General features: G+C 40.9%; 5 protein-coding genes and 1 long non-coding RNA gene across 13 annotated transcripts; 4 read left to right on the top strand and 2 right to left on the bottom strand.

The window, feature by feature from the left end:
* Positions 1–21,153: 21,153 nt before the first annotated feature.
* LOC132991443 (uncharacterized) lies at positions 21,154–25,877 on the bottom strand. The gene is made up of 3 exons (XR_009676185.1): positions 25,751–25,877; positions 24,681–24,790; positions 21,154–21,967 (listed from the first exon to the last, which is right to left on the bottom strand). It is a non-coding gene; the product is annotated as an uncharacterized LOC132991443 (long non-coding RNA).
* Positions 23,685–42,593, top strand: col1a2 (collagen, type I, alpha 2). Its single transcript, XM_061060216.1, has 50 exons — positions 23,685–23,888; positions 24,755–24,756; positions 27,002–27,037; positions 27,529–27,612; positions 28,165–28,221; positions 28,460–28,504; positions 28,668–28,721; positions 28,812–28,865; positions 28,979–29,032; positions 29,154–29,207; positions 29,730–29,783; positions 30,043–30,087; positions 30,347–30,445; positions 30,617–30,670; positions 31,097–31,195; positions 31,550–31,594; positions 31,927–32,025; positions 32,167–32,220; positions 32,532–32,639; positions 32,748–32,801; positions 32,915–33,013; positions 33,147–33,200; positions 33,701–33,799; positions 33,905–33,958; positions 34,061–34,114; positions 34,244–34,297; positions 34,771–34,824; positions 34,920–34,964; positions 35,069–35,167; positions 35,381–35,488; positions 35,623–35,676; positions 35,774–35,827; positions 36,736–36,789; positions 36,905–36,958; positions 37,084–37,191; positions 37,341–37,394; positions 37,540–37,593; positions 37,731–37,892; positions 38,040–38,147; positions 38,339–38,446; positions 38,663–38,716; positions 38,815–38,922; positions 39,056–39,109; positions 39,266–39,373; positions 39,565–39,618; positions 39,919–40,026; positions 40,165–40,411; positions 40,535–40,719; positions 40,825–41,067; positions 41,204–42,593. Exons 1-50 carry the CDS (start codon positions 23,819–23,821, stop codon positions 41,348–41,350), a joined length of 4,059 nt encoding a protein of 1,352 aa, XP_060916199.1. The 5' UTR covers positions 23,685–23,818; the 3' UTR covers positions 41,351–42,593.
* A 3,471-nt stretch (positions 42,594–46,064) lies between these two features.
* Positions 46,065–54,597, top strand: casd1 (CAS1 domain containing 1). The gene is made up of 18 exons (XM_061059843.1): positions 46,065–46,365; positions 47,404–47,500; positions 47,750–47,870; positions 48,509–48,553; positions 48,644–48,706; positions 48,832–48,876; positions 48,991–49,114; positions 49,621–49,835; positions 50,001–50,420; positions 50,799–50,888; positions 50,994–51,113; positions 51,333–51,489; positions 51,636–51,715; positions 52,025–52,126; positions 52,256–52,396; positions 52,791–52,868; positions 53,209–53,301; positions 54,079–54,597. The coding sequence occupies exons 1-18, from the start codon at positions 46,125–46,127 to the stop codon at positions 54,340–54,342; spliced, it is 2,496 nt and encodes an 831-aa protein (XP_060915826.1). The 5' UTR covers positions 46,065–46,124; the 3' UTR covers positions 54,343–54,597.
* Positions 54,598–56,715: 2,118 nt separating this feature from the next.
* On the bottom strand, positions 56,716–69,233 carry sgce (sarcoglycan, epsilon). Of its 3 annotated transcripts, XM_061059837.1 has the most exons (13): positions 69,076–69,223; positions 67,678–67,785; positions 64,290–64,412; positions 63,833–63,990; positions 63,263–63,335; positions 61,824–62,022; positions 61,196–61,358; positions 60,235–60,449; positions 59,739–59,765; positions 59,058–59,246; positions 57,706–57,749; positions 57,229–57,266; positions 56,716–57,093 (listed from the first exon to the last, which is right to left on the bottom strand). In XM_061059837.1, exons 1-13 carry the CDS (start codon positions 69,122–69,124, stop codon positions 57,043–57,045), a joined length of 1,437 nt encoding a protein of 478 aa, XP_060915820.1. In that variant the 5' UTR covers positions 69,125–69,223; the 3' UTR covers positions 56,716–57,042. The 3 variants fall into 3 exon arrangements, with proteins under 3 accessions (XP_060915820.1, XP_060915823.1, XP_060915821.1); XM_061059840.1 differs by lacking the exon at positions 67,678–67,785 and having other exon boundaries at positions 69,076–69,233; XM_061059838.1 differs by lacking the exon at positions 57,229–57,266 and having other exon boundaries at positions 67,678–67,788; positions 69,076–69,224.
* On the top strand, positions 67,158–121,950 carry ppp1r9a (protein phosphatase 1, regulatory subunit 9A). Of its 5 annotated transcripts, none has more exons than XM_061059833.1 (21): positions 67,158–67,357; positions 73,257–74,782; positions 88,534–88,666; positions 89,776–89,896; positions 94,513–94,617; positions 99,235–99,370; positions 105,451–105,603; positions 108,464–108,517; positions 109,584–109,813; positions 111,040–111,136; positions 111,846–111,981; positions 113,734–113,822; positions 114,546–114,675; positions 114,803–114,872; positions 115,054–115,113; positions 115,817–115,865; positions 116,084–116,128; positions 117,410–117,526; positions 118,122–118,145; positions 118,492–118,668; positions 118,936–121,950. In XM_061059833.1, the coding sequence occupies exons 2-21, from the start codon at positions 73,400–73,402 to the stop codon at positions 119,104–119,106; spliced, it is 3,480 nt and encodes a 1,159-aa protein (XP_060915816.1). In that variant the 5' UTR covers positions 67,158–67,357; positions 73,257–73,399; the 3' UTR covers positions 119,107–121,950. The 5 variants fall into 5 exon arrangements, with proteins under 5 accessions (XP_060915816.1, XP_060915815.1, XP_060915817.1 ...); XM_061059832.1 differs by lacking the exon at positions 67,158–67,357 and adding an exon at positions 71,617–71,928; XM_061059834.1 differs by lacking the exons at positions 67,158–67,357; positions 118,122–118,145 and adding an exon at positions 71,617–71,928.
* A 375-nt stretch (positions 121,951–122,325) lies between these two features.
* Positions 122,326–125,879, top strand: asb4 (ankyrin repeat and SOCS box containing 4). 2 transcript variants are annotated; one of them, XM_061059842.1, is made up of 6 exons: positions 122,326–122,749; positions 123,770–124,069; positions 124,156–124,392; positions 124,488–124,735; positions 124,818–124,931; positions 125,320–125,879. In XM_061059842.1, exons 1-6 carry the CDS (start codon positions 122,461–122,463, stop codon positions 125,506–125,508), a joined length of 1,377 nt encoding a protein of 458 aa, XP_060915825.1. In that variant the 5' UTR covers positions 122,326–122,460; the 3' UTR covers positions 125,509–125,879. The 2 variants fall into 2 exon arrangements, with proteins under 2 accessions (XP_060915825.1, XP_060915824.1); XM_061059841.1 differs by having other exon boundaries at positions 122,327–122,749; positions 124,150–124,392.
* The last annotated feature ends 7,178 nt before the right edge of the window (positions 125,880–133,057 follow it).

Below are 133,057 nucleotides of genomic sequence, written 5' to 3'. Positions count from 1 at the left end.
CCGGGTTGTAGCTTCATATGAAACCAAGTCATCCAATCCTGCTAACATGCAGTTCACAAGTGCATTATTGTCCAGACCTTGACATATTTTGGCAGACCAATACAAAACCAGTCAGGAAATCCACCAATCACAAGAAAGCATCATCCACTTTTTGCATAAGCATTGAAAATAGGGTACTGCCGAGTAAAGAGCTGAAGAGCAAGAAGTGTGTCTGTGTTGGGAGGAGTGTCGGAGGGTGGGAATGTGGAGGGGGAGTAGAGGGAGAAAAGGAATGAGGAAGGGTTAGGGGCCCCCCCACCATCAGCGAAAGTAACGCAGCCCATAAGAAAAGCAGCCCGCCTTATTCATCACTTCCCCTAATTCTGGAGGTGTGTTTACCTCCCCGAGGGTGTCATCACACCCTTAACAGCACCTGAGCAGGCGCGTCCCAATTCCCCCCTCCGACCACCAGGGGAAGGGAGAGAGACTGAGAGGGGAGCGCCTGCAAAGATCAACCCCTTCTACCATGGGGATTCCACATATTCCGTCTGCTGAGTTTTTTTGGTTCCACTTTTACTGACAGTCACTGAGACAATCCAGCAGTGGGAGTCTGAGCTCAACGAAAGAGAGAAAGGGAAGAGGGGAAAAGAAAAGGGGGGGAGGGGAGAGTTTGGAGCTCTTAAGATGTCTGTGGAAAATGAATCATGGGGGCCTGCATAGGGGAGATTTAGAAGAGAAACACATCTGGACAGGAGGAAAAAGGAAAATATAAGACTGAGAAAAGAGCAGAAAATACGTCTCCTTGAGTAAAATTAAAAGGAATTAAGCGTGTGTTTGAAAGGTGTCTGGATTGTGAGGCAATGGGCCCAAACTGAAAAGTCTTGTGAGTTATTAAAGTGGTAATGAAAAATAAGTTTTTCAGAGGTAAAAAAAAAAAAAAGGGAGCAGCAAATATAAGTGTGTGAATTGTAATCTGTGACTTTAATGCCATGTTATTCCGAGCTGCAGACGTCCCTCCCTAAACATTGGCTGTTCTCCACAGTAGGCGGGCAGACGCTGCCAGCACTCAATTCACTTTGGCTGCTTTGGTTTGTCATTAAAAGTTTTTTCTTCTTCTTCTGGTCTCTTTGGAAGTTAGTCTGAGCAGCAGAGACTGTATCAGAAGGCTGACGCAGCCACGTCATCTACAAGTCTGTGCGGAGGGAAATGATCAGTGTGCATCAGATCATCATAAAAAGGTCTCTATACTGACAGCTTAAAGGAAAGGATCTATATTTTAAACTTCTTCACTTTTAATTTTATCCTTAAGTCCCCCCCTGCAGTAGTCTTAATAGTCCTTGAAATCATCACATTCTTTTCTCTGTAATATGTGTAATATACCCTGACTTGTTCTAACATTTACTGACGCTTTATGATGTTCACACTCATACCAAAGAATCCACATTTTTGGGACAAATTCCAGGTATTCAATGCACCTTTACCTATGACATATTTCCCAAAAAAGTGTGTTTAAGACTAAGCACAAAAGTCAAATAAAGCTCTGAAGCTGCAAACATAGTTAAAAATAAATACATGTAAACTATCCAGTTCTATCCTTGTTTTAAAAAGTAAGACTATCAGAATCTAAAATAAGTAATCCATCCCCCACATGGAATATTATTGACAAAATTTTTGTCAAGTACATTAAAATGCATTAAAAAAAAATAATTGGATTGCAACGAGAAATACTTCTGAATGTTGTATTAGATGTAATTATGGCGGGTGAGACGTGGAGGAGGAATGACAGCAGATAAAAGTGGGGAGAATTTCAGCCATGTTGGAAGAGGGAGGGGCAGGGGGAGGGGGGGGGGGGGGTGGAAGAAGATCTGATCCATGACGAGATCAGACTACATGCAGGAAAACTGACAATGCCTCTTTTTCTCTCAGCTTTTCTCTTCAAATTTTGACAAGGCAAAAGAATCTTTTTATAAACCATTATCTCATTATAAACCTCAACATCGTGTTGGTAAAGCTCTGTAGAATCTCTCAAATCTGAAGCTACCACATCTGAGTTGTACTCAGGTATTCCCGGCTTCCCCTTCAGCTGCTGTTGTTGTTGTTGTTGTTGTTTGCTGTCAGAGTATTTTCTTTAAAATGTAGGGTCAAAATAGGGTCCAATGTTTGAAAAGGTAACTCTGTAAAATAGTTATATACATTATGCACTGTGTTAGCCCATTACAAAATACTTTGTATACGTGTATGTGAAGGAGAGAGTGTAAAAGACCCCAGAGAGCAGTAAGAGGAAACACCCCTGATTCTTGCTCAGTATGTTCATCCTGTCTGACACAGACTAAGAAAATACAGCAACATGACACCCCCTCCACGACACACACACACACATCCATGAACACACACACACACACACACACACACACACACACACACACCGTTTTGATATTAGTGACTAGTAAATCATTTTCAGTAACTTTTCCATCACTTATGATATGTTACAGTCAGCACCTTCAGTTGGCCGCAAAACACTGGATCAACATAATCGATGAGGTAAAGAAAATAAAATAAACAAAAGGTAATGTGTTAAATATTATCATACATCTTTATATTGTATATCTATATCTCACAGAGGGAAACATTTCAGCTGTTTTGTGTGCCAAAACTAAAAATGATTTTAACAAAGTGCTGTTACAAATGAAGGTGAAGAACTTCAAATCTATATGAATTACACAAAATGTCTGAAGTGTTAACATAGGACCCTTGTTGAATATGTTTGTGAGAGTTCTAAACATTGAAAAGAATGTCTGGTGGTGTTGCAGTGAGCTTGCCCTATAGCTATGGTTTACATTGAGTAATGTCACCTTTCTGGACTGTAAAGTCATGGTTGGTCCTTTTTTCTGTTTGTCCCTGTGTGAGTGAAATGGCTCACATTTCACCCAGCAAATAGCCAGTCTCGTCACATTTGTTCTTCTCATAGCCAGGACTGAGAGACCAACGAGCCAGTCTCATGTCCAAATAATGTCAACTAACATGGTGATAAGAAAAACTCCACAGATGATGGTCATCAATTCATGGGAAATAAATGGTTATCAGAAGATGAACTTTCAGCCATACATTCACAATTTCCTTTGATAATTTTACAGCTTTATACAGAAAACCTCTGAATTTTGTTTTTATATCAGGACATAGACCTTTGTTTAGGATTAAAGCCCAGCATTAGTTGTAGCAAACAAATCATTTCATGGTGCCACTTTTATTAAACCATTCCAATTGCTTTCCTGTGACTTCTAACCCAATCTGAAGATGGCATGAAAATAGAGCCAGGGGCTATTTGTGATTACAGACATGTACACACCTTTTGATAAATGCCAGCTGTTTCATTTCACAGACACATCAATTCAGAGAGAGACTTTTACATGTAATCCCCCGATGCCACAGAGTGGTGTTGTGACAGGAATATCATCGTAAAACTGTCAAAATAAAGAATGTTAATACATCAGATCTGGGTTAGTATAAATGTTTACTATTTTCCTTTGTAAACATGTCATGTTAGACAGTTGTGATGTTTGAGTGACAGACTTTGACACACTTCCTAGGTTGTGTTATTTAGATTTTATAATACAAAGTCAATCCGTCTTTTGATTAAGATAAGTCAGTCCTCTTAAGCTTAAGTGCTTTTGTGAACAGCACATCATTAAATTCACTATTCATAAGTTTTTCTCTGAGAAATTATGGACATTGTGTTTAAATATGATGCACAGAAATGAATGTAAATAAAGAGAAGAGAACAGCGCCCCCCTCCCCCTCTCTCTCTCTCTCTCTCACACACACACACACACACACACACACACACACACACACACACACACACACACACACACACACACACACACACACACATACACACACACCAGTTGGGGCATGTCCTCCTCAGCCTGACGTCCCTCTCTGCTCTCAAACCCCCCTTCAGGCAGTCCGCCTCCACGCTCTCCTTCTCAGAGCCAGGTTACTCAGGTCACATCAGCACAGCAATGATGAAACTGGTTTCCAACAGCAGAGTCATGTTAATAAACACATGCTCAAAATAAAGGAGTCACAAAAGCATTCACAGAAGGGCGAGGGGAAAAGGAGGAAATTACAAACGCTCAGGTACATAAATGATGATGAAGTGTAACAATCTGTGGACTTAATGCAAAGTTCTCCAAACAGGCAGCAAAAAGCACAATATACCTAGACAACTTTTCTCTTTTCTTGCATTTAGATGTTTCTCCAAACTAAGATAAACCCCCTTTCTCCAGGTTCAAGATTCAAGAATATCTATATTGTCAAGTCTAAGTGAGAAATGTGTCTTAGGCTCTTCACTCCCACCTTCTCCCTTTCATTCAGTATTATATTATCCAAATTGAGCTGCATCGTCCTCTTTCTTAAGGCCTCTTGTTAGTCATGAACCCCTGTGCGACTTTACTTTCTATGCAGAAAAAGAGAATCAAACTTGAAATCAGTCTTGTTCTTCTTTCAGATTTGTACTCCTGAATGCTGCAGTATGAAGTTATATATGCCTATATGTGCATCGAATCCAGTCGAGATACATTTTAAGCACTGAGTATTCAGAATAACCTTATACAGTTCAGAACCTTGATTAAATGAAATGAAAGAAAACTGGTGAAAAAAAAACAGACATGTTCTCTCTCCTTCCCCTCCTCCATCTGACTCCAGCAGTGGACACGTGGAAGAATTTTCTGGTCTCCACAAAGTTTTTGGATTCAGCAAGTTAAAAAAAAAAAGTGAGAAAGGAAGAATCAGGACTGGAGAGGGAGGAAAAGAAAAGGTTTTCTTATAACTCCACCCCGCCATTATGACTGGCTGCAGGAGATCATCTGGTCAACAAACTAAAGAGTGGAAGTGTGGACACGCCCTGCAGCCATGAAGTGTGTGTGGCATGTGTGTGTTTATGTTACAGAAGAAAAAAGGGTACAATAGAATAAGAAAGAGAAAGAGACAAACGTCACAATCTGAAAATGATTCAAAAAGTGGTGAAATACACCTAAAAAGTTACATTAACCCCCCCTAACTCAAAAACATAAGTCTTTCCAAAATGCAGCAAAATGAAAGAGGAAATATTTAGAGAAGAAAAAGTGTGTGAAAGTGAGGGAGGGAGAGAGAAAATTAAGGGAGAGAAAGGGGCAAGCTCATACCTGTACCACTGCCCCCTGTTAACCCTGGAATGGCTGGGAGTCAATAAGATTCAGGACCACCAGTGTTTCAACACGTGCTCTCATCCATTAGTCTTTACTGACGCTATAAAAGCAGAGCTCAGCTGTCCAACCTAGCCGACCAGTAGCCTACTTTTGGTATTTTGTCAGTGCAAGGAATATAAAAGTTAATAGTTAAACACATTTTGATCAGTGAGAATATCAGTGTTGAAATGAGACGATAAGACACTGCTGACATGGCTTAGGTTTTGAAACAGATGAATTGAAAACAGTGAATCATTGAAAAATCCATTCATCAGCTACTGTGTACAAGAGATGCTGTTTACTCAAACTTGAAAACCCAAAAGCAGAATTTGTGTATCTCTGTTCTAAGAAAACTATATCTTGAGGTAAAAAAGAGGCACTTCTTTCCGTCAGGCAAACTTTGAAGCAAGTCAGCAGACAATGAAAGAAACACTTCCTGAACATAATTTAAGGAACTTGTGAGCTTTAAAAGACTGGAGTATCTGTAACAAGTTTTTAAAAAACACTACTTAGCCATCAAATAATTCTATTGGAAATAAATATTTTCCACATATTAGGACAGTCATTTGTTTGCTTACAGAGGGTAAGGCCTACATGAGAAGATTTATACCATGTATCTATCTGTAGGCCATATTAAGCTACTCCCTGTAGTTGGTTAACTTAGCTTAGGTGAGAAACCAGTATTACTGTATCACTTATTGCTTGTTGGTTTAATCCTAAACCCCTTCATAATATTTTCACATTTAAGTTTTTCAACAAACTAAGAACATGTACGCTTAAAGGAGATACTCGTGGCTAATCCAAGGAAGTCAGGCTAGCTGATACCTCCTGCCTCAGTCGCCCTGCGAAGCTAAGCTAAGCTAACTGGCTCAGCAAGCCAAAACGTGTCAAACATTCCAGCTTTAATTTGTAACTATTGACTGAAAAAAAAATTTGGCTTATAGAGATTCGAACCAAACTGGTACTATCTCAATTTGGATGAAAACTAACTTTTTGTAGCTTTTTTTGTTACATAAGGTTGTAAAAGAGAGAGATAGACAAAAGCAGAGCTTTAAATTAAGATAGGGGAATAGATTCCCTTGCTTGTTTCTCATTCTGTATTTGATTTTTAAAAAAGAGTGAAAAGGCAAGAAAGACAAGGACTACAGTAAGTGTGATAAAAAAATAAGCCGACAGAATCCATACGAAGATGACCTCGAGTTAAGAGATGAATTGTAGAAGACGTAGCAGCAGTGAGTTAGCAAGAAGAAAAAGCAGCAATAGACTTTCTCCAGATGCAGAACTTTCACAGTGGACGTCAGCCAGCAGGCATGTACTCATGCTTTAGCTATGTCATGGGCTGCCTGCTTACCCTTAAACCTCCTCCCCTGCCTGTCCTCTCTCCCCTCTCTCTCACGTTACTGCTTTTAACCTCTCTCTCTCTCACTCACTAACCCTTCTCCTCTCTAAACCCAATCTCTCTTTATCTCTCCTCCTTTCCTTTTTGCTTTCTGCCTCTGACTCATTCACATACTCTTTTAACAGACACGTTTAAATGTATCATCATGATAAATACTGGTCATGAATTTGGTCTAGTCTGTGTAATGAGTAGGGTGGCAAAAGAAAGGACATGGCTTTGAAATACCAAACAACTGGTTCAATTTAAACCCAGCTACAGTCTACGATTTCTTGTCGAACTGAGTTTGAACAGATGCAATGGTTAGCTTCTGCTGTGATGGTGATTTTCCATGGAGCACTCAAGAGAGAGAGAGAGAGACGGAGAGCGAGGGGAAGAAAGAGAGAGAGAGAGAGAGACTGGGAGGGACTAAACAAAAGAAACTGGAAAAAACATCTGTAATTCTCAGATGGAATTTCTTCCATCATCAGCCAAACCTCCGAATGTAACCAGCAGAGGAGGTTTACACACAGATACACACACACTGTGTCTGGTTCTAGTGGCCTACATACAACGTAGATCCACTTAATGCACTTCTATTGTAAAGTTAGGAAGACGAGCCCTACATGAGTCAGTTCTCAAGTTCGAGAGAATGAGTTGTCCCAAGTCATTTGGCCTTTTTTTCAAAATGTCAAAACTTAAAATATAATAATTCACTGTGTTTAACCAGCAGATGACACCTTAACAAGTAATTACTCAAAGAAAGGAGGCTGGGGGCGCTGGTGGCGCAGTGGCAGTGCACACGCCCAATGTATGGAGTCTCCCAAATCCCCCAAGTGGGCGGCCCAGGCTCGAATCCGGCCTGTGGCTCCCCTCCCGCATGTCATCACCCTCTCTCTCTCTCTCTGCCTGATTTCTGACTCTATCCACTGTCCTATCTCTACAATAAAGGCATAAAAAGCCCAAAAATAGAAAGGAGGCTTCATGTAAATAATCCCCTTTAAAAGACATAGAGGGGTCCACAGCTTATGATGATGTCATCTGGCCAGTCCAACCAGTCAGACCAGTGGGGGGTGTGGAGTTTACTAATGACTGTAATGTGGGAAAAACGGCCCCTGCCACTTTAAGACTCATGTGCCCACCACATGGCTCCACAAGGATGTAATGTGTTCCAGGTGTGGTGGAGGCATTTAGTTTTTTTGAGGGTTTTTTTTATAAAGTTGTGGACATACAAACAAACAAACATGAATTTACTCTCACACACACATGCATGTAAATATGTAAACAAAGCTCAGCACAAAGTTTTGCATGAATTGGCGAGGGGATGTGATCACCAACCATGACCATGCAGCACAGCTTTACACGCCTCTAATGGCAAACACACATGTACAACCAGACACATAATAGGCCATGTTTATCCTGTACCCTTATAATGGCAGTCCTATCATGCTCTGCTTCTTACATGTTTCTTTTTCTTTTGTGCTTGGAGGCACAAAGCAAACTGTCTCCGAGGGTTATACAGGAAATATAAAGCATTTCAGGCCAAGCAACAAGCTCCTGTGGAGCACTCTGTAACTGCTTAATATGCTAATTAGCAAGTTAAACATAATCTCTTTATGGAAGTCCGCTGTTGCTAAAAGGTAGCTGGTAATTAAAACAAAAGGATATTTTAAGTGTGTTATAATCCTCTTCTGTCTTGGTTTTGGAGTTTATGAGCATAAAAAACATTTGCCTTAGAAAAGGAAAAGATTTAAAGCTTGACATATGATTTTTGTCATTTTCTTATGTTTACATCATCAATGCTGTGCCCACTTCCTTTAAATGTGAACCTGTGTCATTATTAAGACTGCACTGATGAGTAACCATTCATCCTCACCTGCATTTACCACAACCCACCAATAAGCCGGCCTGTCTGTAAAGACTGTACTAAACATTTTCAGTCAGCCACTAACTCCCAAACAGAGTACCTGTACTAACAGGCGCTCAGCAGGAACTCACCTGGGGTTTTCCTGAAGCAAGCTACGCTTACACCAATTACTGTGCTCCACTTTACAAACTTAAGTCTCCCGCAAGCTCCATAACCATCCTACTAAATGTGATTAAAAAACATCTGTCTGAAATTGATTATGTTGTTTGAAAGCAGAAGTGTGGCGATACATTTGCTGTGTAAAATATATTCCTTATGTAAGATATCAATATGTATAGTATACTGTATTTAAGGTAGCAGGTATATATGCTTAAACCTAATAAAGACTTGTATGTTTGTCCGATGTGTCCTGGGTCAAGAACCTAGACCCCGGTCTGCTCCTGCTGCTACGCAGGGATAATGTGGTTAAAGGGGTGAGGTTGATTGTCTCTCAGCCGGAGGGTCGAGGGTTCGGCTTCCGGCTCCTGCAGCTGCTTGTCCGCATGGTTCTCGGTGTGACCTTGCGGGACTGGTCTCGTCAATTAGAGCACTGGCTCTCTGAGAGCCTCTGGATTAAGGTATTACTACAGGAGGTTGGGCGGCAAATCCTCTGTTTCCATAGACGTCATAATACACTAATTTGGTTCAATCAACAAATGCAGTCTGAATATCTCTTGTATGGATAGGCACATACTCAACAGGGGTTTCATTTTATTTTTTACTCATCCATTCTGATTTATGAAGGATTAGAGTTATTCATGATAAGGGGCATGGCTCATTTTATTGAAGGCATGCGCTTTGTTGCTATTTGTAAGGAGGCTTAATCTCCAATTCTTCGTCAATCATAGATTTTCCAATATGTGGACCATCAACCATTGGGCTTTAAAACACTTTTTTAGAAACCTATGGGTGATGTCACTGAGGCTACTTCCATCTTATATACATGTCTATCGGCAATATCAGGCGAGACAGCATTAAAAGGACTTACACAATCATTCAGGGTAATTAAATAGAACTTTGGAAAAACAAGTTGTACTAGGAATCTATCAGAATTTCCTTGAGAATAATGAAGTGAGATTGAATAGCCTTACTACCTGCGCAGACTTATCCTTGTCAGTAAAACCACTGGAGCTCTTTAACATACAGTATGTGTGAAGGTTATTAGTGCAACATTTGTTTTCAGTCACTGGTTTAACATGTAGCAGGGAGGAGGGATTTCATGCTGTGCCACAAGGTAGGCCTTAAGAGAACTATACAGTACACACTTAGCATGTAGATACACGCAGCCCAGTCATTTTATTAGCATTGCAACAAAGCAGTGGAAATTTATATCAAATGCAAACAGTTGAGCTTCATATGTCTATCTCAGGACTCTGAAATCTTTTCACCGCACTAACTTGAGCTTCCCTTTTTTTTCTCTCCTTTTGTTTGGCTCTGCAGAGTGTTTTCTCTGGACAGCAAACCCTAACATTTTGGACTGTGATCTCAAACCAAGGATCCAGACGAGCTGCGCTACGGGCGTGGAGAAGAAAAGAGAGCGAGAGGAGGACTTAAGAGGAGAGACAAGACGAGGAGGAGAAGTGATGATGTGGAGCTTGGGAAGGAGGATTTTTAGAAAAGTATTTAGAGAGGCAAAAGGAATGATTATGTCTATTCATGTGGGTAATAGAGAAACAGAAAAACTGCAAGTTTCCCAAAGGTGCTTCCAAAAATACCAGATACCAGAAATGAGTTTCAAGAGAACTTTATTATTATTATTTTATTTATGGACTAACACGTTTGCTAAAATGGAAAGGCAGCTTTTGTTTGCTTCAATTCAACGACAGCTTATTTGAGAAAGTTTCCACTCATCACAGATTTCTTCACTGGATTATGAACTACAATGCTCTGCTTTCTTTGAACCCACCTTTTATCTCCCTTTTCATTTTAGCCCTTCATGCTCGTCTTTTAAAAGTTTGGTATATTCTGCAGGTTCTTGACGTTGCACTACACCCCCTTATCATCTGCTATGTCCCCACCATGCCTTCTTTGGAGGTCTTGGTTTGGAGGATTCCCCAACTATAATCAGAGTCCAGTGAAGACCTTAAGGAACTCCTTGTTTCCATCAGTTGTCATGGAGCCACAGGGCTCTTTTAGCTTCTTACAGCATTATGCAAATATTCTGTATCATCACAGTTGTGTCAGCTGTGACATTATGAATAAACAGCCACATGAAACCAAGAAATGTAATGTCAAATGTACAAGAAATGTTTGTTATTTACAAAGTTAAACCCAATCTTTTGCCTCTTTTTCAGCCCATTAATCTTCACCCACCATGGCTTAGGTCTAGGATTCAACATTGCTGGTTTTCCTGCTGCTGATAGGATGTGTCCTCTTAGCTTTCTTCTGCAGCGGCCCTCCTCCCACTGGCTGAACAGTTGGAAAAAGTGACACAGCAGCAGACCAAAATGCAGGAGTAACGCTTCTCCAAGGCAGAGTGAACAAATGGAGAGGAAAAAAAGCAACTTCTTGATTTTCTTTTGTTGGCTTTGTTCAGAATTAACTGTTTCAGAAAAACAAACAACTAAATCACAAAAGACAAATGTATTTTTTCAACTGCGTACTGGTAAAGTGTAGGTTAGCACAAGTTGAAGAGTCTGAAGTTACAAACAGAAACATATGGACCATGTTCAGCTGTGGAGACGGATGTTGAAGGGATTCCCAACCCCCCAAAACACACACTCACACACAAACCAGGCGACTATGTTTGCATCATAGTCTTCTTTTTTAATGTCAGTAGATAATCAGTCTGTGCCATCCATTGATTTAAAAACATAGTAAGCCTTACTATTTTTCCAGTGTACACAAATTGACCCGCTTTACAGTTAAAATGTGTCAGCTGTCACATTATCGTTCTCTCTCTCTTTCTCTGTCCTCAGGCCACATCCTCTGACCACAAGCTGGGGAGGTTAAAGGGGCTGTTTGCCCTCTGCAGCATCCACTAGGTGTTTTATGTGGCAGGTGGAGGTTTGATAGGTGGCAGGTGGCAGACGGCAGACAGTTCAAGTGCTAACTTAAGCACTTAAACAAGGAAGGCAAAACACAGAACATTTTAGTGTTTGAATACACAAACAAATCCCTGAAAGTGAGTAACAACACGGTGCACTGACAGGATTGGAGTTCAGATATATTGTATGGATTTTACTTAGTTGGTTTATTTCTTAAGATCAAATCAAATTAAATGATTATTTAACTTAGAAACCAAAGCCGCCTTCCTCTTATTACATGATGTTTATCAGAGATCAGGAGTGCAAAGCCCAGCAACAGATTCAAGCTGAAAACATCAGATCCAGTATCTTTTATTGATCAGGCTATAGTAAAAAAAAAAAAGAAAAAGGTCCAACACAGTCAGAAGTCTCATTTATGTTAGAGAAACATTAGATCAGTTGTGGTCAATGAAGAAGAAGACGTCATAAACGTTTTCTCAACGGTTATGAAAGGGATCTTAAAGGCTGAATTGACATTCACTTTGGAGTTCATGAAATTATTCTGCGATCTCAAGACTACAATTTTTTTTTTTTTTTAAGGATACATTTTTCTTGAGAGTAGAAGACTCAATATCTCAAGATAAAGGTATCAAAAAGTACTTGCGCCTATATCTCTGTAGATATAGGAGATATCGGAGATACATTAACGTTTCTGAAAAGTTAATTCAACTTAAAAGGATAATTACTCACTGTTGTTTTAACAACTTCTTGCATTGCTCGCCAGTGGACAAAAATCCCTTATGGAAGGCTTTATTCTCTGTACCTTAAGATAAAATCAACATGGATAATAGTTTATCATAACAGCATTTTAAAAGGGAAATTGCCTTAAACTATTACCCATTCTAACCCTAACCAGGCCTGCTCTACTTACTTAGAGTTTGTGTTAACATTTGCCGTTTGCATTGGCATTTCCATTCAAAATGTTTCAGATTAAATGACTTAGCGGGATTCACGTCAACAGTTTACAGGGTAGAGCTAAATGAAATAAGCAAAAAGTGCTCTTTTCAGGCATCAGGAGTCTTGCCTGGCTTTACAACCTCCAACTGTTTTGTGGACCGTTTCCGTCCTTCCCCATCTGTGAAATCATTCAAGTGAGGAGGAGGTCTGGAGGAGTCATTTTACTTCCTTGTTGTCACTGACTGCAGCAGTAAAAGCTTGCAGAGAGTCCTGGAATTTTCTCTGACCAAAGTCAAGACTGCTTTAGTTCAGTTGAATTCAGTATGGATGTACACAACCAGAAACAAACTGTATATAAGCATCTTCGAACCTCAGTTACACGTTTTTAAAGTAGTGCTTTTCCAGTCTGATCCGTGCAAAATGTTTCCTTTCCACTGAATAAAGGTGGACTATTCAATGTATATTTCCTTGGCATTAAAGGCACAATGGCTGAATGTGTTTTGAAACTGCAATGATGTAAAGAAAATTAAAAAAAAACAACAGAGCTCAGAAAGTAAAAAAATAGATTGACAGAAGATGAAAGAAGGAGGTTTCTCTCAAATGCCTCCCCTTCCCTTACAGGACATAGAATGGTTGAGGTCATGCATGGGGTTGGGTGGTTGGGGGTGCATATGTGGGACTTCAAGTGATGCATGGAGGGTTTTTTTCTCCTCAACTTTGACCTGATCCCTATAACTCTTGTTTGCCACCCATCGTACTCACTGCAGGGACCCCGCCATCTTCATGTGTTTGTGTTTTGAGGTAGACAGCAGTAGAAGTTTTGCGAACATTGCAGCCATTTTTTTCCTACCAAACGCAGAGGTAAGCGTTCAGAGGCTGCTACATTTATGGAAGCAAGATTGCTGTGGTATGTGGACCTGGGAACGAAGGGAAGCAACAGTTTCCATACTGGAAAAAAAAAAGACTGTAAGATTTCTCCCCCCTCAGAGCTCAGCCAGTCATCATCCATTCCACCAAAATAAAACTGCAGGAACCAGAGCAATACCAAGGAGGAGGAGTTATGGAGAAGAAGTGATGGGAGGAGAGAAAGGAGTTTGAATCTCAGATTTCTATCAGTGTTAATATTAATGATGACACAGTTTTTAGTGTTCACATCTGTGGCAGGGTTTTTTTTTTCTTTGAAGGTTTGAGAACTTTATTGGCTCCATAACAGGCCTCAAGTTTTCTGTTAATACTTCCAATGGCTTGCAATGGACAGACGTGGAAGTTTCACCCCATCTCCTGTCGAGGCGTTTCCCTCTAAATAGGATACGAAGAAAAAATGGTTCTTTACCAATGTTGTTTTCTTTTTAAAGTTGCATTATAAACTACAAAATTCAGGTACGGCTACAGTGCTTTGTCTCCCTTTTCACTGGTGTGTCATCCGGGGCTCCGAGTGCATTTTCCCAGATGTGTAATGATATACTGCTGTGTTGAACTTACCCCAAACCAGCCAGAGAGAGAGAGGGGGGGGGGGGGGGGAGAGACACAGTGAGACACAGAGAGAGAGAGAGAGAGAGAGAGAGAGAGAGAGAGAGACTCCAGACAGCTGAACTCACTTAAATGTGTTCCTCATGTGTGCGGTAATATGGAAAAGATTTCAGCGCTCTCCCCTCCGCTCACCATAACTGTGCTTCACTTAACCCTTAAACAACCGAAACACTCTGACTTCACTGAAGCTGCTTTAGGAGCCCTGCAGTTCCTTTATCTTCCATCTTAGCTGTGCAAACTGTCACCCAAATAATTTCGTTCACAGATATCAGTACAGTCAAATTCAAAATTCAAAATCAACCTTTGTAAAAGATTTAGTTGTAGCTGAAAAAGGTTTAAAAAGGAAAAGCTGTTTACCATTTCTGAAATAATGTTAAATAGGTCCTCAGTCTAAACTGTATTTTACAACAACGTATCCTCATAATTTTGATTAGACACATACAGTTAACGCAATTATCTGCATGCCTATCAAGCAGCGCCCAAGGGCTAGAAGAGAGTCAGATAGAGCTAAATATGGCAACTTGCTTCCCATGTCTGTAATTACATTCAACATTTTAAATTGTGAGCACTAAAACTACAATCCTTTACCACATACACACAGTTTCCAGTACATTTCAACCAGGCAAAGAGTCTACAGTCAACTAGCAGCTCTGTGACTGGAACAGCAGTGAATAAGCAACATGATCAATATCAGCATTGTTGACATGTTCTCAATCATAATGCTAACAAGCTGAATGGTAGCAGGTAAAGTGTTTACCATAGACTTAAAGAAATGGACTTAAAAACCCTGATGTCACCCTTTGGTTCATTGCGTTCTGAACCTTCATGTTCAGCATTGTGGCCGACGGCACCTTTTTTTTTTCAAGAATAAGTGGCCAGATTTGGTGATAATGACATAATAATAATAATAACAATAATAATAATAATAATAATAATAATAATAACCTTATTTATATGGCATTTTTTCATAAAGAGGTTAAAATACATTTGATACCAGATACTTGTAAAACATAAACTGACAAAAAACAAATAGACTAAAATAAAGCAAATACACAGGTTAATAGAAACCAAGCATTAATTAAACAAATAAACCTAACCTACCAGGTCCCTAAGTACACGACAACGCCAACAGTCAAGAAAAAGCTAACCGTTAAAGAGGACACTGAGTTTGTCTGCCTTTTGTGACCAGTTGAGTTTTATGAAACGTCAGTATGGCCCTGCTGGGGGACCTCAGGCACTAGTCATGGGGACACAGAAGATCACAGATACAAGGGGGGTCGGAACATTAAAGGCTTAAAAAACAAGCAATAAGTTCTTAAAATTAAGTCTAAATCTCCATATTTGGATAATCGAGGAGTCAGAAAAGAAAGTGTTTGCCACAGAATGAGATTTGTGGTGTTAGCCGACTGGATTTTTTTTTAATTGATAAAAAACTACTCAGTGTAATGTTTGGTGACACACTCTGCCGTTAGCCTTTGTGGGTAGCGCGTGGTGGTTGAACATTAAGAGCCGACTTAAAATAAGTGATGTCCTTAATCCTAAGGCATGCACATTGTCTTCACAGCAGGGAAAATCCAACATCAATCCGTATTCTCATGTAAAGACTGGAACAAATTTAAACATAGAAAAACCACTAATTGAGCTAACGAGCCAGGTATGGTGAGCACAGACATACCTGCTAATTAGTGCTAACGTTTTAGAATCCACTCACCAAACAAACTCAAACACAGACTTATCTAGTAATGGAATGTAATAACAAATAAATCTCTGGAAGACACCAACTTCAGTGATGGAATTAGCTGAGGTGAAGAAGCCCCCTCAGGTTAATATGGGGCTCCACAGGAATTGACCCCTTTTGGAACCAGCCTCAAGTGGCTACTTCAGGAAGTGCAGCACTTTAATTTTTCAGCCCTTGACGTTAAAGCTTTTGTTTGCAAGATTTGCATCTTTGCTTAGCATGTCAGTATTTTCTTACTTAGGACTTAAAACAGAGTGCAGCTGAGGCTGATGGGAATGTCTCTAGTTTTGCAGGTGATACTCAGCTAACTTTTGCAATTTTTGCATGAATCCAAAAGCTACTGAATCCAAAACTTTTTGAACTTATACATTGAACAAATGAAGTACTAAATCTATCTGTAAACGATAATCAGCTGTCTGTCATTGAGTCAAAGTTTCTCTTATAGTGAGAAGAAGATCAGCTCAACTCGATTGCATATTTATACAGCTTTAAAAGAAAAGAAAAACATTAAAAGGGAAAAAAAATACAAAAACGGGTCTTCTCAATTGCTCTGCCTTTATACGAGTTGGACTTTTTTCTTCTTCTCTCAAACCACGGCCCAGCTCTATCCAGCAATTATATGCCTTCCGTGGACTCTGGTGACATTGTATGGGGATATTTCTGTCACGTTTATTATGCGTTTGCTGACCAGACTGTGAGTCATGTGGACACAGGAAAATCTAACCATGTGTTATGCCCAGCCAAGGGAGGTTCCTCGACTTTTTCTCCATTTTGCCCTTGACTTTGCTGCACTTCTCACGTTCTATCTCATCAGTATAGCTCTTTCATTGACAGGAAGGTTTTTGGAGGTGATTGTCTTTGCTTTAGTTTTGGTTTCCAGAATAAGAGACAAGAAAGAAGCAAGATTCAAAAGTGAAAAACTGTATTCTCTTTGATTTTTTAGAGGAAGAATTATTCCCTCTGACTCATCTTCTCCACCATGCTCGCTTGTGTTTCCTGACACATATTTATACGCTCCTAACCCTTCACTCCCTCCCTGCACCTATCCCCTAACTAACATTAGACAAACTCCTCAATAAGCCCTCCTCCCCGCAGCTGAAGTCTATGCGTTCATGAAATATATTCCAGTGGAAACAGCCTGCAGATGTGGTGACCTGAGGGAGGGAAGACAGACAGAGGGAAGAGCGAGAGATGGTGTGGGAGGCCGGGGGAGACACTGAAAGGATATAAGAAGAAAGGAGGGGTAAAGAATAAAGAGGAAGGGATTGAATGAGAAAGGCGTAACATACACAGAGACACATCACAAAGTTGGTCGGGGTGTTGTATAATTTGGAGCACTTAAACTAAATGAGTGCTCCTTAAAAAAGCATGGCCATGACTTTTTTACTAGTTCAGTTCCTTCCTTCCTGGGTGCTGCAGAGTCAGGGAGCAGGCTGAATAATGCCGGTGGCCTCAGCATGCTGATATGCGCTCGGGCCTGTCGAGCCAACAGGAGTGCTGAATTCTTTGACACAGTCTGCCTTTTCAAACGTGCTTAAAGACTCGAGCAAGTGCCAGCAGCTTCCATATACTCTCAGTTGAGGACCATAGAAGAAAGTTACTGCAGATTTCTTGTTTCTGTTCTGACTGGATGTCTGGTGAAATTTCACAAATTTCCCCCACGGGGGATCAATAAAGTTTATCTTTATCTTCTGAAGCAGTGATTCACTGTTTATTACCTTGATAATACAAAGACCCTATTGTCGCCCTATTCTGTCCAGTGCTGGTGGAGCATTTACTATAAAATATTTTGTGCAGGTTTTTTATATCAAAGAACATTAAATTAAAGGACAACTTTACAAATACACCAATTATTTTAGCTGTATTTTGGGGAAAATGTGATTAAAATGAAGCACTATCTTTCTTTGATAGGATGACAGGGATTTTGCTGCTATAGCGTTAAAAGGTCCAGTATGACCATTAGCTGGTGGCTAATGCTAACTAGGAGATGAACATTGGGAGTGGATATAGGGTAGCCCCTTAAGTATGACAACGTTGAAAATAACTGGATTGTAAAGTAATGGAAGAATTGTTCTCAAGTTTGCCTAGGAGAACAAAAAAAGAAGAAAAATGAGGCAAAGAAAAAGAAAAATCCCTCGGATACACATAGACGCGCAATACACACATGACCTGTCGATGTGTATCTATGATGTGAAAAGATTCATAAGGCTGCCAAAAGCTGGCTCTTCGCGCAGTTCTGGGTTCAGTACCTTGCTTAAGAGCTCCTTTGCAATGCCCCAGAAGGTGAACCAGCAGTTCTCCAGCAACCACTCCACTCCACGCTCTATACTAATGTTGGACTTCAGTCAACACCCACCACTTCTAAAGCCAAATCACTACACACTGAGCTGCTGCCACCACTGCAACTGGAGTTGTTTTCCATCTGGACAGGGCCAGGCTAGCTGCTGCCCTTCTGCTTACAATATTTGTGCTAAGCTAACCAGCTGTTTTCATGTAATTTCATGATGCTGGGAGTCACAACATGGCTGTGCTATTCGGTGATAGCATGAAAACTGCAATGACTGCTGATTGTCAGCGTACAAACCAAACGGTTGAGAAATGTTCATTTATGATTTAACTTTTGTTTCCTATCAAACACAAGCTGAGTACATTCTTGATAGTCTTTCCTGCAGGATTACAGTTTCCAAATGTCGCTGCAAGAGAGGAGAAAAAACTGCTTTGGAATATAAACTGTCATTTGAAAACCTCAACCACCCCTTCATGTCTGCTGATGTGTATGTGTGTGTGTGTGTGTGTGTGTGTGTGTGTGTGTGTGTGTGTGTGTGTGTGTGTGTGTGTATGTGTGTGTGTGTGTGTGTGTGTGTGTGTGTGTGTGTGTGTGTGTGTGTGTGTTTGTGTGCCTCCAGTGCCCTGTTTAATCACTACCTCTGTTCGTGTGAGTGTCACGGAGGGCAGCATGTCAGAACCTTTCTGTCACACTGCTCTCTTCAGCCTTCAACCGTTTTTAAAACTCTTTTCTCATCTCTGTCTTCTCTCTTATGACTTCAGTCAGTGAGAGGATTATAGGTGTGTGTGCTATCTGTGTGTGCTCCTCCTCTTTAATCACTGACTTTCTCCTTCTCTGCTCAATCACAAGACCTTTTTTACAGACAGCTGCTGATGTCTGAGTGTGTGGGCTGCAGTCACTTTATTTTACAATAGAAAAGTGCATTTTAACATCCTGATAAGATGAACATCACAGCCTCAGAATCAGAAACAGCCTGCACTTCAATTATTCTGTTTTGTCATGTTTTGCTTTTATATAAGAGGCAACTTCCTGTTTGTTGACGAGTATAAAGTTAGTGTGAATTACGGACCTTCACCTCATAAAGCTTCTAGAAACTCAAATCCCAAACAGCCATCTAACCATGTCTCCAACACGAAATCAACTCCGGAAGCCCATCACAGAAAACGTCCCCAGGCATCTATTCTCCTGTCCATTCACAGTGTTAGAGTCTACAGCATGGTTTGTATTTTTGGTTGATGGACAAGTTTGTGCTGTTGTGTGATCTTTTGGGGATTTTTTTAGCGTCTGCATGGGGGCTCACGTTAGGTAATAATACTGGACTTAAATACAAGATAACTACCCTTTAGCTCTGCATTTTTACACCGAAAACAAATTCTCAGTTGCCTTGCTGCTTGCGAGATGCATCAATGTGGCTGGCAACCTGGAGAGGGCCAGCTGCCACTTAATGAACGTAAGTTTATGACGGCAGGAAGTCTATCCATAATTAAAGTATTCTAAACTTGCTGAAATGAAATGAAGCAGTTTCATTTGTCGCAAACATTAGACATATATTTACTATAATCCAGGATTGTTATTAACATGCAGGTTTTCATACCAAAATGCCTAAGGTTTCCTAAGGTGAAATAGGTACCATCATCTATGTTATTGAAAGACATGAGGTCTTAAACCCAAACTAAAATAAACTGGAATAAACTAACAGTGAGGCATTCGCTTCCTTTGTTGGCCTAAATGAGACCTTCAGCACTAGTTTGTTTACGTCTGCCATTGAACTAATCTCATGTAAACAAAAGTGACAGCGTCGCAGAATGACACCAAACAAGCCCAAAAATCAGTTTCCCCCCGTCTACACATGAACACCTTAAACAGAGTTTTCAAAAAGGTGAATTTTCAGTGACCTAAAACGCAGTTTGCGTCTTTACGAAAGGTCAAAACACACTGAAAAGCTACATTTAAAAAATCCATCTACGCGTGAACAGAGCCTTATAGGCAACAAACTGTTTTCCTGCTGCAATAAACAATTCAAATGTGAGTTGTCTGTCTTGAATGCCGTTGTTTACACACATTCAGTTTTGAGAATGGGTTCAAAGAGCAGTGTGAGCTGTTTTTGAAATATTTTCCTGGGAGCTCCCGAGCTCTCATGTCTTGTAGGTTCTTTGGGATTGTACGTGGGGATGGCCTGCTATGGACCCCTCCACTTCTTTAGTCGCTGGTGTCAGTGTGTTAAAAGCCCAGGAGGCCAGCAGAAGCCAGGCTCTCGAGTAGACGGAGCTCCCAAAACCTACAGCGAGGGGATCGGGCGCTCATGGCACCCGACATCCCTGAAGCCCAGCCACCACCATCGGACTGTGTCCTTTACCCACAACCACCGCCATCCTCATTCAAACACGGCCTGCTACGACCTCCACCTCAGCGGCAAGGAAGTGTGGACAACAGGAAAGCGAGGAATACAAAGAATAAAATCCTTCCTGCAACTTATCCCGTCTCCCCCATCCCATTTTTCTTTTGTAACATAACAAAGACTGAGGTCTTTCACCTGCTTTTTGAAAAGCGTCGCGAGATAACATGTTGTTATGAATCGGCGCTATACAAATAAAGATTGATTGATTGATTGAAATACGCTTGAAATGTTTATTTTTACTCATATTCTTGTGGATGCATAATGAGGCTCTCTACTGTGATATCATATATGCATTTTTACTATTTTGAGTCACGTTGAAATAGTACAAATTTGAATGTTCCACATTTATATGTTTTAAGGTCAGTAACATTCAGTAGATGTTCTTCATGCCTGCACTCTCTCTCTCTCTGATTCTTAATTAATCTCTGAGGGAAATTCAGTTCAATATCACCAGCTTTAGTATGATAATTGGCAATCACTATTGCAATTGTCATACATTTCCATCCAGACAGTTGATCAATTTTCTCTTCCTAATCTGATTGGTTTGTGTTCCTCTCTCCTTACCAGCTGGCAGACAGGTGGACGGCCTCCTCTGACATGAGACACTCCGCTCCTCCCATGATCCTTAGCGCTTTCTTCTACATCAGAGGAGAAATATGAGACACAGTGACTGAGACCAGTGGGGAAATTTCTCCGACAGCCAATCAGAGCGCATCACATCTGGAGGAATCTGTCTGCTAGCCCAGCTGGCAGAACTGTGAGAGACAGAAAAAGAGAGAGGCTTGATGTTGGATTCAAAATGGCTGATGAATTTAAAAAAAAATCTTCATGTTAAAAAAAGTGACTAATCAGGCATTATTTTAAAGTGTTTCGATTATGTTTATATTCAATCATCATTTCTCCGCTCGCTGCCTTTGACTTGACCAGAAACAATAGTTACCCTTTATCAAGCAGCAGATCTGCATCTGGAGTTCACTTTAACTAGCTGTCTTCTCTCCGTGATAAACTCCTCGACCCACAGGACACCCTGACATTTTTGAGAAAAGAGGCTTTGCTCCCTAAAAAACATTTGCAGATAGCTACTGCATTAGATTTTATCAAATAATAAGCTTTGGACCTTTGTAATCTTGTGTTTTGAAAGTGCTTTCAAATCTTTTATTGACTCTTTATTTTCAGACTTAAATTGAATTCTTCACACTGTTTTTTTTCTGATAAATGTTCATGAAAGATAATCCTGTCTTTTCATATCTAAAGATATGGAGTATTTCACGGGATTCAACATCATTGCCCGTTTCATGTGGTTGAAAGAAGAGAAAAAGTCTGATGATGTGGAGCTTTGCAGCCATCTTTGATTTCCTCCAGCGACTGTCTGCTGCTGCTGCAGCTACTTCAAGGCCTCAGCTCCTCCACAAACATGAGAATGTAACTGTGCAGGAGTGGGATCTCTGCCATCGTTAAAACACATTTCATCTCGCTCGCCCCTCCTCCTCCTTTTTTCTCTGTCTTTCTATCTTTCGGGTTCGACTCAGGGAGGAGCTGAGGTGAAGTTGTTGGGAGTGTCCAACAATTACTTAGTTTGGCACAGAGGGGGAGAAAGTCATTCCTGTAGGCAGAAGAGAAAAGAAAAGATGTGCAGTTATAAAGAATCAGTGAAGTCTTATGGAGCTAGGATGAGACCTCAAATACTGTCTCTGTACTCTTTTGTTTAGAGACTTGAATTGTAAGTTTAAAAAAATCATCACCATGATCTGAATCATCCTCATGAACTATCTTTATAAAATCAAAAGGGTGACAAGCATGTCCTGGTTACTAAAGATGCAATTGCAGTTAGAATCTATTTGATAAAAGGCTGCAGCAACTCTCCTTTTACATGTACAGAGTAAGATTAACTGATAGACACAGTGTGGTTATTTACATTTGACCATCTCATGAACACATTTTACTGGTTCCATATAAAAGAGCCAAACTTCTCACATAATGTAATGTTTAGCAAGACAGTCTATGAACAATGATCAGGTGTCCATAAGACCGTTAGGAGCAATAGGAGCTAAACTGTCCTATAAGCCTGCTGCAGCCATCCTACATCTGTTACTGTGGTTCTTAAATGTTTTCTGTTAATCCGGTAAATGCACATGCAGTGCAACACTGAGTTCATCAGTGCTTTCATCGTTTTTCATACTGCATTTTGTCATTTACACACATAAGTAGTTTGTGTGTGTGTGTCATTTCAGTCAGTATGAGGGCCATGCAGAGGGTTGTTGGAGTAGTAGTGAAGGAGATGACATGTCTGGTCATGTGGGCAGGTAAGAGGGGCTCAGAGAGAGAGAGAGAGAGAGAGAGAGAGAGAGAGAGGATCACTCATTCACACCTGTCTTTTGTCAGTCTAAGGCTCCACTAATGTCTGATGTATGTGAAGCATTGCATTCCACTGCTTTTTCGGTAAAAACTACAGAGGTTTAATTCCACAAACTAAATTAAGCATTTAGAGATGTTAAAGAAGGTTGAGGTTGTCAAGCACAAACGTGTTTTGTTCATTTTTAACACACGTGAATTTATTTGAGGAATGCTTGGTGCATAAGGTCAGCAGTTGTGTGAAAAACGGACATATATGCCACAGAAACTGTTTGTTTGCATGAGGGATAATAGTAGAAGTCACCTGTTTCACAGAAAAAGATAAAACGCAGAAGAAGCACTGATAAAAAACGTATGTAGTTGAATTTTTTACACCCCCTCCCCCCGTTTTCACTAATACTTGACACTGACAAACAAAGTTCAAAAATCCGTGCGTAAAAACTGCACAGTAAAGCTCAAATCCAGCTAATCTCCAACAATTCAGTCAATAATCCTACAGTCTCTCTACAAGGTATGTTCGCCCATGAAATCCAAATAAAAGAGAGTCGAGGGTGGCAGCTGATGCCCACAGACGCCCCCCTAAACGGGCGCATTTTACGCACAAACTGAGCGTGAAGTTGAATGCCATGCCGGCGACCGTATCTTTCTCATGACAATCTGGGTTCACAGCAGCCCGTAAAAGAAGGGAAAAAACGTAGGCCTTCTACTCCCTTTTAAACTTCGACGCTGTCCACGTCCTCAAAAAGAATGGATCTAATTAAAACGTTGCACTCGTCATCATCGCCAGAGCTTTGCCAAACGCGTTCTGGTGGAGAGGAGGCTGGGAGATGCAGCACCACATGACTGAGTTTGAGCTGGAGAGGGATGGGAGTCAGATTGGGTTTCTGTGCTCTGATTGGCCGGTGGGCTGACTTTTGACACGCAGACCAGGGACCCTCCTGCCGTATATATAGGCCTGATAGAACTTTATTATTCTAGCATCACGGCAGCAGGTTTGTGCTCAGTTTGGAGTAACTCGTGTCACCACAACTGTATGCCCGCTTGAAGGTGGTTTAAAAAACAGGGGCTTAGCAGCACAAGGAGTCTGCATGTCTGTGTAGACATGCTCAGCTTTGTGGATACCCGGATTCTGTTGCTGCTTGCAGTAACTTCATACCTAGCATCATGTCAATGTAAGTTTGAATATCTGCTCTTTTTTCTGTGATGGATATTTTTTCTTCTTCGGGTGTCACTGCTTTGAGGATCTTGCGCTTGGCTTTTGTTTGGGACTTACATCAAGTTCAACCTGAAGACAGCCCAAACAAAGGCTGAATTAAACTCAACGGATTGAGCTCGTGCAGAGGATTCTTCACTGTATTTTTTTTTTTCCAAGGATACAATTATTATAAGAGGGAGAAGTTGCGCCTCTGAAAAAAAAAAAGACCTGAAAAGAGACCTCTAAAAGTAGTCGTTCTAGTGTCTTTTATGAACTGTAAATGCATGTGGAGCTCTCAAATAGTCTAAATCTGATTTTTCTTGTAGACAGATGCTGAAAAAGTTAGTGGGGCGTTGTACATATTGTTCCATGCAGACGTCCAGGGAATGAGGCTTTATTATAGGAAACAGTAGAGTCACCCCCTGGCGGTCATGTGTGCTAACAGCTACTTGGCAACAATTAAATAGTTCTCCTCCTTGAAGAGAAACATCTGTTCATCAAACCAGACCAGAAAATAGAATCCTCGATCAGTAAATGTTTTTATATTTTAGCAGATCTTCAAACAAAATAGGTTTACCCTTTTCTAGGCTATAACGGTATGTTTTGTTTTTTTTACTTTTGAGGTTTCTTGAGTGAGTGAATGATTAATGTAATGACATATTTTAATTATTGAATTAGAATACAAGATCTCTATCGAAGTAAAAGCTTTTTGGTAACTTTGTTCCTCTAATGTAGTTCTGTAAAGGGATAAATAATTGCCTCGCGTCACCTTAAACGTCCAAGCGCTCCCCCTTGCGGTCCAGTTTGGACATGAGGGTGTGGGAGTTCATGGGAAGGTCCCAGCTGTGACCAGCTGCTCCAGTTCATGGAGGCCCACACCTGCAACAAAAGTGTGGATGCAGACACACAAACATCAGCCTTGTATAATGATTGCAGTCATTGCAGATAATGTATTTATGATATATTTCTCATTTTTTCCTCAATTGGATTCGATCTAATTAGGATACGTTTTGGATGATAGTAAAAGATGAGATAACAAAAGCCGATGTCATACAAACGTTTTTCAATGAGCTGTGAGTCTTGGCTTGTTTGCAGTAGCAGGCCAAGTATTCCTGTCCTCAGGGTATGAAGTACCTGCATAAGCCTGTTAGCAGCCTGATCCTCATTATATGGAGGCTATTGAACACTGAGATTCACATTCTTTACACAGCTAGACAGTTTCAAGATGTTTAGCATGTCCTGATGGCCCAAAGCTACACTTTTAGACAGGATCAGTAACTTGCTCTTTAGTATGTTGATTGTCAGCCACTAAAAATGCAGGAGGCTTCCTGTTTCAGGTGTGACAGCATTATTTGTCATGCTTTGACTTCTCCAAACACTGTTAAAGGCCTATAAGGCTTCAAGTTTTAATCATCAGAGCACCAAAAAGCAAAACTGTGTCTATGTCACTCGTGACATAGACACAAGTTTTCATTGAACTTTAGATTCTAAAACTTAATTGTGATTTTGTCCATTCAGTCCTTTTTTGTGCATAGTGAAGTTAACCCCTTTTCAATTTGTGAATTTGAAAGAATTTGCTACGAGGCAGAGGAAATACAACTGTTATCATATTGAAATACTGATAAAACATTCAAACAATATCAAATCAGATGGATGGGATTGACATTGTTCTTTTTTTCCCCAGATGACTGTTTTGCTCTAAATCTGTTTGTCATGTTCTAATGAAGTATTCTTTCTTGTCTCCCCTCCCATCTCCTCTCCCTCTTCCTCCCCCTCATCTCTCCAACATCACAGCGGTTAGTACACATGCATGAAATCATATCTTAAAGATTGCTTTACCTTTGCCACTTTGCCTTTTCTTCTTCCAAATGCTGTGAAGTATTCCAGAAAGGGACAACTCTGTCTGCTTGGTCTTTACCTTTTCGAGCGATCTCAATGATGGCAGAGCGTCGTATTTAGGAATTTCTCGTAGTTTTCTCCCTTCCTGTCCATGAATAGGTGAGGGTCCCATTGGCTAAAGATTGTGTCAATGAAAGCTAAAACCGCAGCTCTGAGGCACCCATGGGGCCTGGTACAAAGGATCCTTTCTGAGGGGCAGAGAGAGGTTTGCCCCTAACAGCTGGCTGTGGGTCAGTTTTAAGTCTTCCTCTGCTCCCTGATGCAAATGGGATTAAGAAAGGGACTTTAGGAAAGCTGATCTCAGACCAGCTACAAAAGAATGAGATCTTCAGCCCAGGAAAAATCTAAATTGACTGAATCAAGAATAATGTTTATATGATTTATTCTGCTTATTATTGAGATTGCCTTAAATTAAACACCTACCTGCATGGTGTTTGCAGCATTAGGAGCAGTTTCATGTTTTAAAGGTGCAGTACACAGTTTGTGGTTCTGGTAACTTTTGCAGAACTGTATTTGTTCCATGGCCTTCCATCAGAGTGTTGAGTCTGGTTTGGGACGCTGTAAAAAGTTGCTATTTCATGCATCTCTGTGCATAATTGATGCTTTACGTTACATGCACATAGCTCTGCTCTGTTGCTATTTATAATTTAACATCACTATATCTGCATGAGCATGCTTTATTCATGTCTGTGAGGATTTATAGGATGCTTTGCTTCATTTTTTCATAAAGGCCACTCTTCATAGCGCTTCTGCAAATAATGAAGAATGTGGGACATAGTCTGACAAACCCTAGAAAGACTGAATAAATAAATCTTACATTTATTTATCTTCTTTTCTATTTAGGGAAGAGTCAAGGTGAGCACATAATGTTGTTCTTATGTGTTATTTTCACCGGCAGCGGCATATCAGACATAAAGTGTTATTTAGATTGTTGGTGCATCTTATGATGTCTAGTCTACTCACTGAAATGTGTTTTGACCTGCTTGTCCTCTCATTGTAAGGGCCAAGTTTGTTTACATCACATTTTATTGATCTTAAAATACACCACACCATTTGAATATAACTCATGTCTGGTTTTAAGTGTAGTTTAGATGAGGCATGCTTTGCTAGAGGAATGTTTTGGAGCTGACGTGTTGCCTCTGCCGTCTGCTTTCTGTTTTGGTCTGACTGAGTGATTTTTTTCTGCTGCAGGGTCTCAGAGGAGACAAAGGACCTCGAGGTGACAGGGTAAGTTGAACTGAAACTCTGCTGCCTCGTATTACTCCAATAGTTACTTGAATTCAATTTCAAGCTTTTGACGTGTCATATTATTTCAACCCATCTTTTGCACTAAGGTTGTTGTTGTTGACATCATTTGACCTTCTTACCCCCTTTAAGCCACACCCCTTTGTTTACATAGCCAATAGGCCTTGTCATTTGTTAATGGGAATAAATAATAGTTGCTTTTTTATTTTACAACTCATCCAACTAAAGTCTATTCATTTTAAGTTTAGCATTCCCGATCATATAACTTATAAATAAGTTATACAATGTTACATTTGATATATGTCTCTCACAGTTGCTAAAATGCTAAAAGTCTGCTCATTAAATCTTATGAAACTATTTGCTACGACAAAGGCTGTGTGTACATTTTTTATCTTCTGCTTTTTTATTAAATGAAATGAAAATATAACCACTTTCTGTGTTTACTCACTGTACCCTCTCCTTTTTTTCAACAGGGTCCTCAGGGCCCAAATGGAAGAGATGGCAAACCTGGACTGCCTGGCCCCGCTGGCCCCCCTGGTCAACCTGGACTCGGAGGAGTAAGTCCATCATCATTTTGCACAATAATCTGCTCGACGTTGCAGTGTCCATCTAAGAAGTTGTCCAAAAACATTCACAATGTAGCACTAGCAGCGATTATGTAAAAAAAAAAAAAAATGGGACCCACATTTGGCTTATAGAGATTTAGTTTTTTTGTTCAATTTTTTGTGTGAGCTCAAAAAACCTATTTCGACCCAACAATTTTGAAACGACAGAACAATACCAACTCTCATCTATGATCTTAGCCCAGTGGCCTTTGACTGGCTGCCCTTTACCCCATTGGCTAAGAGTAACACATGACACAAAACTAGGTAACCACTAGTGTAAATACGTGTTAAATCTCTATGGTTTCCATAGCCTGGAATTATTGCTCACTGGTTTATTATGGGGAATTTGTTTGTTTTAACATGGAGTTAAGCATCAAATTAAGTTTTACCAAAAGATGGCAAAAGTCAAACCACTGAGCTCTTTTATTTGAACTAATCAAATGTTTATCTCGTGCAACATTTGTTATCATGACTAATTAATATGCTTTTTTTTCTGTCCTGCAGAACTTTGCTGCTCAGTATGATGGTTCAAAAGCCCCTGATCCCGGTCCTGGACCCATGGTGAGAACAATGCTCTTTTACGACACACTGAGACATACACGGACACACAAACACACCACTGTCATAAATATTATGAATATACCCTAAGGCCATCACAAGTCATTTTAGTCATGTCTTCACAATCTAACCCATACATGAATAATAATTGTCCATGGTAGAATATGGTTGAATAATGTAATTGCTTAGATTCATTATGTGTTGATGAGTGATGTGACTTATTCATTTTGTTCCTTTTCAGGGTATATCGGGTTCCAGAGGACCTTCTGGACCTCCTGGACCCCCTGTAAGTTTAATTCCCCTCTGCAAATCTAATCTATGGAGTGATCTGATGAAACTGCCACATCTATCATAGTCATAACCTCATCATGCACTCTGCTGTTGCTATATTCCCAAATGAAGACTTCTGTTTTTGTTGGTCTGATGACCTATATCTTATCATTCCACAGGGACCTCAGGGACACACCGGACACGCTGGTGAGCCTGGAGAGCCTGGACAGACTGTAAGTTTGTCCCCTGAAATACTCACCATAAACCAGTTAGCACCTCTGCAAAGCTTTTGAGATCTTAAACATTTTGTTTTCTTTCCACAGGGCCCCGTTGGTGCTCGTGGCCCCCCTGGCCCCTCTGGCAAATCTGGAGACGATGTACGTACAGTATAGATTCATGTCTGGAAACATTTTTTGAAGGCAACTCTTTAAGGTTTTGTAAAGAATTTCAAGGTCAAAATGTAACTTTTATTCTGTGATTATTCCTACAGGGTAACAATGGCAGACCCGGTAAGCCCGGAGACAGAGGTGCCCCCGGCCCACAGGTAAGAGGATTCCTGCAGAACAAGAAGAACAAACACAAACAGATATACACTGACATCTGAACTGTAAAAATGGAGTATGTCTGAGTAATATTTCCTGTTTTTTTTTTTTTTTTGCCTGCAGGGTGCTCGTGGATTCCCAGGAACCCCTGGACTTCCAGGAATGAAGGGACACAGAGTGAGTTTGGATCTTTATCTTTCAAGACCTAAACTTTGACTGCATAATAATCACCTGAATCCAACATTCAGGGACTTGGAGCAAGTAGTTGAAGGGGCTCCAAAAATATGGAAATAGATGCTTTGAAGTATTGCGTACCCCAAACAGAAATATAAGAAGTAACTCTTGGTCTCTGGAGAGTTGAAATAAAAAGTAGCCTAATGGCCGCCGATTTCTATATTCACCCCCTGTTCTGAATAAGAACTTCTTATGTGAAACTTCATCTACAGGGTCAATAATATAAACTACAGCTTAAACACCAAGTCATTGGAACTTCCATTGAAACTAATATAACCAGAAAAAAGATTTAATGCCATACCTTAGACTTTAAATTTGTTTTATTTTAATATATTTTTTCTTGTTTATACACTAACTGATTTCTTTGTGCATACAATTCATTAATTGCAGATCTCGCTTTTTTTCTGTAGCACATTTCAGCACCAACAGAAAACATCTTTGATTGTGCCTTTCTCTGTGTTTTAGGGTTACACTGGTCTGGATGGACGCAAGGGAGAGCCTGGTGGTGCTGGAGCCAAGGTAATATGACCACCATCCTTATTTGAGTTTCTCATTTTATTCAGGATCACACTTTATATGAGAATTGCATTAATGTTAACATCAGCTTACTGGTAACATAGCATGGCTATACTGTTGAGTTTAGTTTCATCCAGTAGAATGTCATGGTGTTCACTTGTCACAGTAAAATGTGTCTATTTGACGTGGACTTAGAGTTCACGTTTGACTTTAAGTCACCTTATTTAAGATGTCTCATCAATTTCTCCTTTGTCTCCTGTAGGGTGAGTCTGGTGCACATGGAGCTTCTGGAAGTCCTGGACTTGCTGTAAGTTTTCATGAATTTCAAGAATCCCCAAATTTTGTACAAAATCAAACTCAGTATTCATCTGAAATCCTAGACCTAAAAACCAACCGAAAACTTAAATGCCCCATTAAGAATTAGTCATTGCTGTTGTTTTGTTTTAATTCACCATGAACTCCCACATATATATTGAATAGTATACTACCATTTTGTTTCATTGTTTATCATTTGCTATTATTATTTATTTTCTTATCACCTGTGTTTTTTGTGCTTCCCTCTGTAGGGAGCTCGTGGTCTGGCTGGAGAGAGAGGTCGTGCTGGCCCTGCTGGCCCCGCTGGTGCTCGTGGTTCTGATGGAAATGTTGGTCCCTCCGGCCCTGCTGTGAGTACCAGCCCTTTAAATCCTTCAAATGTTATCAAGAAAGGATTAGTAAGGATCATAAACATGTTAGCACTCGTATAAGGGAAGCAACACTTTATATTTTGACCTCAACATCAGCTTTGACCTACATCACATGAGTATTAATGTCATGTCTGCTGTTCTTCTACCCAGGGTCCCCTCGGTTCTGCTGGTCCTCCAGGTTTCCCTGGTGGCCCCGGCCCTAAGGTAAGCATGTTGTCACTTCCTGTTTCCTTTACTGACATTTGGCATCATGTCCTACTAGAGAGGTTCATGTTTAGGGTCACAAAAGGAGACAGTTTTAATCAGCATACAGTATAATGCAGTACAGTCCATCAATGTTACCCATTCCAATAGTTTTTTTGTCATATCCCCAGGGGAATAGCTAATACATTCAAAAGCCTTGGTGACCCCAGAACATTTATTTACATGCGAAAAGACCTCGCATTTCAAACACTCACATTTAAAATTATACGATATCACTAAAATATAAACCCATCCATATGAAATACCATGTTATTGTTGAACTAGTCAATGCTGCAGTACACAGGACGTTGAAAGTGTTAAATCAACTGATTCTATCTCAGCTTTATTTCTTTTCATTAATAATGGGTGTATTTTTGTGTCTGACAGGGAGAGCTTGGACCTGCTGGAGCCTCTGGCCCAGCTGGACCTCAGGGAGCAAGAGGAGAGCCTGGTACCAATGGCGCTGTTGGCCCAGTTGGTCCCGCTGTGAGTATACAAACATGTTGTCCTGTTCTGGCAAATCTTAGGCAAAAATCTATATTTTATTCAGTTTAAAGTCTTTACGTAGTCTAGAATGTGACAGACAAATGTTACTTGCTAAGTGTTTTGCTCATTGTGGATTTATGTTGGTTCTCTGTAAATAAGGAGTATGGTCTAGACCTGCTATTTTGGAAATATAATTTGTTATGAATTGATGCAATACAAATAATTATTGATTTATTGAATTGATTAATTGAGACCAGATTAATCTTTTCTACAATTCTGTTGCCATTATTTTAGTATCAAATTGACTTTATATTTTTGATGATATACTCTCCCTTTCTTGTTGTCTTGCTGTAGGGTAACCCTGGTGCTAACGGCCTGAATGGAGCCAAGGGAGCTTCTGTAAGTATTCAAGTTATACCAGTGGAGATAACCTTGGGTCATGAAGAGGTTTCAGTAATTAGTCCTATCCAAGCTGTACACACAACACAAACAAATAAGGTTGTTTCTATCAAAGAAAATTATTTATTTTCCTAGATAGATTTCCTCCATAGATTTTATTTTCCCAAATAGTTATGATCAGAATATAGCCTCTGTCAGTGTGTGAATCATTATATCATAAATACAATTTAAAAAGGATACATTGACAAAAGAAAGATAAAATAAAGACAGTATTTTTAGTTAGGAGTAAGGCTTAATTAATGCTCACCTTGACATCATGGCTATTTTTTTAGGGTACTCCTGGTGTTGCTGGAGCTCCTGGCTTCCCCGGACCAAGAGGAGGACCCGGACCCCAGGGTCCTCAGGGTGCTGCTGGACAGAGAGGTCTCTCTGTAAGTACGCAACAGACACACCAATATCCACCAAAGAAACATACTTGAAATCATGCACACTCATGCAGACATGCAGAAACCAACAATATCATTGCACAAAGGTGATTGTTCTTTTCATTAATTGTCTGTTATCTTTTTTAGGGAGATCCTGGTCCTCAGGGTGTTAAGGGAGATGGTGGACCCAAAGGAGAGCCAGTAAGTTCAAATCTTGATAATGCTCTTCTTACTAAAGCTGCACAATAAATTGCAGTTTCATCCCAATGATTCTTCACAATGAATACATTGCACATGTCTACATTTATTGCTATAGTTAGGAAAAATATCTCAATGTAAACAGGCAGCGCTTTCTCACTCACATCATTTGAACATTTTATATGTTGGATGAAGGGCTGAGTCTAATGGCCATGCTTTCACTCCATTTTGATGCAGTCAACTGAAGCTCATGCTAGACCTATATGAATCCTGTTTATGACTGTTGGCCTGTAATGTCCCTTTGCTCTCCTCAGGGTAACACTGGACCTGCTGGATCCCCCGGATCTCAGGGTGAGGAGGGCAAGAGAGGACCCACTGGTGAGGCCGGTGCCACCGGACTTGCTGGCCTCCGTGGAGCTAGAGTGAGTACCAGACCATTGACCCTGACAGGACTGTGTTATACCCAAACCGATCTACATTCAGATGTTTGGTTGCCTGGGTCACCTGGTTAAACATGTGTGTCTCCTTAGGGTGCTCCTGGCAGCCGTGGTATGCCCGGCTCTGAGGGAAGAACTGGCCCTGTTGTAAGTGAACAATTGTCATTCCACCAACATCCAATCAAAATCAATTACATACTACTTTTTATAAGCTAAAACTTCCAACTCATTTCTTATCTTCTGCTGTATGCTTTTCATAGGGTATGCCCGGTGGTCGCGGTGCCTCTGGCTCTTCTGGACCTCGTGGACCCCCTGGAGATGCTGGTCGCGCTGGTGAGCCTGGCCCAGCTGGTCTCAGGGTGAGTCTTTTTGCTAATTGACCTAAAGGGGATTAAACTCAATTAGATATGAAGAAGAAAGCCCAAGTGGTAAGCTGTAGGAGACCAAATTAATGACACGAATTACATTTTAATGACTGTTTATTTTCTGCAGGGTCTCCCAGGAAGCCCCGGAAGCTCTGGACCCCCCGGAAAGGAGGGACCTTCTGTGAGTAAATCTAGAATTCTAAAATAAATTATTAAAGCTCCTGTGAGAAGTTGTGAGCTGAAACAGACTGAAATTAATCCACCAGTAACAAGACTGCATGGTTCTATACAGTAATTCTTAATGCCTGCAAATGTTGCCACAAGGATGTATCATTCCAAGGGATTAACTACAAAACATGCACCACATCCTATGTTCAACATTTCAACTGAAAAACAATCTAATTGAGTGATTCATTTGACTTTTAGCAGACAGCAGGATGAGATTTTTTGGTCAGTATATTATGGTTACACATGTAGATCAGCAAAGAGAAAGGACAACCCCCTTTGTCTTCAAAGGGGGCAACAAATCCACACACAATAAAATATAGATTTGATTTTTTTTTTTCAAAATGCTATGGCACATTCATCAGTTTCAGTCTTTGCTGTTTGTGATCATATTTGCTCAAATCAATGCTATTAGCATGACTTCCTGCTTCTGCTACTTCCTGTCTCCTTCACCAGGGTGCTGGTGGACAAGATGGCCGCTCTGGACCTCCTGGCCCAACTGGACCTAGAGGCCAGGCCGGAAACATTGGCTTCCCCGGACCCAAGGGACCTTCTGTGAGTAGAAATAAAGCGAAAACTGTGGGGAATAAAATAGAATTTGTAACTGAATCCTGTTTTGTTTATTATAACTTGTGCTAAACCATCCTTCAACCTCTTCAGGGTGAGGCTGGCAAGCCCGGAGACAAGGGATCCAGTGGCCCCACTGGTCTGAGAGTAAGTTAAAATGAAACAACAGTTTAAATATTTTAGCAGTGCATTTTTCAAATATCTATTGTCTGTATATTACATGATAATATACTGCTATCTTTGTCTTAGGGACCTCCTGGACCTGATGGAAACAATGGTGCTACTGGCGGTTCTGGACCTGCTGTAAGTATCCTTACATGCTCGTTTGATCTGTGTTCCAACCATTGGAACAGCTTTTCTTTTATGATGATGTTACTATTAGTTACTTCAGTGTGCTATTTTTAACATGGTCTTCCCTCTTTCTCCCTCCAGGGTGGTGCTGGAGAGAAGGGAGAGCAAGGACCTTCTGGAGCTCCTGGCTTCCAGGTTGGGATCTTATTATCAGACTCCTAAAAGACAGAAATTTAGAGCAATCTTACAAAGTAAAACCTCATTTTTTAGTTTTGCTTTTTTTTGTTGTTGCTGTAGTAGAAAAATGATTGACTTGTTTTGCTACCATTCAGGCCAATGTTGTGTTTGGTTATTGCCATTTAGTTTAAGAATCAAATTGTTATTTACCCAGGAAATCACCCTGCTACGCTTGACACATCAATAATATGATGTACTTCCTGGCCTGCAGGCTGTGAAAGTCCTACTAATTGTTACAATATTTCTTTAATGCAAAAAACACAAATCAGAGCCCATTCTATCAATTTAAAATGCTATTTTGAGTTGTTTTACTGACACCAGGAAACATGGGATATATTAAAAGTTCTGTTCTTCAGGTATACTTTTAAGATAGCTGTGTCTATATAAGGTATGTCTACACTGGTCTTGATGTTGTGTTTTGATATTTTCAGGGTCTGCCCGGTCCCGCTGGAGGTGCTGGAGAGGCTGGCAAACCCGGAGACAGAGTAAGCAACACACATTGAGCTCTACCATGTTGTACAGTCAAACCTCACAAAATGTAGAACAGGCTTTCTTTAACCTGATATGTGCATCTATTTAGGGTATCCCAGGAGACCAGGGAGTTTCTGGACCTGCCGGTGCTAAGGTAAGTGCCTTTGTTATTCAGAGGCATCATTGGAAGTCATTTTCTTCCATATTTGCATGTATGCAGTAAAAAAAAACAAAAAAAACCTCTGTGTGTTTCTTCAGGGAGAGCGTGGAAACCCTGGCGCTGCTGGTGCTAGCGGACCTCAGGGATCAATGGGAACCCGTGGACCTGCTGGAGCCCCTGGAACTGATGGTGGAAAGGTAAGATGGTGGCATGGTTGTGAAAGCTTAAAAAAATGAGAAATCAAATCAAAGCATAAACTCTTAATTGTTAAGAAATATTTAATGCTGTTTTGATGGTCGTATGAAGAAACAGAATAATCAGAATAAGATGATCTAACATAAGAGACAAAGGAGATATAAGCATGGATGTAAATGCAAAAATGACCAAGAGTCTCTGTTGTGTTTTTGCAGGGAGAGCCTGGTCCTGCTGGAGCTGCTGGAGGTCCTGGACATCAGGGACCTGGTGGCATGCCCGGTGAGCGTGGGGCCGCTGGTCCCCCTGGTGGCAAGGGAGAGAAGGTGAGTTAGATTTAAAACAAAATCTAAAACCTGCAAGTAAAGCCAATTTGTATCCCTCAAAATACACAATCTTTGTTATGAGAATGCATTTCTTCACTGTGTTCTTTCATCGTCCTCCTCTCTCTCTCTCATAGGGAGAGCCCGGACACAGAGGACCTGACGGAAATTCTGGAAGAGATGGTTCTCGTGTAAGTTAAAGTCTCTTCCTCTAAAGACACGTAACCAATCACTGCATTAGTTGAGTGTAGAAACCAGGTATAAGTGTCCTCTCCTCATCCTCTTCAGGGTATGCCCGGACCTGCTGGACCTCCTGGACCCACTGGAGCTAATGGTGATAAGGTATGCAGATGATATGTATGTATTTATTTACAACAAAACAAATAAAAACAGTTAGAATTAAGATGGTAACGACTGACACTGTAACATATATTAATTGATGACATGGGACTTTCAAAAAACCCAAACATGGCTGCCTCAAACATGATTCAAAATGGCCAACAGACTGTTGGACCCACTACAGAAATTCATCAAGGCTTGCTTTTCAGGTCAAATCAATGTCAGAGATGATCTTTTTTGAATCAGAAAACAAACTCCATATCTCTGATAACCCTGCTCAAGTGAGGGAGAACATTTCGATTAACCGCACTGTGTTGTCTCTCAAGCTAGAACCTCAACACTGCCGCCTGATGGCTGTTTTGTAGTATTACATCAATGGCTGAACTACAACATACAGTAATCTGGGAGAGCATTTTTACAAACATGATAAATGAAGCAAACATTCATAGATTAAAAAATATATTTATACATAACAGAGATATTTGTATTTGTTAATATTATTACAAAACTATGTAATAATAACAATAATAATAATACATTAGTTTTATATAGCGCTTTTCTAAATACTCCAAGATGCTCTCTATTGCATTGCTTTTGTAGTCAAATAATGAGGAAATACCATCATTATAATTACAATTAGTGTGCATCGCATTGAAGGCAATGTAGAAAGGATTCTCTTTTCAGCTCATACACAAGCTAATAGAGTTTTTTATAATTCATAAGTGGATTATGAAACTGAACTTTAATAATCACACAATTTTCTTTTCCTCATTCTACTTCTATAAGCCCACGTGCAAAACTCAACCTGGTGCATTAAAAACAGTGCTGATGCTTACAAATCCTTTCTGAATTTATGAATGGATAGAAGAGTAATGATACGCTTATGAAATGCTCACTGTTCTCTCCTGCAGGGTGAGAGCGGTTCATTCGGACCTGCCGGCCCTGCTGGAGCCCGCGGACCCTCTGTAAGTACCTGTCCTGGATTTTTTTCATTACAACTATTGCACGATTATTTGAAGCCTAATTCACCTTTTTGGGTAAAATCCTGAGTGTTTCTGATCAGCTTATTATTGTCCGCAGGGAGAGCGTGGAGAGGTTGGACCTGCTGGATCTCCAGGATTCGCTGGACCCCCTGTAAGCACACCTGCTTATCGTCTTCATATAAAATATACACAAATCCTGTCAAGCAGCAGCAGGTTTATGATACACACAAATTAGCCCAGATATTGACCCCATCTTGTTACTCTTTTAACCTACAGGGCGCTGACGGTCAGCCTGGAGTCAGAGGAGAGCGTGGACCTGGTGGAGGAAAGGGAGATGCTGGACCTGGTGGACCCGCTGGACCTGCTGGACAGTCTGGACCTCCTGTTAGTGCCACTAAAACCAGAAAAACACATTCTTGCATTGCCACATGGCTAATCCATCCAACACATTATATATAGAATGGCACCTCAAATGAGATATTAGTCAGATACGTATATTGACTCCTGTCTGATCTCTTTTTCTGTATATCCAGGGTCCTTCTGGTGGTGCTGGACCTACTGGCGGTCGTGGAGACAACGGCCCAGCTGTAAGTAATAAGGCATAAACTTGTATTCCTCCTGATATCAGTTATTATCAGTTATTAGGAGCCATGAATACATCCCCATTATCATTATCTCCACCATCTTGATGACTTTTGTTTTACCTTCGACTGTATGTTTTTCTGTTGACAGGGTCTGACTGGTTTCCCTGGTGCTGCTGGCAGAGTTGGTGCTGCTGGTCCCGCTGTAAGTACTTATTGTATATGTAATATCATTAGTAATCACACACACACACACACACACACACACACACACACACACATTTTCACAAATGCACACACCTAATTGACTTTAATCCACTTCCCATCTCTTTCCCCTCTCAGGGTATTGTTGGACCCCCTGGAGCTGCTGGTCCCGCTGGTAAAGATGGTCCTCGTGGTCTCCGTGGTGATTCTGGTCCCTCTGGTCCTTCTGGAGAGCAGGGTATGGTTGGACCCCCTGGTCAATCTGGAGAGAAGGGATCCTCTGGAGAGCCTGGACCTGCTGTAAGTCTTTCCTCTTTCATGTTAGATATTTTACTCGTTTAGTTGTTCCAACAACATTTTGTGAAATTAATTCATTAAAGCTTACATCAGCATAATGGTCTAAAGATCTCCATTCTCAGTGCACTGATGTGTATCCTGTGTGTTTAGGGTCCTCCTGGTGCTCCCGGAACCTCTGGTCCTCTTGGACTTCAGGGATTCGTTGGTCTGCCTGGTGCTAGAGGAGATCGTGGTTCTCCTGGTGGTGCTGGTTCTCTTGTAAGTACAAACGAGTCCCCCCTAGTGACCAGCACAAAATCCTGCTTATATTGCAAAACTGTTTAAAAAACAGATTTACCAAGTGATCGATTCGAGAAATGATCTATAAGAGCATTATATCACCTGCAGTTTGGAGTCTTTCACTGGATTTGACTAACTCAGTGATTATTTTATCTGCTTCCCTCTCACAGGGTGAGGCTGGTAGAGTTGGACCTGCTGGTTCTGCTGGACCCCGTGGTCCCCCTGGAAACATCGGCCTGCCTGGTATGACCGGACCTCAGGGAGAGGCTGGACGCGAGGTTAGAACCGCTTAATAGTCACCTTTCCTAAAATGTAGAGACTGCAAAAACGACCCAGTTTATACAATAGTGACTTAAATACAAGGTGCTGTGAATATAAGGAATTATAGCTTTGTTCAGTAGAGTCAATGTACAAACAAGATCACTTATAAGCTTTTAAAAGGCCATGAATCTTTTTTTTAAAACTGTATTGTTGTTTTTGTCTGCCATCTTTAGGGTAACCCTGGTAACGATGGACCTCCTGGCCGTCCTGGTATTGCTGGATTCAAGGTAACAATCTTTCTTAAACCTGAAAACCTCTCTTTATACAGAATACACACACATGTACTGTGCTCTGATCCTATCTAACCCTTTTTCATCATGTTTAGGGAGACCGTGGTGAGCCTGGGCCTTCTGGTTCTATGGGAGTTTCTGGTTCCCCCGGACCCGCTGGACCCTCTGGAGCCGCTGGCAGACCTGGAAACCGTGGAGAGTCTGTACGTACAAACTGTGGCCCCTTAAAAACTAATTCATTCACCATTTAATCACTATTTCTAAGGGAGATTCATCCACAAGTGTTTGCTCAAGCCACTCATCGATCATTTTGATCTTGTTTTTCCTTGTCTTTAGGGCCCCGGAGGTCCCTCTGGACCTGTTGGCGCCGCTGGAGCTAGAGGAGCTGCTGTAAGTTTCATAACATATTGTCACAGAAACACAACATAGAATAGTGTTCATTGACTGAAAACACACACATTGTTACTCATCCATTGCTCCACTTAAAAGTTGTGTCCTCTTCCAGCTATGTGATATTCTGTGTTTGTGTTTGTGTGTGTATTATAGGGACCTGCTGGACCCCGTGGAGAGAAGGGAGGTGCTGGAGACAAGGGAGAGAGAGGCATGAAGGGACTGCGCGGACATCCTGGTCTCCAGGGAATGCCTGGACCTTCTGTGAGTGACAGCGCACAAAACATATGAACGTACAGCTGCATGTGCTGATATTTACGTGGCACACAATGTAACATGAATGCATCACAGGACAGCAGGTTTAGCATTTGCACCATGGTGTAAGTAAAGCATTCAAAGACGGTCTAAATCATCATTATAATTGGATTAATTGGTGCAATTTCTCTTTTCTTCAGGGACCCTCTGGTGACACTGGACCTTCTGGAGCCAACGGACCTGCTGGACCCAGAGTGAGTGGGAGTCAAATAACACACAATACACCAGTGGTTTTCTCCATACACCCATATTCACCTATTTGAGTCAGTAGAGCAGACACCATGCCCAAAGTTTCACAATCAAAGATAACGTACCTGTTAACATGACTTAAAGTGACGATCCTGAACTGTCTGCATTTTCTCCGGTGTATCTTGTTCTGCTCATCATCTCTCATATTAAAACACAAGTGAAATAGAAATTTAAAGCCGGATGTGATGCAATATTCAAAAAATAGTCAAATATTTGACCATGCCATGCGATCATTTCTTCTTTAGGGACCTGCTGGACCCCACGGACCCCCTGGTAAGGACGGCAGAGCTGGTGGACATGGAACCATCGGATCTCCTGGTGCTCGTGGACCCCCTGGATACGTTGGACCCGCTGTAAGCAGACTGTCTTTCCTTCTCAAATACAGAATTTGTTTGTAAAGCACACATTTTAGCTCCATTGCCATCAAATGATCCTCTGCAGACGATCCAACCACCACTCTTAATATCGATCCCCTCTCTTATCGACAACAGGGTCCTGCTGGATCTCCTGGTATGCCCGGACCACCCGGCCCCTCTGGTGGCGGATATGATGTCTCTGGTGGATACGATGAGTACAGAGCTGATCAGCCCGCTCTGAGAGCCAAGGACTACGAGGTTGATGCCACCATCAAGTCTCTGAACACCCAGATTGAGAACCTGCTCACCCCCGAGGGATCCAGGAAGAACCCCGCCCGCACCTGCCGTGACATCAAACTCAGCCACCCAGACTGGAGCAGCGGTAAACTCAGTTTCATCTAAATTGAACAATTTAGTAAGGCTTGCATGTGATTGCAGCCCAATAAGTGAATGAAGGGAAATACTGCCTTTCCTTAATATTGACTCTTTTTTTTATGCCTTTAAGGATTCTACTGGATCGACCCCAACCAGGGCTGCAACAATGACGCCATCAAGGTCTTCTGCGACTTCACCACCCGCGAGACCTGCGTCTTCGCCCACCCAGCCAGCATTGCCCAGAAGAACTGGTACAGAAGCACAGAGAGCAAGAAGCACGTCTGGTTCGGAGAGACCATCAATGGCGGTACTGAGGTGAGCGCGTTCAGAGATCTGAAATGTCACTTAAAAAAGTTTTCAAAAATGAAAAAAAAAAAAAGGCCAGGAAGTAACATAATATGTGATGTTTCCTCCATGCAGTTTACCTACAACGACGAGACCCTCAGCCCCCAGAGCATGGCCACCCAGCTGGCCTTCATGCGCCTGCTGTCCAACCAGGCCAGCCAGAACATCACCTACCACTGCAAGAACAGTGTTGCCTACATGGATGGTGAGAGCGGCAACATGAAGAAGGCTGTGGTGCTCCAGGGCTCCAACGATGTGGAGTTGAGGGCCGAGGGCAACAGCCGCTTTACCTTCTCAGTGCTGGAGGATGGTTGCACTGTAAGTAGCTCTTTCAGCTTCTGCTAAATCAATGCAGTTTTTGTTGTTGAAAGATGGAGCTTATTCATCTTGTATCAGTGTATCCTTTAAACACAACTCTAAAACATGGTCTCTTTTTCTTCCCTTACACCTGCAGACACACACCGGTGAGTGGAGCAAGACAGTGATCGAGTACAGAACAAATAAACCATCTCGCCTGCCCATCCTCGACATTGCACCTTTGGACATTGGTGGAGCTGATCAGGAGTTTGGTTTGGACATTGGCCCAGTCTGTTTCAAATAAATAGACTCATGATAAATTAACACCGAAAAAGAGAGAAAGAACGAAAAAAAAACAAAATCTCTGCCCTTCTTTCTGTGTTGTTTTTTTTATACTGAATGCTGATTTCTCTCTGCGCATCCACTTGCTTAAGATGGGCAACTATCTGAGAGGACTGAACGGACTGAACGGAGCGTTTGTGCAATGCAAATTAATACAGCAACCCAAAGGGACGCGGGAAAACACCTTGTTGTGGGACATCATGTCATCCTTTTGTAAAAAATAAAAGAAGTGTAATAAAAACGCTGAAAGTATGCATCACTTTTGTGGTCTTTGTATATCTTCCAAAGAGGAGGTTTAAAACCACAATTTCCATGAAAAAAAGGTTTAAACTACCTCATGCCTGTACCTAAAGAAAATACTATTGACACAACCTTGGTCCACAACAGCGATGTTCAGACTTCTAAGGCTTCAAGCTTTGTCCCATATCGGAAAGGTGCTCAGTTACTTGAAGCAGAGATCAATGGTGCTAATATGCAGCTGTGGAGCAAACCACTTTTTCACTGTATTACTTTGTATTGACCTTTGAGGAGTCTTGCTTTGGTCCCCTTATACTCACCCACTTTAAGCAGGTGGAATGTTCCTAAACCTGATGTTTGGTTTTTGTTTGGTTTTATTTTATTTTGTTCTTTTTTTGTTTTGTCAAGAAGGTTTTTTCTTTGTTTTGGTTTTTTGTTCAGGCTTTTTTTTAACTCTTCATCCCCCCCTACACTGAGTGTTCATACTGACAGCACATATTTCATCTAATTCAGAATGGTTTTTCCAGCGGCCTCTCTCTTTCTCTCTCAAAAAATGACACCACAAAGTCTATTGTACCTATTTTGTATATGTGAGATGTTTAAATAAATTGTGAAAAGTTCTGAAATAAAGCATGTCCAATGTCCTAAAACACACCACTCAGTGACTTAAGTGCTTTTATGATTTAATGACACAATTGAAGCCGTATTTTAGTTATAGTTTGGTTGATGATCGACACATAATGACTGACTCAAACATCTCTTGTGGAAGCACAGACAGATCTTCATTTACCACCACCCCTCCCCCTTTTTTCTTGCTTTTCAAATTCTGTTTTTAATTCCTGTTGACACTGTCGATGCCAATGTGTGATTACTAACGTGCATTGTTTCTTGTAAATATGCATCCTCTGACGTTGCTTTTACTTTGCCTAATACAGCTTTTGCATCCAAATAAATTTCTGTGATTTGGATCAAGGCTTGAATTGCAGTGATACATTCACAGTATTCACACCAATATTAGATTTTAAAATTCAACGTGGGAACCTTCATTTTTTGACAGGTTTTGTAACTTTGTCAGTGTATGTCAGCCAATGAAAGTCAAAACCAGCAGATATCAGAACTGTGCTATTTACATTCAAATAAATACATCATTATAAAACAAAATAATAATTATTATCATAGTAATTTAATGATTCCTGCAGATGTTAAAAAAGTTGAAGGCATCAAAGGTAACACACAGGTCTTTTTTTTTCTAAAGATTTATTTTTGGGCTTTTCATGAATTGTTGCAGATGACAGGACAGTGGACAGAGTAGGAAAATATGAGGAGAATGTGGGGAATGACAAGTGGGAACGAGGCTATGGACTGAGTTGAACCCAGGAGGCCCCCAACGAGGACCACAGTCCCTGCACATGGGGCAGCATGCAGGACCAACCAGCGCAGCATCACATGCAATTCTTTCTTTAACCACAAGAGGGCAATATGGTTTATTTTTATGTAGACAACTTCTTCGACAACCATGTTTAGAATCCATGGGCCAGCAATGTGAGTTATCAGTCTATAACACTCACTCTGTGTTGGTAACTTTATTAAAATGGCACTGCTAAAGGGACATGTTTGTTGATGTTTAAGATGTGTCATACTGCAGTATAACTGGCAGTGGTGGAGTCTGGAAGTGGAAGTATTTCCTCAACTAGTGTACTTAGGAGCAATTTTCAGATACTTTTGCTTCACATCTTTTATGCAAAGCGTTACTCCTTCACTACATCACAGAGGGAGATATTATCCTTCATCTACATTTTTGGACAGCTGGAGATAGAAACAAAGTTTGTAGCAAACAATGTGACTGATTTTAAATGTGTACACCAGGCATTGCAGGTACCTTTAGTCTTAAGGAAGGACCACAAATAATAGGTCATAATGCAGCACCTTCCTCCGTTGAAACACATTTTAGAACAAAATTGCAATAAATAAGATTACACACAATGAAAATGTACACATTGAGGCCTTTGGGGCAGCTGTAGGGTCTTATGGTGGACATCTTTTTGTAATCTACCCAGTGTAAAAAATATGAATCAGATAAAGGAAAGTATATCTCTTAGTGATCTATCACTTTAAAAATCATGCTAATTGACAATTGAATCGTTTTAATTAAAAATAGAAATATTTATGAGCTCGACAGTGGTAATAAGATCGCCTGTTCATTACCATAACAAGAAAAGACAACAACCTTTCGCCTCCAGCTCAAATAATGTAATAATAATACAAACAATGTGAAAGTATGTTACAGTCATCAAGCTCATACCAGACTTAGTTCTGATTTCAAGAACATCAAGACAGGTGGTAATTCTGGAGCTTACAGTTCCCGAAAAGACCGGCTGGAGGAGGCCACGGAGAGGAAGAAGGCCAGATGCACAGATTTGGTCAAAGACTGCCACAGACAAGTGTGGAGGATATGGTGTCTGCATAGGGTTTACTGGCAGGTCCCTCTGCAGAACATACCATCTCATGGGCATCGCAGAAGTCCAGAAGAGGCAGGTCATCATACACAGCACAGGCAGCAGAGAGGGCCTCGAGGTGGCTGTGGTTGAGGAGAGGGCGAGCTGTGAAGGAAATCAACTCAGAGACAAGCCGAGGTCTTAGCACGGCTGGGTCGCCCGGGTGTCTGATGTTTCGAGACCCGTAAAACCCTGTGACCCCCGGATATATCACTGGTGATGTTTCTGAGAGCATTGTAAGACGTAGGGCCTAGTTTCAAACTTTCTATCTCACCCAGGTGCAACAAAAAAGTAAAGAAGAGTAGGAAAACAATGAGAAAGCTGAGTACAGAGTGATGTGGCACACTTTCTGTCAAAAGAAGCCACAGTAGCCTAAATACCAGTTAGTGACAGTGCAGCAGTCATGTAGCCTACAGAGCAAAGCCTGTATTACTGCCGAAGCAGGTATATCAGGTTCGGGTATCCTATAGAGGTAACTTGACTGTAAACTAATTTTAACGACTACAAATGTGTTTCACTTCTTACCTGGTAAGATCACCTGAGGCTAACTTTTGCCGAATTTGGGGATAAGATTAGACAACCTGAAACTCCGCCCACTGACCAATCAGATCTCTTGATCACAGAGGTGATCATGTCACTGTGTTTTCTACGGAAGCGCATTGCATTAACCGAAGAAAAAACACATTTGACCCATTATCTCGTAATTATGAGATCCTGATCTCGTTGTGAAAAAGGCGCCCTCTGGTGGACGTCTTTGCCAGTGTTTTTCCTCTTTAGCTTTCACTTTCACTTTTTTCATATATTTTGCCTGTTAAGCTAATGGAGCACAGGTTTGTTTTGGCTCACTGGTTATGTATTAGCAGCTAACTGTATAATCTTCGTCAAAGATGAGAATACATGTGTTCTGTGTGACTGTGGCAATATACTGTAGTTCAGTTATTGATTATTAGGTGACGTTTTTGATAAGGAGATATGCTGAATGGCGGCATTGTAGCCATATCTGTTCGTTAATTAGCAGGACATGCACATGGCATTAAGTCACTGTGAATTGTGTCCAGTAGAGGGCAGTGCAGCCTTACTGATGTAAATGAATAAGCTATTTCGATATGCTCAGAAGCCTGTCATACAATGTCTTTGCTGTGAACTGTATCTGTTTGTGAAGAAGTCTGTTTATACTTGCCTGTTTTGTGTATACTTTATGCAGAACCACTGATTCATCAGAGAACAGGATTTATGCGGCTGTGGTGGTGGTAACGAATAAACAAAGTGGAATTAAAGACGTGTGGTTCTTACCGATCACCTGCAGCGAGTTCTACACAATAAGATCCAGCATAGTTAAGCAGGAAAGCTACAGCTTTCTCACACTCGTTATTACCAGACAGGATCTCGTAATTACGAGATAATGGGTCTAATTGTTTTTCTTCTTTGGTGAATGCAATGCGCTTCCGTAGTTTCCCACACATATTTGCTCTGAGTTTGTGAATATGACGATCTTGATATATGAATATGACACTTTCCCAGGCTACAACATAGCATACACAGGTGTTGTTTTTTTTAACCTACTCTTAAAGGAGCTCAAGAAAGATACTGCATACGAATACCATACCACACAAAGCTGGTTATCAATAGGAAGTATGTCTGCAGGTACACTCCCTCGAATATTTTAAGAATACGCCTATGTCACATAAAGGCCAACAATCATACAAAACGAGGAAAACTGCATTCAAGCTCTCTGACTTTAGACATAGTTTTGCATAATTAAAGTTCAACACAATGACGACTCCGGGGGCTAAATGTCAGTCACACCTCACAGTAAATGTGTAACTACATACGGAGATAACCACGCCTTCGTGAAACAGGTTTGGCAACTTGAAAAAAAGAAAAAGAAGTTATTTAAGGTCCGATAACTTACCTGTTCTCCCCTGACAAACTCGTAAATCACTTTACTGTGTGCTGTGTCATTTTAGGTTGTCTTCTCCGGTCCAGACTGCACCTGCTTCAGTGATGGAGCAGAAGGCGGTGTCGCATGAGGCTGCAGAGGCAGACCGTCCAGCCGGAGCAGCGCCGTCGCTTCAGTGCTGCACAGGTGCTTGTTGTCATGGAGGAGCAAAGATGGCGGTCCTGGCCTATAGCCTGGGCAAACGCGAAATAAATCAACATTTCACCATTAAAAATGCCAAACTAATATCGCTGGTGCTCGTCGCTCTACTCGTCGTGTTTCACACAGTTTCGCGGTATCATGGAGGTAAGTGTCATCCTGTTTATGCGAGCTACAATCTGTGAAACACTCCAGCATGGCTAACGCTACCTAGCAAGGGTTTAGTGTCTGAGCGCTTATATTTGCGGGTGCATTAACTGGTGTTGCGTTAAAAGGGTGAGACATGCCGCTCACACACATTTGACAGTGCATGCATAAGCTTGTGATGATAGACTGCATTTAGTTTAGGCGAGTTATTAAACTGCACGAACTAAAAATCGGCTTTGACTTGCTAGCTTAGCCTGATAAAGCTAACTCGTTGAGCTGTGTTTGCTGTTGTCAGGGCACGCTTGATTACTGCTGGAGACACTGCATGTAGGTTCATATAGATAACAATTGACTTGACGAGGTTTAGTGTTTTAAGAGGACTAGTTATTCCTACAGTACCAAGTCAGCTTGTCTAAAAACCGCACCGCTAACAACTCACAAACTTCAGCTAATGAAAGCCTTATTGTGAGCCGCCTGCTCCAGTCTGTGGATTTGACATTGTAAAGATAAATACTTGACACTCATTATCAGGTGGGAAAGGTTTAGGCTTATGTCTTGATTTGGCAGCGATTCCTCAATGTTTAAGTCGGACCACAGAGAAATATTAGCATGGCAGACATCCATCCACCTCCCAGCTGGACTGCATAGAGTGGACACTGGAGCCAGAGACCTCTGTGTTCACACTGAGAGCAGCTGCTTTTGCTCACGATGACACTAAATGCCCACATCTCCTGTTAGCCAGCAGACCCTTCATATTCCCCAGTTACTATAGATTTACTCAGTTGCTGATGGTCCCATTCATCCTGCACACAAATGAATAGCTGGAGAGGTTTATGGTTGAGCTAAATTACTGATGGCTGTATGTTATAGTGTGGCCTCTAGCCGAGTATTGTATACAAGTCCTTTGAATGCACTGAATGAAAGGACAGGGCACTATTGAGACAGTAAGTTTCAGTCACAGTCAGAGAAACATGAGTGAAATGCAGGGCAGAGGTTTTTCTTGTTTTGTTTTACGGGTAGGTTCTCTCTTGTCCTCAGGCGGAGACTCATGTGAATGGCTGCTGTCAAGAGGACGCTACTTGGGGGAGAATGTATGGCAGCCCTATGGCTGCATGATGCACAAATACAAAAGCACGTGAGTTACACTAACTCGTCAATGTTACTGAGTGTACAGCATGTTTTAGACAAAGATCCAAGTGTGTAATAGAGAGGTGCATGTCTGAAAAACCATTTGACAAGACACTATCTTATAGACTGACTTAGTTTATGAAGATATGATTTTTATTAAGAGATTTAAAAAATCACGCAGTACAGAAATGATTGTTATCTGCAGTTCTTAGGATTTATGGTGTTCAGATTCCTCACTACAGTTTCTGTCTTACAGTGAAGCCAAAACCTGCCTCGCTGAAAAGCGGGTGGCCTTTCTTGGTGATTCAAGAATAAGGCAGCTATTTTACTCCTTCATCAAAATTGTTGATCCAGAGCAAAGAGCAGGTGGAATCAAGGTAATCATGAGAAACTGCACCATGTAAATCAAGGGCTTTTCTCTGTCAATTTTCAGCACTGCAAAAAGAGCTACAGATGTGAGGTGACTCTGAAAATGATAAAGTGCAGTCTGTCTGACATTGCTCTTTTTTTCCACTACACTCAAATGTTCTATCTGTAACCCAAATGTATCTTGTTTAAGTTTGTTCTAACAATCTGTCTTTATACATTTGAAAATACCCTATCACATCATACAGTATGAATCCAGCTGGTATTTTCTTACTGATCTATTCAAGGTTCAACAAGGCATGTTTGAAAGAGCTCATATACGCTTCTTCAGTTGATTTTTTTCAAATCTTTTCTGCCTGGGAAAAAAACTGAAAACAGTTCTGTTGCTTCTCAGCATGATAAAACCCAGTACAAATGACTTAGCAAAATGACAACCTGCAGCCCTAATGTGAGATAAAGCCCTTTTCCCTACTAGTTGTCTAGATAACGTTAAATAGGTGTTCAGACAACAATGACATCAAGAAAAAATGCAGCGCTGCGATGCATTGAAATTATGCAGCAGCTGTTGCTAATTTTGGTCGGATAGCGGAGAGACTATATTCCTAACAGGCTTTCTCTCTGTCTGTCCCCATGTACGTTATGTCTGAAGCACGAGGACATTCCTTTTGAAGATGAGTCTAACTCTGTTAATGTGGTAAGTTATTTCTGGATGTGTTTTTATCTCCCGTTCTCGGTCTGTGAAAACTGTTGATAGAAGATATAAACATCTCGTCTTTGTGCGCAGGACTTCCTGTGGTATCCAGAGGCAAATAATTCCATGAAAGAGCGCTTGATGGCATGGACGCACGTGAGTAAAAATGTTGAGTTCTGTTAGTAGGGAGCATTGTTTATCCAGGATGTTGTATAAACTTGAAGTTGTCATGTGTACACAAAGGATTTCATTTTCTATTTGCAACTTCCCTCGTGTTGTAGGAAGCGTCAGTAAAGCCAGATGTTGTCGTCATTGGAGCTGCCACAGTAAGCTCTATTACTTACTGGTTAGCAATGTTTGCACATTAAAAAAAAAAAAGTAAACGATAAGGACGTTGCTCAAGTTGAAGCTAATACCATCTATGAATCCATTTACCACAGTGGTCCATCAAGTATCACAGTGGCAGCAGCGAGGGCTTGCAGCAGTACAAAGTGAACCTGACGGGCATCGCTGTGCACCTGGAGAAACTGGCTGAGCATGTAGAGGTCTACTGGGTCGTGCAAGGTGAGTTTAGCTGCCTGCTTTGAATGTGTAGTGTCACTGCCTGTTCCCTTTTCAAGAGGGCGTAATCTCTCGTGATCACTGCTTTCATGTCAAAAGGGATTACAGATTGAACAACTTGGATACTTCAAGGCATTCATTCCAAAATGTTCACACACTCCAAGTAAATTCCCACCATCAAACACAAATTAAAGTTACCTTACTGTATGTTTTGGTTGCTCATGATTACCTACAGTATGTCACATCTCCATATTTTTGCTCCGTGGAAGCTAAACTTTGATGCATGTTCATCAGCAAACAAGCAAAATATATATATATATATAAAAAAAGACATTTAGATCAATATTCAATCCCAATTTCCTTTTTGTGTTGTTTATATTGATATTTGGCAAACATCTTTAGTGAAGTGTATCTCATGCAATAATATCCACATCTCATACACACCCTGTAGACTAAGCCTCTCTGTCTGTAAACACTGCATAATGCACTATCATGTTTCTGTCCCGTAGACCCTGTGAATGAGGAGGTGTTGAGTGACAGCAGGAAAATGATCACCAACCAGCAGCTGGCTCTATACAATGAAGCAGCAGAAGACATTCTCAATGGCAGCAAGCGAAACGGCAGGTCCCGAGTCAAGCTGTTTGCTGCGTCCCGCCAGGCTGCCCTCGAGACCATCGACCAATCAGAAGATGGCTTGCACCTACCAGAGGGCACCATGAATGTGGTAGGCAGGAAGATTATGTTTCAATCATTAGATAAAACACTCCAATGGTGTGACAAACCTTCCTACAGCTGTGACATATTGACGTATTGCACGGCCCCTTGGCACATCATACACTACCTCTTATTTCTGTCATATTTTTCACCCACCCTGTGATCCTCTTTTCAGGGAGCTATGGTCCTCATGAACTCTGTGTGCAACAAAATGCTCAAGCCCATTGATGGCTCCTGCTGCCAGACGCTTTCACCCCCAAACCTCCTTCAGAAGCTGTCAGCATGTTTCTTCCTGGGCTCTGCCGTGGTCTACGTGGTCCTCCACTTCCTTGGCTCCAACCGACACCGCAGAGCGGTGCCCCATGATGTGGAGAGCCTGGAAGAGAAGAAGCCTGCATCTGCAGCTGCCCCCCCGGGTCCAAAGGCACCTTTCCAGGCCCTCTGCAGGATGGGCATCATCATGGCCTATTTTTACCTCTGTGACAGAGCCGATGTGTTTATGAAAGAACAGAAGTACTACACACACTCTGCGTTCTTCATCCCTCTCATCTATATATTTGTCCTGGGCATGTTCTACAATGAGAACAGTAAAGAGGTGAGATTCAGTTCAGTACTTTTGAACTTGGTGTTAAGAAAGGAGAAGTTTGTCTGGTATTATTTTCCACTCATTCACAAATTCATAGACCTCTCTATATTTGGATGTAGTTTGAAGTTGGGATGCAAGGGGACTTTGACTAGTTTAGTTTATTGATTAATGTCTATATCTGTTCCTAACTGTTCAAAATGTTGCAGTTGACATGATAAAGTCTAGTTCCCCTAAAAGCATCGACGAGTTTTATGAAGTAGGGAAGTAGTGAAGTAGGGAACATACAGTTGAATAACTCCGCAAAAAAAACCTTACTGTTTGTAAATGTGATCAAAGTGTAGGTAACGTTTGTAAATTGAGTACTATGTGTTTCTCTCTTTCCAACAGACCAAATTACTCAACCGAGAGCAAACCGATGAGTGGAAAGGCTGGATGCAGTTGGTCATCCTGATATATCATATATCTGGAGCCAGTGCTGTAAGTGTTCAAGAATTCTTGGACGTGTCCATGTGAGAGTAACCTGCTCAGATGAAGTGAATACAGACATTGTCAATCCTAAATCTTGTTATTTCTGTCTCTCAGTTTATACCAGTTTACATGCACGTGCGTGTGCTGGTGGCTGCATACCTCTTTCAGACTGGCTATGGACACTTTTCATTTTTCTGGCTCAAAGGAGACTTTGGACTCTATAGAGTCTGCCAGGTGAGGATACAGCCGGTTACAAATGATCTAGGATTTCACAGTAGTTCATTACTCTGCCATCAACTAATGTAATTAGTCCTATTGATAATAATGCTCATAATATTTTAGCACCTAAGCCAGAAACCATCATATTATTAAACAAATTACAAATACATGTATTCAGCTTTGACATTCCTGGTGTGTAATTGTCTAATTATTTCATATTCATTCCCAATGCAGGTCATTTTCCGTCTAAACTTCCTGGTCGTGGTGCTGTGTCTTGTCATGGACAAACCTTACCAGTCCTATTACTTTGTTCCACTGGTCACCTTCTGGTTTGTCGTCATCTACGCATCGCTCGCCATGTGGCCTCAGATCCTTCAGAAGAAAGCAAACAGTAGGTGTCCCAATTGATTCAAACTATAAAATGAATCACTTCATTTGTTCAGCTTACTTGTGTCCCATCGGTATTTTTATAGTTCTAAAACATGAATGTGAACAGAAAAATATTTTACAACAATGACTTTCTTGTTTTCTGAGCAGATAGTGGCATGTGGCACCTCGGCGTCTTGGCAAAGTTGTTGTGCCTCCTGCTGTTCATCTGCTTCTTTGCGTTTTCACAGGTGGGTGAATTAAAAATATATGAATTTTTCCAGTTACAATATTCTGTGTGTGACATGTTGTAAAAAATGTATGGGAGATTATAGCCCTCGAAGCAGGCACACTGGGTTTGACCCTGAGACGGCATCCACTGTCCTCTCTCTTATAAAGGCGTAGAAGCCTGAAAAAGAAAAAAAAAATTGGCTTAAAATGTACCATTTCTCCAGTCCCTGTTTCGATAACATCTATGCTATTGAAGCTACTCCAATCTGCCTTTCTAATTTTTAGTTCCTTTTTAATGTGATATGGATGTTTTGCTGTTGTGACTACAGGGCTTCTTTGAGCGTATTTTCTCTGTGTGGCCCATCTCCTATCTGTTTGAGCTGAACGGGAGCATCCACGAGTGGTGGTTCAGGTGGAAGCTGGACAGATTTGTAAGTCTAATGTGTTTTGCTACAAAAACAGAAATCCAACTCATGAGAGACATGATAGGAGGCATTGAAGTGAAGAAACAGGTTCCAAACTTCATGAAGTAGTTTTAACGTGTAGATGTTCTCTTGCAGGCGGTGATCCATGGCATGTTATTCGCCTTCATCTATCTGGTGCTGCAGAAGTGCCAGGTGCTAGCAGAGGGCAAAGGCGAGGCTCTCTTCTCTGCCAAGATTTCCAACCTGCTTCTCTTCCTGTCTGTCGTCTTCTTCATAGTAAGCCTCGTCATACTTGTTTTGATCAGTCTTAATACTGCAGTTAAAGCTTTTGAACTTAAGATCATTGTTAACATAACACCTTTTAACTGTCATGTTTACTACTTTTTTTTTTACTTTAAAATGTCAACATTATATTGCAAGTCTGTTCAGGTTGTTTACTAGCTCATCCTTATTTGAGTTATGAAAGATGATAAAACCGCACCTTAGGCCAACTGATTTTCTGGCAGGGTGAATACTTACAATACATAACCGGCCACACCTGGCAGCTGCCTTGCCACATAACAACTTCAGCTCTGGGTTTTACATGAGAGTCATGTTTTTAAACAAAGTCAACCCAAAGTGTGGATTTCATCCTGTTACCCATCTACTTCTTTTCCCCTCGTCGTTCTAGACTTACTCAATATGGGCGAGCGGCTGCAAAACCAAAACGGAATGCAATGAGATGCATCCGTACATCTCTGTGGTCCAGGTACAACTTTCTTTTAATATCTTGTCCTCTAGTAAAACAGATACATCTAAGAGTTCTCTTACTTTGACTTTTCTTGATCTCAATCTGAAAAATGTGGAGGTAATTGCCTAGCTGAGTCTTTGGTGTACTTTTCTTTGTCCTCAAACTGTACTAATCACATGACAAGATAAGGAGTCACAACCAGGGAGTTGCCTCATTATGGTCATTAACAACATATATTTATTTATTTTGACCAGGATAGACTAATTTTCCAGCCCCCATTAGATTGTTAGTTTCTCCACTGTGTCTTCATGCTTTGACTCTTAGAAATGTCTCTCTCTCTCTCTCTCTCTCCCTACAGATTTTGGCCTTTATTCTCATCAGAAATATTCCCGGCTACGCCCGCTCTGTTTACAGCTCATTCTTTGCATGGTTTGGAAAGATCTCCCTTGAGGTAAGCAGACCTGTTAGTTCACTGAGAACAATAAAGTAAAGGAGTTGAATTACATAGCCATTAAAAGGCCTTGCCAAGGTGATCTAGTAATAAAAATGAGCCATAAAAAATGTCTTTGATGAGGCAATATAATGAGGTGGGACTAGTGATTAAATAACAGGATAGAGACGAACTATGAACTTTAAAAAAAAAAAAGCTAGACCTACCGTAATCTTTACAGCTCTGTATGTGATGTTCTGTTGCGCCACTTAAAAGGAATATGCACAAAGCAGCAACCTACAGCGGTGAAAAATGAAGTTTAGGGTAAAACACGCAGTTCTTTGAGAGTCTACTTGAAGCTGGCTCCAAAAGCCAAGGAAACCTCTCGTTGTCCAGTGTTAACATGCCCGGTTTTACATCACAAATAAACATGATTACAACCTGATACCAAAAACGTTTTTCGTCTTAATGGCTAGGTTTTTTCTTTTAATTGATTAGAACTGTGGGAGTTGAAATACTTCAAGTCATTAGTTTTGATATTTAGAAGAGGAGTTAAGCTTACATTTGCATAATTAGGGAAAGGAGTTATTGACTGACAGGTGGGCATGTTGTAGTTGTTTGCCCTTTTCTAGATTGATCAAAACATTTTCAATACACCGACTGCCATCATCAGGCTTTAATTGCCTCTTCAGAAACCAATGGGTGACCTCACTGAGACTGTTCATGTTTCATACTGTCTATGATCGGCACACGTTACACCACAACAGCATCAGAAATGTTTTTCTTTGTCTCCCCCAGCTGTTCATATGCCAGTACCACATCTGGCTGGCTGCAGACACCAAGGGAGTTTTAGTCCTGATCCCCGGTAATCCTTCACTCAACATCATGGTCAGCACCTTCATCTTTGTGTGTGTGGCTCACGAGATCTCCACCATAACCAACGACCTGGCCCAGGTGGTCATCCCCAAAGACAACGTGGCTCTGCTGAAGAGGCTGGGGGCCATGGGGCTCTGCACTCTAGTAGTACTGCTAGTAGCTAGAGGCAGCCAGCCCAAACTTTGAGTCTGATGGACACATGTGGTTGGGTGGGTTGGGTTGGGTTGGGTTGGGTTGAGGGGTGGGGTAGGGGGGCACAGAAGAGTTCCAAGCCCCTGCTGAGTTCCAGACCAGATTCAAACCAGGAGCAGACTCTGTGTTTGACGAGCTGGTGACTCCAGGAGACATCCTCAGTCATGTTGTGGAAGAACAATGTCTCTCTGGTGGCCTGTGTTGAGTCTTTACCGTTTGACTGCTGTGAAAGTCGCACACTGAAGAAAATACAAATGCTAGAATAAAGGGGAGGCTTCTCCTTACCGGGGAGGCTTCTCCTTACCGGGCATATACCAAGAGAGGAAAAAAAATGCTTACATCCTGTGGATTCAACAAAAAAGCAAAGAAATAATTTGAAGATGTTGGGTTCTGAACTTAAAGAGATCCTCTCATTTTAAAACCACATGCTTACTGTGTGAATATCTGCCTCTATATAGCCAAACACACTAACAAAGTTTATATTGTCTCATACAGTACTGTCTGTCATTTTCCCACTCTGGGAGGGATCAGTAGGCACACTCTCCGTCCGCAAGGCAGTAGCTGCTGAAGGCACTTTCACTCAGGTGGATCCATAAACTACATATTCAGATATCTACAGGAACTATACTGGTGTGCTGCATTTAATTTTAAAACTCATTTTGTACAGCATTTCTGGTGACTTTTAAAGTGTTAGATATCTAAATATGCAAAACATGGACCAACAACTGGGCTTGGGTGATCAGAAAAAAAAAAAAACAAGAAAGTAAGTTGGGGTGCAATTGTTGGATTCTCCCACATTTTTGCTAATGTTTCTGTGAGTACTTTTCGAAATGTTTGCCTTTTGCTGAACGGTATGGGGGTCACCTGCTGTAGCTTTGAAATTCTTTGGATATGTACAGTATTTAATGATTTAAATTAAGCTTATATTTTATACAGTTATTTTTTTCCGGCTTTGTTTTGTACGATTGGGCTTATGGCTACTGTCTGTGAAGGAAGCATTGCATTGTTTTGTACCCATCCCAGCATCTCATAGATGATGACCTGCCTCAGAGACGCATTGCAGAGATTGAGCCTTTACAGTTCGACTCCTGTCTGTCCTGTTAGCCCACTGCATAGTATATGTATATTTGTATGACAGAGTGCAAGACTTTATTTTATACAGCAAAGCTTCTGCAGCGTTTTAAACTTCTAACTTCCCTTTGCTATTAAAAAAAAAAAAACAGGCCTCACAGGTGGTGGGAAATGCACATGCAATTCTACAATAGAACTAACAACTACATTTATTACAGAGCCAGTGGAGCTTTCATTCTGCGGGTGAACAAGTCATTCTTTTACAGCTTTTCTGTGGCTTTTGCACATAATACATGTTCAGATGTACGGTGTCATGCCTGTGATTTAAGCCGGGATCACAACCCTCTGTCCGTTTGCCACCTTGCATCAGAGCCACATCGACATTGAAAGAAATGCACTGACACACCTGAGAAAACATGTTACTGTGGCTTAAAGCAAAATGTACATTTTGTCAGTTGGCAAATGGGTGATGTTTATTCTACCCAGATATATTTACAGACATTTAAGAGAGATAAGCACCTTGACTGAAAGACCTGCATTTTTTTCATCTTTGTGGTGGGATACAATGTTTAACATGATATTGTTGCAGACCATTTCTGGACTGTGGAACATTTTTTTATTGATATCAAAACTGATTTTGTCAAGGTCATTTGGCAGTTAGAAAAACAGTCAAAGTAACACGATGTTTTGCATATGAATTTAAGTAGCGTATTGCATCTACTATGGGGTTGTAAAAGATTGATATGTCAATAGATTTGGTTTTCTTTTTTTTAAAATGGGTTTTCTTTAAACAAAACAGAAAACTTTTGAAGTAGAAAAATTGTCTTTAGCTTTTCCTGTCATTTATCTGACTTTGTGTGGATATGTTTTCAAACTGAGTAAAAGCCAAGTCAATTTGTGATTTCTGTAATCTGACATCACCTCATCATGTAAATGAGAAAGATATCGCCATTGATATTCAGTTTACTGATATTCTGTTAGTGCTCAAACAGCTATACATTTGCTAACTGTTTCAGGCCTTAACAAGTCTTTTTGGTCATGTAAAAGCAACAACTATTTATACCCCTGTGCAGGGCCTATTTGAAATATTTTACATGTAAATCTTTGTGATGTCTTAAAAATGTGAAATGTATCCATGTTATTTATAAATGCCTTTTATTCTGTTGTACATTGTTAATAATACCTTCATAAAACAAGCTTCTTTTGCATCTTTTGTGGAAAAAAAAAACACCTTTCATGTCATTCAGTTTTTGCTAGACTCGCTTATTGACAAAAAAACAAAAACAAATCCAAATCATTTTTGAAAGAATTTATCATGTCAAATTACATATAATTAATAACATACAACAAACCATTTCCCTGTAAAATTCCCTTTTCCTCTAAGAGGTCCATTGTGCAAAGCAAGTAGAAATACTAACATAATTTTAAAATGTACCCATATATTTAAAAAATACTCTATAGTCAGCTAGGCTCTTTTTCTTATTCTTGTTCACTCTCACTCTTCAAGGTGTAAGTGCACATGGACGGTAAATGATCAAACACTTCAGGCATGCAGATTGGCACAATTGTTAGAAAAAACTATAGAGATATGGAATTGAAGAGGGCTTTAACACTGGTTTCTGGTCACAAATTCAGCGCTTCAGCCACCTTTCTTTCCTCAGGAATACCATTTACCTGAAAAATAAACAAATATAAAGCATAAATGCAAAGTTCTCATATTCAAGTCCTTACGCTCCTTGTTAACATTTAAGACAGGTAGGAGCTGGAATTACTTCAAATCTTTATTAACTAACAGACTGCAGCACCTACCTCCAGTCTTCGAAATGTCGACATGACATAATTCTCTCCTTTGTTAGCAGTGAACAGAGAGAGCAGCGGGTTATTGTTGGAACTATCATGCAGGTGAACACCATGCACACAGGGGGGCGCTCACACACCCGGCACCAGGATTGCAGAGGTTTGAGACAGACTAGACAAGAAGTAATGCTCTCATGCTTTGCAAAGCTATAGCACTCTCAATCATCTTCAGCCAGATGAATAAGTGTAGAAGTTTTTATTTTCACTGCTGCAGGAAGAGGAGGACTCAGTTCTTATGAAGTATTATTGTCTGTTTAGTCAGCTTATTTAATGTAGGATGACAGAACAACAAGAATGTGGCATGTCTGTCTTAAATAAAGGCATGCACAAAGCTGCATCTTTATACGTTATTTAATTATTTGTTCATTGAAACAGCCACATAAAGGCAGACTGCCAGACTACTATTGAAAGGAAAAAGCAAACACTCACCTGATGGCCGTTGCTGTGGTATCGTAATCTGGTTTTGCAGATTCCTGGAATTATAAACAGTGATACTACGGTAAACTGCAAGAGCCTTTAGTGTCATGTGAAAGTGTGTTGTATTAGCACATTTTTCCGAGTTTCAAGCCCATTAGAAAAATCATGGGACAGCTTGAGTCTCTTAAGCTGTGGATGTGTTTTGCCAAGGTCAGACGTGCTCACATATAGCTTTAGCTGTAAACATGGCACGGTTAGAAGCTCTTAATACAAGATTAAACAATAATGGTATTGTTACGACTTATATTTCCACTTTAAGCCATACATCTGAATGCCTACTAATGAGCATGGGTACATGAGTACATTTCATGTGAGCACCAATGCTGTGTGACAGTCTGCTTATTATCTAACATGCTGTGTGACTTTCCTCCACCCAACCAAAAGACTGTTTAGAAAAGTAAATGTAGCCTATTGGGTTTAAAAGTGATACAAATGAACCCTTAAATAATTTATTATCATGTTTGTTTCAACATCTTTTGCACTCATCACCACTGCACTATTGTCCTATTTGGTCATGTATACATGTCTTTGTTTATCTGTTTTTTCATTGATATGAATATTTAATGTTGTACTTTTGTACATGGAGAGCACAGTTTGTCAAAGTCAAATTCCTTGTACTCGTAAGCAAAAATCGGCGGATACAGCTGATTCCTAAACCTGCATTCTTTTTATGGCCAGCGGGAAGCCAGGCACTGGCCTGGCTTATTCAAATTCAAACCCAGCAGGCCCGGAGTCTTCAGCCCGGCATTTGGTAAATCCAGAGAAGTCTACAAAACCCAGCAAGATGCTTACTAAACAGACTTGAAAATTATATTGAGACCTACCTTGAAGTGTTTGAGAGAACAGTAGAGAGAGGGCAGTGGCCTAAGGCATAGTGGACGGTATACTGCCTAAAAAGGCATGTACCAACCTTTCCCTCTCAGATGTCAACAATTATGACACATTGAAGACAGCCATTTTAGCCCACTACTATCACCACCTCCAAACTAGGGCACAACAGTTCAACGCTGAGTCCTATGACCTCACCGCCCCCGTTTGACCACATCTTGCTGCGCTTGTTTTTTTGGCCTGTAGCCGGCTAACAACAAGGGACGGATGGTAACTTATCATTTATTCTTTTCTTAGATTTTCTTTGTTTGAATTGAACTCTGAAAATTAGATGATTTCTCAATATAAAATAAATCATCATAGCACCCTCTTATCCAAATGTGGTCATTTGTGGCCTGACAAAAAAACAAAGCAGTCAAAGCAGAAAATATTGAACACATGGCTTCAAATCATAGTCCAAAGTTTTCCCAACTCACGTCTGTGTCTGCATGAGAGGCATGCTGGTCGTCTCGTAGTTGTCAGGGTGGATTGGTGGCACCACCTCCCCGCTGACTGGGTTGAAGACAGGCAGAGTAGAGAGGGGCCAGGAGATCTCCCGGTTCTTAGACATGCTACGCAGCTCCTTGGTGGACTTCTGGATGGAGCTGTGGTGAACCAGCTGGATGCTGGAGAGGGGAGAGACAGTAAGGTTAAATATGTGTGAGCTTGTGTTGTTGTCGTGGTTTGTAGGGTTCATTTGTCTCATCCCGTATGTAATACTTTCTTTAACTGAAACATATTTCAAATATTTACATAAGCAATCATTGGGATCATTTGTATCCAGAATGGTGAGTTCTGCACTCAGCTTATGCATGCAAGACAGAAATATATCATCCACCCTTACCTAACACTGCAGCTCATCTGACTTATGATGCAAGACATGTTCTTAAGTCCAAAGATTTATCTGTTTGTTCTACAGCATCGTTAAAGACCTACATCTGGCCGTTTAATTTTTTGAGCAGCCCACTGGATGAAAAGATGTCAACACACAGATGAGCGAATGATAATGAGAAAGCTGTAACAACAAAGATGACAAAACTGCAAACAAAGAGAGAGAGGAGGGGGCAGAAACAGAGCCAAAATAAAGCGAAACACAGCAGGAGAGGTAAAACACTTACTCTGGTGTTTGCATGTTTCTTTTTTCCCTAGGAACAAAACAAAATGGATGAATTAAATACTAATATTAATAGTTAAACACATCGACACACAGGTGGATTGATGGGTAAAGGCAGGTATGGTGATCGGATGTGGGACATGGAGTGAATGAGGGGGCATGTCTCTCCCAGCCCGTAAATGATGGAGAATGATAAACGAATAAATGGGGGGACGTCTGTCCATTGATTCCACGGCTGTGCTTCAAAACAACAAGATGTTCATGATGCCATCAACAACAAATAAATGACAGGTATTCATGGGGAACTTAATAAGAATGGAACAAACAACTGGATGGTCATGACAAGCTGCAATCCAAGTCCAGATTATTGCTCTCATCTATGTATGCTGCACTATCCATCTTCCATTTGATTCTCATAAACTTCAGTAACAGCTTCTCTATGTTCGTTCGGCTGTTTTGGTGCAATGTTCGTATAAAAATAAGAGACCGAGCAAACTTACACCCCTTCTCGTCTGCAGCACATAGTGTAGCCGAGGATGAAAAAGAGGACTAGTGCCACAGCGGAGGGAACAGCCAGCGTGATGAGGAAGTCTGAAAAGTAGTCCCTGCTCTTCAGAGACTCAGAGGGGGGGTCGTACGGTGCAAACTCAGGCAGGATCCCTGTGCCGGGGTCAGGGCGGGAAACATACACCGGGACCACTTTGTTGATGTCGACCTAGAGGAACAAGTAGAACTTAACTCAGCTTCTGTGAATGAAACAGTAGGTTGTGTAAACCGCAACATGTGTCAGAGATGTGATTGAAGTTAAACACATTTATTCATTGGAAGTTTGTAACATTGCTAATGGAAGAGTCCTGTACTAGATTCCTTTTGCCTTGAAGTTCCTTTGGAATCCAAAAAGTGTGGGATCATTTTCATCATATATGATTGTCACTTATAAAACGAGGAGAGTAAGTTACTTACTTTATGTCCTGTAGTGATCATTTGTCCCTAGATCAACTTAGACTAACTCAAAATCAAACAGACACTGAGAAAATGATTCTGTGCCACACAAATGACGGTCAATGGTACTAATGGTAAAAAAACATACACTCTTCCCCATGCCCGCATATCCTATCCCATATTTGTACATTTATCGGGTGTGTAAATAGAGCATAAATTATTACTCAAATTTGCTAAATAATGGCAATAAAATAATTAAGTGGAGAAATGTTCAGAACAATGGATAGCTCCTTGCGCTTTCTTGAATACTGATATCCAGCCCCATTAATGCACAGGACCTTAAAGTAAGCTACTGAAAAAGCTCATCTCTATCACCAAATAGTCCCTCCTTAGATTCCTGTTTTTAAAGAAAAGACGTCAAAATGCAAAATCAGATGGCCCTCTGCAAGCGTTTTCAATTTAAACTTTAAGGACACTGCTGTTTTCAATTTGTGGAAATCTCTTAAAGTCCATCCTTACCAGAGAAATCTTACACCAATCAATGTGAAACTGAGCTCTGAACTTCTTGTCACAGCTGATGACAGGCTCCATCTCCTGACTGCAGCGCAGCTGGTTATGAGGACTCTCCACTTCGCGCAGGCAAGACGAGAAAGGAACATCAGCACCAACCATCACGTACACTCTGGAGAGAGGTGGAGAAATGGAACACATGAGAGAGGGGAGAAGATTGAGTCTCATTTTACATGTTTATGCTATGACTGGTGACAGTCAGAGCTTTTTTTCGCCATTGAGTGTTCTAGAGACGCTTTCATCTTCCAAGTCGTCAGCATGAATCTTTGATGCATGTCTTATGGCAGTTTATGTGGGCTGGTCCCTTCTGAACAACTGACAGTGTCTGTCAGCGCTGTGGACCCAGTGTGCTCGTCTAATTCACATGGAGCTGTGGATCCCCGGGGCACCAATTAAATAACACTTCAGCAGGAAGTGAGTGGGCTGAAAATATGAGCTATTTGTTTGATTAAGATTGGTGAAGAGGCTGATCGTGTAAAGAATCTTGAATGTTGAACCTCATGGCTATTGTGTATGAGTTATCTCAACGTGACAATACTTATCATAGACTAAGTGTAACAACATTAGAGTTCCTCACCCTTCTTTAAGGTTGTTAATGGGCAGGGGAACCCGGCCGCCTCGGTCCAGCGCAGAGGTGATGTTGATGGCGTTGAGACGCTCAGGCTGCCACACGTTCTTTACCGCTCCCAGGAAGTCCCCCAGCACCTCACTGGCCAGCATCTCCTCCACGTTCATGTTTTTGATGTAAAACTCAGCCTGGTAGGGCAGAGGAAACTCTGTGCACAGGGACAAAGAAAGGGATAACAGTTTGAGAAAATTGGGAAAAAGATAACAGACAGAGACTGAAGACAGGAGGCCAAATCATGAATTCTTTCATTTCTGCTGCAAAGTTCACACCCATTTCACCAGTCTGTCCAGCAGGAGCTGGTGTGTCGGTTATGACTTGGCCTCCGTCTGGGACCAGATGGCAGATGACATCACAGCATAGGGAGAGTGATGTCACATTAGCGCTGCAAACATCTGCTGAGCATTGAAACAACTCATCTCATATTGTACTGCATGTACTGAGACTGGTCAACAAGCCAGTGTGCAACGTGCATGAAGACAGATGGAATACTCCCCGTGTATCATAATCATTTAAAACTTAGAACTGTACAGATAAAGGACTTGGTGTTCATAGAAGTCATCAAATATAACTGACTTAGGATGGCCAACCAAAGATACTTAATAAATCATGAAACATTCATGACTGTAGAATAACTGTTTGCTGATTCTTGATTGATATTTGTTTACATTATGAACAAAACAGTTTTGATAAGGACATATATCTTCACCTTGACTCTGATGATACAAGAATCAAATCTCTGGTGCCTAATATCGATAATTTAAAATTGTTTTTAAGTTGAGGGTTTTTAGTTTTTAACAGATCTCCCCGCCAATTTGATTCATCACGTCGCTACATCATGATGCGTGACAGTGGTGCTTATGACATGAATGAGGGTTAATTGAATGGAAGTTACTGTAATTGACCATAGAAGAAGCTGACAGTGGGATTAAAGAAGAAGAAGAAAGAAGATGATGTCGGACAGCAGTGAAAAGAAGTTAAAGTATGAAGCCAGATGAGAGCTGAAACTGACACCGACTTGCAGTAAATAAATACATGAATCCTGCTCTTTTCCCTTTAAGGGCACTTTATATTCTTCAGTTAATCAGATATCGAGATGTATCGTTACCTTGTCTTGCAATTTATCAATTATCGCAGAATTGCTGTCATATCGATATCCTGGGCAACCTTTTGTGTATCGCACTGTGAGCCTGTTGGATTTGTACCCCAAGTTAAGTCAAAAATGTTTTTTTCTGTCAAAATGATTGATTGACAAAGTAATCAATGGCGATGTTCTCATTCCTCAGCCAAGTCCACCGCACCATTAAAGTGCTGAATGTCCTGAGGATTTAATCAGGAAAGTTGCACAGTCTGATCTGTTTGCCCTAAGCCCTCCCACTGGCGCCTCTTACCTTCTGTAGCCATGATGTTTATGACCAAGTTGTGCCGTGCCGTCTCGAAAGTGCGTCTGTTATAGGCAGTAATCTGAAACACACAGGGGTGAAAGTGTAAGCCCAGATCAGTGCAGCTTATATGGCAGCAGCCCCTCCTGGACCAGGCTGAGCTGGAAACACCACACAGGCTCTGTACCCGACTCGGGCGCCATATAGAGGCACATGTGTGCTGCTGGGAACGTTAAGCCTTTCGGGAAAAGAATTTCTACAGTAGCTTATGGGGACAAAGATAAAAGGATAAAAAAAAAAGCATAACAGAGTTTAGGTCTGAAGAGTTAGAGCGTAAATTGCATTATGCTTTTACTAAATGCATAAAAATCAGCTGTGCAAAGAAAAATCAATTCAAATGAGTAACCGCACAATTTTCTTCAGTATAAATGACTGAGATTTCTGGATCATATACGATTAACGCTTTGATTTCTTTCAATACTTTTACTCACAGCAGAGTCAAGGGTCTTTCTCTATAACACAGAAGCCCCCCTTGTTTTCCTTCTCTTATCTGTTTGATTAAACGCTCCAACCACACACCTCTATGACGGTGGCTTTGCCGACGTGTTCTCCCATGGGTGAGCCATAGAGCACCCCGTCGCTGTGCGGGGTTCTCTGGATGTAGCGCAGCCAGCCTGGCCTGTCCGGGTAGCCCATCAGGTTAGTGTTGAAAGTGATCGGGTCGCTGCTGGCATCACCTGTAGGCAGAGCTGTATTATGAGCAGTCAACCAACCATCTTTTAGAAGTAACAACACATTCAGTAATGCACACTCAGACCCATTAGCCAAATGATGGCAGAGTTGCCAAAGGCAGTTAAGCTTTTTTTTTTTTTTTACTTGTGAAAAATGATGAATGGGCAAAGCACTTCTGCATTCATACAAAGACTGCCCACAACTACTTATACTGATGTTTAAATGATTTAGAACATCAACATTACTAAATAATAAAAACATATTTAAACAAATGGCAGATGATGTGATTGCGATCGTCTTGTACCTGATTTTGGGTACGGAGGAAACTCTCCTTTGAAGTACTCTCTCTCCAGAACATGGACGAACAGCACGCCTGCAGACGGGTAAACGTTGCGGTCTGCATGGGACCTCGACAAGATGGTGACCACTGAAACACAGATTTCAAAACAAAAAATGTTTTTTTTTCCTGAAAGGAGAAGTTGAATTTGTCTTTTTTTCCTTTGTGTTTTATTTGTCATTATAGTGTCCTGCAAGCAGCATAAATTAGAAAACAGGAGTAGGTTTTAATTGAGGTGAAAGTAAATCGGGGGAATGTTCTGGTTACGACTCCCTGCTTACCAACTTCACACTTTGAAAATCAATACTGCCACAGAGATAGATGTGTTTACTTTTCCTGTCTGGAGTCAGCACCCTCAAGAAGGTAATCACATGAGCTTCACACAAAGATGCAGAGCAGAAACAGCCAAGCATGAAGACAAAAACTCAAACTACTATCTAGAGAAAAGACTCTGATTCTGCTTGAAGAAAGAGACAATACATTTACGGGGCAAGGAGGTGAAGTGATGTGAGCAGCTGTCGTACTGACTGTACAGAGCTGTTCTCATGTCCTCCTACAGCTCCGCATATGCTCTCTGTTCAGCCCCAATCCATTTCAAACTGAAACATTTGGTCTTTCTTTATAAACAGTAAATAGCCCCCTTTCAAAAATGTTACACACTGGAGCACAGTTGATTTGCCCACTTCTTTAAGTCTCTTCTGGGCGTCTTTTTTTTCCTCACTTTTCACTCGCCTTTTACTCACTTGTTTTCATTCAGCTGCATTTTCGCACAGCTTTTTCTCTTCTCCCTTTTTCCCTTTTCTTTTATCCCTTAGTGGGCGAGCACTCAATTTTCAATCACCATTGGAGACTTTAGTGTACGAGTAGAGGAAGAAGGAGGTGGGACATGAGAATAAGAAAGCAAAGGGAGGGCCATTAAGCGTAAGAGGAGAGAAAGAGTGTGCTGCTCAGCTGGTGTTGGTGCCTTCCAGCTAGCAAAATTGTCACCATTGATTATCTCCTGCTTCATCTTCTACTGAGTATCGAACCAACATTGTATATTGATAATTCTCAAATGGGAATATTACTACCCCTGGGGGTAGTATGGAGAACTACAGGGGGTACTGGAGTTTTGAATTAATTTGACAAATATTGGTTTTACATAATTTCTAAGATAATTTAACAACAGTAAGTTCAAGAAAATTACTAATAACTTGAAAACCAGTTTTACATAATCAGCGTGACGACATAAAGAGTGTCTCTACTTCTAGACTGCACTGTAAGCCCTCTCCTGGAACAGAAGCTGCTTTCCAAGGAGAGTCTGCTGAAGAGAGTAATAGAGCAGGATTTACATTTTAATCCCTGTCCATAAAAGAGGAAGTCAGTATGTGATCTTCGGTGGTTAAGCGTTATCTATTACCAGGGCAGGGTGCACAAAAGGGTTAGAGAAGATTAGGTGACACAGTAAGCTGCAGATTATTAAAGAAGGCCACATCTACGAGGCCAAATTGCCTGCAATCTGATTGCAATGATGCCCTGCTGAAAGTGTGAAGTTATAAGACTGTCCCTCATGTGTGTTAAAGTGAGCTACATCTGTGGCTACAAACACAGACGCTGGACTGGCCATATGTCCCATGTCTCCGAGGGATCAGTCACAACTAGAGAAAATCAATAGCTTTTATTAGCCTCTAAATGTGGAGCTACTTATAGAATCCTGAGGTTATATCGCCTTCCAATAAAAGATAGAGCCAACCACCTGAGCATAACTGATCCATGTACTCATAACATAAGGTTCCAGGTTATTCAGAGACTGAATAACAACCAAAAAAAAAAACCTCATTCAGCTTCCAGCGATGGCTTGGTTCTATCTGCAAATCCAACTCTGAATGCACTCACTCAGATTCTATAACCAGACCCGTTGGGCCTCATCGTTTCTTTACAAAGCACAAAAGAACCACAGTCAAAGGCTCTCAGTCAAGGTCAAACACTGGCTATTCTGCTCAGAGACCAATTGGACGCAGTGTAAACACTTGTGACACATCCACAGATGAGACAGGCAAGTGTGCACAGATGGCCACTAAGTCCACATCTAATGGTCTGAGGAATAGAAAATGACCAATGGGATTTGAAATGTGCTTCAGTCCATCAACATTAAAGCTTCAGTTCCACAACAAACCCTTAGGCCTTTCACACACGCCTGGCAGCCTTCTGTCAATCAGTCTCTCTTCACAGGTTCCTGCTGGACTGTGTTTCACCCTCACCTTTGACTGCAGGCTCTTCCAGTGTAAGTAAAGATCACTGGCTAAGCTACGCAAAGGCCCTGCTAATAGGACCAGATCTGCTTATATGTGCCAGGCTGAGTTTGAGCCAGGCCTTCTTGAGATGATGGACTGCAGCGTCCACCTGTACATAATACATCACCAATTAAAGGTTAATACTGAACTGTCCCAGAAAGACTAACCTAGCTGTTCCTGTTGTAGGACAAATTTATACGTGATACATTTTCCTGGTTACCAAGCTACAAACACAAAAGTGAAAGAATTACTTGTAACATTTTAAAAATCATACTTACTGACACATGCTAAATTGCTAATACTTAACATTGTGTACCACCAACAGGTCTTTAGGGGGTTTGAAATGGCTAACTAGGTTTCATGGCCTCTCTTAGCTTGCTCTTGGATTGGCTGAAATCTCAGAAATGAAGCCTTATAGTTAATCCACCCTTGTCCCTAAAACGGACATAGCTAACCAAGGCCTCTGTCTAACTGAGGAGAAGGAAAAAGAGGGATGTTCTTTAGTTTTGTTGAATCAGCGTAATGTGTGCACATCGTCCTCAGGGGTCAGGAGGAACACATGTGCTTCTTTGGTGTTTGAGGGGAAACACAGACAACAAGGATTGCTACTGTTTGGAACATGGCTGTGATGCATTTGAGCCTGGTTGGTTTAAATGCAGACCTGGAAGTGAAAGTGGTTTAAGTCACAAGAAACAGAAGGCGAAGGCTAAAGACAAGAGTGGAAATGAAACACACGGATGAGTCTCCTAGCGCTCTATAGAGGTAAGTAAACCACTTTGTTTGAAAGGATAGCTGTAAAGTACCAGTATCATGTTAAACAGAAGAAATTGTTATAAGTCTTTAAGATAATGATTGTTGATTAATTCTAATTCAAGCGAGATCAAGGTTTAGATAAAGTAACAAATCACTGAAATGCTACCACAGCAAAAGAAAGTGGGCCACGTCTGTGGGACAGCTGAGAACAATAATGCCAGTATTAATGGGGAACCAGTTGAGCGTGTCACAGTGTTATGACAGCGGGGGGGGGGGAGGGAAGGGGCAACAGCGGGTCAACACATGAAGCGCACCACACACCCACTCACCATCTCTGTTGTGGGCTGTTCTCTGCTTGGAGCCCATGGATCGCTCCATACGGACAGTTCTCTCATGCAAAGCGATGTCTTTGGCATCAAAGGCATGCACAATGTAAACTACTGGATCAATGAATGAAAGCATGAATGGAACAAGAGACGTCCGAGCTATATGCTTAGTTTGCCCGTGGTTTGACAGTTTGATATGTACACCTACATTAAAATAATGCAGTCTAACAAAACAGCCACGCAATTAAGTCTTCTCTTGTGAAGGTTCAGTGTACAAGATGCATATTAAAGTTTTTGAAAGATCAAATTCAGATTTTGTGGCTATTTCTAGAAAAAATTGTTTTTTTTTGTTTAAAGTAATAATTTTTAAATATTATCCAATGGTGTGTATTTTTATTTAGGTTGTAGTAGGCTGATTTTTAAAACTTTTCACAATGTGGTTATGACTCCATAGATATCTGGCTTGAGTCTGACCAATAGTCAGTCATTAGTATCACAATAATAAATATAAGAAAAATAATAACCGCAATAACAGGCCTTACCTGTAATGCTGTTGATCTGCCATACATATAGCTAACATCGCTTCATTTCTCAGAAGATTGTCGAAGAGGGAATTTATGAATTACAGTCAAACTGTATTTAAAATCATGTTTGTATTCGTATTAAAGAAGCAATGAACAATTTCTCTTCCAAGACTTCAATGCCGCCCTTTGTTTAAAGTCTGTAAAGTTAGATGTAAGGTTAACACTTAGCCTATCACAACAGCACAAACTGGAATTTAATGTACTTCATTTATTTAATTTTATTCAAAATCTGGAATTAAGTTTCAATTAATTTGAATTTCTTCATGAAGATAGGCTCAGATGCAGAGCTGTGGTTTTAGACTGCCTTTGAGTAGTGTTTATTTTACCCATAAATATTTTGTTAACAGTGATAAACAGCTTCACACATACAGTAAAAGGACCACTTAACACAGCTGTGTATGTATAATATCTATTCCCCAACATGTCACTAATGATGACTTGAGCTGCTATGACCATTAGCTGCTTCATTAGGCATTCATAAAACACCTGGACCACATATAAACACAGGCCTGTAAGAGGGGACATACGCTTTTCCCCCCAAAGGTATTTAAACATAACTAGCGTTTACAATATCACATGACTATTTGGAGTTGAAGGCACTGTACAAAACATATCTTCACGTTGAATGTTAAGGTATTTAATTCGTGTAACGGTAAAGCTGTCCCCTGGTAGCCATTTTTCCGTGACTCCTCCTCAGTCTCCTGGAAAAAATGAGCCAAGCAGCTAGGCTAACTAGCAAGCTAACTAACATGGACACCGCATCAAAGGCAAAACGCATAAATATTCCCCGATATACCCGAGCATAATCGATACGTACCCGTACTAAGCCACACCGCGACACCTGCTGCGGACATGGTGCTTATCATCCTTGTAAATCTGACATGAAAAGGGATGTTACATCTAATCGCCACTGGGTCTGACAGCCATAATAATAAGCATCCTGCAGCATTCCTTCCTCCGCCTCCTTCACTGGAGCAGCACGGCTGCTCATTGGCTGCACATCTGGATGGAAAAAGATGGTTGTCTTGTAAAATTGAAATGTGGAAAATAAGATGTGAATCAAAGTAAGAGCACCACGCCTATAGATTTTTTTTAGGTGGTACGTTGTTTTAATCAACCCACGGATTTAAAATTGTCTTCTTTCATATCCAAGGAGATGTGCTATATGCGTGTGCGCGTGTGTGTGTATGTGTGTGTGTGTGTGTGTGTGTGTGTGTGTGTGTGTGTGTGTGTGTGTGTGTGTGTGTGTGTGTTGACCTGTGTCCATGGGGACAAGGATTATTTGCCTTTTTATTTGCAGTTTTCTTGTTTTCTTTGAAAATGTTTTGCATGAACATTTCTAAACTATGAAAGAAACATTTTTGAAATCTTGTGAAAAATCTTGACAATTTTGTGAACAATCGTGACAATCACATGCTTATACACAAACATCTCCTCCCCAGGGCTAGACCTCCAAAGCCCAGCTGTTAGAGGGCATAGACATGTTTGAGGAGTCTATTCCAATCTGTTCAGACCCCCTGCAGAGACAGAGCAGACAGATGGGCATGATTTGGCCCCTTGCCTCCAAGTCAGGCTTGCTAAAGGGCCGTGAGACCCTTAATTCCCTACTCTTGCTCCCTTGAAGTCAGCCACCACTAAAATGAAGACTGATCATGCAAAAAAGCATCCTAATTCTCCCTCACATACTGACAGTGCTGCCTGCATGGGCCTTGTCTGATAAATTCATGATCGAAATCAGATTCATGGCTTCCTCTGTTCTGATAAGCACCATCCATTATGTGCTCTGCAGTGCGAGGCTGTTCGATTATCACCCTCCCTCCCTTTTATCCCCTTAAGATTATTTTTAGGTTGCTTAGCAACATCTTCACATAGCAAGTGTTTCAAGTGTTTGGACTTGTATGCATCACAACAATTATGGTAGGCTACTATATAGGAGATGAAGATAGTTAGAAATTAAAACTGCACACACACACCCACACACACACACACACACACACACACACACACACACACACACACACTTGGAAAGAAGCTGAAGTAGTTGTATGTAACTATGTGCAGATCTGGTTTGATTAAGGTCCAGTTCTGTTTAGTAGCCTACATTAGTTTACTTAAACACTGCTATGGTCCTGAATTTGCTTGCTTGAGCAGTGACACAGTATATTCCCTCTTCTCAGCAGAGACCAGCTATGGCTAAAGGTATAACATCGTTGTTTTTTTTCTTGTGGGCTTTAGCTGATAGCTGCAATAGTTAAAAAACACAATTTTCTCTCAATTCAAGATTCAAGATGTTGGATGAAAGTAAAATCTGAACAAACCTTATATATAAAAATATATATATGTAAACCACCTTTGTTTGTGACGAAACGATTCATGGTGTAAATTGCATATTTTGGCAGAATATGTGACTGCACATGTGATTAACATCATGCAATTTTGAGAGGGTGACAAATAAATCATTAACATCTCATTTAGATTCAAGCTTCATAGTGATTGAATCTACAAGATCACACTTCAAAATGTTATTTATAACTTGAAATTTGTGCTAACACAATGTGGGTGTAAGATATACTACCATACCCTTACAACACATAAAAACCCACTATATTACCTTGGGTTGTTATTGAAATAATTTGACAAAGCTTCCATTCCAGTGCTTTATCACACGAAATGAATGCCTCTGTTAACTACTCTGTGACCCAGAGGGCTACACATTTCAAATTCAGATTTCCATTATCATATTACTATTAAGCTATAAATAATGCTACAAGACGGCTTAGACAGATTTATACCATATAATATTTAAGAATATGCATGTGGTCATTTTAGTAGGCTATTTGTTGATGGTAGCCTATTTAGCAGCCAAATTTGATATTCAGTTTTGTTTTGTTTTTTTAAATGGATTAGCCCATATTCATATAAACCATTTCCCCTGGAAACAATTTTACAATTTAAATGTATGGCCAGCTGCAGCTGTTGGAGACTAATCAATTATTATACTAATCAATTATTATAATTTATTATATTTACTGAATGTCTAGGCCCCCTGGTGGTCCTTCCACCACATTTTCAGACACCCTAATTTTAACACCCATCTCACACACACCCTGTGGTCCTTGACCCTTTCCACCCCACCCAGAGCCCATTGATGAACAATAAGCAGCCGGTAAAGTTACAGTGGCTGAGTGCTGGTATTTATGCCAGACTGCAGCTCACTGAAACCCCCTCCACCCCGCAGATTATCGGACCAAACCATTGCATCATTTCAGGTTTTAGCACCTGTCACATGAGGCATTACATTTGCAAATCACCGGCTATCATTCCAGCAAAGTACATTTTCTTTACTATACTGCAGCAGCCTGTGTGACCCTGCCCTCCTGCTAACACTGCCACAGTGCAGCTCTCGATGGGATGAGCTGCCAAACCGCACCGACACCCCTACAGTGCGACGAGCAGCATCACCCACTGCCTGCAATGGCGTTGTAGCGGCTCCAGTGTGTCCAAACCTTTCTGTAGTTGGCGATTCAGTCACGGACTATTTACCATCGTGGGAAAGATATGGTGTTTTTTTTGCAAGGGTCTTGCATCGAAAGCATCCCGTTTCCCTGAGTTTGCCCTCTGGATTATTGTTTATTTGTATCACGCGTCAAGCGAAGCCGGAGCCATGAATGTAAGTCTTTTGTTTTTGTAACATTGGATCAACATCGCTGTGGTTTGGGGTTCCCAGTTAACTTCACAGACAAAATCGATGCGTTTGTATCCTAACCTCTGCATGAATCTGCACACTGAGGTGTAAATAAATGCATGTTTATCAGTTGTCGAAAGAAACCGGGGCTGTTATGTTGTGTGCGGTGTGGCTGATGTGCGGCTCGATGCCTGCTCGTCTCATCCCACTGACACAAACCTCATTTCATCTTTCATCTTTAACCTCTAACTTTTGTTAATCCCCATTGGATTGTCCCACCAAAGGTGTTCCTCGCGTTAAAAGAGGTGATTGTTTGCACAAGGATATCTCATAGGTGATATGATGGAACAGCAAGAGTCCAGCGTGGTGAATGATGAATATTGAACCAGGACATTTAGGTTTCAGCCTCTGCTGCTGCTGCTGCTTCTGTTGCTGCATCCTCCATAGGCTACTATTCAGGCTGTGGGCTTCAGTTCAACTTAGATTAATGTTTTCTATCTCTCCCAGGGGAATGTATTTATTTCATATCAGCTTTATTGAGTAATATTTTATCTCCCTCTTTATGAAATGTAGTTCCACACAGGATTAAACATTTATGTCTGTAGGTATGGAATATTTAACTATTCCCTGCTCTTGCTCTGTAATGTTTTTATGGAAGCACCTGCGTAATATATCAATATCAATTTAAACTGCAAATCTTTCAGATGAGGAAATGCTTAGCATTGTTTTTACTGGGTTGGTATTGAGTATGTTTTTGATGCAAACTAGGCTATAGCATTTTCGTCGTTGGTGGTTTTGATAGCTGCGGGATGTGGCAGTGCATAAGAGTAACAGCTTACTGTAGTAAACAGTGGGAGGGAGTGGAAAAAATAAGATGGGAGGCGAAAAAAAACAACAATATTTCCAACAACACAGCATCAACTACACAAAAAAAAGAGTTCACATTCTTACCCTGATGTCTACAGTGAGTATTGATTAAAGAAGGTAAACAGTACAGCCCTGCTGAAAAGGCAACATCATCAGTGTGCTTTTAGAGGCCAATAGGCTTTCATGACTAGTTCTCCTTTACTAAGAGCTTTATATCTGACATCAGCATTTGTAGTTCATTTAGCCCCAGTGTTTCTGGTGTTGTTGTTGGAAGGTCAACATGATACACTTTCACTCTTGTAACCTTCATTTGTTATCATACCCCTTCTAGTTTATGTGATGTTATTGTATTCTGGTATAAATGGTTATCTATTAAATTTTCAAGTAATTTAGTGTTACAAAATGATTCTATCTTTATACCGTAACATCTCTTCTTCTCTCTGCAGGTGTGAATGGGCCTACAGGAGCTTTATCATCAGTTGGATCAGATTAGGCAGTGCTGCGGTAGGTCAAACTAAACTCGCTAGCTCCCACTTTCTAATGAGGCCACGGCGATGCTGACATCCCCTCTGAATCCAAAGACGACATCATGCTGAAGACGGAGCCCTCGGGGGAGAGGACCAGCCTCCGGAGTGCCTCCCCTCACCGCAATGCCTACCGGGCCGAGTTTCAGGCCCTCAAGAAGGCCTTTGACCAACCTCGGATCGATGGAGACTCCAGGCCCAAAGATCTGGAACGGGTCAAACAACCAAGGGGCCGCCAGTATGGCTCCCATGTCAGCCGCATTAAGGACATGTTCATGCAGATGGGCACCGAAACCACCAAGACCAAGGTTTGTGAAGATTCCTCGCCGCAGAAACTCGTCAAGCCCACCAACTTCGTCAACAAGGCTGATGGATCAATAATAAAACTTCAGCATTCCGCATCGTCTGACAGGGTCGGAGGTGCCGGAGCGAAATTCTCTGAAACCAGGAAGCTGTTCGAGCAGCAGTCACGTGACCAGTCCCAATCACCAGTCTTTCCATTAGGACGAGATAAACGAGGTTCCCATGAGCACCTTGATGACTGGCGAGGTACAAGGTCTAATCGAGGCAGTACGGACTCCTTGGACTCCCTTTGCTCCAGAACAGAGGCGTCCTCACCAACTGTTAGTCAACTCAGCGCTGTTTTTGAAAACGTCGACCACCAAAATCAAGGAATTAACCACAGGGGAGTCAGCAGAAGGGCCCTCTACTCACCAGACGGTTTCCAAAGACCCGGAGGCGACCTCAGTGAGGATGATTCTCGACAGTCTCCGGTTCGTGGAAGCTACCGGACGAAGTTAGGGGGAAAGTTTCCAACATCTTCTTCTGCTGAAGACCTTCTGAGCCCCAGTCCAGGAAGAGAAACTTCTGAGCTGAAACCAGTGTCTAAAGAGGAAGAAGCCCAAGACAAAACAAACAAGGTCAATACTACAGTTGGAGATAGACGGCGACTCCCTGGGGTCACCACCAATGGAAGTCAGGTCAATGGTTCTTATGAAGAAGACGAGAAGCCGTCAGAAACAAGAAAACATACTGGGGATGTAGGGGTGTCCAAACCTTCCAAACCTCTAGAAGAAGCTGTGATTACCAACAAAGCTTTTGAAGATGCAATCCCTGAGCCATTGCCGACCCCGACTACCCCAGCCGGGGAAAGCCAGGAGGATCGTTTAAGAGAAGACAAGACGTCTGGATCTCCCAAGGACGAGGCAGAGGAACCTGACGAGGATTACACTGGCAATGAGCGGGTGATTTTTAACGCAGACGGGGACGCCTGTTACCAGGGTTGGGGGGAGAGCTGCACAGATCCCGAGGATGACCTCTACGGAGACGATGAGGATATTGTCTATGACCCCGGCTGTGACCTGACGGAGATCCCAGGTCTACCACAAGAAAACCAAGAGGACATCCCTCCCAAGAGGAAGATCCGCTTCAGCACTTGTCCCATCACAGTAAGTTTAAAGCTTAACAAAACTGTTAGGGAGGCTTTAATTGTGTAAACCTACTGAACACAATTCAAACATAAAAGCCCTTGTGATGCTCTTATCAGAAGTAGGTTAAAACAACAGAGAGCCAATATCATATTCAGAGCTTCCTTCTCATGGGCCTTTCTTCATAGTTACTATTGAACTACTCATTATGGTTGGCTTTTCGCTTAAATTGTCATGAGATCAGATGATCATTATAAAATTGATATTTTTCTGTAATCTTAATCCTTTTAACACTTTTATAGTTTTGTTTCATTTCAAACCTTTATTTTATATTAATCCCCTTTATTGAAGAGATAACCGGCAATGATAAAAAGTCATAGCTGAGATGACTTTTTATCAGATGCTTCTGAATGAAGGGGTTGTTGCTTCTGATGCAGAGCTTGAGGGTCAAAACATCACCCTCTGGGGGACATTGGCGTGTTCATAAGCAGAACATCTGTGCATGTGTTAGTCATGCTGGTTCTACACCCCCACAGTGTCTCTGTTGATTTCTCTCAAGCAGTCACATCTCCGCTTTTAAAGTGAGGAGGCCATTTTAATTTGCTTTATAAGAGGATATTTGGCACCTTTCAATGGCAGAGTCAACATGAGTCTGTCAAAAAATACTGTATATAGAACATACTGTGGCCTATATCAAGCATGTAAATTCATTCTTGTGTGTGTACCTTGTCCCGTCTGTTATGCTCAAAGGCAAAATACTACATTTTTTTTTATCATCCATGTCATTGAGGTTGGAAAATAAGTAATAACACCACAATCTGGATATATATCACATAATTGTTTTTTAGCATTACTGTAGTATGTGTTACATCATCTTCTTTGAAGTATTTATATTCTGTTTACCCTGCTGAGCTGGAAACAATGAAGCCAGTGTTGTTTGTGGAATTTGGAAGATGGATTTGGAAGATTATGTGAAATATTTTCAGTCGTTATCCTTAAGCATCTAGAATCAATAAGCCCAACATTCATAGTAAACAAGGCTCTTTAGTTTTTTTTGTCCTTTAAATTCATTCAGTGAAATCAGTTTGTTTTGGTTTTTTTTCATTTTTGAGATTTACATCCCGTTTACATAAAAAAAGCATGTTATGCACAATTGTCGTCATGTGGCCTGTGAGGGCAACACAGTGGTGGTTTCTAATTGAAGGTTTGGTATGGAATTTTTTTTTTAAGCTAACACAAACATGCCACAGGTTGAGGAACAATCCTATTAACATGCTGTAACAAACCAGAACAATTAGCCCAGTTATTCTGAGGAGAAAAAAACGTGATGTTGGCTCACTAATTACCCCGCACTGTCTCTGCAATTAGCTTCTTTCTCTTTTTATCCCTCTCAGGACTCACCACACGTGCTTGAAAAAAAACACACACTCCTTAATAAAGCATATACTCTTACATAATGTAGCTTAAACATAAAATCAAATGTAGTGTGAATTACAATTGTTTTATTTCAGTGACATAATCACAAATATTTGATCATTGATAAAGTGGCTTTTCTTGTCACTTGTATAGCAAATGTAATTTTTATGTTACAGTGAAAGAAGCTTGTCGGTTTATATGATGATTTGTTTTTGTCTGTCTGTTCAAGGCTTCTGTTTTCTATGAAAGGGGCCGACGCTCGTTCATCATATGGAATATTCAAAAGAGGCACTGCCCCCCTTCACATAGGAGCACATGCACAATTAGACATGAACCCCTCCCACTTCTCCAACATACGCCCCCTCCTCTCTGCTCACGAGGAACAAACAGGGATCTGTCTTTTGTTCGTCCATATAGTGAAAGGGACAAAGCTATATTCTCAGCCCTCGGCCCCGCACGAGTCTAGCTTGACCCCCGTGGACGGAGACAGCAAATAAGACTGCAAAAAAATCCCCCAAAAAAACATTTTTATAATCTAATACTTCGTGTTCCCTCCCCTTCATGTAATATTTCGTAGTTGTGCCCTGTAAAGCGGATAAATCATTTCAACATCCCAGCTTTTAGAGCTCATATAATTTGGAAATCATCTTGGCAACCACAAGGAGAAGATGAAACGCAGCTTATGGCAACATTTTGTAAAGATGCGCATGGACTTATGTTTGAGAAGGCGTATCCAAATGCTCAAGAAAGCTTTTTGTTGACATCTCCAGTGTTTGTGAATGAATCTAGTTTATAGCCAAACTAACACCAGGTCACACATCAGTTGGTCTTGTTGCATCTTGCACATAAAAGCAAACCTCACAGAGAGTCTTCTCTCTTCCAGTACTACAACTCAAACATGAATACACAAGAAGATAATTCACTACATAATACAAGTAAGATCATTGCATGTGCAAGAGGGAGCAGTGTACCACACTCACAAAATCTCGAATAATCTCGTGGGATCTCAGGGGGTAGCAGATGGAAACAAAACATAGTGATGTCGAATAAATCGGCCTTAAACTAAAGCTGTAAAATGCATTTGCTGATTTCTTTAAAAAGTTTTTTTACACAAACACAGTTTCATGTAAATAAACCCTAAACACACACATTTATCAGTGATCCCCTAGCCAAGTGGTTCTCAACTGGTGGGTCCCAGAGCCATTTTCTGTGGGTCGCGAATGTGTGCCTGGAAAAGAACTTGTGTAAACAAGTCTGTGCTTTGTTCAGTTAGGCTTCTGTCACATGTTTTGTACTGACTGGGGTCCAAATTTTCAGTAAATGAATCTGATTGGTCGGAAAATATCAGAAATTTGGGTCGTGATTTTCACTGACGAGTTGGTGGCAGGTCCTTAGGCTAGATGAGTGGAGAGCCACTGCCCTAACCCCCCAACAACACCATCATCATCCAGTCGATACTTTTATTGTTGATGTGTCCAGATGGTCATTGACCAAACACCTGCTAAACCAGCCTCAGCTTCACTCGCATGCTAACTAAAACTTGCTAAACTTAGGTGGTGAACACAATAAGCTTTATACCTTTATGGCATTAGAGCATTAGCATTGTGGCTGTGTGAGCATATCAGCCTGTTGACATTAGCATTTAGCTCAGGACTGCCGTGCCAACAGTATGTATATTCTAACGGACTCTCTACCGGGTCTGTAATCGCCCAGCGTTTCTCAAGCACACATACAAGTTTTTTTTCTTTATCAAAGATTACTTCCACATCCCTTCTCGCGGTTGTAAAATCCTGATTGACCCAGTGAGAAGTGACTGCTTTGAGCCACACAAGGCGAAGGCAAGCCTGCCCTCCCGAAGGCACTGACCTACAGAGAGAGAATCAGATCTCATGTTCATTCAAGCAACCGGTTTTCTCCTTGACATTAGTACCTCTAGTCTGTGTTTTCTAGACAGCAGCATTGTTTCTAGTATCCAAGCAGTTTCAGTCTTCTTTCACACATTTGATCTTTTGTTGTCAAAGTATGTTCTGTGCAGCTGATACGACATTGAGAACAGATTTTTTTGATCCCGAGGCATCAAGTACATCTCTGCCAGTGTTTGGTTCCCAGTTTTTGGATCTCTCAAGGTTTCACATTTTTAAGCCTTGATGCAAAAAAAAAAAAAAAAAAGTAATCCCAAAAGCTTTTAGCTTTCTCACACTTGTTGCAGTTTTTGATTTTCCCTTGCAGTGTTTTTTTTCTTTCTCTGTGTTGAGCAGCACCCTGTGAGTTTGACAGAAGAAGTCTTCTCCCTCTGCATGCAGTCTGCCATGCCCGTCTCCTCCTGTTTTCCTCTCTCCCTCTCTACGTGAATGGCATTCATATCATCTTTTTAATGATACTTTTTCTTTTGTGCCTGTAGAGCAACTGTTTTCTCACAGGCAGAGACACTGTGATATCTTAATGGTATTAAGCAGATGAGATGAGTGGAGCACCGGTTAAATGGCTGCTGAAGTACCTCTGCAATCAGCCCCTCCACATGCTGTGTGTTACAGCATCAGAGAGGACGCTGTTTTGTCCATTAGATTCTGCTGCTGCGCCGTTAGTTGAATGCAGAGCGAGCTCAGAGCCGTAATCAATATGATGTTTTACATTCCTCTTCTGTATGACAATGTTTTGTTGTTAAAGAGACATTTTGATGAAAGTCCTTTACCAGATGTTTTGACAGGGGTGTTGTTTGCTTCTGTGATTGGTTGAGCCCTTTCTTTTTTCTGTGATTTGTAAAAGTCCTAAAGGTGATCAGGGGCCAGTCAGCTGTATGAGCTGTTAACAAAATGACAGGGTTGTGAGACGCCCACATAGAGGTGCATATGACCATAGAGTCTCTCAGTCTGGCTTTCTTGAGCCTGTATAAAGTAGGTTGATTTAATACTTATAAAAGTATTAAAAATTAAGTTATATGGCTGTAACAGCCAACTTTGTTGTGACAGGGTTGGGAGGCCGGCGACTTTGCCACCTGTGTGCCTGTGGTTTATATTTTTCATGTTTATGTGTGCTTATATGCTTATTTATTTACTTGTTGTGTATTATGATTGTACTGTTGATTTTGTTCGTTGTGTGAATGAATGGACCAGGTGGCAAAAGAGTCTCCCCCGCTGAGGATTAATAAAATCAAAAGTTTTCTAATCTAATCTAACAGAAATGAAAATGATCTGATACCAGGTAGATTATTACCTGATAATTACAAACGACAACATTGTGACACTAGCACAATCCCACTGGAATCAGGCTGATACTCGCATATAAATTTGGGAATATGGTAATCAGAATTGGATGATCTCCATATGGGGTCCTTATTGATATTGTTTTTCATATCGTCGTTGGAAGCATTTGTTTGCAAAGAGAAACCACACATATGTTCTATTTCTATATTTTTTCTCTGTATTTTCTACATTTGTTCTGTTGTTCTTCATGTCTCAGGCTGCAATATTTCAAACCAATTTCAAGTTCTATCTTTTACTTTACTGGAGCATGAAAGAAAATAGAGATAAAATCACTGAAGCTTAAAGAGGAAATAGCCATAAACAGAGAAAACTATATAAGCCCCCAAGTGCTGCTGCTCAGGCTCGCCCGGCGTTCAGAGACAGATATTTCCACTGAAGGTTTGGGAGCTCATTTACAGCATACATGACAGCAGCAGAGAGTCCAAGCCTCCTTTTTTTGTCAGGATGTAACTTCTGGCATGAATGTTTAAATCCAACACAGTGTACATCTGTTCATGAATGAACAGTAAACATCATCCTTATCTGAAACATCACCAGTCGGTTTAGTTCTTCACAGGCTTAAATGAGATGGCCTCCAGCCAGAAACTTTGCTTCCTGACCGTGTTTTCTGACGGAGGATTGCTCTACTTAAGGGCAGTCTGTCTTTCTGGATGATGATGTATGTTAAACAGCCTTGCTCAAATTCTGGAACCAATGCTGACATGGATTTTGGCAATGTCGTCTTTAAATAGAATTTAGGTCTTCAGAGCATTGCTACAGCTTAGCCTCCTTTAATGTAGTCTAGTGTGGCAGTGGAAGTCTTTTCAGACGTAATAAGATCTCTCTGTCCCGATCATTCTCAAAGATTTAGTCAGTGTCTACCCAAACACAGACGGTAACATGATTTATTATTTCTTTTTAAGGGCTGATGGAAGCTGTCAACTTCCTAATTATGCAATCACTGGCTGCTGGGTATAATAGTAGGATAGAGAGTTTTGTTGGGGGACAGTTCTAACAATTTGCATCTATACAACAGCTGACATTTTGGTTGGAGCAGAAATAACAGCAGCTGAGCTCAGGCAGTTTGAGTATTTTGGTTAAGCTCCTTTTGCGGAGGCTAAGTCCAAAATCTTGACTTACAGCTAGACTTCTTACAAATCATGTCGTAGTGTAGAAACTCTCATGTAGCTTTTTTGAATAAAACCTCACCGAAAATAATCCAGAAGTGTATTTTGGTGCCATAAAATATAATCAAAACCAAACTGCCACCATGACTACAGAGATTTTTTCCTCCTCCCTCTTTGATCTCCGACAGGTACAACTTCTCTAAACTCTGTCTTTGGGTTTGTGCACATTTGTGCGTGCATGAAGCTTAGTCACTCCATTATTAATGCAGTGGTGTTTTTGTTTGTTTGTATGGGAGCCACCGGATCCTCCCTGGGGGATGCATTTTTAATGATCTAGGAAAGGTGAGACGTTCCTTGCGGGTTTTTTTTTTGAGGTGGGGCAGTTGCCACCCCCACCTTCACCATCTGACCTCCCCTTTTATTATATCACCGTTTGCTGCTGTAGGTTTTTTTTTTTTTTGTAGCTGTAAAGAACTGCAGAGTGACACAATGTTCTCAGTGTTCACTAATCCGGTGCTGAGGAAGATTCATACTGCTGCACTGTCACCACGTCCTTGTTTAGAGTGAGTCAGGAACCTGATTTGGTTGAACTGTCTGAATTAACATAAAACCCCTTTGATGGATTAATGTCCTGAAAAACCAACCACTTCTTCTACTTTCTCACATTTTTTGCAGTAATCTGCACCACAAGCAGAGTTATTCCAGACCACACAGAGCAGGTTATTAAACTATGTCGAAATCTGAATGCTGAGCTTGCCAAGTCATTGTTGTTGCAGTATAATGAACTGCATAGCATGAAAAGTGGGCATCAGAGCGTCAGTACTGTAACAAGCAGCATGTTGTTGTTGTGTTACTTCAAATCCCACTCACTGTATACGACCAAGAGATGAAGTAAAGCAGGCCTTTGTCTGCAGCTATTCAGTACTAGTTGTTTACTATGCTCTGCCCCCTGTTAAAAGCTTTCCCTCTTTCTCTCTCTCTCTCTCTCTCTCGCCCTCCCTCTCTGTGTCTTATGTCCCTGCTGGCCTGTGGCGTTGTTTGTTGCTGGGAGTCATGGCACCCAGTGGTATTATGACATAAAAAGTGGACTGAAGTTCTTTTTTTTTTTGGGGGGGGGGGGAACCCAGTGCAGCCTTCAGAAAAGAAGCTGAAAAACTGTGAGATGTGTGCTCATTTTGAATCAAAATCAAATCTTCAACTTAGAAGTGTTTTTCTGCCCAGGATCTCCCCTTGTGCGATGAGTCGGGGTGTCTACTCTGTATGCAGCAGCTCCATCTGAAGTTATAAAAAGAAAATGCTGACATGCTAGCTTGTGGCGTTCCCCGAGATGTCAAAAGTTAGAGCCACTTCCTGATGGCTGATGTGTGTCGAGATGACAGAAAGGTCATACTTGAATCGACTGTAAAATCCTGTACACTCTCACTGATCTTCACATCGAGCTGGCAACTGAATTTATCACCTTGTTTCACCTTTTGTCTCACTTCAAAATCCTCCCATCTCCCTCTCCGATATGCAAATCTGTCACTTTCAGTCTGTTCTTGCAAGGCATGAAGTCATTTCCATCATCAGCGAATGTCTCGTCCCGTCAGCATCCAGACACTTTCTGCAGCACCTGTCAGCTCTCCAGCACAGTGTTGTGAGTGAGAGCAGGTGGCCACAGGTAAAAGTAATGGAATGCAAATGTGCTGAGCGGACAGTTTGTGTCCAATTTGCAGCGTGTTTTTTTTTTTTTGTGTGTGTTTGTTCGTGCCAGTCTGCTGTAGTTAACCCACTGCAGGGCCTTCTGAGCTCGTGCCACAGCAGTAGGAACATTTCTTCCGGGTTTTTTTTCCGGGTGTCCACTGTCTGGAAGGCACAGGGTGGGCAGCGCACTGAAAGGCCAAGTTTAATACCATCAGAGGCGGTTGGCCGTGCATGGGCGCCATGCCGTGACATCTTAGGCAGAGACTCAAACAACCCTGGAGCAAATTACCCCTGGCCTTAAACGCTCCTCGGCTTTCCTTTTTTTCCTTCAGTTTCATTTCTTTATTTATCTCTTGTTGCCCGTTTCACTCTTCAATAGCCTCCCGTGCTGCTGCTGCTCTTGAATCCCATGAATCATATGAGTCACGCTGCTTCTCTCTCTGGATATGCATCTCAAGCTTTGCACTGGGTTCTTCCTTTTTTCATTTAATACTCCTTCTTTTTTCATCATCTTAAAGCTTCCTGCATCTCTTCTTTTGTCCCCTCATTTGTCTTTTCTTGTCCCAGTATATCAAATCCATCTCCTCACGCAAGTGGGCTCCCTCCTTGGCTCCCTCTCCCTTTCTCCTCCCTTGAGGGTTTGTGGGTCCTTGGTTAAACCAAGCTCCACTGTCCTGGAGGGGAGCCTTCAGGCTACCACAACAACTATCCAGACAGACATTTTTTTGGCTGAGGGTTTGTTATTTAGCACCACAGGCAGTAAGATGAGTTTGCATACATGCAAGCGCAGCCATGCAAACAGAAAACTCAAGAGAGGTCGGTAAAGAATTATAAATACTGTCTTGGTCGTTGATTTTTATTTCCATTTTTAATTTGTTCGCTCAACACTTTTACACATATTCCTTTATATACTGAATACTTATTTACTGAACTTAAGGTTGTTTCATATGTGGTGCACTTGGAGGGAATTATAGGTTTGTTAAGTTTGTATCAATTGTGTGCCATATATTGGGGCTGCGCAATGACTTGAATCTCATTGTTAAACTCTCATATGCAACATCACAAAAGTCTGATTTGTGGTAGTGGATCAGAAAAAATACTCTTTGTAAACAAGCAATGCTTTCTCAGCAGCATTTTCCTGTTGAATAGTAGCCTATTGTAGCCATGCTTTGGCACCATTATGATTCAGTCAGAGGCATGATGCTAAAGCTGGCTAGCTGGACAAACATGTTGCATATTGTGTCAAACATGAAGAACAGTGGATACAGTTGACAACAACTGCGAGTTACAGCTCACAGTAACTCTTACATTTTGTTTTATTTATCGCATCACTTTGTATTGTTATCTAATTTGAAGTATCATTCCACATAGCATAGTAACACCATGCAGACGTGCTGCTTTTACAAACTTGAAGACAAATTGTTACTTGAATAGATGGGACAGAGCACAGAGCAAAGACCATTCCTTTATGGATCCATCGAAGCAATTTTAGCTGGACTGATGTAACACGACACAAACAACATTACAGATGTGTCAAGTCAAAACGTCCAAAGCGGGAAACTTGAAATCAAGATAAGAGTGATTTATTCAATGTCTGCAACCGACGGGGAGAACCTGCATTTACATGGATGAAAGAGAACCAGTAATAATTGCAGATCATGTCAGAGAAGATGAGTCTTCATGCAACTGATTTTTACAAAGAAGCAAAATTATGCATCATTTTAATTGATGTAAAAAAAAAATATTTTCCCAAATATGACGTGAGGCTCAGTTAGTTTAGCACAGAAACAGCTGATAGAGGTGTCCTTCAGAACACTACATTTTATTTTTACTCCATGAATTCATGCCAGAGCCTTCACTTTTCCCCCAAAAAATGTATACTTCTACTTTAGGAAAGACTGTGTGTATGTATGCCACCTCTCAACTTAAACAAGATGCACAAAACATGCAAATAAAGTCTGCCTTTATATCATTATTTAAAAACCTTAGGTGCATTTTCAGCACACATACTAAAGCACCCATATGCAGGGAAAGTAAGAAGCACTTAAAGTGAGTGAGCTCAGCTTTAATGAAGTTACAGGCTGATGGCATCTGCAGTGCCAGCAGCTGCAGCAGCAGCAGCATCCACAAATGACAGTAAAACTGCTTTTTTCAGAAAAGTTAGACCAAACTCCCTCCATCCTCCTGCGAGGCCTGGAGATCAGATAACAACACTGACAATCTGTGGAGGCACAAGTCGACCTGCTGTCTGCACTTCAGCACCAGTAACTCTGTTAAAAGGGGTTTGATTACTGTCAAAACACAGAAATGTTTTGCGGATGTGGGCTCGGTGTCATGCAAGGGGCATTGATCAGTGGTTGAATGGTTGATAGATACGCGGAGGAAGAGGAGAGATATTGGTTGAAAAAGCAGAGAATGACACAATGAGAGAGTGTAGGAAGACATTATCTGACTTGACAGTGTGTGTGTTAGATCTCAGAGAAGGAGGTGTTCCTGTGTGTATGTGTGTGTGTGTGTGTGTGTGTGTGTGTGTGTATGTGTGTGTGTGGGTGGATCAGAAGTGATGTTACACCAAAACTGTTTCTGTAAGATAATGAGTGAATTTACCAACTCCCACAACGTCAAAGGAAGTGATGCTTTTCCTTCATGTATTACATTATGTAAGACACCTATAGGACATGTGGATGTAGATATACTGTATCAAAACTATAGGAAGCAGGATGTGTTCAGCAAACAGCAACCATTACCCAAGAATGGGTATAACTTATTTAAACACGACTTACTAATTGAGGCCCTTTTGTATAAATAAATATCTTAAACTCTTTTTGATTGCACAAGCCTTTTCTCTGTTCAGTGTAGTGCCGTGTTGAGGAATATCATTACATGTAAATGGTTTGTGTTTTCTTTAATCCTTCATAAAGACACACCATGAGAAGATGACATATTTTACTCTCATTGAGTGGTTAAAAAAGGATGTTATACAGAGTGTGTGAAGAGGGAAGTTTTGTGTTTGTCATGAGGATGTCGATTTTGGAAAAATTCTTAAAAAGGATCAGGGTGAAAATCTCTGACATTGCTGTTTCTAGGGAATCGTTTTGACGGATTAAGGTGGGTATATTGATATGTGTCAGTGTTTGATGGCGCTGTCAGTATTTGTTTAGTCTCTTGAGTCTGTCACTACATACAGACAATGTTGGGTTATGTGAGTTCTATCAAGTGTTTGTGTGACTCAGACTACACATTCTGTAAAATCCATACAGATTCTCGTCGAGCTCCTGGACTTAAAGTACCTAAACTCCTTTTTTGCTCCGTGAGACTGCTCGCTGGTGCTTTAAGTTAATCTTAACTTTAGCTAACATGCTCACAATTACAATTTATTAATAAATTACATTTATTTATCAAAGTCTGACAGTTCATCCTCTGTTGACCAATGATGTCTGTCATAAATTTCCTCTTCCCAATTTTGACATTTAATGATAGATCATATGAATGTTGAGACAGACGAATGTATGCTGAGATCATGATTATGGTGGAAGAGGATGTGCCGGTCTGGGTGGATGGACTGAAGGCCGGGCAGAGGGAGACTCAGGATGGGGGTTCCGTCTCAGGTGTATTTCTAACCGAGCTGATCTCGGCCCATGTGACGTCAAGAAAATATATAGGTTTTGACAAGAAACTTGAAATGTATCAATAGTAGTCTCGATATTAAGGAGCCTCGATAAGGGTATCAGAATCCATAGATATGAACAATCCCCCATCCCTAATAAAGACACTGTGCCTGTGGTTAGCGGTAGCTCTGCTCCACAGCTGTTAGACCAGCGGTTGGCAGCTGCAGACCTGCAAGAAAAACAGCAAGCAGGAGGGTCTGACCAAACTGGCAAGGTTAAACAGTCGCACATATTCCTGTGCCATCTTATGATGCGGTCTTTTTTGCTGGAAAAAAAAAAATTTTTGAAAGTGGATAATTCACATTGTAAAAAGGAAATATAAATTATATTTTCATATTATTGAATACCACAAAAAATCACAATTAGTTATCAGTCTGAAAAGGTTGACCGTCAAATTTCAGCAAGCTCCTCTACCTCTGGTATTCAGTTATGCTCAGATGTGTGTTTTCTCTTGGGTTGCCTAAGCATTTTCCAAATTGACCAATCACGGCCTCTCCTCCCCAAATAAACTAGGTAATGTATTTTCCTGTTTAGAGATAGACAGGTTTCTTTATCTTTTAGGTAAATGACTTGACGCCACTCTCTGTCTTTTCTTTTGTTTTTTCTCTTTCTCTTTCTCTCTCTCCCTCTTACTCTGCCTTCCTCTTCTTCTTATTTCCCCTGTGCATGCTCTATCCTTTATCTTGTCGCTCACTCTCTCGGTCACCATTGCCCTCTTGTCCATCCTTTGCTTTTCTCAGTTCATCCGTCTGTCAGAATTTTTTAAAGATTTCTCTTGTTGCCCTTATCTATCTCCATCACTGCGCCCGCTCCGTCTCTTCCCCACTTGCTTTCTCTCACAGATCCACCTTCATCTGTCCTCTTCTCTCCTCATGGCCCTCGCTTTCCCTCTCTCAAGTGACTAGCCACATGCTAATGTGTTTGTACATAGCTCACAGTGACAGAGAGAGGCCATTAGAGAGGGTTCTGTCTGCCAACAATGGCATCGCACACAGGGCGTCCAGGACAGTGCCAATGCTGGGGTTAGAAATGATCAGCATTTACTCGTTTGTGTTTGTGTGTCTATAGAATGTATATTTTCTTTTCATTTTTCTTTTATGCTATGTGCAACATTTATTTTACATGTTGACAGTTTGTTTGTGTGTCGAATTTCCTGTGTGTGCGTCTGTGTTCTTGCTAGCGTTAATAATGCAGCGCTGTTGATCACAGTGAATGATTGATGACAGCTAGGTCATGGATAAAGCTTACCCGGGCTCACAGAGGAAAGGATAAAAACCGACCCTGGCAGCATCACGCCACATCAATGGGCCCAAGCTGTGTGTACAACCAGCACACTGTCTCTGAAACAGAAAGCCATTTATATATTTATATATTCACCACAGTTTGTTGTCACTTTATTTTACATGCACTTTTAAAAAATATATATTTTCAACTTGTTTGCCCTTTGTCATTTCTGCACAGATAAGTGCTAAGTATCGAAACACACATCTGGCTTTAGGCTTTAATCAATACATGTGATGTGACATGATGCCTTATTGATCCCTCCTGAGAGCATATTTCCTCTTTTCAGCCTATTCACAGAGGCCACAGGGCACTAAGATAGGAAGCGACTTTGCAGCAGGCTTGTTGAAGTGTCACAAACGTGAAAGATCTGTGCATGGGAATAGGATTTTGGCATCCTCTGCGCAGAGTATTTCCCTCGTCTACTGAGTTGCATGCAGTGGGTGGGTAACTATGATAATGCTTGACGTCATCAAACTGAAGGTGTGATATCCTACAAATAAATCCGTGCTTGTAGGAGAGAACACCATGTGGACAAGGTCGATTACAATCTAATGAGAGCTGTTGCAAATAGACTGGGTATTGAGGAGTCTACAGACAGCTGCACCTATATCTTCATGTAAGCGAGCCTGTGTATTGCACGCACCTTAACCTATCCAAATTTCACCCTATCAATCTCCATGCACCTCTTTATTCTGCAGCAGCAGCCAGTGTTCTGCAGAAAGCTGCACCAAAGACGTGTGCTCGTACACATCTATGTCTCCTCTCTTCCTCTCGGGTGCAGGCAGCAGTGAGAGCGCTTGGCAGGGATGAGATGTGAAGTGACGGTCGACTCTTGCTATGGAACAGACATTTCAACCTCCACAGAGCTTAGGGGAAGAGAGAGGCCTACGTTTCCCTTTTTTTTGACAGTTTCCTGTTGGTCTATTTGCTGATTTGTTGGTGTAGTTTATTTAACAAAGTGTTATTAGCTTCATTTAGTAAATAGTGTATTGGTTGGGAACATATCTATTCATATTCATAAACCTCCAAAGTAGCAAGACTCCGCCTGCTGATCTACAGCTGTTATCATCAGAGAATAGAAATGACTGATAAGTGTTGTGTGTTGTTTTTATTGAAGCCATCAGGTTCAACATCTCTTTTGTAAAAACTCAACTGAACATGCAGATGCTTTCAGAGGCTCAGAACCATTTGTGCAACTGTGACCGCACTATCTGACTCAATGCCTCAGCTGTGCAATGCTCCCCGGGGAAAAAAAGTATTTCTGATTTCACTTCCCCTCTAAAAGTATGAGCAACCTTAGAGATATCATTTTCCATTTTGACTCCCGTTAACTCTATCCTCTCCCTCTTTAGGTGTTCAACACCTACTCCAATGAGGACTACGACCGGCGAAATGAAGAGGTGGATCCAGTTGCCTCCTCCGCAGAGTACGAGCTGGAGAAGAGGGTGGAGAAACTGGAGCTGTTCCCTGTGGAGCTGGAGAAAGGTGAGAAAGAGAATCTTAGATTGTGGAGGTGGATCCTGTCAGTTACTTGTTATACCCAGTAGACAAAATCACCCACATGTGGGATGTCACTTTTTTTTTTTCTAATTAAAGTGTGATATTTTTATTTTTCCTCTCTTTATCTAGGTTCTTCCGCTGCCACCGTCAGTGTGTCTGTCCACTTTCCCACAGAATGACTTACACTTTTGATTCCAGCCTTAGCGTTAATGATAAATCTTTCAAATTTTCAAAACTCTTATAAAATGTCTACTCATTCTATGTCGTGTGTTACCGTTCAGCAGCTCACAGGAAATCTCCACAGATCACATTTAAAGACATTCTTTGTTCCAATTCCCCAGCCTGAGCTACAAAGAGGTGATATTTCATCTCCCTCGCTTGTCTTTTTCCTGTCGAGGTTTTCCTCTGTTATAATCCATAACACCTAAAATAGAATGACTGTCAATGGTAGGATTTCACCATCCACTCCATGTTATGCAACCCTACCAACTCATGAATATTTAACTCTGGATGGAGATGGAGGAATGCAACACTAGAAGGGAATTTCCCATTTATGTGAAGGGTGTCATACCAGTGTTTCCCCTACCATTATATTAGGGGGGGCGGCCCGCCCCCCCAACGGCACCCCCCGCCCCCCTTGATGGTCAAGTTAGTTTTATTTTCTATATAGTGCCAGATCACAACAGAAGTCATAAGGATACCTTTCCTATAGAACAGGTCTATACCTCGTCCTTTTATTAAACAAACTTAATAGCCTCATGTTATTTATCTTATTTACACGACGGCATGTCATTTCTGTCGCGCGTTTACAATTCTCCTCTGTAACGTGCAAGGCGGAGTTTCGCCCCCATGCACACACTCCCTCCCCCCCCCCCGCCCCCCCAGAGCTCTAAACCTAGGGGAAACACTGCATACCCAAGTAAATATCAACTCCTCTTCTTCATTAATAAATCAATTGTTTGAGGGTATTCGTCCATTGAACTCTCCATGAGTCCTAAAGTGGACTTGGCGTCGTTTTGGGTTTGATTTGAAAATTAAGAAATATAGGTCCTCAACAGTGCTTTAACGACTGCATGTGGTCTGTATGTTTCCAGATGAGGACGGTCTGGGGATCAGCATCATCGGGATGGGTGTCGGTGCTGATGCTGGACTGGAGAAACTGGGAATCTTCGTCAAGACTGTCATCGAGGGAGGAGCTGCAGAGAGAGACAGCAGGTGAGAGTTGCTCTCCTTTACATCATATTCACAAGGCGGCCATTTTTGACTGATATCACCCTCAGCGTGGGAGGCTGAAACATGCTACTATAATGTTGCACTGATGTATGCTAGGTTAGAAAACAGTAGGAAACTGACAACTTGTTTTCCCCTTTCACCTTTTCTACAACGATAAAACACTAAAAGACAAGAGGAAGTTAAATCATGTAGGGACATTGGGCAATATTTTAAGATTAACAACATATTTAACAACCCATTAGCCAACAAAAACTAACATTAGCATTCAATAAACTACATTAACATTACCATTTTCTAGCTAACGTTATCATTAACATGTAAATATACACCTCTCCTATATACGGTAACACTGTTAAACAGTAATGTTTGTTAGGAACGGGTTGAATGCTAGTGTTAGCGGTTGTTTTATGCTAGCTATTGTGTGTTCAAATAAGTTGTTATTGTTAGAAATTAGCTTGAATTTTTAGTGATATCTTGAATGTCCTAATGTTATACAATTTGAAAACCTGGAAGGCAGCATTCCAACATTCCCACAGCTTCCACCCTGGGTGTTTGGTCCAAGGAAAATGGCTGCTGGAGATCATTTTGAATTTAGGTGCCGTTGAGCCTGTAAAGACATCAGAGGAGAAAAAAATGCAGTATATCCCAGCAAGGGCTGAAGGGAAAAAAAGAGTGATTAGTCACCTATGAAACAAAATAACAAATAGCAATTAATCAGCAATTTTGTTTTCACTTTTCCATCACAACCTTCTCTCCCACACACACACACACACACACACACACACACACTAACACTAACACTCTGTCCCTGTCAGATTTAGCAGCAGGGTTTCGGATTAAATCCTCCGGGAGAGGCGCAGTATGGGGCATGAGGCCTCACAGTGAAATGTACTGTGTGAAGGTGTGTGTGCTGTGTGGGTATTGTGTGACAGAGACATTGCATTAGCGTGTTTTTATCTCTAAATATTTTGTTTTACTTTGCAGAAGTTCGGCTGCAGAAAATGAAAAACTGCTTCTGCATTCATGGCATGTCTCCGTCTTTGTCCCTGGTCGTCTGTGTGTGTTGCCGGGATGAGGAATCTGTGTTTGTGCTGTGTGTCTTTGTGCATTATATTATAAGCGTGAACAGTGCAGAGTAAGCACTCAGTCAGGGGTGGAGGAGGAGATGACAGCTTCCCAGCAGGCGAGCTGTGTTGTTCTGCCTCTAAACCAGCCGCTTTTTCCTGTGGCTGTATGTGTGTGGTTCAGTTTCCCCCTAAACAGATTAAAGAACGATAAGCACTTCCATCAAACGCATTATGAGGGTATGAGGTACTGTGAGCTCTATGTACACACTGGGAACTCTAGTGCACTGGGTTTTTAAAAAAAAAAATTTATATAGCAGCCAGAAGCACATGAGAGAGAATAGTTGAAGTGTAGCAGGCGAACAGATGAGGGAGTGGAGTGAGAGACACAGCTTGTTCAAAAGTGACAAAGGTTGATCCTGTTCTAAGATGACAGACATACCAACTATAAAACATGTCATTTCCTTCAGTGAGTATGAAAAGTTGAAGAGATCAGAGGCAGGATGTGTTAAAGCAAAAGTTCAGTTCATTTCTGAGCCTCACGAGTTGAACTTTCTTTTCAGTGATTTAAACTAAAGTTAGACTGGTTCTCACTCCTCCACAGTCTATCCAGTGCAGTGTTGTCTTAGTCATTGTTATAGAGGCAGTGTGTGAATGTGTATGATTGTGGTTAGTTTATACTGAAGGTTACATTACAGCCTCTGCAACAAGTGTGTGAAACGGTGAATGTGACATGTAGACAGGCCAAGGGACTGCAGATGTAAATGAGCTCTAAACTAAATCTGGTACAATGCTTTCAAGGCGAAATTTATTGTACAATACAATACATTAAAATTCAACTAAATGATCAGTGTTACCAATATGGTAACACAATGTTTTCAAGTCAAGTTCATTGACCTAACATCAAACAGAGAATATACAGGGTATGGTTGGTTGGTTGGATAAATGATGAGGCTGGATCTTTACATCAGTGTTACTGAGCTAGTTTATGAAGTGCTGCTTTTGCAAAGGGGAAAACTTCTATTGAAACGAACTTAACAGTTTTGAAGTGTTTACAACTTTGCAAAGTGAGCTCGATACTGCGAAGGATAAAACATTCAAATCCTTCTCGTTTAGTCGTCCCCTTGTCGCTCTAAGTTGCTCCATTAACATTTCACTCAGTCTCAACTTTGATCCCATTTGCTGCTGACCTTCTTTCTGCAAACAGGGCAAGACGGCCGCATTTGTTTTCAAAATGTTTTGATGGTGTTGTTAGGGTGCCGTGTTTAAGTGCCTCTAGAACTCTAGATGGTGGAAAAAGAAGCATCCTTCTTTGTGAATCCACAGCTCAGCCTTCACTGAACCTTTTGTTAGTCTTGATCACAACATGAGAGAAATTCACACACACACACACACACACACACACACACACACACACACACACACACACACAGACACACAGACACACATAGACAGATAAATGAGCTTGGCTGTGGATCACTGTGTTGTCTGGATCAGATGACCCTAGGTGTTTGTGTAATGGGATGAGATGTTATTGGGAGAGCATTAGATGAGGGTGTGTTTGTGTGGTTTTGGTTTATTTGTATGAAAATAATAATACTAATATATGTTTTCTTTCTTTATTGTTTTTTTTTTTCTAATGCCTTTGCATTGCCTTTAAGTCCACCAGTGTTAGCGACAAAGAGACAAGCCTGACTGATAGACAACCACCTCTGTCTTCTTCTCAGGCTGATGTGTCTCTCTATTGTGAAATTCTGATGCAATTTTAATGAGTTTTTGCCAGTATGGAAATGTGGATATGTAGCATATGTATTTTTTTAGAAATGTTTTGGAATTGTATATACTCTATAAATCCCTGAGGGAAATTCTGGTTTTAAGCTCTGTTTTTGACAGACATGCTTCTCACACATATAGGCCCAAAACACACACACGTGGACATGTGGGGGCTGCTACACACTGCTACCCAGGGAGAGCACCAGAACAGTTGGGGGGGGGCCTTGCTCTAGGGCACTTCGGCAGTGCTCAGGAAGTGCCCTGGCACCTCTCCAGCTACCAGACCAACTTCCATTTTATGGTTTGCATCTGGACTTGAATCAGCGTCCCTCTGGTTCCCAACCCAGATCCCTACGGACTGAGCCCCCAAATATAATAATATAGGAAATATCAGTGCACTAAAGGATATCTCATCCTTTTGTGCACTGAATGTGTTCACCCTTTCATTCAGTTGTCTCTTATGAACACTCAAGTGTCCTGAAAAGTACTTTTTCATAACAACTGTCCCTAAAATATGTTGAAATTAAATCCTTGTCTTATGATGTGATTTAGGGAAATTGGGCCCTTCAAGCCCAGGGAAATTTTCCATCCAAATCAAGAAAGAAAAAGTCTTTTCATCAGTCGACAAGAACATGTTTCTCAAATTTCAGCATTCATTAACATTTGTAACAAATACTATCGAGTCATTAGGCAGATTTTGATTTGCTAAGGGGGTTCAGCAGTAATAGAAGTCATTATGTTGTATGTTTAGTAAAAGAAAGCTTACTTTTCTGTGTTAAAAACTCTCCTGAAAGAGTAACTCATCACCCCCTCAATTTTTCTAAAGATCATCACTCTTCAGTCCTCCGAGTCGATTAGTTATGATGGTTTGATTGGACTATTTAATATAATCAAAAGAGTGATCATTGGAAAAGATGGAGTATTCATGGTCTGTATTCACTGATATTAAAGAGCTTGGATGGCTTTTGGCATGTTAATATTGATTTGAAGGACTTGTGTAAGAAGATTTAGTGTGGAGACCTAAGTGGCTTGTTGTAGATGACAGTGATGAATGTGTTGTGCCTTAAAAGAGTGAATTATTAAAACAATACTGTGTTTCTTTGAAAAATAATGAGAGCTAGTTTGTGATTTATTCCCATGTCAAAGAAATTATGCTAAACTAAGATTAGTTATTTGTCATTGCTGGTTTTTATATGCAGATTGCTAAGGGTTTTTTTTTTTTGTTTTAGCTGAATATTTAGTCAGAACTTCTATTTTTGGCATTTTGCACACAACCCTCCAGTCATGAATGTTGGCTCATCAAGAGTTTAATTTCAGGTCAAGAACTATAGCTGACCTCTCAATGAGTCTGGAGCAGAGAATAAAACGCCGTCTGTGCTCCTCATTAGCCCTCCGAGTTAGTTTGGAGACTCATCTTTTCTGTCCCCCCGTTAGGCAACAGTCTGGGACTCTCGCACAGGGAATGTGTTGCGACACGACTGTCTGGAACTGTTGTCATTTTGAAGATAATGTGAATATGCATGATAGGGCAGTTTATTTGTGCCTCTTGTAGTAGTTTTGCTGCATAAGTTGTGATGAAATTTCCACATTTATTTCTGTCGACTCATCAGTTTGTAATTGGGACATAGTGTGTTTGTTACATCATTAACATTGCAATCCATGAAGAACAGATAAAAAGAAACCAGAATTACTAATTCACCACGTGAAGTGTAGAAACAAAGGATTGCTGTACAAAGTGTTGACTGTTGTTCCTGTGTGTAGGATCAAGGTGAACGACCAGATCGTGGAGGTGGATGGGACCAGTTTGGTGGGCGTCACACAGAGCTTTGCTGCCTCCGTTCTCAGAAACACCTCAGGAGTGGTCAGGTAAGACCTGAACACAGCCAAGAAGTTAACTTTGCCTCAAGAGATGTCAAGAACGAGGGGGATTACAATAAACAAAACTGTAGAGTTGACCTCGCCATCAAATTAAGCTGCAATGCTTGACCAAATGTATTTTTTTTAAATTAGATACACACATCAGATTTGCATTTGTTTCTTCCACTGATGAGGATCTTTGGATTATAAGATTACAGGAACCAAAGTGTGTCAAGCAGCTATCAGACCCAAGGACCAGACTGCCATCATGTATCATACAGAATTACCAACCAACCAAAGTCAGTAGAATATGTTGTTTATATTCAGCAATGATAATGAGTGTAATCCTGAATGTTGGTGGTTCTGTTGTCATAGTGTAAAAAGCACCAAAAAGCATCAAATTAATGCAGCCAGGCTCTGTTATTGTTTTATTTTGGCAGCTTCATTAGCATATCTCATTTAAAGGAGGTGAAGACTTGGGAACACAATATGTGGTAAAAGTCTTGTGTGTTTGATGGTCGAGCAGTTTTTTGGCAGGGGTCTATAAAGAGCAGTGGGGAGCAGACAGCACACACACACACACACACACACACACACACACACACACACACACACACACACACACACACACACAAAGCCAGTGCTATCCTTGGCATCACTGTGATGCTACTATCTCAGCTTTCTGCACTTTCTTGTCTTTCCTTTTTCTCCTGGTTTGTTTGTTGCTTCTTCCTTCATCTCACATTCTGTTTGACAACTCTTTATCCATACAATCCAATCCACTATATGTATATAAGCACTCTTTTTTCCAACTAAAAAGTTTACCATAGTGCTGCACAGATCATTAAAATAGCAAACATTTTAACACCGAAATGTATAAACCCATAAAAAAGCACATAAGAACAATGTTGAATACATCAGAAAACATTATGTTATGAAGCCCATCTTATGTACAGAGGCTAAAGTGGGTTCAAATCTGACCTCAGCCCCTTGCTGCATATCATCCCTCTCTCTCTCCTCCTAACATTTCCCGTCTCTTTTCAGCTGTCCTGTCCAATAAAGGCAAAATGGTCACAACAAAATCTTAACATAAAAAAAAATGGTAAAACCCATAAAAATAGGCTTAATTAGAAAATAAAAATCACTGAAAGACAGCCGACACACAGTTTACAGCTTTTGTAAAACCTTGTTAACCCTTTTTACGCTTCTTTTCAGCTCATTGACCCATCAGTCTAGACAAACTATGATGGAGCAGCTGTTATGGGGTGTTTAACAATCCATGGCCTCAGTGTGGTTTTCAACCTCATCCTATTCTGGTGCACACCTCCTCTGTGGGGACTCAGCTGTGGAGAGATAGATGTTAGATAGATAGTGTGTGTGGAAGAGAAGCTGGTGGCTGAACAAAAGCACGCCTAACAGTATCAAAGCAGGCTGTCCGCTGAACAGATGCTGTTTGCTGAACTAATATTGACAGTGAGGGTTTTCCACATACCAGGATGTGGCACTGTAGGTGAGGCAGCCTTGAAACTTTTCCATCCATCACCTGTCTTTCTATCTAGGAAGTTGATAAGTAGCCATGTTCATACAGTCACATCTAATCTGCCTATTAAAGATTTGGAATAACACTGAAAAACATGGAAAATACTTAAATCCACTGCACAAAATAAAAAGCACTGTAACAACGTCAAAGCAGGCTGTAACTGAATTGTCAGACCTACTTTCTCTCTTCTCTCCTCCTCTCTTGTCTCTCACTATTTTAGTCTTTCTTCATCATGTCTCACCCACTCACTCCTCGTCTTCTTCCTCCTCCTCCTCCTCCTCCTCCTCCTCCTCCTTGGTAAATCCTTTCCTCTCTCCATCTGATCACCAGAGATTTTATGGCCAACTGTCCTAGAAAAGCCATTTTCTCTATATTTAACCCTGACTTCCAGCAGCAAATCACCCAGGTGTCAGTCAGAAGACCCCTCCTGACAGTGTCGTTTTGTAAAGAATACTCAAGAGGCCTTTTCATGGATTACCTCTGTGAAAATTTGGGCCGTTACATTATTTGAAAAATAAAATGAACTGCTTTGTCTTACTTTTTTTAAAACAGCTTCTTAGTTTAAACATCTGAATATCTATAAGTATGAACAGCACATCTGTGCTGACTTCTTTTACAAAAAAAATTTATATTCTTTGAGAGACAATTATGCAAAAAAAACATTCCTCCATTGATTTGCTTTGAGTGATAAAGTTAGCAATTTTCAACATTTAGTTTGTTGTCTGCTTTACTGTGCCGTTAAAGGGCAAAACTACTAATTCATCTTAACCTTTCCCCTAGAAACAAATCTGTATTTTTTGTACCATATCTAGAGCTAAAACAAATCACAAAACCAAACTGTTCCTTCATTATTATGGCGATGGACACTGACTTTCTTTTAGGGCCGTCCTCTTTTAAAAATATTCAGTTGCACATTAAAATGTGTAGAAGTTCCCCGTTTCAAATAGTACCCAACAGAGGCAATATTTAGTCCTTCCTGGGTAGCATTTTCTATAACCTATACAGTGTCCAGCTTCCGGAAAAAGACGTGTTTATTTTTGCAAAAGACAAACTTTATTTTGAAGGCCTGTTTGTATGGCTATTGTGGAACAAATGGGCTTATACATGATTGCCAGATAAAGGGAAGTCAGGAAATAATGACTCAATGACTTTCACTAAAAAAAAAGTAACTTTAAAACCAAGTTGTTTCAACAAAGTATTTGTAAATCATGCAACATGCCTCCATTGTTCAGAGGGGAAGTAAAAGTCTGACAAAAATCAGAGCTCCTGACCTGACCCTAAGTATAATACACGTCTCCATCATGGTCGACCAGTCATGTCTGTAATGTGTGAACCCTTGCTGACATCCTTAAATGCCCTGTCAACCCACTGCTTCCTAATTGGGCAGACACGTGTCCTGTAGCAATCTCCCGACATCCTTTACACCATTTCTCCTTTAAGCACTTCAGCTTTATTTTGAAATCGTCTGGCAAAAGTAAAACAAAAAGCTTTCCCCTTCAAATTACTGCACCATACTGTATATTTAACAGAAGCATTGCTGCTATAAATGGGAGTAAATGAGATCAGAAGTGAAGGTTCCTGCAGTTGAATTGAAGCCGCGCTGTGTGTGGCAGCCTCAGGACAGCAGGAGGTGAGGAGGAACCAAGCCCGAGTCCCTCTGCGTGAGGAGGAAGGCTGTTTCCAGGTCAGCTCCTCCTCAGACCTCCCCGCTGTCCGAACGCTCGATACAGTTCACTACTTAGCTCAGACAGGGCCTTCCCTCTTTCTTTCTTTCTTTTCTCTCTCTGTCCTGCCCTTCAGTTGTTCCTTCACATGTAGATCAAATCCCTCCTCTCTGCTGGAGCGTAAGGCCCTTTTCTACATCGCCTTTGGAAATATCAGGAACTGAATCCATGTGATAAGCCGCAATACCTCAAATCTACTCCCTCTCTTTCATTCTCTCTCTCTCTCCGTCTCTCGTTCTCTCGGCTTCCCTCTTTCTCTTTTATACACTCTCATACATAAACAGTAGACAGGAAGATGCTCACATACACACACACACACACGCAGTCAGAGGGCCCCATGCTGGGCTGGAGATCGGAGAAAAGGTCAGAGAAAATCTCATACAGCGTTGTTTGGTTTGGTTACATTGCTGTAGTTAAAAGAAAAAGAAAATAGAGAAGATTTGATGGATTTTATCGAATATTTCCAGCTAAGTAACACTGGAAAGAGTAGTATGTAATGTTGTGTTTATTTTGTCTTGTGTTCCTAAATTAAATATAGCTTTGTCCTCATCATAAGACAAAAAAACACAATATTTGAAAAAAGGGACAGACCTGAATTTGAAGGAGGGCTTGCACGTTTTTCACTTCTTCTTACATCATCCTATTCCCGTTCTCCTTTATATTCCGACCTTGTCCACTCTTTTAATGTTATATTGATTTGATATAAACTATCCGCATTGGGTAGCTTCAGTAGCTAGTTCTCTGTAGCTCAGAGGCAAACCTTGCTTTCTCCTTTCTATTCCCGGCCAGCCTAATATCAGGCTGCCTGGCCGAGCAGACTGTCTGCTCACATTATTATGTTCGTCCCTTCTCCCAGCCCTGCCCTGCCCTCATACCTCAGCAGATAATATTCTTGTCATTGCTCTGTGGCTGTGGGCCTCCACTGCTCTCACACAGTCACTGCTGTGGTCATTTCACTGCACAAATACACACCCATACGAGAGGGAGAGACGAGAAATGGTAGCAGAGTTTAAGTAAATTTACATGTTTATGTAACCGTTAAAAAGAGACTCTCAGGTAGGAGGAGCATGCCCAGGGGAATTTTTGGAAAAAAAAAAGGGGTAGATCGTTTTCATATATTTAAAGGTGGTGTCATCACCATTTTAAACCTGTGTAGTACATTGGATAATTAATAGTTACCATTAAAGAAAGCAGAGACAAAATATATACCCTTTGAAAAATATAAATATATTTTCATACAATAATTTACAAGAGCCTATGTTTCCCACAAGGCATTTTACTTCCTCTTTCCCAGGATGCTGTAAAATGTCACCAGGCTGTATTTGTTCTAGGAATGTTTTTGACATTGCGTGTTGTTTACAGGTTTGTGATTGGCCGCGAGCGTCCGGGCCAGCAGAGCGAGGTGGCCACACTCATCCAGCAGACCCTGGAACAGGAGAGGAGACAGAGAGAGCTGCTAGAGCAACAGTACGCCCACTATGACGCTGATGATGACGAGGTACTGACCCCACTCACCGCCCTGGCCACCGTGCAGGAGGCTACATAATCCGAGAAATTGTGCAAGAGAGAAAATATGCGAAATTGAGTTTTGGTCCCTCATAGTGTGGTTTATAAAATATTTAATATATCTAATTAGGGTAATATGTCACCCCTTAATAACAGGAGTAATATATGAAACTAAGAGAGATCATAATAATTGCTTTAGTACGCACACTTCTCATACATGACACTTTATTGGAAAATAAGGCTTCAAGTTGTCGTCTCAATGTAAATGAGCTTCCTTCTCATGACAGCTGACTGCAATTTATAGCTTATTACTCCATAAAACTGACTGACAGGAGGCTTTGATGCTGACAGACACACACACACACACACACTTTCTCCCTCTGTCACACAAACAAACACACACACACACACTCACACACTTTCTCCCTCTGTCATGCACACACACACACACACACACACACACACACACACACACACACACACTTTCTCCCTCTGTCATGCCCACACACACACACACACACACACACACACACACACACACACTGAGAGCATGCCATGTGAGCTTTGCTCCTGGAAAGCATCACTCAGCGTTTCCCCCTCTGATTCGGCTGCTTACTCACAGCGCGTTTAATCCAGCACACACTGAGCTCATGGCCCTGCAACTCCTGCTTTACAAGTGTGTATGTGGGCGTGTGTGTGTGTGGGTGTGCCCTATACACACTTGCACTATATATACACATGAAATAACACACTACTACTGTAAATCAATGCAATTTCTTTTCCTCACACACAGGGATAGCTGCACTCATGCATGGATTTACATGCACACATACTCAGGCCTCTCTCTCTCTCTCGCTCTCTCTCTCTCTCTCTCTCTCTCTCTCTCTCTCTCTCTCTCTCTCTCTCTCTCTGTAATGTTTGAAATCTTTTATGTACTTACGGATGTTGGATCCAGAGAATTCATACATAAGAAACTCCTCACAAAGCCCCAGAAGCCGATCCCAGTTGTTCCATAATCACATCCACATACACATGTAACACTGTCAGCTCCTTTTAAAGCTCCTCCACAGAATTGAGGCTCCATTTCCGACTCTGTAACACACAAAAAATCTGATTTGTTTTTCTGTTGCCTGACATTATTTCATATCCAGGGAATGATGTGGTAATCTAAAGAAATGTAGGAGGACAACTCAAGGTTTTTGATTTATTTAAACCGTGCACCAAATCCCTGGAAGGTCACATAAACATGAGAATGGAGGTTGTACTGAAATTGTTAATCCATACATAGATTACTAACAACTGTAAAAACACACTTGAAATCTGCGTAGTGAAGCACAAAACCATCCATAAAACCCCACGTAACCGCCAACACGGTAAACAGTTACAAAACCATTACAGAGATCTATGGGGCAATAAAAGAAGCTCATCAATATTAATAATTCTATAAATATTAGAACGAGTTCTCACCGGGTGGGCGGGGGGTTGGGGGGTTGGGGGGTTGTTTCTCACTCTGAGGGCTGTCAGTGTAGATGTGACAGACAGCTCTTTATCCGTGCTGAGGCTGCTGTCCCAAGAGGGAGGGGATGCTCCTTCAGTGAGCAGAAGACGTCAAACACACACACATCAGTCCATTTGTGTGTTCGCTTAATCAGTTAAATGAGGACACACACACATGTACAACATCTTTAAGTGTTGTGATTTGATTTCCTTTTTCACTTAAAGCTGTTCACTGTGACACCAGCTGTTTTAAAAATGATGTGAATGTGAAGACACAGAGGCCATTTGTCCAACTAAAATAATAATTATACACAACAACAATAATTAAGAATAACTAGAACTATCTGATTTGCACTACCAGATATAAGCTCTCACGTCAGCAACATCATGGAGACATGTATGTATGTAAACACACATGTTTGGATCAGGTGTTAGAAAGATTTACATTTCTCTGCATGGTTGCGCACCATTTCAATCCATGATGTTGATAAATTGCTAAATGCTTAATCTTGGTTTTGGTTGATGTCATGCATTTTAATGTACTACTTATAGAGTGACTTCTGATTTATTGGGTGACCAGTCAGACACATGAGAACGATTAAAAGTTGACTTTCACACTAATAATGACATGGACCTTGATGCAAACAGCACATACATTTTGCAACCTGCTAATTATGTCTGCTCCCATGACATGTAGATTTACAACAGAGTTATTATTATACTAGATTAAAGTAAAATTCACAAAAGTATTCTATGCAGCTTTGAATCTCAGCACATTTGCTTTTATAAATTGGTCATTTAAACAGAGCCACGTAGGAGCACCTGCATGGCAGGCTTTTCAATTTAGTCAAAACAAGGCTCTAATGGCCTCTAAAGTGTTTGCTTGCTCCTTTTTGCCAGGAGCTCAGTTTTCTGCAGAGGCTTCTTCTGCCCCAAAACAAACAAATAAATTCATAAAAAAACAGCAAATAAAGCTGTTTCTATCTGTTAATCACTGTTTCTCTGAATCTGAGCTCCGCAGACACAGGGATTTAGGAGATGCTCCTAGCTGGAGCTAGGTTTTAGGTTTCATTCTGTTTTAGTGTTCCTCGTAAATGGTTCGCGATGGGAGCAGCAGAAGTTTCCTTCTAGAAACGTACTGATTTCATATTTTTAAAACCAGTATAAACACAGAACAAAGGCCGTTTCAGTTATTTTCTTGAATCAGTGTGTGTCCCGTGCTCTTCTGCAGGGCTTCAGGGCCCAGGGGCTCGGTGCTGTGACGCTCACTGGCCAACTTAAACCCTTCATCCAAAGAGATACACTTCAAACAAATACTGTAATGTGATCAATTTTAAAGTATTAGAGAAGAAATTAAAAAGGAAAAATTTATGTCCTGTTGGTAGATGGACATGAAAAACTAATAAACAAAACTGTAATGTTGGCTGTAGTTCGAGTGCTGAACAGAAAAAAAAAAGAAGAAATTATCCAGGACTAAATACAATTTGACTTCAGAGTAAGGAACAGCCCTGAAAACATCAAGTCATATGCTCCTGTACAAGGAGAAGTCCTCTCCTCTATAGCATGATGCTCTTATGAGACATTCATCATGCAGATCATCATACGAAGCGCCCTCTAAACAATAAACAGATTTCAACCTAAACTGTCCCTTCCTCTCCTGACTCTTCTTGCATGCTGACGGAGGGGATGCATTCATCACATGCAAATTGATGTTTGACTGCCCTCCCATGCGCTCAATTTTTAACTCCACGTTCAGAAAATAGGCCTTAATGTAGGATGCTGGTACCATGGCAACAAGCAAGCCTATTATGCAAATGGAACTGAGTGTCGGCTATGCATGCAGACAAATCTGGCCTGAGAACTGTTATCTGTGTTCAGAGATAGATGGAGGGAAGTGAAGGGGAAGAGATGAGTGAAAGATATGGGCCGAGATGATGAGGGAGGGAGATAGGAGTGTGGGGGTGTGTGTGTGTGTGTGTGTGTGTGTGTGTGTATGATAAGTGTTTGACGAATCAAGATAGAAAGACAAGTAACTATGAAAAGATGAATTAAAGATGTGCAAAGAAAGAAAGTAATGTGGTAGAATTTGCATATAATTCATAATATCATAATAATGATAATTATCATCTGTGCAAAACAATTTAATTATATTTGTCTTAAATTCATATTCACATGTAGTATTACTACTGTATACTGCCATTTCCATAACGAGCTTGAGATCAACAACTTGGACTAATTGATGGGAAGAGAGAAAGTGGGATGTGATGTGATTGTTGCGTGATGTTGACAGCGAGGCAGAGAAGCTCTTCTGGAAATATCAGGCCTTGTTGGTCGACAGCCAAACACTGAATCAACCGATCCATTTTTATCCGATTCCCTAATGGCCGAAGCCAACAATCATTATGCTGTATTTCCAGATTGGAGAAATGAAAAACTGACAAGCATACATGAAGCATCATGACCTACATTAATGTCAAGCTGGAAAATATTCAATATTTCAATCCTGTTAAAGCTGGAATACGTTCTTGTTGTTGACTTCTATTAGTCCAACATTTTTGTGATGAATCCTAGATTTCAAATTTGGAAAACAAGCTCCAATACAGACAGGATCACAGGCTTAAACATGAGCGGGAACCTCCTTACACTTGAGGCAAGATGGTGACTAATGTTTAAAAAGAATCAAAAGTGACAGTCAAATTTGGCAAGTACCACTTCTTCTTTTGGCTTATCTTTTATAGAAACAACACTCGTGGCTGACCGGGCTGTCAAACTGATTTATCCATGTCAAAGTTTGAACTACTAAATGGGTTGCCCTGCCTCTTATATAACTGGGAGCATTAAAACAGCGTTATTCATGTCAAATTGAAGTGAAAAAAAGAGGAGGATCACATGAGTGAAATGGAGGTTTGTGGTACCTCTTAACATGCGATGAGCAGCAGGTAGAGCGACATGATGTACTGTGACTTAGCTGTGAGGGAGCGAGGGGAGACAGATGAGAGAGGACAGAGAGAGAAACAACAAACGCGTGCTCATGTGTGACAGCTGGATACCTGTTGCCTCCTTATTCAAGTACATTTCTATTTATGTAGCACAAAATCATAAATCACAGTTTGCCCCAGAGGTCTATAGACAAGTATAGCATCTGTCTTTAGACCAGGAGGAGGAAGGATTCAACATAAAAAAAAATCCTGAACATGGAAAAACAGCAACAGAGGATGCATCTCTATCTGAGGATGGACAAAATGTGCAAAAGAAGCTGTGCGTTCAGAAGATAAGCCACATAAACACATAGGGCCTCACACAGATAAGACTCTTTTGCAAACAGATAGATTGAGAGAGAGACAGAAAAACATGCAAAACAAATTCTGTTGGATCAGACAACACGGACCAGCTTTTACTCCCCACGCGCATCAATAAGCTTTGGCAGCTAATGGCCGTGTCACCGGTCCACAGGTTTTCCTTCCTTGGACCACTTTTTGTAGGTACTGAACTCTAGAGCTGCAGTTTCTGAGACGCTCCGACCCGGACCGTCCATCCATCACAATTTAGCCTTTTGTCAAAGTCGCTCACTTCCTTATAGTCACCAATTTGTCCAGCTTTTAACACATCAACTTCAAGGAGAACATATTCACTAGCTGCCTTTCATATCCCGCACAATGGCAGCTGCCATTGTAAGGAGACCATCAATGTGATTCACTTGACTCGTCAGTGGTCATAATGTTGCTCTTGACATACTCTTGCAGCACACTTCCCCTTGTTTTAATCCAAAAACACAAGAAGACATTTCCATAATACTGTGAGAGTTATACTTTTATGAGACATGAGACATGCACAACTGGAAAAGACAACCCATAAGCATTTATTGACAAAGCAGCACAACTCGACAATATCTGGATTATTGGAATGTGTTTATTGAATGATGCTTTTCTAAAACTGAAGCTTGGTTAATGGTTTTAATGGCTTCTGTCAGAAATAGTAAGTGTCTCTAGCAGATATTATTGGCCAGCTGGTGGGTAGTAAATTAACTATCTCTGTGTTTTAAAGTTATCTAACTTTATGCACGCAGCCAAAACATACGAACCCAAGGTTTGAGGTTTGATGACTCTTGAAATCTCGATAAAGGTTGTTAGGCAATTGAAGACTTCCTGTTGTGATGAAGTGATTAGTAAATGTTTTTAGACTTTTATAACCACCTGGATGAATAAACATTCCTTCTGCAAGGTAACATATGTAATGTTTAAGCCTTTTTTCACAAGCTTTGACCCTATTCGTATTAATTTGCTATTTGAGCCATTTGTACAACATGAGCCAAAATGATTTCTTAAAAATCTAAACATTTATAATGGCATAAAGTGATGTGTCTTTATCATATTTTTGATAATGTTTTGCATGTTCTCCATAAAAATAGCAAGCACCAGTGTTATTTAAGGCTTCCTGGATTAGTGAAATGCTGTTCTCCATTTGGCTAGCAGGATGGAGAGACAGGTTCTTCCTTACATGTGAACACTGTGCTGGTTTTATGGAGCATATACAGAACAAACAACCACGTGACTGACTCTGTGTTTCCCCTCACAGCAGACTGGAGAGTACGCCACAGATGAAGAGGACGGGGGGACAACAGTGGCTGGCGGGGACAAGAGCATTGAGGTGTTTGATTTGCCAGAGTCAGAGGACATCTTGTCTCCCTCGGAGTTGGATGCCAATAAACTCTACCAGAAATTCAGAGAGGTAAAATCTCATTCACATCTACAGCTTTATTTCTCCTCATGAAAAACTCAATGTGAAGTAAGCACAAAGGATGGGAGCCTGGCACGTTTCTCTCTGTCAGGGTTTTATTCTTTAAAAGAATAAATATACCCTGCCACCTACTTCTAAAAATCAGCCACTAAAAAAAAAAAAAAAAAAAAAGTCCAAGTAATCAAACAACAAATGGCACCAACACAATAGAGTCTGGCACACTCCCTCTTTACTATGCAGAGTTTCATTCTTTTGTAGAGATCTAAGATCCGCTTACTCTCTTTAATTCCTAATCTGGATGATTAGAGGCATGAACACAAAGAGCCTTATGCTCATTTCATCTAGAATTACCCATGTTCGGTTAAAAAACCCCTCAGATGAGGAGAACCGGCTAACACTTTAAACCTGCATTTGAATCGATTTGTATCCCGATGTTGGCACCTCTTCACACAACCACCCTCCGAGAATAGAAACCCATTTTGTTGAACTTTTGCTACTGAACAAGTAAGCAAGGAAAAGAACAATAAAATGGATATTTAGTTCTTTGACTGTTCCTGCTTTTCGGGCTAGAAGTGAGAAATGTGCAAAATTGACTGAAAACTGCAGAACTGAATTTTTGCACCTCAACACATTTCTGTAGACTGCCACAATGTGTGTATGACACTTTAAGTAACAGTGTTCAGCTGCCCTGCTGACACCGCAGGGTAAGTGAAACTAAAATGTAATCCATGTCCACAGGACGTATACGTTTGCTCCTTGTTTCCTCATTTCCTCTGAGTCTTGACCTTTCCCTTCAATAGCGTCTTTGCTCGCTCACACCCGAGGAAAAGTGAACCCAGGCAGAAGGGAAATAAGCTTTTCTATCTTCCTAATGTCTTTCTGTAAAAAAAAAAAAGTTATTCCCCAACAGGCTGCTGTTCAAGTCCATTTACTCTCTGATGGTGTTTTCAAACATGTCTTGGAGAAATTATTAATGACTCAGTCTAGACACAGAGACGCAGTATTGACTGATAATCTAACCCTCAGGAATTGTATAACAAAAACACAAAGCATCAGCATCATCATCACTTGAAATAAATTCAGTTTGTTTTGTAAAGTGTTTTCTAGACATTTGAGAAAATGTAAACAATATCAGGAAAATCTGAATTTTAACTTTTAAGAGATGATGACAAGAAAGGCAAACAATACCAAATATACTCTGCTGAGTGTTACGCAAATGTGATTCAGATAATGCCAGTGCATTTAGAAGATTCCTGTGTGTTATGATGGTGGAGCCTGAAGAGACATGGCCCACACTTTAGAGTCAGGAAGTTTCAATTTAGCATAAAGGCAGTGTTATTTCGTTATATAGTGAATACAGGATTTAAAGCTACTAGTTAATTTTGGCGCCCCCTGTGGACAAAGCAGGATATTTTTTTCTCTTTGCTCGTGTGGTCCTGTACATGTTTAAGTGGTGTTTTCATCAAAAACTTCATATTCCTCTTTATTTAAATGTTCTACTTACCACTTAGAATTGAAAAGGGCTCATTACTGCACGATGCTTTTTATATCCTCCTCTGAAAAGCCTTCTGTGCTGGGGTGACAGGTGACATAACTTCATAGAAATAATTCATCTTCTTTGATGGGCTGGTTTAATGTTGTGGTACATATAGAGACATCAAAATTCATTACAGTCTTTTTCATAACCAGTTAAAAACACACCTCAAAGCAGCTTGATTGGATTTAAAGAAAATGTTTTCAAGTTTTCACAAACCAACGCTTACATGTCCATATGTAGCCTTACCTGATCAGTTTCAACTTATTGTCAATATTCCTTCAGTTCATACCAGACATTCAAGATGTGCTGCTTGTTTCAGCAGAGGCTGTTGTGGTCTGCCGTTGATTTATGAACAACAGCAAAACAACATTTTTTTCCCATGTATTATGTGAACTCAGTCTGAGTAAGTTAGACACAGTTGGTATCTTCAAATGTTTCAGTCATTTTCGACCTCCTGTTCGGTTGTTTTCTCACATTTGTTTTTCATTTAGCTGCACTTCAAAACTAGAAATAGTTAATATATTAAAAATCCCATCTTGATTTTGGACTACTGAACTTGAACATGTTTAACTCATATTAACTTGAGCTAAGCCTTGGATTGTATTTTTAGACTGAACATCAGTTTTTCCTCCAACACTTACTTTGAAAATGAATTAGACAGGAACATATTTTTGAACCGAATATACACATTAGTTATTCTTTTAGGACCGAATACATTTTTTGTGAAACTATCTTTTGAGGTGACAAACATCCATAAAATAATATATGGTAATATTATTGTTTTAATTCAAACTCTCAGCTCCCTGTGTTACTCCTCTTCTTTTCTTTATTTCTGCCTCATTTGCTCCCATTTCCACTTCTCTTGTTTCAAATTCAATTTTTTCTCTCCATCTTCATGCCATTAATCCTCTCCCACCCTGCCAAGATATCTTCTCATCTCAACTTCCTTGGATAAAACTTTGTCGCTCTTCCACTATTTTCCAACCATATTAGTTTATTTTTAGATTTGGTCTTGCAAGAAACGGAGATGTTTTTTTTGCATGTTTAACCCTTTCTTTAAAGGCATTTGAAAACATTTTGAGCCCTTTTCCCATTTCTGTCCATCTCGTGCCTTTCCCCGGCTCTCCTCTGGGAGTGTGTGTCAGAGCTGCAGCCGGGACGCTGTCAGGGGAGGACAGGGTCGACTGCCTCTGTCCGTCACGCTGTATCGACAGCGAAGAGAGCCTGCGCAGCCATGCATCTGATTATCTGACCGCCCTCTCTCTCTCTTCTCTCCCGTCTTCTCTTTTTTTCCTCCGCCTCTGCTCCCTACAGCTCCAGATCAAACACACAGTGACCGAGGCCGAAATCCAGAAGCTCAAAAACAAGGTAAGAGCTTAAAACTGTCAGTGTGTGGGCAGGTTTGTTGTGGGAGCAAATGGCAGAGGTTGGTTGGACTTCAAATGATTTGTTAATGGATGTGGGACTTAAGTAGTGTCAGGTGGACAGAAGAGCAGGACTTCATGATTGCTAGGAAAGCTTTAGGAATATAGTCAAAAAAGAAAGAAAATGATAGCATCTATTACAGTTATTTTTAATGCTTTTTAACGTAGAAATGTGTGAATGTTTATCTCGACACTTAGTGCTCCAGTTTCAAGATCCAACACAAATCAGGAACGCATCACTAGATATGATACTAAAAAAAGGCACTTTTTAGATCAAATAAAACAGTGATAAAGTCATAAGTTCAGACACTTTGTAATGTCCTTTCCTCTCCTTTCACTCTCGCAAGCATTAATCCAGTTTACAGAAACAGCTCTGGTCTGAGGTCGTTCTTTCATACAGACACTATAATGTGGAATGAGGTTCCACATTATATCAGGACACCAACCTCAGTATATAAAATATATATATATATATATATATATATATATCATATAAAAACCACCTGATGCATGGACAAACCTGCAATCACTGATGTAACTAATGTATGTTCATTTCAGTTCCCCTCCCACTCTGATTGGCTCTGATTTGCTGTTAATTCTGATTGTTGGTTGTGTCTTTGGTCTGATGTGATCTGTGTTTGTTTTGTGCGGCAGAACAGGAACCTGCTGTAAACTAGTTTTAACTGAGTCAGGCCCGTTTAACTGTAACGTTTGTAATGTGAATCTGAACGGTATAAATTTCCAAATGTATGTGCTGACCGTTAAGATTTAGTTATTAGTGGAACCTAGTAATCTTTTTTTTTAAATAGAGAAGAATCGACCCTCTTTTACAAACAACATGCAGCTTGTGTCTGGGTTTATTTTTGTTTCGACTTTCTGAATATTTTATGACATCTTTTAACAAATATTTTTCCAACTCTCTAAAGCAAATATATATCTACCAATGCTTTGTTTTTCCAAGTTTAACAGTGAAATCTGTTCAAAACAAAACAAAAAAAATCCACTTACAGCTGGCTTCGGTGGAGAGGGAGAAGCAGCGCTGGGAGAAGGAAAAGAGTCAGCTGAAGGCCAGCATCGAGGAGAACAAGGAGAGGATGCTGAAGCTGGAGAGCTACTGGATCGAAGCGCAGACCCTCTGCCACACGGTCAACGAACACCTGAAGGAAGCCCAGGCACAGTACCAGACTCTGGAGAAGAAGTACAACAAAGCCAAGAAACTTATCAAAGACTTCCAGCAGAAGTGAGTGAGCAGGTTCAAACTGCAAATCCTGACCTGCGATTGGGGCGTGAGGGGAGGAATAGAATCTGGCAATTAAAAGACATTTCACAATGTTTGAATTGCAGATTTGTTGGGACGTCAACCACCATTTGAGCTAACGTGTAACCTATTCATGTTAGGGAATAATAAAGAGGGGATTTGAACCCAAAGTTACTACAGCTCCTGGGTCCCTGTATGATATATGTGATCAGGTAATAACAGGTGGTCATCATGAGGTTCAACACCTCCTTGATCTCCTCTTCAACCCGTAATGATTGAATCTCAAGCAGCGAGACTGAACGGACGTTTGATGCTTCCTTCGTCTCTCTTCTTCTTGTTCTGTGTCGTTCAGTTCAGTCAGTTGTCATTTTTGAACGTAGCTTAATGCACTCTGAGAACTTATTTTTAACGCATACTGTCTGCATGACTGGCTAAGAGAGGCACTGAACACCTTGAATTAAAACATTATTTCAACTCGTACACACTAACCGTGTCTTTAAAGAGGTAATCTCATTAATCCTAGCTTTGAACATACATTTAGATACACCGTTATGAATGAATCCCTAAGATATTCCTTTTTACAGCCTCACTTGCTTCAACAAACAGAAAAAAGAGAATGCTGCAAATCCATCTTTGAGGCGTAGCTCTCCTCTCCTTACAGCCCTGGTCTTATCCCATTTCACTAGTAGAGCTGAGTTGCAATTGGTATGCAGCACAGTGCTCCTGCTTTTTCTGTGCGCTTATCTCTTCGGTCAGTCCCATCACTAGCACTCCTGCTCAGCTCCAGTCTGACTGCCTCTAATTGGCTCCGGCCCTGCAGGCCAAATGGAAAAACAAACTGACGAAACAAAGTCTCCATTTGGATCTGTAGTAGCGGCCCGCAGAAGAGAGACAGCTCAGAGACCAAGGGCAAAACGGGCACGAGGGAACGGCTGTTTTAGTATTCTAAGGGTTTTCAATTTATGTGTTTTTTTTTGAGGTGTAGATATTTGTGTGTGTGTGTGTGTGTGTGTGTGTGTGTGTGTGTGTGTGTGTGTGTCTGTCTGTGTTTACTCTTTAAGGTCAGAGTAAAATAAGTCGCATTAAAGTCCTGGAACAGCCACAACTCCCTTATCAACATAGGCACTTTCACACATAAATGCATCATGTTTTTTTCATCACGCGCCTACTCAGCACATTCCCACCTCCCCTCCCTCTTGTCTCTTCAGAGAGGTGGAGTTTATCCAGAAGGAGGATACAGAGAGGAGGCGGCTGGAGGAGTCTGAGAAAGCTCACCTGGCTGAGATCCAGGGCCTGCAAATACGGGTAAAGCAGATCAGTTAACCACCAAATGTCTCTGCGTAGCTCTCTGTGCTTCATTTTTCTCCTGTACAGTATGTTGTCTGCAAAATAATCCCAATAGCCTGTGAAGGAAACAGCACGGCCTTAAGTGAAAATAAACTGATGAGCACTGCAGTTCTTCTAACAAAAGGATCATACAGATCAATTTTGTCTTGTAACCTCTCTGCTGTTTGTCCTGACTGACACACGGGGAAGGTTTCCTCCTCCTGAGACAGTCACAGCTGCTTGACTTGTCGTCCAGGGGCCTGTAGTCTCTTCTATTGTCAAACTCTGTATTGATTTTCTGCTTTCCTGGTCTTCAAACATGACAGTCATGTTGTTTTTCTCCTCAAGTCTCAGGCCGTGCCCCTCAGTTGAACAGGCAGTCAACCCCACTGTCCCCTACTATTATTCTGCACACTGAGCACTCATTCATGTACTGCACTGCATTGTTACGAGTGAAGGAAGTGTTACTCTTGTGCTGCCTTGAAGAAAAAAAATGGTACCTATCTCTTGGGGGTAAAAACAGCTATATTCATGCTTTACTTTTGCTCTGTTCAAAACAACACGTTTTCAGGGACTGATAATGTGCCTTCATCTTGCAGACAGTTGTATTTCCGTGCTTCAAAGTAGCTGTTGTGACAGGTACATGCCTACAGGTGATGAGCATTGATCAGTTCCTGTCTCTCTACAGATTGCAACGTTGGAGTCGGAGCTCATGCAGCTGATGAAGCAGAACGGCATCCAGGTCAACAACAACAACAGCAACAGCGCCGAGAGGCTCAGCGCTCAGCAGAACAGCCCTAAAAGAGCTGCAGTGCAAGCTAGAGGTTTGTCTGTGAGGGGACTCTGACAGGATCTTAATGATGATAGTTCTATTTTAAAAGAAACATTTTACTTTTTTCAACAAGAAAAATTGTCTTACTGAGCTTATTATAAAAACTGAGGAAAGGGCTGACACAGCATTTTGTCCACTGGTAAAAATCTCCAACCAGCACCTCTTATGCTCACTAATTAACAAAGTTTGTCTCAATTTTTTGTTCTAAAGTAAAGAGAAAGTTTAAAAACAAATTGTGATTTTATATCGCTTATGTGCAGAACTATTTCTTGACCGGGAACATTGACTTCCTACAATCCAAGCATTCCACATGGTTGGCCGATTTTAGTCCTCAATTTATACGGATCAAAACCAAGTCAGTCTAAATGTTAATATGTGAGCCTCAGAGGTGCTGGCAGGATGATGTCAGTAAGGCTGAGCTGTTGTTTCCTGTTCCCAGCCTTTGTGGGGCAGCAGTAGCTCAGTCCTTAGAGACTCAAGTTGGAAACCGGAGGGTTGTGAGTTCAAGTCCCGAGCACTGACAAGGGGATTCTTGTCCCCCTGGCCCCCAACAGCTCAAGGGCACCCCCTGTGTAGCCCCCTCACTCTGACATCTCTTCATTAATGCATGTCTAAAGGTCCTGTTTGTGCACATGTGTATTTCAGCCCTGTTTGTGTGAGAAGCAGGAATAAAGTATAAAGAATAAAGTATAAACCCGAACTGAATAAAGAAGTTCACATAAAATAAAATAAATTTAAAGCTAACTTCTGGCGCTAGCTTCAAATTTAACTGACTGAGAGTATAATTGAAGTTCACATCAAAATTTTAGCTTGCACAGAATCCTATTTTTAACAAAATATTAAATTATGAAGGTCAGTTTTGACTAAGAAACCATATAGGTAAAACTCATGAACATGTTACCTGAATACCCTCAGATTCATGTCTGATATCTTGTCCTTTATTTAAAGTTCCCTACTGCATTTTTCGGTGAAATGAAGTTTCAAGTAAATCCCAAAACCTTTGTATTGTTCCCAAATGACACATGATTCAATTTCATGATTCGACAACATTGCCATGAACTCTGCTGCCTTAACCTTCACACACTCTTTGCCCCTGACTGTAGCCTCACTTATGCCCTTCCCGAACAAAAACAAGCGCGTAATCCCCTTTAAGCACATCTGTCTGCCTTTGTTCCACTCCTCTTCTTTTTTTTTAAAGCTCCGCTGGCTTGTTTGCGGAAGCTGCAGCTGTCAGGAGGGAGTGTGCGTGGAGAAGTGCCATATCTTCATCAGTTAGAGTTCAGATCAGATAAGAGAGTGATTTTATCTGCGCTGATGTGAGTGATACCGCTCATTATGCAATAACAAGGAAGTGGAGGGACGGAGAAGCATGTGGGAGGAGATGACAAATCTGCTGAAATGAATGTGAAATGTAAATTATTTCAGTTTATGTCTCCTCTGACAGTTTATCCGTGTGCACTTGGGGAATGTGCAAGGACATGATAATTACCAGCCTAATCAAGAGTGTCACTTGTGTGGAGGACTTGATTTTTTAGTGAATTTGTTATTAAATAGATTTGTTTAAAGGGGCCAACGAGGAGTGTCTCTTAATAATGACAAAATAAAACATACTGTATGTCTGATTGTGAACAAAGGGACAGAACAGAATATGTTTGTACCTTGTCAAGTTCAATCACAGTTGTTTTTACACACTAGCTTTTTTTTTTTTTTTTAAATCTTTGTGTTTGCGTTTGTTTGACTCCAGACCTGAGGGAGGATTCGACCCACTCACCCAGCAAGAAGAAGAGCTTCAGAGGAGTCACCCGAGACAGCATGAGCTCCACAGAGGGAGAGGTTGGTGTTAAAACATGCAAACATCTTCATGATTAGTTAACAACACCGTACCTCTTTTAAAAGAAATCCACCAAATGAAGTGTTGACAGATTCCAAGATCCATTATTCTCATGAAACAACTCTCTGATTTCATGATTTCACCACAGGGTGTTTGATTAGTGCGAGTGTCTTCCAGCCTGATTTTGTGTCTTTAACCCCTGTCCATTCCACTTTATTCCTTTAATGGTTTAATTGCCGTGTGTTGCTCTGAGACACTAATTTACTCTGTCACAACTTATTGTCTCTACCCAGCGTGATAATAACAGCCACAGTCTTTTTTCTTCTGGATGAGAGACCCTCGTTCTGGCTCATGTTGTCACTTAACTCAGCCAGAGCAGCAGGAGCGGACTCAGATTGGATAAAAACCAGAGAACTGGATCAGAATTGGCAGGAGAACAGGAAGCAGGCAGTGTGTGGCTTCCAGGGGGGGAAAAAGAGGGCGAGGAGTTGGAGAGAGTGAAAGTATGTCAAGTGACTTCTTTCAGATTAGTCTGGAGCACTGGATGTTCACATCAATTTTCCTTCCTGATTGCACTGAAGTCGTTTTTGTTTTTTTTTGAGACCACTTCTGTCTGTTTTCTCTTCTTCTCGTCGCCTGGCCTCATCCTGCCCACTCTGCTTCCAGTTCTCACATCTCCTTATATCTTAACATGTTTCATTTTTCATCATTATATCTGTCCTCAGGTCTCAGAGTGGCACAGCAGTCCAGCCCACAGTCGTTCTGGTTCGATTCGCAGCGCGGCCCCTGGCAGTGCCGAAAGCTCCCCCAGAAAATCAATGAATCCCCCGTTTGGCACAGGAGGTTTCCAGGACGGTCAGTACATCCTCATTACACCCCATAATGGATGATCAAGTGTTCACTAAAACATTTGTAACTACATCTACTGATGGACTTAATCTTGAAACCTAAAGTAATCTCACTGAACTGTTTGTGATCACAGGTTCTCAGTCTCCAGCGAAGTCCAACCCCTCTCGCAGTCTGGAGGAACGCAACCAGGCTCTGGACCCCGGGTGAGATGACAAAAAGTGGAATTTATGTTGGTTTAAACACATTTTAATAATGCATTGCAGGTGGAAAATGTATGGAAGAACTATTTCAGTCAATATAGTGAAAGAACCAAAAGGATTCTTCTTAACAATCAATATGATTCTACATGTGTCAGTATGTTAAGTCTCCCTCTGACTCCCTCAGGTCCCCCCTCAGGAAAACCACATTGAGGGAGAAAGATCCAAGAGCCTCACCTGGAAACAGGTATAAGACCATTTCATCAGAGTTTGAGTTTATTATCCTGCTGGCATAAATTGATCTTTAATAAATGTGGCACTGTAATGGTACCAGGTACTGAAAGACTCAGAGATGAACAGGGCAAAAAAAAGAGTTTAAAAAATGGGTTTTGTCTGTGACAATAGATGAAAACACTTTAAGAGCAGTCCAGAATGGAATACAAATTCAGTTACAGCAAGGGCAAAATTCAAATATCTGGAAAAGTCAAAACCTCAACTAAATGTAGAGTTACTAGAAAGTGATGCACACACTAAGGGTTAACAAAGACGATCGAGCACCTGAGGTGGAAAAACAAAGGAAAATATGAATCAGCTTCAGGTGTGTAATGAGGACAGGGGCTGGATATCAAGGGACTGGGAGACACATTGGCTGTTTTCAAAACCGCCTACTATACAAGTGGTACATACTGATTTGGCCAAAATGCAGTATTTATAGTCGTAGTAGTTTGTAGTAGGCAGTTTTGAAAAAAGCCATTGAGGCAGGAGCTGATGTGACAGGCGATATTAGATTTCAGAATAAAGCAGCAATGTCTCGATATCTTTGTTTCATCTTTCCTAAAATGTGTCTAGATTCACAAACAGTTTGAGAAAGATGTGGCACAGTAACTGTCAGCACTGACCTCTATTTATTCCTCCCTCCATCTCTCTCCCCCTCTCTCTTCTTCTCTCAGCTCCACAGAGCCGTCAGCAGAGGACAGTCCACAGAAACTCAAAGCAAAGGTACATGAGGTTTGGCAGCTGTACAATGATCAAATAAAGATTGACTTTACAGTGAGGACATTAGGGACTTAGTTTCTGCTGATGTAATATAATACCGAGACTGATCAGGCTTTCTACCAGAACGTTACTCTAATACTTGCATACTTAAAGTGTAATGACATATTGTCTTACGTTGTTCCTTTTGGCTGTGGTGTTTTCTTGTTATTCCTGTCGAACAGAACTCTCTTACATGGCCCCACTTCTTCTCCTATTCATATTATTTGGTATTGTATATTTATGTATTCATTTTTTTTATTTGATTACACCTCAATCCACTGAAATGAAAGTTGGTTCTCTAAGAGGTAAAAAGGTCTGATAGTAAATTTAATTTTTTACTGCAATCATGTGAATTTGTAAATCATGCAACAAATCAATCACTTTGCACTTTGTTAAAAAAAATCCAATCAATCAAAAATCCTGAATATACCTTATCATTTTGTAATTATTGTTAAAAAAATTTATTGAGTTTTAATTTGTGAAAAGTGTTCCCCGTAAAAATCAGCTTGATTACATCCTGTGAAATCAGTGAAATAAGTCAGTAAGCGTCCTTCTGGCACAATGAGATTAATCTTGTTAACATGGGCCTTTGTGGCAGCGTAAGAGCTTTCTAATTCAGTGTGATGTCAGATGTGGTGACCTCTGGATTCAACAGGAGATTATTTCTGATTTTGCACAAATCCAGTTCTTATCTCTCTCTAGCACACACTCACAGCTTCAGATGGGAGCACAATATACTGTATATGTATATGTATATATATATATATATATATATATTATTGCAGAAAGAATGAACATGAATAGTTCAGTGGAATGAACTCGTAAGATTATTTGTACTTTTATCGCAGAGTCCTGAAATTCAAAGAGCTCCTTAAGGAATGTTATAAAGCTGAATGTAAGCCAAAGCTCTGCACTTTAAACTCAAAATCATGTCATGTTACACTTAATAATCCTATCCTTTCTTTGGAAGTTCTCAGTTCTGACACTACATAACTGTAATAATTTGTTAAAAGAGGAGTTTTTGATTATCATAAGATACAAACAGACATATTTGTCCTCAGATGTTGTGCTGTTCTCTCCTGCTGATAGTCAGCTGTAGTTTGTCTCTGGATGGTTGACCTCAGATCTGCATATTCATTCTATAATTCCATTCATGTCTATGCTCTCCCATTTTCACAGAGGACACAGAGAGAGATTTTTTGGAGTTGGATAGCGTCCAGATACATCACTTCTAACCACTAATCATTTTCACAGCTTGTGCTACAATGTGACATCTTGAAAAAGGATGTGCACATTTCTGCCTTCCAACAGTTTATCAAATATCATAAATCCTTAATAGTAGCTCATGAATCATTCTGGTACAGTTTCTCCCCTCCTTGATTTATTAACTCCAGTCTCTCTGTTTAAGAACTAGAGACCATTAAACCACAATCTAATCCACTTAATCCAGCGTCAGAGTCAGATGGCTCTCACTGTAAGTTTAACAAGTGTGTTCTTGATTTCGTCAGGGGCCATCTCTGAACGATGACCTGAGTGCCAGCAGCAGCAGCTCAGTGGAGATCAGCGGGCTGAGCGAAGCCAAGATGTCGGGACGCTCACACACACTGGTGCTCTCCTCAGACGAGGTACACACACACACAAATTTACGATATTTCCTGTATTTTAAACTGAAGTTCCCCAGGAGGCAGGGTGATGATAGTTTTCAAGATAAGATGCAATATTCAAGAGGTTTATTTCAACACATCAAAGGTTAATGTGAACCACTAAAAGCAGCGATTAATTGCCTTGTCAGCACAAATGTGAACCAAATGCTCAATCAGTTTCCATGACATCAAGTAGCTTTAATCAACATCCACTTTTCTAATTCGCAGCTTTTTTTTTAAATGTCGGATTCTGCTATTTATTCTATTAAAAAGCAAAAACAAGAACTGCTTGCACAATGCACCTTTTCTGTTCTTTCTCTTTTTTTCTCAGTGCCTCCATTTTTCATCTTAATGGATATCTCTGACAGAAAAACACATCATACTTTAGGAGTCTGATTGTCTCATATCCTACAGACAGTAAACAACAAGCTTCAAAATCAATGCACCGGATAAGGCTCATTGTTCTCAGATGTTAGTCTACGCTGCTGTAGTGGAATCCATACTGTTTTTTTTTTTTTTCTATATGTGAACAAACCAGTTTTCTTCTCTTTTTTTTTTTCAATGCTGCCTCATTCAGAGCCTGGATATGATAGATGATGAGGTGAGAGGGTTGTGTCCTACTGCATGCATGCATGTGTTTGTGTCTGCTGAGTGCATGCTATTCATCTGTGGTACTTTTCCACACCAAACGTCATTCAAGGAAAAGAATGGTTGTTTTGTGCTTAACCCGCGGACTAGCATGTGTTGCCACAGAATTGTCACATTGCTTCAAGTCTGACCTCAATGCACATTTATTTAGCAATTTTCATCTCACAGCTCGTTTTTAAAGGGTTAAATATATGTTAATGCTTTGCAACTGATCTGCTCCCCTCTCTCTCTCTTTCTCTCTCTCTCTCTCTCTCTCTCTCTATGTTCCCCGTTTGTCTTCCTCTGTTGGTAATGTTCAGATTTTAGACGAGGGACAGCTTCCAAAGCAGAATCAAAACCGTAGCGTCACAGAGTGGACCTCCCAGCAAGTGGCCCGCTGGCTCACAGGCCTCAACTTAGAACATCATATCCCAGAATTCACTGCCAAAAACGTAGACGGAGAACAGCTTCTGCGACTGGAGAGCGATGAACTCAAGGTTGGTTAAAACAGCAGGTTTTTCTTACATGTATTTTTAAAATATTGTGCTCTCAAACATAAATATTTAAGTCCACAGATACATCACTATTGGCAACCATGTCAAGGTTGCATTAGAGTAGTGCTGACCATGTTTGATGGATTTTAGAAATGATGCTACCATTACACATGTTTTTCCCACAAAAACATGTTTTTTAAACTGTAAGAGATTATTCTCCATGTTTATTTATAATGACAGAAGCTAAGTTCATTCATTTATTTGCTTCAGGCCCTCGGAGTAACATCTTCCCAGGACCGTGCCCTGATCAAGAAAAAGGTAAAAGACCTCAAAGCTCTGATGGACAAGGCCAAGAGGAACCGAGAGAAACTGGAGAAACAACGTGAGAAGCTACGGAAGAGAGAGCTGGAGCAGCAGCAGAAAGAAAATATTACAGAGTGATATGATTTGTAAGATCACCTCCTGCTTTGACGTAGCACCCCCACCGCGTAGCATCTGGAGGAACAGAACTTTTAGGAGGCCTCAAAATGAACCCTGAGGAATGCCTTCCTGAGAAGTTCAAAAGTTCTCAGTGGTGGAGCTACATCCAGCTGTCTGAGATTGTCGGGTGACTTTATCCCCAAGTAAATTAAACCAAAACAAGCAGTTGGATAATGAATGCTGCCCTATTCGTCTGCCTGGTTTGACACCCATCCTGTGGTTTTCGCCATCACAGAATTTACTCAGTTCTATATGTTTAGCTGTAAATTGGGTTTATTTATTCATATCCTGAGTAAGTCTGTTAAAAGTCTCCCTTATCCTCATCCAATACCATCTTCTGAGCCTTCAATATTATCCATCACAGCACCTTTAGCTATAACAACCATGTACATGTACAGTGATGAATACAGATACAAAAATGTCTGATGTGCCATTTTGATAGACTTTTTTTGAGTGGAGAGATATATACTGTAGGAAGCAGTACCTCTCTTCCACCACTGGGTGTCCCCATGCTGCTTACTTTAACAACTGAAGAAGAAACACAGGAACCGAAGTGGGAAACATTTTTCACTGGGAGAAACTCCATCTCTCAGTGCTGACAAGAACACTGGAAGTGCAAACACTGTAAATGTAAACTCTGTACTAGCTTTTTCCAATTCTCCTTACAGTAAACATGTACCACAAAGTTTGAATGAACACAGGGACACACTGTTCTCATCAGACTGGTTCTAATGGAGAATTCAGGTACAATGCGATGATGGGATTTGTAATTTACCAAACCTGTATGACAAAAAAAGTGTTAAAATGAAAGCTTCTCCTTATATGCATAATGTTGCTTTTACTCGGCTTGTGACCTGCTTTTGACCTCTTTTTATATTCTAACTCAATAACAAAGTAATACCCCGCCGCTGCCTTTAGAAATTCTAGACTTGTAGAATTTTTCTGAACTCTACCCGCTTCTGTGAGAGTGTCCAAACACATTCAGTAGACTAAAAATATGTTCCAATTATTTCCTCAAACTTACAGGTCAATGTCACCTTGCAAAATACTTCGATCATATTTGCTGCCATATAGATTGGTCTTTTCTGTGATCAAGGACTGATGCAGTGAGTCCAGGACTACTGATGTTACACTGGAAATATAGTTTAATTTTTTCTTATGAAACCAGTTCAATAATGCTTAAACCATTTTTGATTTTCTTTGTTGGATAAAAAATATAATTCTTTGAAATTATTTTGATATATGTATTTAATGAAATTCTTGTTTTAAGGCTATGAGGCTCACTGAGAGACATGCGCCCTGTGTCACTTCTTTATCATTCCCGAGAATCCTCGTGTAGGTTTACATCAAAGCTCCTGTGAGGAACATTCAGTTTGTGTCCATTTTGCACCCCCCCCCCCCCCCCCATACTATGGACAAAGCAGACTTTCCTGATTTTTGTTTTGTACATGTGTGAGGAGTGTTTTTTTTTTTTTTTCTTCAACAAAAATCTCAGCCTGCTTTCTTTTAACTGTCAAAACATTAACATTTGAGAATCTTTGCTGTGAAATATGTAAAGAAAAAAAAAAAGTCAACCATGTACAGGTCATCACTTCGACTAACTCCTACCCCACGACACAGGTTTCAGGTATTCAAAAAATGACATAGAAATTGTTTATCTTAATTCTAATTGCCTAGTTTTATTTTGTCTGTCATATAGAAGCTTCAGTATTAATTTAAATCTGTTTCATATCCAAGTAAAAACTCCTCACAGGAGCTTTAAATATAGAGACACCAGTGTCACCGTGATTTAGAAACAAAGGCAGCTTTGTTAGGATTCCCTTTCCTCTGAAGGGCCCCTGCCTGGTGCACTATCATAAACAGGAATAATAGTACGAGTTACAGATACCTCCATGAAATGCCACAGTTATACAGGTACCACTGATCTGTTCATGTTATTTATTTATTTCTGTATTTAATGAAGAAACTGACTACTGTTTATGATAACTTATACGAAATAAGAGTATTATTAACACCTAGATGATTTATCCAGAATTGTATGATGACTTCCTCTTGCCAAAACATAATGAAAACTGTTCATTAAAGGTGATTTAGATTCAAATGGTTATCAAATGAAGTACTTCATGTTTAGATATGCAACGTGTGAAGAAAGCATTACAACTCTCCCCCTTGTGCTTGTAGTTTGAATTAAATACAACCATAGAGCTGCTCCAGTGCTCCTCCAATAATCTGCTCATGATGTGTTCTTATGAAGTATTTTGTAACACTTGAACCTTCCTGTGAATATCCTCCTCTCTCCCCCCCTCCCCCTCTCTCTCTTTCTCTCTCTCCTTGTCGTGTCAGACTGCTGACTGCGCTCTTTCGACTCTTTTGTATTTCAAGTAAAACACAGAGCAATACGCTGTAAGAATCCTAAAGAAGCCTTGTTTTATATTGTGTCAGTGTGTATGCACAGTTTGTATGAGGGCTGAGGAGGCTTAAAGGTCACACCTGAGGCCCAAAATCTTTTCTATGAGCTTGCCTGGCATGATGAAACCCATCTATGGATGAGACACCTGGTGCTGGTGCCCCTGGCCAGCGGGAATACAAAATATCTGAGTAGTGTCTGGGCCTGTTTGACAAAGAGCAAAAAAAAGATAATCACCACAAACTGTTAGCCATGCTTTCACTGTTTTAAAAAAAGCTCTGCTTATTCCCCTCCTCCTCCTCCTTTGTTGACATTACCTTGCTCTTTTTTTTTTCGCATTCTGAAAAGTTGGAAAGTGCAGCTACCTGTCACTCTGAATAAAATGTGCAGCCACTGTCCACAGTTTGTTTTAGTTTTTTCTTGTTTCACCACTTACATTATCTGACTTCTTCTACAAACTTTTAGAGACACAAATCTGTGCAGCCAGTGTACAGAACTCATTTTGTGACTGTTTAAATTTGTTTCTTTTTTATTATTTCCTTACTAGAATCTTGCACAATAAATACAATATTTAAAACTCGTAAAAATCAATGAAATATAAACCCTTACTTAAACATTTAGTCATAAGAAATTGGAATAATAGACTACATTCTCATTGCCTGTTATTTTTAACCATGTAACCATTCACTGTCTGAGCAGACCGGCTGGTCTGGAGTCAGTTGTAGCTCCTCAGTCCCCTCCCTCTCTCCTTTCTATTTATATTCAGCCTAATTTCACTCTGGGTCTATTTTTCCCCTCCGATGGCTCCCTCTTCTCACTTGTTGCTTCTCCTACCTTATTTCTGTCTTCCTTTCTCAAACACCTCCTGTATCTGATGTTGGAGCTCATGGAGGCCTTCCTCTGTGGGTATGGTTGAACCCTTCATTGCCCTCATTTGTGGGTTTATTTCTTCTTTCCTCCATGCTGTCTGGAGAACATTAGTGCCACACGAGGAGCGAGTCTCTTCTCTTACAGAGCTCATGGAAGAGTTGAGCCCCAGTCAGCTGGCTGTCAGACAGCTGAAGAAACAGTTCCTGGAGGCCCTGCAGGCCAACAATGCTGAACAGGTCCTGCAGATCCTGCACACAGGGAAATTAGATATCAACGTAGTGCTGGAGGTGGACGACCCTGGAATGATACTGGCCTCATACAAACAAGGTAAAGAGAAAGGGGGAGGACACCGGTCTATACATCTCATTTGTTGAATTATAATGCTGAGTTTTTGAATGTTCATATCAAGTTTGAAGGCCCAGAAAGATACGTTTTCACGTGACTCCAAATTCTTTCTGTGGAACAACACATTTTAAGAGAGTATATGTCTTCTTTTTTCTTCTAGAAAAGCATTAAATAGATAAACTGTCATGGATGTGTGGTCAGTTTTGTAGTTTGTCCACTAGGGGGAACTAATTCCCATGAATCCTTTGGCTAAATGTGACAACATAGACTACACTACAGAATGTGATAAATTACAATAATCACAGTTATTCTGAAAAAAACCCCAGAAGAATCACAAAAGAATCAAATCAAAGCCATTCAGAGATATAAAAAATAGTAAAATTGGTATATTTATAAAAAAAATGTTCATTGCCTTAAAAAAGACTCAACTTTGAACTAAAGCAGTTAATATTTGTTCTTTGTTTTTTTTTTAAAGGCTGTTAAATTAATGAATAATTTTAAAGCTTCATTTGAGTTGACATTGACATTTAGGTTTATTTGGGGGCTTTCTGCTTTAATTTAGGTAGGACAGTGCATACAGTTGGACATCAGGAGAGAGATTGGGAAATAAATAATAATAATACATTTTATTTATAATGCACTTTACATTTAAACAAAAATCTCAAATTGCTACAATTACAATAAAACCATAAAAACAAAAGCAATAATGTGGCATGCAGGAAAGGTAGCTGCAGGTCATACTTGAACCAGGTTCACCCGCTTAAAGGAACAGCCTACGTACATGGGGTGTGACCTAACCGTCAGGTCATCAGTGACCATGACCTTTCTATTTTAACTGGGTCCCCTCCTGTGTCAATCAGTCACAGCATACTTCATTTATAGAGACCTGTCATTCACATTTTTAAAAAGTGTTTCTGTTCCAGTTGAGCCCCATAAGTCAATAGAATCCTGATTAGAAAGAACAGTTTTACAGTACCTTAAAACTGCCTTGCTTCCTCACAGGTTATTGGCTCCCAGGATACAAACTGGAGAAGTCGTGGGCGATGGGGATCCATGTGTGTGTGATGTACAACGCTCTGGAAACAGCTCTGGTGCTCCTTCAGGAAGGTGCATCCATCAACGGAACGCCCAACGGGAAGACTCCACTGCATGTGGCCTGCGAGGTCTCCAACAGCGACTTTGTTTCTTTGCTTTTGTCTCACAAGGCGAGGGTCAACAGCCTGTCACTGAGCGGGCACACACCGCTGCACCACTGCACCCGCCGGGAGTCTGTGGACTGTGCCAAGCAGCTCATCCTCAAAGGTCAGGAGGGAGAGGTGCACGATAAGATGGATTAAAGTGTCATCAAGGACAATAAAATGATCATTTATTTCTTCATGAAGGTGCAGACGTCAACATGCCTAGCCACAGCAATGAAGAGGAGACTGCTCTACACACAGTAGCCAGGTTTGCAGTCCCGGAGCTGGTGGCTCTCTACTTGGCTCGTGGAGCGCGTGTGGATGCTCTCAACTCTCTGCAGGAGACTCCACTCATGACTGCAGCTTTCTGGGCTTTTGACACCAGAGAACAAGTCTACAGAGAGGACCACCATCTGGTCTGTCGCCTCCTGCTGGACCACGGGGCAGGTGAGCGTTTTCGACCTGAGACCGTACCTCACCTGTGCCTTTAACTGCGGAAGACTGTGAGGTGTGTTTTCAACAAGAATGTCCTTCTTCTGCAGACCCAAATCTCCAAGAAGAGGATAACAAAACAGCTCTTCACAAAGCCGCCTGGAACTGCGATCATGTCCTGATGCAGATGCTGCTTGAGGCTGGAGCGAACACAAGAGCCATGGACATCAACGGCTGCGCCCCCATCCAGTATCTGCTCAAAGTGACTGATGTCAGGCCTGCTGCCATACCTGAGCTCTGCTACCAGCTGCTGCTCAACCACAATGCAGCGCGGGTCTACCCACCACAGTTCCACAAGGTACACACATGTGGACTGCACTCTGTGTGAGACTGCGGTGCTGTGTATTATTATGATGTTTGTGCTTTTTTTTTTTTTGCAGGTCTTGCAGTCCTGCCACAACTTGCCCAGGGCTGTAGAAATCATGGTCAACTCGTATGAACGCTTAAAGCCCACAAATAAGTGGAGAGCTGCCATCCCTGATGAGTGCTACAAGGTAGGAAAAGGATCTGCTGTACATGGATGGTAAAATGTGTGTGTTCAAGGGAACATTAAGAGGAAAAGAGCATCATTTCTGTCTGTTATTCAAAAAGGATGAAAATAATTTACCTTTAATAGAAACACTTTAAATGTTTGAAATGTAGGCCTTGTAATAGAATATACAAACATAATCAAAGCAATATGTTTTTTTCTTTATTTTAAATATATGGAAAGTAGGATCCAACTTCAATTTAAACTGATCAATACAATAACATCTGTCTCCCATGGCACGTTTTTCACATGCATGAAAATTAAATGGAAAAAAAGAAGATGACTGCATGCCAAACTTAATTTGTCTCACAGTTAAATGTCAATATGTGTAATGTTTTGTCTTTCTTCCTCAGAGACATAAAGTTTTCTACGACTCTTTGTTTGCCGTTTGCAGCAACACTCCTCGCAGCCTGCTTCACCTGAGCCGGTGTGCCATCAGAGCCAGCCTGGCGGAGCTCTGTTACAGAGGTGTCGCACAGCTGCCTCTGCCTTCTTCCATGAAGAAATATATATTACTGGAGCCTGAGGGGATTCTCTACTGACGATGGTCATCAGAGACTTTTTTTTTTTTTAAATCCATATTCTAATCTGCAGCCTGACACCTAAAAGATTGAACAGGAACTTTCACTCCCTGTCTGCAGAACATGCAAAGTGATCTTTGAACTTTTTCTCATGCATACCATTCCTTGAGGCTTTCCCTTAGGAACAAGAAATCCCTCATTAGTGTTTGACAGCTCAAGAGATATTTGCTGTGGTAATTCTTGTAATAAAAAAATATTCATGGTGAATGGCGAGTGAGAATTCCTCTTCCTGTGTTACTTCCCCTGATTATTAGAGGTTTAAGGGGAACAACAATCGCCTCTCTTTTCTGAAGTCCTTGTTTTAATTATATTTAAATGACTCTTTCCATAAACCTCATTAGTCTCTTTTTTCTTGTTTAACACGTTTGATTGGGTTTTCTATTTGCCACATTAGCATAGGCAGATAACAACTGCCACATTACAGAGGTTACAGTATTTTAAGTTTACCTTCGACACCAACTCAGCCCACCCTCCACCCCACTGTCCCTATACAGGCCTGGATGTTAAACAAATAGTAGTAGTAGTAATATTTATGATCAACTATAGATTGCAGGAGTGCATACAGTGTTTGCTGATAAGTAAGTTAAAAGCTATAATACTTAGCTTTGCCTTTGGGTAGAGTCATTTCGTGGCTATATCCAAATAAGGAACACATGGGATTAGGAGTGATGTCTTCCTGACTCATGTGAACATAGGCATCCAAGATAGGAGTCAAAATGTGTTAATGTTAGGGCAGGACATATAGTATGGATGAAGTCTGAGGACTGACCTCAACATCAAGGGCATTAAGAGTCTATATGTTTGAGAACTCATCCATCTCTTTTAAAGGACTGATTAAGAATCAAAAGGACACAACAGTCTGTATTAGTTTGCAGTACTTTCTTGTCAGCCTGTCTCTCTGTTAGAGAGTTCGTACTTCAGGGTATCCAAATCCACCTGGCAACCTGTTTGATGCTCCCTCTGCTCTCATAGCTCACCATCAGCAGAGCAAACACTTGACAAGGTGCTCCACAACAAGTGTCTGTTTTTCCAGTGGACTGAACATGTAGCCGTGTGTATCAGCTGACGAGGGGCACAAGTATTTCAAGCTTTTTCTCCTAACCCCTTCAGAAAACAGATCACACTCACTCCAAAACCTGACAGGTTAAATTACCTTAATGAAGGTGAGAAATTGATTACAACAAAAGTTTTAAGCGACACCAACCCAATCCTGTTAGTTAAAAGAAACCTTCTTAATTTAAAAGTTACACTTTTACAAGTTAAAGCAACATTCCAGGATAAGTCATTTTTATGTTGTTTTTTTTTACAGTAAAAGTTTAAATTAATGAAAACAAAATCAAATATTTTGTTAGATTTAAATAAATTATATTCGGTGCAAGTAGTTTACCTATAATGGGGGAAAGATTGCTAAAATTCCAACTCAAAAAAGCTTATTCTTAAAAAATGATAATTTGTATTAATTGGCTTTAACTCAGAATCTTTAAATACCCATATTATGAGTCTACATTAAAAACACAGAACACTTCCACTGCTGCCACAAGCTGCTTATATACAGTCCACTGGCTATTTTCAAATGTAGTTAGAAATGTATTGGCAAGTGTTGGTGATCTTTTACAATGGATAAGAATACAACTTTTGATTTACTTTCACAGATAGTTGTGTGTTTTACTTCCTGTTAAAGTTCTGGGAGGGGACAGTTTGGAGAAATGGGAGCTGTCCAAGGTGAAGGCTTCTATTAACGATCAATAGGATCCATGCTGCAGGTCCAAGACCTCAGAAGAAACATGGCATCATAAAATTAAAATGACTTCCTTGTGACTTTGAAAACACCTGCAGATTATGAATTAGTAAAAGCTCTTCAGAAGCTGAAAATTAATCAAAAGCCCTCATTACAAAAATATTTAGTGAAAAGATGTTTTATTGGGGGTTCAAATGTTAAGATGACCCTCGGGGAGTTGTTGAAGGAGAGGGTGGTGTTGTAAAAATTAAAAGGTTGAGTTCTCAGTAGAACATTAATCTGCACAGAAAATTAAATTGCATCTGAGTTTGATTTTCTTAAGAAATCCTGCGTGAAAGGTTTTTTCTGTAGTTTCTGTCAGTTTGGAAACAAATGTTTTAGTGTAAGAAAACTGTAAAGTGATGGTTTTACTGCTGATCATTCCTTCAAGTAGGCTAAAAGATAAGAAGCCAACAAATGTTAAATTTTATTTTTCCAACGCACCTGTATCCAAAAATGTACACATAGGCTACAACACTGGTTTTTCTTACTTGCCCACACTCACTCACTCACGCACGGACGCACGTTACTAAATGCCATGGTAACCGAACGAGGTGACGTATGACCGAGGTGACGTTAGAGCTAAATGACTCTTTAATTTCTCATTTGCACTTGAACCTGACACCTGTTGGCCTGATTGCAAAACCTCTCTGCAGAAAACGGATTATTTTGGAAAACCTGAATCTTCTCCTGGAAAACAAACAGTGGGACACCTGAACTCACCTGAAGGACAAATCTTCATCATCTAAAAGTTACCTGCTGGAAAGATGGCCTCTGGGGGACCCCGTGTGGAGGAGCGCCCGCTGACCCGACTCAGACGATGGCTCTCCGACTTTGCAAGTAAGACATCTTTTAGTTTTGAATAATGTAGGCTTGTAATTTATTCCAATTCAACCTTTAAGTATGGTCTCTGTAGAAAACACGTTTAAAAAGTAGTTATTGAATGTAGAGACAGTTAATGTTGACAGACTTTATGTTGGATTGTTAAGAAACACAATTTTTGGAGATAGGTTATTTGATGTTTTTTTATAGTAAAAACGATTTTTAAATTGTGGGAATTTTCTGAATTTCGCGGGACAAACATGGAATGTGTCAAAAGTTGTGCAATGATCTGAAAATGTGTTATTTTCGTTTGAGGACATACCAATTTTCAAAATTAGTTGTCGAAATTTTTGGAAAAAATAATGGCGACTGGACCATTTTTCGAAAAATGCCCAAAACATATTTTTCTTGTGCACCATGGAGACGATGGAATCTGTAAGAGCGGAGAGAACGTCAGGACGTCAATGCGCACATTGGGTTCCGCGTCTCTGGGGAGAGTCTAATTTACAGCATAGTTGTTCAAGTTTAGAAATATTATTGAGTTTGTTCGTTTAGTCAGATATGTGTTCAAAATTATTTTTGCTCGTTCATGATGTTGGCTACTTACATTTTTTGGGAAGAGATAGTTGGTGATTCAGTCTCCTCCACGCGCATGATTGACAGCTGACTGATGTGTAGCCTCATATATTAACCAATACATGGGCAACTAGTTTGTTGCGCCAACAAGCACATTCCTTGCTGTACTGTCTGTTATTCAGATATTTTCCTGTCCAGGTTTAAGATGATGATTTGAATGCATTTTATACAAGCTAAGAATTGTACATTATTTGTTGGTGGTTTTTCTTAAATGGGATTTGTGTAGGCCTACATCTGGTGCAGTAGTTAAATGAAGAAAGTTTCATTAAGCATGTTAGCCTCCTGTTTCAGTCTATTTTATAGATGTAAATAATTTAACCTTTTGATGGTTTTTGTTTTACAGGTGGTGTCTTTCAGCTTGTTGCTCCTGCTCATCTCTCTGATCCTCCTTCTTTTCCTGCTGAGCCTGTTGCTCTTCCTGCTCCTCCTGCAGCACCCTCTTCTGCTCCTGCTCCTCCTGCAGCACCCTCTTCTGCTCCTGCTCCTCCTGCAGCTCCCTCTTCTGCTCCTGCTCCTCCTGCAGCACCCTCTTCTGCTCCTGCTCCTCCTGCAGCACCCTCTTCTGCTCCTGCTCCTCCTGCAGCTCCTCTTGCCACACCTCCTGCTGCTTCTGTTGCTGTTCCTACTTTACCTTTGGCTAACTCTTATGTTGTGCCCAATGCTGCTCCCGCATTTCCCTTTGCTTATCATCACACCTATCCTCCTGCTTATCCCTTCACTCTTCCTCCTGCTCATCCTCAAGCTTATCCTCCTGCTCATCCACTTGCTTATTCCTCTGCATATCCTCCAGCTCACACTTTTACATATCCTCCTACCTGTCCTCAAGCTTATCCTCCTGCTCATCCTTCTGCTTATCCTCAAGCTTATCCTTCTGCTTATTCTCTTGCTTATCCTTCTGCTTATTCTCAAGCTTATCCTTCTGCTTATCCTCAAGCTTATCCTTCTGCTTATTCTCAAGCTTATCCTTCTGCTTATTCTCAAGCGTACCCTCCTGCTTTTGCTTCCACTAACTATCCTTCTTTTCCTTGTGCTGATCCTTCTTTTCCTTGTGCTGATCCTTCTTTTCCTTGTGCTGATCCTTCTTTTCCTTGTGCTGACCCTGACCCTGACCCTGAACCTGAACCTGACCCTGACCCTGACCCTGACCCTGACCCTGACCTTGACCCTGACCCTGAACCTGACCCTGAACCTGACCCTGAACCTGACCCTGAACTCGCTGAGATCGATCAGTTCCTTCAGTTCCAACGGTATGGGCGTCCCCTTGAAGACGACCCTGCTTTTCTTCTTCCTTTCCTTGCTTTCCCTCTTCCTGACCCGGCTGTCCCTCAGCCTGACCCTGACCCTCCCATGGAACTTGCTGACATCAATCGGCTGCTTGAGTTGCAGCAGTTTGAGCGTCTTCAAGAGGATGATGAGGAGTTTGAGTCTGGCAGCGAGTTCTCACAGTCTGGGGACGATGATGGGAATGACAGTCCTGTCCTTGCTCTTGCTTACGGGGACGTTTCAGATGACTCCAACTCTGGTCCTTGTGACAGCACCGTGCGAGGCTACCCGGAAGCTCCCTCAACTTCTGGACACAGGAGACGCCGAGCGTGGGAAGACAGCGAGGAGGAGGAGGAGGAGGCTGCTGCCAAGAGGCCGAGGTGGGATGATGGCAGCAGTGACTCAGATTGATTCTGTAGTCCTTCTGGTTACATCTGACCACTTTGGCAGGATTGGTGCAGCAACATCTCTCCTCTAACTGGCAGAAACAGCAAACCCATGAAGGTCTTTCAAAAATTGGAATAGCATTATTTATGCACCGGAAACTTTCATTTTCAGGGCAGGGGTTATGAACCCTTTTTAACCCTGAGGAAAAGCCTTTGCGTCTGGCAGGGCTTGGAATTCCTGAGAAGCGTCTTGCGCCAGGACATTTGATTTCTTTGAGTTTGCAAGGAGCAGGATCCTTTGGAAATTTGAGGGCTTGCCTTTGCGTCTGGCTGGGCAAGCTAACCCCCAAGGAGCCTTTGCATCTTGCAGGGCTGTTAATGTCCCAGGTAGCGTCTCGCACCGGGACTTTAACTTCATGTTAATTTTGGCACGATGGCTGGATCGACTTTTCTTGGATCCTGAGGGCCGGTCTTTGCGTCTGGCAGGACCGGTGATGCCTCAAGTAGCCCTTGCGTCTGGCAGGGCTGTCGACACCTCGTGCCTTAAGAAGGACGGGAACCTTCATGGTGGCTGTGTGGAGAGAGGAGACGAGACCCAGGAATGCTCTGATTTAACAGAGGACATCTTGGACAAACTCCTCCCCTCATGCAACATGAAGAAACAGGTAAGTATGAGCTTCTGAATCTCATCATGAAATTCAAAATTCAAAGAACTGTCATACTGACCCTTCTTTGTCTTATTGTTTCTGAGGATGAAAAAGGTAAGTCCGAACTTTTGACCTCCAATAATTTATGAGAGTAAGACAGAAAGTGATTCATGCTATTGTGAAGAGTTGTACCAATAGCACTACTTTTTCATAAACCAGCTTCATTCTTTTCATGTATTTAATATCACTCATTTAGTCATTCAAAGATGATCTGTCTGTGTTACTAACCATTATATATCATTCTCTCTCTTCCTCTGCCGTTTGAGCTGCTTTAAAAAAGGTAAGTACGAGCTTCTGACACTGATTTGACCTCACTGTTATTTCACGTCATCACCTGAGTCGTTGGTAAACGTTATTTCAACAGTCACCTGGAAGAATGTGTAACCGAGCGACATACTGTACCTAACACCTATTTATGTCATGATTATTTTAATTTATTCAAAGATTATTTGACCGAGTTACTGACTTTCATTTTCACACTCTCTCTCTTTAGGGTATGAAAAAGGTGAGCACGAGTTTCTGACTTACAGTAAAAGTGATTTACAAAATATGCCACTCCATTTTAACTCATTATTATCACTTATTCAATCATTTGAGTTTGTCTTTAACAATATCACTTTCATTGTTTTGTACTTCTTTGTATGTTTTTTTTCATCTTACTAACCATTCTTCTTCTCTTCTCTTATCCTCCTCGGCCGCCGGAGGTCGAGGAGGATAAGAGCAACAGGTGAGGTGAGTATAAACGTATCAGCTTCTTTAATACAGACAGAGAGAGAAATATTATTACACATGTATATTAAAGATGATTTGTTTTACTGACCTCTTGTGTTCTCTTCTTTTCTCTTATTCCATCACCGGAGCTGCTGCTGTTCACTGTGGACGACGGCGGTGCAACAGGAGGAAGAACGGGAGGTCACAAGGACAGCGAGTGCAGACGATCCAAGGAGGAGGAGAAGAAGAAGAAGAAGAAGAAGAAGAAGAAGAAGAAGAAGAAGAAGAAGAAGAAGAAGAAGAAGAAGAAGAAGAAGAAGAAAAGATCACCAACAAACACTCTGCAGACCCCATCAGGCAGGATGGACGGCCGACCACAGGACAAGCTGCAGAGAGATGCTGCTCTGTGTTTCAGTCACTTCAGTAAGTACCAGTTTGTTATAGATTACACAAATGGCAAAATATATATTACTTGTAAACAAATAGATGTGATATTTCTGATAGCTAACATCATTAAATATATTTTGCTGCGCATGTAGAAAGTAGAAAAATACAGACGAAAATAACCTTTACAAAATAACTTCATACCTTCAGTGTATGAATTATTGTGTCTGCTTTCAATACAAACAGAACAAACATTTATACCTCTTTTTTCTTCTATTTTAAAGGGCAGTACTGCTTATTCATCTCTGGAAATCCTGGAGCCCCTGAGTGAAGATGTAAACCAATCACCATCCAGCCTGTGACTCACCCAACATTTATAAAGAAGCTGCTTTTGTGTTGAAATCAATAAAACAGACATTACATCTAAAGGAATATGATGAATTTGGGAGCTTTTTTAAACTTGAGTTATGATAAGTTTATGCTAAGGCTTTTTTTTTTAATTGCATTATAAACATGTGTATAATAATAGTTCCATAAATGTTGTGTTGGATCTGAACTAACCTTTCAACAGTAATACATGCTAACTGATCAGCAGACCAGATACTGGTCTGACCTGAGTTCAGTTCTTGTTTTTTGGGTTCTGGTGGCTTTGTAATGTCTTTGTCTGTTTATGGTTTAAAAAGTTTCCACCTCTTAAGTGATCCTTTATGTGATGTTGAATGACACAAAGAAAAATCAACCTGATCCTCTCAGGGACAAAAAACACAATATTCAGTGGACGTACTTTGATCAGATGCATTTGTACCCAAAGATACAGCAATAAA

Source organism: Labrus mixtus, chromosome 16, assembly GCF_963584025.1.
Source record: "Labrus mixtus chromosome 16, fLabMix1.1, whole genome shotgun sequence".
NCBI lineage: Eukaryota > Metazoa > Chordata > Actinopteri > Labriformes > Labridae > Labrus > Labrus mixtus.
Note: the sequence above shows the minus strand (reverse complement) of the source record. Positions and strands in the feature narration are given on the sequence as shown.

Coding starts and splice junctions, on each gene's coding strand:
- ppp1r9a (XM_061059833.1), top strand. CDS start 73,400: ATGCTGAAGACGGAGCCCTCGGGGGAGAGGACCAGCCTCCGGAGTGCC. Junction 105,604..108,463: donor TCTACCAGAAATTCAGAGAG/GTAAAATCTCAT, acceptor TGCTCCCTACAG/CTCCAGATCAAACACACAGT. Junction 116,129..117,409: donor TCTCCTATTCATATTATTTG/GTATTGTATATT, acceptor TGATTTCGTCAG/GGGCCATCTCTGAACGATGA.
- asb4 (XM_061059841.1), top strand. CDS start 122,461: ATGGTTGAACCCTTCATTGCCCTCATTTGTGGGTTTATTTCTTCTTTC. Junction 122,750..123,769: donor ACTGGCCTCATACAAACAAG/GTAAAGAGAAAG, acceptor GCTTCCTCACAG/GTTATTGGCTCCCAGGATAC. Junction 124,393..124,487: donor CCTGCTGGACCACGGGGCAG/GTGAGCGTTTTC, acceptor CTTCTTCTGCAG/ACCCAAATCTCCAAGAAGAG.
- casd1 (XM_061059843.1), top strand. CDS start 46,125: ATGGAGCAGAAGGCGGTGTCGCATGAGGCTGCAGAGGCAGACCGTCCA. Junction 49,836..50,000: donor CAGAGGGCACCATGAATGTG/GTAGGCAGGAAG, acceptor TCCTCTTTTCAG/GGAGCTATGGTCCTCATGAA. Junction 52,127..52,255: donor GGTGGAAGCTGGACAGATTT/GTAAGTCTAATG, acceptor GTTCTCTTGCAG/GCGGTGATCCATGGCATGTT.
- sgce (XM_061059837.1), bottom strand. CDS start 69,124: ATGATAAGCACCATGTCCGCAGCAGGTGTCGCGGTGTGGCTTAGTACG. Junction 59,247..59,738: donor AGAAACATGCAAACACCAGA/GTAAGTGTTTTA, acceptor TCCCCTCTCCAG/CATCCAGCTGGTTCACCACA. Junction 57,267..57,705: donor ACCACAGCAACGGCCATCAG/GTGAGTGTTTGC, acceptor CTGCTAACAAAG/GAGAGAATTATGTCATGTCG.
- col1a2 (XM_061060216.1), top strand. CDS start 23,819: ATGCTCAGCTTTGTGGATACCCGGATTCTGTTGCTGCTTGCAGTAACT. Junction 29,784..30,042: donor CTGGTGGTGCTGGAGCCAAG/GTAATATGACCA, acceptor TGTCTCCTGTAG/GGTGAGTCTGGTGCACATGG. Junction 39,110..39,265: donor CTGGAGCTAGAGGAGCTGCT/GTAAGTTTCATA, acceptor TGTGTATTATAG/GGACCTGCTGGACCCCGTGG.